At 45.2% G+C, this 144,179-nt stretch overlaps 5 protein-coding genes and 1 long non-coding RNA gene across 8 annotated transcripts in view; 1 reads left to right on the forward strand and 5 right to left on the reverse strand.

Annotated features, from left to right (window-relative positions):
* Nucleotides 1-1,332: 1,332 nt before the first annotated feature.
* LOC138790351 (proton-coupled amino acid transporter 1-like) lies at nucleotides 1,333-63,776 on the reverse strand. Of its 3 annotated transcripts, none has more exons than XM_069969109.1 (11): nucleotides 63,668-63,776; nucleotides 57,991-58,150; nucleotides 57,766-57,856; nucleotides 47,908-47,996; nucleotides 47,169-47,264; nucleotides 45,595-45,679; nucleotides 44,806-45,024; nucleotides 40,498-40,596; nucleotides 22,359-22,525; nucleotides 21,317-21,486; nucleotides 1,333-4,114 (listed from the first exon to the last, which is right to left on the reverse strand). In XM_069969109.1, the coding sequence occupies exons 2-11, from the start codon at nucleotides 58,143-58,145 to the stop codon at nucleotides 3,840-3,842; spliced, it is 1,446 nt and encodes a 481-aa protein (XP_069825210.1). In that variant the 5' UTR covers nucleotides 58,146-58,150; nucleotides 63,668-63,776; the 3' UTR covers nucleotides 1,333-3,839. The 3 variants fall into 3 exon arrangements, with proteins under 3 accessions (XP_069825210.1, XP_069825209.1, XP_069825211.1); XM_069969108.1 differs by having other exon boundaries at nucleotides 63,659-63,775; XM_069969110.1 differs by lacking the exon at nucleotides 63,668-63,776 and adding an exon at nucleotides 63,525-63,589.
* Nucleotides 63,777-67,451: 3,675 nt separating this feature from the next.
* Nucleotides 67,452-69,062, forward strand: LOC138772876 (lamina-associated polypeptide 2, isoforms alpha/zeta-like). The gene is made up of 2 exons (XM_069953615.1): nucleotides 67,452-67,521; nucleotides 67,633-69,062. The coding sequence occupies exon 2, from the start codon at nucleotides 68,310-68,312 to the stop codon at nucleotides 69,060-69,062; it is 753 nt and encodes a 250-aa protein (XP_069809716.1). The 5' UTR covers nucleotides 67,452-67,521; nucleotides 67,633-68,309.
* A 15,678-nt stretch (nucleotides 69,063-84,740) lies between these two features.
* GM2A (ganglioside GM2 activator) lies at nucleotides 84,741-99,153 on the reverse strand. The gene is made up of 4 exons (XM_069969111.1): nucleotides 98,894-99,153; nucleotides 97,208-97,360; nucleotides 90,846-91,028; nucleotides 84,741-86,553 (listed from the first exon to the last, which is right to left on the reverse strand). Exons 1-4 carry the CDS (start codon nucleotides 98,996-98,998, stop codon nucleotides 86,392-86,394), a joined length of 603 nt encoding a protein of 200 aa, XP_069825212.1. The 5' UTR covers nucleotides 98,999-99,153; the 3' UTR covers nucleotides 84,741-86,391.
* Nucleotides 99,154-108,415: 9,262 nt separating this feature from the next.
* LOC138772888 (uncharacterized) lies at nucleotides 108,416-109,989 on the reverse strand. The gene is made up of 2 exons (XR_011359848.1): nucleotides 109,958-109,989; nucleotides 108,416-108,534 (listed from the first exon to the last, which is right to left on the reverse strand). It is a non-coding gene; the product is annotated as an uncharacterized lncRNA (long non-coding RNA).
* Nucleotides 109,990-129,268: 19,279 nt separating this feature from the next.
* On the reverse strand, nucleotides 129,269-135,990 carry RPS14 (ribosomal protein S14). The gene is made up of 5 exons (XM_069953658.1): nucleotides 135,883-135,990; nucleotides 133,801-133,951; nucleotides 133,556-133,717; nucleotides 130,367-130,443; nucleotides 129,269-129,387 (listed from the first exon to the last, which is right to left on the reverse strand). Exons 2-5 carry the CDS (start codon nucleotides 133,947-133,949, stop codon nucleotides 129,320-129,322), a joined length of 456 nt encoding a protein of 151 aa, XP_069809759.1. The 5' UTR covers nucleotides 133,950-133,951; nucleotides 135,883-135,990; the 3' UTR covers nucleotides 129,269-129,319.
* A 7,593-nt stretch (nucleotides 135,991-143,583) lies between these two features.
* Nucleotides 143,584-144,179, reverse strand: part of NDST1 (N-deacetylase and N-sulfotransferase 1) — a 65,283-nt gene continuing 64,687 nt past the window's right edge. Inside the window, exon 15 of the mRNA XM_069969112.1 lies at nucleotides 143,584-144,179. This exon is cut by the window's right edge and continues 1,972 nt beyond it. The gene's annotated coding sequence lies outside the window, so the exon portion shown is untranslated.

Here is a 144,179-nt window from a genome sequence, read left to right on the forward strand (position 1 = left end):
GGGCTCTGGCCAAAAATTAAAGGCTTAGTCCCTCTTCATAATTGTTTTGTTCCCTTAATGCCTATGAAATTAAAACAAAAGCGACTCTGCAATAGACCTCAATTAAAACTTTCTTTTGCAGACTATGCATCTCCATGGCAACAGACAACAAACTCTGTAGTCAGATCCCAAAGTCATATTTTCTTCTCTCTCTCTCTCTCTCCTCTACTTATAGCTATCTTATCAAACTCATATAACAAAAAAGGAGAGGACTGCACGACTGAAGAACAACACTACATGACACTCATTTTTTTTCTGTTACAAATCATACACATATGCTATGTTCACACTAAGTTTAAAAAACTGAAAAAGACGTCCGTTTTTTGCCACGATTTAATGGACTTCAATGCAATGCCTTGAAGTCAATGGAATGATGAATGTCCAACGCACACAGTGAATTAAATAACGTACGCTGTCTGCGCGAATGACAAAATAATGATTATGACAATTATTTCCGGACGTCTTTTGCAAACACCGGACGTTATTTTTTAGTTGTTCACAGTTTTTCTTTTTTCACCGTCCTATCACTGTTTTTCCTATTAAATTCAATGGACTTTTCAATTAAAAGATACACCCAAAGGCCAATGAGTCCATCTAAACTAGAATAATCTACCAACAGCCGTCATTGCACGGGCGGCCATGCAGCGAAGTGATGGACGTTGTTTTTTCTTTTCAAAAATGGAAAGGAAAAATCATGGTGGGAACTTAGCCATAATCTGTGTAGAAGCTGTAATAGCTAAATGAAAGTAAATTTTTAATCAAGACCTATTACAAAGTGGCTTTAGTTTTAAATTATAATGTATAAAAAAATTGCAAAAGGTGGACACAGCCTTCAAATGAGATAAATGAATAAGACCGATGTCATAATGTACAACTCGCTGCCAAACAAGGGTTTGGATTTCTCCACCATCTATAGTTACAGCTACAGGACATCTGGAAAAAGAAAAAGATATATATATATATATATATATATATATATTTTATATATATTTTATATATATATAAAAACATAAAATATATACACCATTTGGGCACACACCAAGTGACTAGGGGTATGAAATACAGAACCATAAATTGTAGTGCCATGCGGTCCTAACATACAGGCCCCATGCAACACTCTAATGTTACTGCGACATCATCACCGCATCACAGCCCTGGAGCACAATCACATTGCTGTAATATTAAGTTTAAAGTCGGAAAAGTGCACCAATTTTTGTTAAATACATGGACATGCTCTTACATTCATGTAAAGTATCATTTTTAACTTTAAAACATAAAAAAACTAAACAGGAATTAAAATGATACATTTAAACATATTAAGTTCCAGGAGTCCATGTGACTATTGGAGTATTTTATACAACATATAGTATAATCATTCAGGGTAAAGAATAATTTACATAACTTTAGAAAACATGGACTGCTTTTTTTCCTCCTCCAAATAGCGCCCCTCTCGTCTGTAGGCCATGTCTGGTACTGCAGCTCTACACCATACACCTGAATGTAACTGAACCGCAACACCAAACAGAATCCATGGATATGAGCAGAATAAAATGCAGCCCCTTTTTCTTTGTACAGCTTTAAACAATGAGCGTAGAAACATTGTTACTACTAACCGTAGAATAAACACACTAGAAAAAAAAAATTTGAAAAACTCATTCTGTTTACTGTAAATTTTGGCACAAAATATCCTCTACAATTATACCCTTTTTCCAATAACACTAAAGGATCATGAGGAAAGGAAACATCCCACTATTACAAATTTAAAGGAGTTTTATGGAGTTACAAAACATGGAAGTGTTCTTCTAGAACAGCGCCTCTCTTGTTTGAAGGCTGCACATGGTATTGCAGCTCAGTCTTATTCTAGAATTACTCTAAGAATTACTCTTTTTTATCACATATAACCCCTTTAAGTGGGTGTTCGAACACTTTTACTAGAATATGAACACTATTAATGACAGAGTTCTCCATGCCTAGTGACCAGGTTCATGAATAATTTAATGTGAGGTATCCCCCAAGTGAATGGCTGATGGCTGGCAATCTAGTAAAACACTAATATTCCAGTCAGCTTCTCTAGTCATAGACTCTGTGAATGACCCACACGTGTGGTTTCACAACAGAAGAAAGCTCCATGCAGTGCAAGTAACTGGCACAACATAATAGTAAGTGGTTATATAATAGTAAGTTCCATGCTGCCCGAACGACTATCTATGAATCACACTTGATAGCTGAGACGGTTCAGAGTATTTCATCTGGGAGGTCTGCTGGCCCTGACTGACAGATCTCTCTATGTGCAAAAAGGGAGAGAGCTGTCAATCAGGGACAAAAGACCGCCCCAATGACTCAGAACTCATGGTTTGGGCAGCATGAAACAAGTGACAGTTTCCCTTTTAAAAAAACAACAAAAAAAACAACCCCCCTTCCCTCCAGGGATGTGCATAACACGAGTATTGCCAATCACTCAGCATTTGAATACCAGTATCTAAAGACCTTAGAGGCAGCCCTATGACTGTATCCATGTTTCCCAGGACCTCCTAAGGCGCCATCCTACTTCTTCAGCCACCAGTATTCAAAAGCTGAGCAATCTGACTCGAGCATGTTCAATATCGCTAATAAGGTCTTAAAGGGATACTCCAGTGAATTTTTTTTTTTTTTTTTCCAAATCAACTAGTGTCAGGAAGTTATACAGATCTGCAAATTACTTTCAGTACTTATTAGCTTCTGTATGTCCTGCAGGAAGTGGTGTATTCTTTCCAGCCTAACACTGAGCTCTTTGCTAAAATATGCAAGGAGACAAAGCAAAGCAACGTTTTGTCTTTTATAAAGCTTTTGACAGCTCTTTGCTGCCACCTCTGTCTGTATCAGGAACTGTCCAGAGCAGGAAAGGTTTTCTATGGAGATTGCCTGCTCTGGACAGTTCCTGACATGGACAGATGTGGCAGCAGAGAGCACTGTGTCCGACTGGAAAGATTACATCACTTCCTGCAGGGCATGCAGCAGCTGATAAGTACTGGAAGATTTGAGATTTTTTTTTTTTTTTTTAAATAGAAGTAAATTACAAATCTATATAACTTTCTGACACCAGTTTACCTAAAAGGAAAAAAATTATCAGTCAGAGTACCACTTTAACAAAGAGGTACTTCACACCTGGGACGCCCCTTGTATTTAGCAAGGATGAAGGGCAATTTTTAATTTGTATGTAACACTACATAGCATCTGCAGGAGAGATTTATGGCCGCCCGCAGCTTCCCCTACTGTCAGCTGATCATTAGGGTTATAGTAGCTGGACCCTTAGCGATCAGTGAATTGTCAGGGCCAGGATCCTTTACAGAGTAAAGTTTTCTTTGACCCCAAAGAAAATATTCTACGCAAATTGAATTATGTCTACTGACTCTCTATCAGTTAAGGAAAGGATTCTTTACAATCGAGCGGTATCAAGCTAAAGAATGCCTTCTTATTAGATGTAACACTAAGATGCCAATATAAGAAACACAACCTAGGACAATACAATAATGCACCAATAAATTATTCATCATTACAAATATCCCTTTTTTTTGGGGATACTATTGGCAGTTTTCAGAACTTTGGGGTTGGAAAGCGACAGGAGCACAATACACCTACCATCCAGGGATAGAACAATCCTCGTACTAAATCGGACATGGTTGAGGTTTTCACCACAAAAGTAGCACGTTTGGCAGCTAAAATAAATACATTCGTAAACACAGAGATGTTGTAAGAGCATAAATATACAGAGAACATTCCGGATAGAGGATTCTTCTCCTCTAGGTGCTGAGCTTGGTGCCTCATTGCACGGCGTAAATAGTGGCGTTGACGTGCCCGCCGCTGGACTGCGGCACAATGAGTTCCCATAGGGTGACGTACGTCCCCAGAACAAACCCCAAGAAGCCCACAAGACTGATGAGAACGTCCTTGGCTATGACCCAACGACTAAGACCTTCTGTGTAGTAAGTGGCTATTTCCAGGAGAGGTGGGATAATGAGAGCCAGGGCACTGCTGCTGACCGATCCCACCAGGGAGATGACCAGATCCAGGCGAGGAATGAGGATTGCCAAGATACCTAGTGAGAAAAACAAAAAAAAAATGTGATGATTTCTACCATGTCTGGACTAAACATGACAGTACTTTTATTACTATTACAGTGCTTGGCTACCATCTTGAAAGTGGACCTGTTAACAGCAGTGAAGAATAGAGCTTTAACTCTTATTGCAATCTGTCACTCCAGCACTGAGTTATAAGATTTACAAATTTTATGCAAATTTAGATGACAAAGCACACAAGGTGTTCCCTTAGGGATGCAAAAGCCCAGCAACGTTTGGCCCCTTCTCTCTTAACTAACACCCCTATGCCTTTATGTAAACACCCACTCTCTTTAGATTGACTGCTGTACTTTTGCAGCCTAGGGAACACCCCATGGGTTTTATAGTCTAATATGCATAAAATATCTCAGCACTGGAGCGACGGATTAAAATAAGAGTGATATCTCCTGATTCAAGGTAAGACGCTCAATTTGCTGCCTTCACTTTAGGCAGCAAAAAAACTGCTGACAGGTTTTTAGCAGATATGGACTGTATGATAAAGTCTGACATATAATGTTCAACTAAGGGAAGGTGGATTGTGATTTGTCATTTAAAGGGATCATTCACACATTTATAAGCATTGGCTCTGCAAAAGCTTTTAACTTCACAGCTAGTATACCTATTAGTTAAACAGTCACAACGATTTCTTACTGCTAGCGTTATTTTATAAGCACGATCCCAGCTGGTCCTGCTGTTAGTCCAGCGACTGTTGGTCTGACTACCCAGATCCTACAGAGTCTATTGTGTGGACCAAAGGCCACTTTCTCTATGTATGCCCAATATAATTTGCATAGCTATGCATAGAGAAAGCAACAGGTTGATGGTTTCCGGGAAATCCAGAATTTGTTCAACACCGCAAAATTAACAAAGAGCTAAAAATGCTAAATTAAAAAAAAAAAAAGGTGAAAAAAAAAAGAAATAAAAAAGCAATTCAATCAGTAACAATAAAAATGAAAAGAAAAAAAACAAACAGTAAATGCACAATACAAAAAAGAAAAAAAAAAGATGAAAACAAGGTCTCTGGCCTCTCATAATCTAAAAGTTCCATTGGGAGTCAGCAAGTAATCAAGTGAAGTGGATTACCAGGTAATGCAGGTGGATAGGAAAATCCTGTCAGTACCTAATGGATAAAAGGCCTCTGCGGTCACTGCCCGGACAAGTCACCGGAGACAGATCGCTATGAGAAGAAGACTTTTTATAATCAAGCTCTGCTGACTGCAATCAGTTAATGTAGAAAGAAGAAGACGGCACGAATCATTGCCGATGCGGTATTATGGACGTTCGGGCCTTCTCTACCTATTACTGTGATGGCTTCGTACTACAGTATACAGACAGTGAGTGGGGTCTTAAGTGATTATATTGCCACCAAAGGACATGTAGTGATGATACGTCTAGAAAGTGATGGCATCTACCAAGTGCTGCTCTACCCCTCTGTCTAGGGTTTTGTAGCTCTAGAAGAGGTATACACAGCATAGGATTTATGGTATTGTGTTATTACAACAGACGTACATGGCCACCTTTAAAGGGGTTGTCCAGCGAAAATCTTTTTCTTCCAAATTTACTGGTGTCAGAAAGTTATATAGATTTAAAAATCTCAAGTCTTCCCCAGCTTCTGTGTGTCCTGCAGGAAATGTTTTTTTTTTCAGTCTGACACTGTTTTCTGCTGCCACCTCTGTCCATATCAGGAACTGTCCAGAGCAGCAGCAAATCCCCATAGAAAACCCCTCCTGCACTGGACAGTTCCTGACATGGACAGAGATGTCAGCAGAGAGCATTGTGTCAGAGTGGAGAGAATACACCACTTCCTGCAGGACATACAGCAGCTGATAAGTACAGGGAAGACTTGAGATTTTTAAATAGAATTAAATTATAAATCTATATAAATTTCTGAAACTAGTTGATATGAACAAAAAAGATTTTCGCTGGATAACCCCTTTGAATGGTATACTTCGGTAAGACATGAATGTCCAGACAGCAACTGATCAGAAGGAGTCAAGAGAAGTCAGCATTCTCCTGGCTGTTATGTGAACGAGACAGCCACATAATGTATGTCTATGGAGCCCTCCCTCTCACATAGAGAAAGAGCTTGGAGAAAGAGGTACCGCTCCTGATCACTTGCAGTCTCTGAAAACTACCCCAACCGGTAAAAACTTTAGATAAGTCCCTGTGACTTGTCCCTATATGCATTATTGGCTCTCCGCAGTCTGGTGTATCTAAATACAGGGGTATGAGAAGAACCCTTCCACTAATAAAATATTAGGCCCTACAACTTCAAGTGGCAAATACTTCCTCATGTGCTGAAATAAGAATCTCAATCTTCGAATGATTCGACAAAACAATTAAAGTGTCGCTGTCCTTTAAAAAATGTTTGCAGAAATCAATAGTACAGGCGATTTTTAGAAACTTTGTAATTGGGTTTATTAGCTGAAAAATGCATTTTTATCATGAAAAAACAGTTTGAAGCTCTCCCCCCTGTCTTCATGGTTTTCTATGGAGAGGGGAGGGATTGAGGGAGATGAGGCACCAAAGCAGGACAACAAAGAGTTAATTTACAGCTACATCTCCAGAATATCTCCTCTTAAGTCAGCACTGACCTCTCTGACCTCTGAATATCAGCTTTCATACAGCTCCCACTGTGTAATCCTTTGTTCTCTGTTGGCAACTAATCTCCCTCCTCCCCCCTCCCCTCTCCATAGAACAGACAGGGGCACGTCTGATGTAAACAAGACGCAATTTCCTGATAATGAGCAGTGGATGAGAGAGGAGGGGGGGGGGGGAGATCTAGGGAAAGTCTTTTTGAATGCAGATAATGGCATATTTGCCTAATAAACCCAATTACAAAGTTTCTTAAAATCGCCTGTACTATTAATTTCTGCAAAAAAAAAATAAAAAAATAGTGACACTTTAAACTTTTTTCTAAAATAGAGGAGCGCAATTAGAGCATGCTTGAGTCAAACTATTTAACCTTTGACTCCCAGGGGCTGAAGAAGTTAGACGCAGCCCTCGGAGTCCTGGAAAACATTGATACAGCCTATGGCCCACCCATCTATGATTGTCCAGGATACTCAGGGGTGGGTCTTTTTGTCAAATAGCAACGCCACCAAATGCAGCATGCAGTCTCTGTTACACCACCACGTGTGCTATTATCTTCACTAAATGAATACCAGCAGCCCTATCTAGTGTGTAGGGTCGTAACCTCTATTTCTCATCTGATTACTAAACATGAAGATCGGTAATAGGGTCCAGCACCCAGACAGACATAGTAATTGGTCCTGTAATGTAATATTTGGCAGCTCCCAAATCTTGGCAATTTGATATGGGCACTGCCTTTTTTTACCTTTTCTATATTCCTTTGTGAAAACATCAATTATTAAAAGATGTATATAGAGAGAGATCACCGGCACTACTCCTTAACTGCACGATATGTGAATAAAGAAGAATTTTGCAACGTATGGGTGAGTGCCCTCATCTCCTTTCTATTTAATTGGACTGTTTCAATTATTAAAAGGTCCTACTCCAACAAGCAGGAGAGACAAAAAAGATTTAACAATTCACAGAGAAGCATCTACTGGATCCACTGTCACAAATACTCAGCTATGTACTTCCTTTAAAGGGGTATTCTGGTGGGGGGAAAAAATCAAATCATCTGGAGTCAGAATTAATTTACAAACTGTATATACCTTTCTATTTAAAAATCTCAATGTCCTGCAGGAAGTGGTGTATTCTTTCCAGTCTGACACAGTGCTCTCTGCTGCCACCTCTGTCCATGTCAGGAACTGTCCACAGCAGGAGAGGTTTTCTATGGGGATTTGCTACTGCTCTGGACAGTTCCTGACACAGACAGAGGTAGAGGACTGTGTAAGACTGGAAATACACCACTTCCTGCAGGACATACAGCATCTGATAAGTACTGGTAGGTTTGAGATTTATAGAAGTCATTAACAAATCTATATAACTTTCAGACACCAGTTGTTGTTGTTTTTTTTTTTTTACCAGAGTACCCCTTTAGGATAGCTGATTAGTTGAGACAACACAGGACAAGTTCGAACCAGTAAATGCTTACGTAAAATCTGAAAACTACTTTTTTTCACTAGAGTACCCCTTTAACAAAGCCTGTCACCTCACCTACACATACTAACTTTGAATGCATAGGCACCTTTAAAAAGATACTATTTTCCTCTTAAAAGATCATTTTCCTCTTAAATGACACTATGGAGGAGATTTATCAAACATGGTGTAAAGTGAAACTGGCTCAGTCGCCCCTAGCAACCAATCAGATTCCACCTTTCATTTTCCAAAGAGTCTGTGAGGAATGAAAGGTGGAATCTGATTGGTTGCTAGGGGCAACTGGGCCAGTTTCACTTTACACCATGTTTGATAAATCTCCCACTATGAATCCACCCCCTCCAGACGTAAAACTATACATGCAGCACTAGGAACACGTTTATAGGGCACCAGTGTTCTTTCTAAAGGTCCCGATACACTTTAGACCAGGGATGGGGAACCTTTGGCCCTCCAGCTGTTGCAAAACTACAATTCCCATCATGCCTGGACAGCCTTTGGCTGTCCAGGCATGATGGGAATTGTAGCTTTGCAACAGCTGAAGGGCTGAAGGTTCCCCATCCCTGCTTTAGACTATAGTCCCCTTTGTTCAGAAAGAGATAAGCTACAGTGAGAGCACTCTGGCTGCGGCTTACCCCTCCTCATAAAACATACAGGAATGCTTAGCCGTGCCGAACAATCCTGTGTATGGGAGGCCACGGGACAGGTGGGAGATAAAAACGAGAAAACAACCCACAACGGCTGAACGATTGTTCAGCCATCAGTTATCGAAGGTGTATGTGGACCATTACAAAAACATGGACCACTACAAAAACATGGCCACTTTCTTCCAGAGACAGCCCCACTCTTGTCTCCAGCTTGGGCGGGGTTTGTTGCTCAGTTCCACTGAAGTGAATGGAGCTTAATTGCAAACCGCACCTGAACTGGACACAAGAGTCGTGTTGTCTCTGAAAGAAAGTGGCCATGTTTTTGTAGCACTGGATAACCCCTTTAAGAGAAGTCATCGGGTAACCTTGGCAGAAGCTTTGTCAGCCCACAAACATGTAGGCTTAGGTGATTGCCATTAGCAGCAGATATAGCATACAGCGACTAAGGCCTCTGAGTGATTAAGGGGGCTAAATCTATCTTTAACCACAATGATCTACAATTCGGGATATACAAGGGTGGTATTACACGGGACGATTATCGTTATAAAAAAAAATTAAAAAAATCGCTACATCGTTTAGATTTGAGCGATAATCGTTTAGTGTAATAGAAGACAACGATTAAACGACCAATGAGAAATCGTTGGTTGTTTGATAGAATTTGGACCTATTTTTATCGTCGATCGTTTGCAAATCGTTGGCATGTAATAAGACGTCGTTCGACCGTTCGCAGTAGTGACGACAGGACGACCACAAGAACGATCATAAGTAACGATCATCGTTCCGTGTAATTGGGTAAACGATTTCAAGTTTTTCGCCATAGCGGTCGTTTATCGTTAATTTCCAAAAAATCGCTTCTTGGAATAGTAATTGTTTGGTGCTTGGGTCCCCGCCTCCAGGTGACATCTTACGGATCGTATTAAGGATTCCTGGAGGGAAGAACAACCCCTTTAAGTAATTAACAAACCTGCTCAATCTACATTTTCTGTGCCCCTAGCAACCAATCAGATTCCACCTTTCATTTTCCAAAGAGCCGGTGAGGAATGAAAAGTGGAATCTGATTGGTTGCTAGGGGCAACTGAGCCAGTTTCACTTTACACCATGTTTGATAAATCTACCCCATAGTGTAAAGTGAAACTGGCTCAGTTGCCCCTAGCAACCAATCAGATTCCACCTTTCATTTTCCAAAGAGTCTGTGAGGAATGAAAGATGGAATCTGATTGGTTGCTAGGGGCAACTGAGCCAGTTTCACTTTACACCATGTTTGATAAATCTCCCCCTAAATGTTTGGTTCAGAGTCTCCTGTATTATATCAGCATTGTATATAATAATATATATGGAAGAAACCCTGGTTGCCCCACCTACAAATCCACTCGTTATGTATTATTGTGGGTTTCATCCATCAGCCCAAAAAATAATATTTTTTTTTTACATTTTTTTCCCCAAGTGTTAAAATATGGACGTTTACTTTGAATCTGCGGGCTGATTTCTCAAAGTTATAAAGCGTAGCGTCAGGCGTTTCACCTTCTATAGGTGAAGCTTCGGATTCCCACTCGGTAAACGTCTGCGCTAAACTGCAATATCAAGATTAATGTGAAGCCTGAGCTGAAATGGAGAACTGTCCAAAAAGCAAAGTGGAAGGGGAAAAGGGAGAGTGCGGTATTAATCAATACAATAATGGAAGACTCGCTCTATGGGAAGTGACAAGGCGAGCGGCAAGGAGAGCAACTTGTGGTGCTCGCATCTAATTTACACATCAACTCTGACAGCCTCATAATGGGATTAAGTGAAATTCTGACACCACAAAGAGGTTACGGCTGGAGGTTCAGAGGTCTGAGGGATTCGCCGGAATTGCTCTATACAGCCAATACAATAATTCATAGTGCATCAAATGGAAATTTCACCTAGGCAATGTCCTTCAGGGGTGGTTTGCCTAGCATCTAGAAAGTATCGACAAATATTTAGCAGAGTGCATGGAGTTGGCCTCGTAGCGGGGAACATGGCTGACAGGCGGCTAATGAGGAATAATGCAGGATCGGCTGAAAACTCATTTAAGGGAATCTTTCACCTGAAGTGTCTTCTCCTTCTGGGAACAATGGGTGACAACCAACTCCTGTATGGCGGCATATGTAGACTGGCTCTTTGGAGGTCTGAGAAAGCTTGTAGAAGGAGCACTGGGTGTCACAATCTAACATTTTCCCCCTTATATTTTACTTAACCCTTTCACGACCAATGCCCAGGTCATTTTAGGACATCAGCTTATGGGATCATAATGATCCCATAAGCTGATGTTCCTATCTCTGCCACCTGTCCTCTGTCCCCTGCCACTGTTACAATCTTGTAACAGCAGCAGGGGAGAGAGGAGAGGGGGCGGAGCTCACAGGCACGCACCCAGCCTTCCCTCCCTCCCCCTGCCAGCCTCCGTAGCCAGGAAACCGGAAGCCTGAGGCTTCTGGTTTCCATGGCTACCATTGGGGCTCTGCGATCACTTTGCAAAGTCCCGATGGACAGCGGATAGAGAATTCTCCCTCTGTAAAGGTAGAATTCTCTGTCAGAAGCCCCATAGGTGCTGCGGTCATGCTGACCGCAGTATCTATAGGATTAACTCTCAGCACCAGAGCGCGGCTCCGATGCTGAGAGTGGTGGCGGGTCTCCGGCTATCACTGATAGCCGTGACCCGCCGCAGATGACACAGGCGCAGCTCCTGCGCTTGTGTTATCCTACAGAGTAAACTAACGTCTCTGCAGCATCAGGCATAGGCTGCAGCGACATTAATTTACTGCCCAGCGGCGGGAGAGGGTTAAAGGGAACCAATCACTTAAAAAACGCCTGTAACACTATGGGAATGTGCTGTAGCAGCACCCAGCACACTTCCCAAACATGCTTCTACACCCCCCGTCCCTGGAATGTACAACCTGAAAACTTACTTTACAAACTTGATGCCCTGTATGTAAATTTCCCCCAAGTAGTCACGGTGGGCGGTGAACTGCAGCAAGTAGTCACGGTCCCCTGGGTGTTCCGGAGCGGTTATCACGCCCCTCTGGGCGTGATTAGCCTGCATAATTGTGGCGACGTCACCGAGAGGCGCGCTGTCCCTAACGTCAGCACGCCTACGTTCTTGCTGTGCCGCTCATGCGCAGTACAGCGGGTCCGGTCTGCGCCGTATTGCGCAGGTGCAGAAAGCCTCAAACTCATTGCTGGAGATCCGGCAATGAGCTCGAGGCTATTTTGCACCTGCACAGTACGGCGCAGACCCGACCCGCTGTATTGCGCATGAGCGGCACAGCAAGAACGTAGGCGTGCTGACATTAGGGACAGCGCGCCTCTCGGTGATGTCGCCTCAATTATGCAGGCTAATCACGCCCAGAGGGGCGTGATAACCGCTCCGGAACACCCAGGGGACCGTGACTACTTGCTGCAGCTCACCGCCCACCGTGACTACTTGGGGGAAATTTACATACAGGGCATCAAGTTTGTAAAGTAAGTTTTCAGGTTGTACATTCCAGGGACGGAGGGTGTAAAAGCATGTTTGGGAAGTGTGCTGGGTGCTGCTACAGCACATTCCCATAGCGTCCATAACGGATTTGAACGATAATCGATTAGTGTAATCGCAGACAACAATTAAACCACTAACGAGAAATCTTTGGTCTTTTATTACAATTTGGACCTATTTTTATCGTTGATCATTCGCATGTAATAAGAGGTCGTTCGCAGTAGCGGCGAACGCAGTGGCAACGACACGACGAACTCAATAAGGAGTATAAGTAATGATCATCGTTCCGTGTAATTGGGTGAAAGATTTAAGATCGTTCGCCATAGCGGTCATTTGAGTTTGTTTATCGTAAAAAAAAATCGATTCGTGTAATAGTACCCTTACACAGAAATGAGCCAGAGGGTACAAAGCCAAAAATAGACTGGAGGGAATGATAAAAAGGAAAATATAGGTAAATATGCACACCGCCCCCCCCCAAAAAAAAAAAAACTGAAAATGTACATCTTTGTAAATTAGACTGGGTTCACACTACGTTTTTGCAATCTTTTTTTATCCGATTTTTGCAAAAAAACGAATAGAAAAAAATGGATGCATGTGTGTGGATCTGTCTTTTTTTAACGGATACAAAAATGAGGTCGACTACGTTTTTGTACGTTTTGTACGTTTAAAAAAACAGATTATTTTTTTTTTTTTTAATAATGGAATTCAATGGAAAAACATATCAAAACGGATGCACAACCATGCATCCGTTTTTTGCAAATAAACGGATAAAAAAAGCGGATTTCAAAAACAGTGTGAACCCAGCCCAATACTTTTACGATGATCTAATAAGGAAAAAAAAAATCTATTCAGTTTGCAAGTACAGTGTATGTCCAAAAATAAGACCTAGCTTAAATTTTGCAGAGGGGAAAATATATACAGTATGGGGAAACAACTACAGAAGGTTGGAGGAGGTATACAGTATAGGGAAGTAAGGGAAACTTACAGTATAGGAGCCTAACTACAGTGGGACATACATTATGGTGGCTAACTACCACATTGATAGGGGCCATAGTGTAGTTAGACCTACCTTGAAAATAAGACCTACCTCTTATTTAAACCCTATAAGATTAAACTTGATGAAGTAGTAGGGGACAGGAAAATGGGGGTATGGCTGCAGGATCAGTCTTTATTTGTATAGGGCTTAGTTGTATATGTGAGGTAGCAGAACTCTGTATAGATGCTGGAGACAAGAAAATGTTGAAATCCAATCTGCCCGACAGAGATGTCAGCAGAGAGCACTGTGTCAGACTGAAAAGAAAACATTTTCTGCAGGACATACAGCAGCTGATAAGTACTGGAAGACTTCAGATTTTTAAATAAAAGTAAATTACAAATCTATATAACTCTCTGACACCAGTTAAATTGAAGGAAAAAGATTTTTGCTGGACAACCCCTTTAAAAAAAAAGGATTTCCCTTGTAGTCAGTGACCCCCGGTGACTATGGGTTCTAAGAATATGGAATATTTCCCTTCAAGGGAAAAAGCTATTATGAAAAAAAAAATGTATTTTAGACAACAAAATTCCTATAAATGTTTATATTTATTTTAGAGGAATCTTATTCCAGAATTGACTTTTAAATTTGTTTCAGCTTGAAATTCAGAGGTTCTCATCCTACGGACCAAGTAATAAGTAAGTACAATGGACTGGAGGATGCAGCCGCGACCTGTGCCCCTACGGACGAGCAAAGAGGGAAGAGTAAAGTAGTACCATGCCTCCTCCATGGTGAAATAGATTTCCATTAATTCCATAGAAACTCCTATGGGAATCTCCAGCTCCAGTGCATCAATCAGAAAGCTTTTCATATGTGTCTCCTCCATTATCTAAACACAGGACTTGTCACTCTATGAATATACAAGACCCGAAGACATACAGGGAAAAGCTGCATATTTTAGGTCATGTTAACCCACTGTGGTGTAGCAAGGCCTGTTCTCATGCTATAGGGGGCCACAAACATTTCTGACAAATAAGATCTGCTGTCGGCCGCACAATTTGGTTAGATACAAATCTAACCATGTAATAGGATCTGTATTGCATTGTACAGGAAACCATTTAATTGAATGGTTGGTGTGTAATGCATTATTATACCTGTGGTGGCGCTGTAGGGAGACTGAACACTTACTACTAAGTTCCCTCTTACAGATGATCGCTGGAGATCTCAGTAGGAAGACACTTTGTAATCAGCTTAAGGGTTATTTCCATCTCAACTAACATAGTTATACTTGTAGGACTCGTCAAGTATTACAGTATTATGTTGTCTTCTCTGACCGGACAATACCCAATCGCGTTAGTAAATGCTATTGAAGGGGTACTTCAGGCAAACATGAAAAAACAGGGAGGGCAGGGGGAACATAATTATTAAAGGGGTTGGCCACTTTATAGTAAAATAGGTCAGTGTACAGTATTAGTAAGTGCACTGTGAGCTTCCTGTGTACCTCTGTGAGCTTCCTGTGTACCTCATAAAGCTAAAATCAGACTCCCCTCCTCCAGGCTGTACTGCCCTGCTCTGTAGCAAATCTGTCCATAAGATGGCCGACATGAAGGAGCATGTGACCATGCCACACCTCCAGTGTCCATCACTGATCCTGTATATGTCTATTGAGGACACAGGGGGTGGGGCATGGTCACATGCTCCTCCATGTCAGCCATCTTATGGACAGAAACAGCACAGAGCAGGACAACACAGCCTGGAGGAGGGGAGTCTGATATTAGCTCTATGAGGCACACAGGGAGCTGCTGTCAGTATATACAGTGAGTACACTTACTAATACTGTACACTATACTATTTTACTATACAGTGGAGCAGTGAAGCCGTGATGACACAGGAGCCGGAAGATAAAGGTCCCATTAGGCAAAGCGATTTTTAACGATGGTAAATCGATAAACGATGGTAAATGGGATCTACCTGAAATCGTTCACCATATTACACAGAACCATAGTCATTAGTTACGATTGTTACTACGATCGTTTATGATCCATCTGATCCCAGCAATGTGGAATTACACTAAACGATTAATGCCGATTTTAGGTTCGGCTCAAAAGATGTGATCAACGACACACAATCGATTTTTCGATGAATACCTGCATTTACATGGAACGATTATCGTTTAAATTAGAACGATATAACTATTTCTCACATGTTAATCGTCCAATGTTATAGGGCCCTAACTGTGAGCAGTGGCACTCCGGGGGGGGGGGGGGGGAGGGGGGTTGGAAGGGTAATAATCACCTAAATATTATGGTCCCACCCCCCTGCCCTCCGAGGCTTTATCTTATATTTGCCCGGACTAACCCTAAGGGGAAAATGTAATGGTGCATCAACTATGCAGGGTAGGGAGGAGGTATGTATACTGCAGCTCAGCACAGCCTTTATAACACTTGATCCTGGAACGAAAACATGATTTTATAAGTGCAACCAGCCATCAGCTATCAGACAGGTATACTATTTTTTCTCTCTATCAGCTATCTGCCCATGTCGGAGTATGATATAGACCTGACAGATCCCCTGTTCTATGGCACTCCCAGAGCAAAAGCATTAAGCCCAGTATACAAAGCTGTTCGATGGCGGCAACTGGAGACGTCTCTAATTCGCTCATTCTCTTGCATTTCACACACAGCACAAAAAGGCGTAAAATATTCATAGGTTTCCCCCACTCCATTAAAAAAGGGGTTGACCTGTCAAATAATATCATTCTATGCTTCTGCATGGACGCTTTTGGTGGGTGCTCATAGGGTTGGCCTGACATGCTGAAAGCTCACCAGGAAAACTAGGGCGAGACCGCTGCTATTAGGTCTGGAAAAGAAAAGTCAGAAAAGTGAAGTCAGGAGGAAGCCCTGCAAGTCATAGCCAAGTGGGGGAAGTGAAGCGTTACATGCCGGATCCAGAGGGTAAAGGACACAGCATGGCCGTCATACACAGGAACATGGAGTAGATTATGGCTTTCTTTATAGAACATGCATTAGTCCTGCCATGACAGTGAACCCTGTATGTCTAAGTATTACACAGACCGCCATGTAGTTATATAGATGTATAGAAAACTGAATTTCCCCTGTAGCGGAAAAATCAGTCAATAGTAACTAACCAGCAGATGGAGGACGAGAGCCCCAAAACAGCTGTGTCTTCCTTTTGCAGGAGACTCTGGTTTGGCTACTATGTCTTTAACCCCTTAAAGTGTAACTATAATTTCAGGTGACTTTTCCGGATAAGCTGTCCTGTGTATGTATATGAGGAGAAGGACTATATCTGACCATTCTATCACTAGAATATGACATGGTTCCCCCTGTTACAACCCTGCAAACTCCATCCCTGTGTCTGCTTTCCATATGCTCAGCTCTAGTGTGGATGCAGACTAGCCCCTGTGCTGCCTCCTATACAGGGCCGCTTTAACCTAGGTGCATATGGTGCACGTGCACCGGGCCCCCTAGTTCAGATCACGTGACAGGGGCCCCCCGGCTGAGGAGAGCAGTGAAGGGGAAGGAGCTGAAGACACAAGTGTCGGCGCTCTGTGACACCTGTAGCAGTGCGGGGCTGGTGGTGGTCGGGAAGGAGGAGGACTGTAGCTGCTTCCTGTGAGACAGAGTGACCGGGTCTTAAAGGGAAGCAGCTACAGCTACAGGCTGCACTCCATGCTCTGCTGGCCCTGTCTGCGGGGGAGCCCAGGAGGCAGTGCCCACTTCACAAGCATCCAGCCTCTCCCCAGGCAGAGTGTGTGGAGGCTGGGGAGCAGCGCCTGCACCATGGATGTAAGTAGTAGCCAGGTGGGGGGAGGGGGGGAATTGAAGCTGGGGGCCCACTGACAGAGGATTTGCCCACTGGACCTGTCCGGAGTATGTCCCGATAAGCCCCGCCCCTGGTATCAAGCCCCGCCCCCGGCACAGACCACAGGTGGTATTTTAACACTTACTGCCATTCAGAAGTCACCCAGCTTTCCTGCATCTTATATTGTTGTATGACTGAGGCCACCCAGCTTTCCCAGGATCTTAGTCTTAGTATGATGGGGGGTCACAAGATCTTACAGACTAGAAGGTCTGAGTCAGTCCTCCTCCTAGTCTGTAAACTCCTATGTCCCCAGTCCTCCTCCTAGTCTGTAAGCTCCTGTGCCCCCCCCCAGTCCTCCTCCTAGTCTGTAAGCTCCTATGTCCCCCCCCCCCAGTCCTCCTCCTAGTGTGTAAGCTCCTATGTCCCCAGTCCTCCTCCTAGTCTGTAAGCTCCTGTGCCCCCAGTCCTCCTCCTAGTCTGTAAGCTCCTGTGTCCCCCCAGTCCTCCTAGTCTGTAAGCTCCTGTGTCCCCCCCCAGTCCTCCTAGTCTGTAAGCTCCTGTGTCCCCCCCAGTCCTCCTAGTCTGTAAGCTCCTGTGTCCCCCCCAGTCCTCCTAGTCTGTAAGCTCCTGTGTCCCCCCAGTCCTCCTCCTAGTCTGTAAGCTCCTATGTCCCCAGTCCTCCTCCTAGTCTGTAAGCTCCTGTGTCCCCCCCAGTCCTCCTAGTCTGTAAGCTCCTGTGTCCCCCCCCAGTCCTCCTAGTCTGTAAGCTCCTGTGTCCCCCAGTCCTCCTAGTCTGTAAGCTCCTGTGTCCCCCCAGTCCTCCTAGTCTGTAAGCTCCTGTGTCCCCCCAGTCCTCCTAGTCTGTAAGCTCCTGTGCCCCCCAGTCCTCCTAGTCTGTAAGCTCCTGTGTCCCCCCAGTCCTCCTAGTCTGTAAACTCCTGTGTCCCCCCAGTCCTCCTAGTCTGTAAGCTCCTGTGTCCCCCCCAGTCCTCCTAGTCTGTAAACTCCTGTGTCCCCTCAGTCCTCCTCCTAGTCTGTAAGCTCCTGTGCCCCCCAGTCCTCCTCCTAGTCTGTAAGCTCCTGTGTCCCCCCCAGTCCTCCTCCTAGTCTGTAAGCTCCTGTGTCCCCCCCAGTCCTCCTCCTAGTCTGTAAGCTCCTGTGCCCCCCAGTCCTCCTAGTCTGTAAGCTCCTGTGTCCCCCCAGTCCTCCTTCTAGTCTGTAAGCTCCTATGTCCCCAGTCCTCCTCCTAGTCTGTAAGCTCCTGTGTCCCCCCCAGTCCTCCTCCTAGTCTGTAAGCTCCTGTGCCCCCCAGTCCTCCTCCTAGTCTGTAAGCTCCTGTGTCCCCCCAGTCCTCCTCCTAGTCTGTAAACTCCTGTGCCCCCCCCCCAGTCCTCCTAGTCTGTAAGCTCCTGTGTCCCCCCCAGTCCTCCTAGTCTGTAAGCTCCTATGTCCCCCCCAGTCCTCCTAGTCTGTAAGCTCCTGTGGCCCCCCAGTCCTCCTAGTCTGTAAGCTCCTGTGTCCCCCCAGTCCTCCTAGTCTGTAAGCTCCTGTGTCCTCCAGTCCTCCTAGTCTGTAAGCTCCTGTGCCCCCCCAGTCCTCCTAGTCTGTAAGCTCCTGTGTCCCCCCCAGTCCTCCTAGTCTGTAAGCTCCTGTGTCCCCCCAGTCCTCCTAGTCTGTAAACTCCTGTGTCCCCCCAGTCCTCCTCCTAGTCTGTAAGCTCCTGTGCCCCCCCCGTCCTCCTAGTCTGTAAGCTCCTGTGTCCCCCCAGTCCTCCTCCTAGTCTGTAAGCTCCCATACCCCCCCCAGTCCTCCTCTTAGTCTGTAAGCTCCTGTGTCCCCCAGTCCTCCTCCTAGTCTGTAAGCTCCTGTCCCCCCCCAGTCCTCCTCCTAGTCTGTAAACTCCTGTGCCCCCCAGTCCTTCTCCTAGTCTGTAAGCTCCTGTCCCCCCCCCAGTCCTCCTCCTAGTCTGTAAGCTCCTGTCCCCCCCCAGTCCTCCTCCTAGTCTGTAAACTCCTGTGTCCCCCCCAGTCCTCCTCCTAGTCTGTAAGCTCCCATACCCCCCCCAGTCCTCCTCCTAGTCTGTAAGCTCCTGTGCCCCCAGTCCTCCTCCTAGTCTGTAAGCTCCTGTGCCCCCCCAGTCCTCCTAGTCTGTAAGCTCCTGTCCCCCCAGTCCTCCTCCCAGTCTGTAAGCTCCTGTGTCCCCCCAGTCCTCCTAGTCTGTAAGTTCCTGTGCCCCCCCCAGTCCTCCTAGTCTGTAAGCTCCTGTGCCCCCCCCAGTCCTCCTAGTCTGTAAGCTCCTGTCCCCCCAGTCCTCCTCCCAGTCTGTAAGCTCCTGTGTCCCCAGTCCTCCTCCTACAGACTAGGAGGAGGACTGGGGGGACACAAGAGCTTACACACCCATGCTCCCTACAGTGGGAACCTTTTATAGCCAGAAACTGTTCCAGTGGTGATATTAGGTCTGTACGTGCCCCCACTAGCTTCACTCTCCATTATTCATAAAGATTTAGGGGTATTGTACCTGACATAGCAATGCTCCCCGACCATACTCCCTTTTTATAACTTGTCATAAAACCTGATGCACTGAGTATAATGCACCAGTGATAATACCTGATAAATATAATTCAGTTAAGCTTTATAAGGAGAGGGGGCCCACTCTTGAGGTCTGTGCACTGGGCCCACCAGTGTATTAAAACGGCCCTGCTCCTATACACTATATAGAACTAGAGCCTGCAACCCTACTTCACTGTAGAAACCTTCAGATCAGCACTGAGAAGCTGAACAGTCTAATATGTGAATCCAGTGTTTTCTCTGGCCAGAAAGTCTCCACATTGCACAGACTGTTTCCCATTTTTTTCAGCTCACTCATCCCCATGGCCCCTCCCCCCTCTATAGGTTATAATGGACAGTGCAAACTTGTCTTTAGGCTGCATTCACATGTTCAGTGATTTTCCCGGTCCGTGATTGTGGTCCAGAAGCTACCTCCGTGATCCGTGCAAAACAGTCCGTTTTTGATCCGTTTTGCATCTGTGTCAGTTTTTTTCACGGATCTGTTTTACAGCATTTTAAATTACATTGTTTTTCACGGATGAACACTGATGTGACATCCGTGTACATCCGTGAAAAACACGGATCTCCTTAATTTCTAATTTCCGTGCTTCCGTTCCAAGTTATGACATGTCCTATTTTTAAACGGAACAGATGACGGATCCGTGAAATCACAATCACGGAACGTCTGAATAGCCCAATAGAAAGCAATGGGCTGTAAAAATGTCCGTGCGCACGGATCCGTGAGCACGGACAACTTCCCGGAACGTGTGAATGCAGCCTAACTCTGATTCTCTCTACTTGTAGATGGAGCTCACCAGTTTTTAGTGGTAAATTTTCTTTAAAAACAACAACATTACAATACAGCAATACCTTATTTTGTATAGTTTCTATTATGTTTTACAATGAAAAATAAATTTCTCATCCATGTGTTTTTTTTTTTTTGTAGATTGAACTTCTTGTGGCATGTAAGGGTACCAAATCATCCATTCTGGCTTTGGATAGATAGAATTTTTTTTAGGGTAGTTTTTTTCATGGGGATGAGGTATATTTCATAATTTTTTTTTTTTTTTAGTCCTGCAAGCTATTTTCTAATTGCTTATACAGTACACTTCAATACTACAGTATTGCAGTGTACTGTTAAATTGGTAATCTACAAGTATAACCGTGAATTGCCAGTATTGCCTGCGGGTTGTAATAGTAAATTTTACATTGGAGGTCGTTTGCAAGTACAACCAACTATCAGGCAACCATATAAACGCAGCAGGAGCTACTGACTACAGCATTTAGCGGATTCAATGACTGACACTGTAGTAATCTCTGATGGCGAGTGTCAGCTAGCAGTATATGAAGTGGGCTCGGCACCAATCTGCTATACCTGTTTGGTGGATGTCACCAAGTACTTACAGTTACCTATAAGTGCCACTAGGGGCAGTGTACTTTCTTCTAGAGGAGAAATAATTTGAATAGCTTTTTTTCCCAGGGTGCATTGCTCTATACCAGCCGGCTCTCCCTAAGGAAAACAGGCACCTTCCAAAAAACTCCCCTCTGCTGATTTCAATGTGGAGAGTTGCTTTAAACAGAATAGCCATTCATTTATACAGGACACATTTTAATGTTTTAAGTGAAAATCCAAACTTACATGTGATACAAACTAACGCTGCCCTCACGGAGAGATTGACCAACAGGACCCAGCGTTCATCTACTCGAGAGGTGGCTGAGGGGACAATGATCTCTGCAGCCACATAGAACTGCAGGGCAAAGGTGATAAATATTCCAAAGGAGTACAGCAACTTCACTGACTGATATAACCTGCAAAAGAGAGATCGGAGATGGTGACCATCATTGTGCAGCATTCAGAATTTTCTGCCAGTACAGGCCGGAAAAGAATGAATGGCATGATACAAAACATTATTATGGAAGTTCTTGACAGCCTTCCCCAGTAAGAGAAGGCATATCCCAGCAATACATGGCATCACTTTGTGTGCCATGAGTGAAGGTCCTTCCACACCTTCAGATTTTTGGCCGTATACTTGCAAGATCGGCGCTCATTTGCAGTGCCTTTATAGCACAATCACCCGACATGCATGCCTTGCATCGTCTGTGCAGCCATGGAAACTGACAGCACATATATGCATATGTGCTGTCAGTTTCCAGATCAGACAGGCAGTGCATACTTACCTTCTAAGCTGCTGTATGATCTGGTATCCTGCTCTCCCGTTCTGCTCTCTGGCTGATGTGGTGTCTTTAAGCCGCCCCACCTCCTCTGGCTGTCAATCAATCATTCTGCAGATACAGCGGCGGCCAAAGCTGTACAGGAGAGCCGGACACCGGGATGCTGGATCACACAGCAGAGCACTAGGTAAGTATGCACTGCTTGTGTGCTCTGGAAACTGACAACACTTTTGCTATTGGCTGCACATCTCCTGTTTACACAGGGAGATGGGTGTCCGATAGCCCTAAATTTTAAAGCAGGCTTATAAGATGCGATCAGCCGAGGATTGAGTACTTCCCTGCTCCTCCGCTGTGACTTTTACATGGGCCGATTATCCCCCGAAGGAGCCTTTCTAGCCCGCATATCAGGCCCTAAACCTTTAAATCTGTTCTTAATTTTCTTCATATCTTTATTAAAGACGACCAGCCTAGAACCGAGGGGCAGCTTAATCGTGTCAAACCCAACTTACCAGCAATTGGGCAAGTTCAGCGTTATGCTGGGCTGGATTTCTGAGCCAAATCGCAAATAGCCGAGTGTCCCCATGCTGATGTAGAGAATGGTCACAAATCCCATACCGACATACAACACAACCGGAAACTGGTGAGGGATCTTCATCTTATTCTCCAAGGGCAAGACCTGAAAAAACATAAAAGGAAAAAGCATGAAATAATGTTATAAAATAAAGTAATGCTATGGGAATTGCACTGCATACCATGGCTGCTGCAGAACCTCTTAACCAATGATTAACTGGTTACATGTGATGTAAAATATACACCTTACAGGGTTTCAATGAACAACAGATGCAAGTACACAGCATACATTTTTTATATGGCCGAGGAATCACACATATGATCAGGTCGTATAGTAAATTATATAAAGTCGTTCATATATCACTACACAGAGTAAACCACCATGCTGTCCTGTCAGCTCTCTGCTCCAGGGCCAGTGAACTATCAATTTTGGGATTGGGGGTAATTAACAAACAATTAGCTTTGTTGTACAGATTACTAAATACCTATATATGTTTAGGCCTGTAATGCCTGGAGGGCCGCCCTTATTACACATACATTCACTACAGACCTGGCAATTCTCAGGATCGCAGACATTAACCTATCTAACCCCCAATTATAAGTCCTGTCCAGAGATCAATGATCATCACATTACTATATCAGCCTAAACAGACAAGGAACAAATGTCTAATGATTTGTAAGGCCAGATTCTCCTCAGGCAATCAAAAGGCAAAATGATATAAAATTTATATATATATATATATATATATATATATATATATATATATATATATATATACACACACACACATACTGCGCTGTCAGTTCACACAATGGATCGTGCGGCTCCAGACATGTAAGTTTCTCGCGGCGCCGCTAGGGATCCCGGCCGGAGTGTAAACTATGTGTATAAACTCCTTCTGGGATTCCATAGATGGCAACGTAATGTATATTTTCGTATTAAACCAGCAACAGACGAACTTTTACGAAAATATATGTTGTGTGAACATAGCCTAATATTATATAAGGATGTGACGTGTCATCCTGGTGGCATTATGTCCATATGGTGAACAGGGATAGTCTAGTAATATTACAAAGAAGACATATGGCGTTTAAATCAGATACAGTGTAAAGCATGGCGGAGGGATCAAAACCCCACGGACAGCTGATCAGACAGGGGGAGAGTCTTGCACTACTATACTGTTACTGCAATTACTGATCATAGTTGTGGCTCAATAGAGAATGGTAGAAATAGCAGTAGAAAACACATAGGGGGAGATTTATCAAACATGGTGTAAAGTGAAACTGGCTCAGTTGCCCCTTGCAACCAATCAGATTCCACCTTTCATTCCTCACAGACTCTTTGGAAAATGAAAGGTGGAATCTGATTTGTTGCTAAGGGACAACTGAGCCAGTTTCACTTTACACCATGTTTGATAAATCTTCCCCATAGTAGATGAGCATTAGTAAAGTCAGCCATACAATAACACGTTCAGCCAACAGCTTTCTCTACGGATCCCCCCCATATGTGTTCAGAGGAGGGGGAGTGGGGAGGGGTCACCAGCTGCCAGACTCCTCTTCTCTAGAACATAAGAGCTGGGTAGTTGATATCCAATGCTCCTCTCCCCCCACATCTGTTGGCTGAGAATCAGGAGGTCCCCATACCCATTTGAGGGTCAGCTGGTCCCATAGATGCAATGGGTTTGTCTACAGGGGTTCAAGAAGCCCCATTCATAGGAAAAGAACACGGACTAATTTGACAAGAAATGCCGAATGTATGATGAGCATCAAACCCACAAAATGTGAACTTAGCCCAAGCCTACTTTCACGTTGCAGCATTCTGATCAGTACTTTACATCAGTATTTGTAAGCATAAAAAGTAGTAGAATCTCCGACATGCATGTTAAGGCTGCGTTCACACTACGTATATTTCAGTCAGTATTGCAACCAAAACCATGAGTGGATTAAAAACACAGAAAGGATCTGTCCACACAATGGTGAAATTGAGTGGATGGCCGCCATATAACGGTAAATAACGGCCATTATTTCAATATAACAGCCGTTGTTTTAAAATAACAGCAAATATTTGCCATTAAATGTCGGCCATCCACTCAATATCACCATTGTGTGAACAGAGCCTTTCTGTGTTTTTAATCCTCCTGGTTTTGGTTGCAATACTGACTGAAATATACGTAGTGTGAACGCAGCCTAAAGGGGTTGTTCAATGAAAAAAATTTTCTTTAAAGAGGATGTACCATCAGGTACATCCGCTTTAATCTGACCTACGGATAGAACGGCGCTGTCACAGGGAAGCAGCTGCAGCGGTCTGTTTTTGGAACCGCGACCTGGTTCCCATGTACGGCGCCGTTCTATACCCGGGTCCCGGGCGGTTGCTGAAGCACAGGAGGTGGGCCGGCCCGCCCCCACTGGGAGGGAATTCCCTCCCCTCTATGACGCGGCTTCTTTAGAATCAATGGAGCCACGTCATAGAGGGGAGGGAATTCCCCTCCCACTGGGGGCAGGCCGGCCCACCTCCTGTGCTTCAGCACCGGCCCTGGACCCGTACACGGGAACCGGGCCGCAGTGCCAAAAACGGAACGCGGCACCGGCTTCCCCATGACGGCGCCGTTCGATCCATGGGTCAGATTAAAGAGCATGTACCTGATGGTACATCCTCTTTAAATCAACTGGCTCCAGAAAGTGTCAAGTGTAATTTACTTTCTTTTAAAAAAAAACAAATAAAAAATCTCAAATCTTCCAGTACTTATCGGCTGCTGTATGTCCTGCAGGAAATTGTATTCTTTTCAGGAGAAGTTTTCTATGGGGAATGGGGATTTGCTACTGCTCTGGACAGTTCCTGACATAAACAGAGGTGGCAGCAGAGAGCACTGTGTCAGACTAGAAAGAATAAACCACTTCCTGCAGGACACCCAGCAGCTAATATGTACTGGAAGACTGGAGATTACAAAATAAAAATTATAAATCTCTGGCACTTGATGGGACCAGTTGATCTGAAAGAATTTTGTTTTTTTCGTGAACTACCCCTTTAAGCTCACTTACTGAGCCTTTTACATGGCTGCATGGACATTGTTAGCGATGTCTGTACAGCCCTTGTGCATCAGTATATAGAAAATAATAAAGAGGATGTTTACCTCTCCCTCCCTCCCCCGTGTCCTACTGCCTTGTCTCTGAGTCCCCCACTAACTGCAGCTGCCAACACTTCCGAAGACAATCACGTCACCGGAGTGGCAGCCTGCGGCGCCAATAACTGACCAAGAAAGGGCAGTGCCGCAGCCTGTGATTGGCTGAGCAGGCTGTCACTGAAAAGACAGGTTTGTTTGTGGAAGTGTTAGAGGCGGCTGTAGTCAGCAGGGGACCCAGAAACAAGGCAGGAGGACACCAGGGGAGTGTGGAGAGGTAGCCATCACATCTTTATAGACCGATGGTGAATACCCCTTTAAAGCAAGGGCTGCACTGACATCGCTAGTGATGTCCGTGCAGCCCTGCCCATACAATTATCAAGCTTTATAGGAGGAACAACACAACACACTGGGGAACACAAGTCAGAGGAACCGGTGGGCCTAGTGCATGCTAAAGCTATAGTAAACTTAAAGGGGGACTTCCAGTGTGTGTATATATATGTGTGTGTGTATATATACACACACACACATATATAAATATATGTGTGTGTTATATTCTAGCCTTGCAGGATCTGAGTATTCTCACGTCTCCCACGTGAACAGATCTATGCATTTCCTATTTTTTTACAAGGATCTCTTAGCGACTTCAATTTCCCTTCAAATCGAGCAATACTGCAAATAGGCGACAAGCTGCTCACTCGGAGTATATAGCTATGGACGTAATTCACACCCAGACACGCGCTCTCTGTAATCTGGTGGAAGATTAATTTCCAGGAAGGACGGGCTGGCGGAGAGAATTACTAGGAAAACCCCTCAGACGGGGACAATCTCCAGTCTCATCTATAATAGATATATTGTGATAGTTACCGCAGCCCTAGGTCTTTCCCGTACTGGAGAACACTTGTATATAGTCATTATTATAATGTTACACCAGGGCAGACCTTGGCTACGTTAACAAGACTTCTACGTATGGGGGGGGGGGGGGGATAACCTCATGTTTAGCATTATATGAATAGACGGATCAGGTCTACTACAGTATTAGACGGTCTATAGGGCCATTTGATTGTTGGACAAATGCTAGCTTACAGATATTGCTTCCGACCCCCTATAAATACACACTATATATAGCTGAATGGGGAGAGAGGAGTATGCGCCATCCGCGAGGCTGTACACTGAGTGACACATCACAGACACGGAGAAAACTCTGCACATTGCAGGAGAGGACGGGGGGCTGGCTGGTAGTTTCCTTACTGGAAGGTTTCATATGGCCTTTGGGTTCCCTGCATGTAATTTCCCAGCAATATACAGTAATTTACACTAGCTAAAACGTGACCTTATTTAACACGCCATGTAGTATGCAGTCACGAATCCCCCATATGGACCAACGTGTTTCTGGTGCATTGTGCAGACTTCATCATGGTGGTCTAAGTACTATAACACTGCATCACATGGTAAAGGTAGACATTTCCTTAGGAGAACAGTAACACCCAGTTGTCAATTTATTCATAAATTGCTTAAAAGGACAATGCATAGTTCCTGAATTATTTCATGACGTATTTGTTGGGGCCCTCTTCATACATCCGTTCATTCGGTCTGCATTTGCGAACCTGCAAAACCAGACAGTATAGGGACCCAATGATTGTTATGGCCCTATACAAACACCTGTTGGTGTTACGATTTTGTGATCCATGCCTCAAGGGGAAAAAAAAAGAGCAGGTAAGGCTGGGTTGGGTTCACACTATGTTTTGCAATCTTTTTTTTTTTGTATCAGTTTTTGGGGGGGAAAAAAAAACAAAAAACGATTAAAAAGCGGGTGGAAAAACAGATGCATTTGTGTGCATTCCTTTTTCCATTGACTTCTATTATAAAATAAAGTAGTCTCAAAACCCTTAAGTTTTTTTTAAACGCACACAAAAATAAGGTCAGCTTTTTTTGTGTACATAAAAAAAGGGTGTGCGTTTTGATCCTTTTTTTTTTTAAATGGAAGTCAATGGAAAAAAAACGCATCAAAACGGATGTATACAATTGCATCCCTTTTTTCTCTCTGTTTTTTGCAAAAACGTCTGAAAAGTGCGAATTGCAAAAACGTAGTGTGAACCCAGCCTAAGCCACTTTTCTACTTCTACAATACTACCAAAAACTCTTGGTTGGTTTACACAGCGCTCTACCAGAATTCAGAATATAGGTTGGCATACCTTATTAAAGGGGTAGTTCACAAAAAATTATTTTCAATCAACTGGTGCCAGAAAAAGCCAGAGATTTGTATTTTACTTCTATTTAAAAAAAAAATCTCAGGTCTTCCAGTACTTATCAGATGCTGTAAGTCCTGCAGGAAGTGGTATTCTTTCCAGTCTGGAGAGAAGGAGAGGGTTTTCTAAGGGGATTTGCTACTGCTCTTGACAGTTCCTGACACAGACAGTGGTGGCAGCAGAGAGCTGTGATATAAGCAAAACTACCTCTTTGACAAGATGGCGATGTATATTCACAACGTAGAGGAGAAATTCGATCTGCACCTAGTCCCATAATGGGAGGAGAGAACTGGAAAGAAATTTCAATAACTTTGTATTGTACTGAAGCCAGAACTCTATGTAAACAAGTGTATTGTGCCCTCTATAGTCTTACTGTAAAATCGAGAACAGAGGACACCGAACCACCACATATTACTTACACACAAAACAGGGTCTCTATACAGCTGGATTCTCCAATAAAAAAAAAATAAAAAGTAGCTTCACCTGGTCTTAGACCACTTCAAAGCATTGCCGGGGTACAATCCGGTTCCTGTTAATGGGCAGCGTTTCCCACGTCCCTGGCCTGACGGCACCCATATACCTGATAGGGCTGACAATTGTCTTTTATTCGTACAATACACATGTACTTCAGCTATCACTTTACCTTAAGACTCTTCTTTGTTGTGCGGCCAACCGGAGAATATAATTCTGTACATAGGAAAGAGATTATTTTACCGGTAATATGGGGTTTAGCCAACAAAGATATTAAGACAAAGGGTTCGAGTCAACGGCAAAGCTTTTCAAAGAGACAAAGGCCTGCGCTACGAAGGCTGCGGCTTATACCGCCTGATAGGAATTGCCATACTCCAGCCACCGATTTGAGGATACCCCTTTAATGTAATTTATCAAGGGTATCGCTGCTTTGGACAAGCCCCCTTTGTCAGGAGGGTTCTCTGTAAAAATGGTAATCCCACGGAGCATCCGTTGTAAAACAAAAACCAACAAGAAAGGAATGGGGTGCACTCACCAGAGTAGTCTTCACAAGCTTTATTTCTTTGTATCAAAAGCAAAAACTGGACATTGTGCAGACACGGACATGGCAGACGCTAGGAAAAAAACAAGGCAGTGACAGACTGTTTCGTGCGTAACCGTGCTTCTACGGACCTCCGCGCGAAACAGTCTGTCATTAGCTTGTTTTTCCTAGTCTCTGTTTCTATTTCTATTCTCGTTCGATTTTTGATTAACATGGAACGTCCGTACTGAGACCATAAGCGATCAGCTCAAGAGGGAGTATATGATCAGTTGTCCTGCGGCCCCCTACAGGAGAAATTAGGTATTACACAGCCATTAGTTAAACCAATGGGCTGTTCTTAAAATGCACCAACTCTAAAAAGAGTTCTTTACACCGGACAAGCCCTTTATTCTCACTCTCCGGAGTCCTACGCAATTTCAGGTGCTTTAAAGGGAACCTGTCACCAAGACAATGCTATCTAATCTATAGACATCAGATTAGAGCTGAGCAGATTGATATATATCTTTGTGGGAAAAGATTCAGTATAACTTGTTACATCTTGATTGAAATCCCTGATCATTCAGTGATAAGGAGTCCAGTGGGCGTTGTCACTCAATAGACTGGACTCCTTAGCATGGAAACATCAGAGATTTAAGTGAATAAATTACAAGTTATACTGACTATTTTCCCATAAAGATATATATATATCAATTTACTTAGCTCCTTCTGCTCTATATCATGATGCCGATTGCTTAGATGACCGGTTCCCTTTAACACTATCCTATTAGTAAGGCACATGCAGTACTGGTACAGCTTATTCAAATCTTTCACAGAACGTAAAGATTACAGGAGCTATGACGGGGAAGCAGGGAAGAAAAAAACATCATAATGATGTGAATTTATTGCCATTTAGGGACTAAGAGAAGCAGGGTGGGCAGGCCTATAGGCATTGCAATAGGGGCCATTCATGGCTGTTATTAAAGGGGCACTCCAGATTTTTTTTTAAATAGAAGTAATTTACAAATCTATATAAAACCTTTTTTATTTGTTTAACATATACACAGTAGACAGTCCCCCAATGAGAAAGGAATCTATTCTAATGGAAAATTATGGAACAATAGATAAGTTAAAAAAAATTTTTTAAGAGATCAAACAATGTGTATGGGAGACTCCAGACTCTCCACAGACAGCTGATATCCATGGAGAGAAGGGCTGGAAATTATGGATTCTCATTGCCTGATCCATGGATAAGTTGTCACCAGAACGCACTGGCAGCATCTTACCCCGTCCTTCCCTATAGGGAGCACAGGAACGCTCGGCCGTGCCAAACCTTCATGCGTATGGAGAGGATGGGAGAGGTAACTGTCAGATGAACAATTATTTAAGGTGTTGTCTCTGACAAGTCCCCATTGGGCAACCTTTTCTTGTTTTAAAAGAAAGTCCCTTAAGGATATGCTGGTAACAGGGTGTAAATCAGTGGTGGAACCCAGCAGAACGTGGTTAGTAGCGCCACCACTGGTGAAATAAAACACTACACAGTAACTACTGAAATATATGAGCATAGAAGTGCTGGAGGGTCCTGAACAGAGGAAGCCTATGTATGTGTATATGTGTGTGTGTGTATTATTTATATATATATATATATATATATATATATATATATATATATATATATATATATATATATATATATTTATATATGTGATATTTCAAGGTGCTCTGGTTATACACCCACTGAAAAACACCTGGGCTAATGCAACTACTGGAGATAAAAAAAAACAACAACACTCTCTTGTACCCCCCATAGCAAAATATATCTATGCGCTTGTCAGATCAGGGCGGAATGTCATTGAAACCCGTTGAGGAAAGCAGTGAGCTAGCAGGCAGGCCCCCTCCTGGGGCAGCCCAGTCACCTCCGCAGCTGCAGCTGTAATATGATGTAATTAGACCATCCATTAGGATTAAGCCCCTTATTGCCTGATGGGAAGAGGCAGCGAGACGCGGAGCTAAACGGGCAAAACAAGGGAGGGCTTGGTGGCCAGAGGCGCTGAAGAAAAACTTCATCAGGGAGAATGATAGGAGAATGTGTAATAGCTGACTGCAGAGGAGGAGGAGGATGATGGCTTTGATGTTGTGTGGAACCTCTGGCTGGGGCCAGCAGGTAATCCAATCCCCCACATACTGTACTCCCAGCTGACCCACCGGCTACACTTGCAAAGAGTTTAGACAAGAACAGACGCAAAACACATCAGGCGCGTGTCAGTGCTCCGAACGGACGGGATTTCCTGAATTCCTACCTGTAATCTTACACAAAGGATGCAATTATGAAATAAAAGTGATTTTACAGTATTATTACAACATCACTCTCTGCTATATGGGACTATGAATGGGAACTGGTGCTGGCAGCTTCTCTAGTCCCCATCACTTGTAGCAGCTGGCTGTGTCATCCGCGGCAGGTCCTGGCTATCAGTGATAGCTGGAGAACCGCCACAACTCTCAGCACCCAAACCGCGCTCCGGTGCTGAGAGTTAACCCTATAAATACTGCGGTCAGCACGACTGCAGCATCTATAGGGCTTCTGACAGAGAATTCTCCCTCTACAGAGGGAGAATTCTGTGTCTGCTGTCCACCGGGGCTCTGCGAAGTGATTGTAGAGCCCCAATGGTAGCCATGGAAAGAGGAAGCCTCAGGCTTCTGATTTCCTGGCTACAGAGGCTGGCAGGGGGAGGGATGGAAGGCTGTTCGTGCGGCTGTGAGCTCTGTTACAGCAGCAGGGGACAGAGGAGAGGGGGCAGACATAGGGACATCAGCTTATGGGATCATTATGATCCCATAAGCTGATGTCCTAAAACGACCTGGGCATTGATACATTAAGGACCCATGATCGTGAAAGGGTTAATGATAGGTACACTTTAAGGTCATTACATAGTATGTGCTAACACCAGGCAGCACATTCTGACATAGAACCTCTTCCTTCATCAGGCCAGTACAGAAAACAGAGCTAATACACAGTTGATAATAAAAAATAAAAATAAAAAATCAATTAATTAAGAAAATTGTGGTAACAATGGGTATGGGCGATGTCACATATTATACTATAAACAAACGAAACATACTTTAGCATAAGAAGAAGTAAACAGAGAAAAAATATGAAAATTCATCAATAATTAGATGTCATAGCAAGTGGAATACGGCTGGGGGGAAGGTATGGAAACCCAAGGTGGATGCAACAAGGAATCTATTGGTAAATTGAAAGAAGAGGATAGAGATGGAGAGTGACCGGAGTGATAAAAGGTGATATACAAAGGGGAATACATATATTAACTACATATAGGACCTGGTCACTTGGGTTGTATAAGAATGCATTTTAAGTGACAATTTACACTTCCAATATTCCCTGCTGCTATTTCAATTTCAGGAGTCTATTAGGCGCATCGCTAGGGATTTGCCCTATAAGTAAAACCATGATGTAGTTACGGCCACATTTATGTAGTGCACACCACGGGGGATACAACCGCTCACATGAGTTACCATGGTACAGCGATCCAGCCATATTGTCTCCTATTACCAGGATAAGGCCTATTCCCTTTACATAAATGGTCTCTGACAAGGGTATACATTGCTTCAATAGACTAAACGTGGTAGTCTATGATATTGTATCCCTCAAATAGGGCTGGGCGATTAATCGAATTAATTCGATTAATTCGCCCAGAATTTGAGAATCGATTTGACTTTTTTGGAAAATCGATTTTCCAAAAAAATCATTGGATTTGGGCGCGCTCGCATCCTCCAGCTACTGAAACAGCGTGAGGAGCGAGAGCGCCCAGCAGCGTCCTATGTCCCCGCCTCTGACCCGCCCCCATAGCCGGACGTGTATGCGCGCTTCCTCCCGGCCGCACATGGAGGTCCCCGGAGGAGGCTGCAGATACTGAAGCATCGGGTGATCGCTGCGGGTGCTGGAGCTGTACAGCAGCGACACTATCACCCGATGCTTCAGTATCTGCAGCCTCCTCCGGGGACCTCCATGTGCGGCCGGGAGGAAGCGCGCGTATATGTCTGGCTATGGGGGCGGGTCCGCTACTACTACTACTACTACACTCCTCATCTTTACCTGTACTACTACTACACTCATCTTTACCTGTACTACTACTACACCCCTCATCTGTACCTGTACTACTACTACACCCCTCATCTGTACCTGTACTACTACTACTACACTCCTCATCTGTACCTGTACTACTACTACACCCCTCATCTGTACCTGTACTACTACTACACCCCTCATCTATACCTGTACTACTACTACACCCCTCATCTATACCTGTACTACTACTACACTCCTCATCTATACCTGTACTACTACTACTACTACAGTCCTCATCTGTACCTGTACTACTACTACTACACTCCTCATCTGTACCTGTACTACTACTACACCCCTCATCTGTACCTGTACTACTACTACACCCCTCATCTGTACCTGTACTACTACTACACCCCTCATCTATACCTGTACTACTACTACTACTACTACTACACTCCTCATCTGTACCTGTACTACTACTACACCCCTCATCTGTACCTGTACTACTACTACACCCCTCATCTATACCTGTACTACTACTACTACACCCCTCATCTGTACCTGTACTACTACTACACCCCTCATCTGTACCTGTACTACTACTACACCCCTCATCTATACCTGTACTACTACTACTACTACTACTACACTCCTCATCTGTACCTGTACTACTACTACACCCCTCATCTGTACCTGTACTACTACTACACCCCTCATCTATACCTGTACTACTACTACTACACCCCCCATCTATACCTGTACTACTACTACTACTACACTCCTCATCTATACCTGTACTACTACTACTACTACACTCCTCATCTTTACCTGTACTACTACTACACTCCTCATCTTTACCTGTACTACTACTACACCCCTCATCTGTACCTGTACTACTACTACACCAGGCTCATCTATACCTGTACTACTACTACACCCCTCATCTATACCTGTACTACTACTACTACACTCCTCATCTATACCTGTACTACTACTACTACACCCCTCATCTTTACCTGTACTACTACTACACCCCTCATCTTTACCTGTACTACTACTACACCCCTCATCTTTACCTGTACTACTACTACACCCCTCATCTTTACCTGTACTACTACTACACTCCTAATCTGTACCTGTACTACTACTACACCAGGCTCATCTATACCTGTACTACTACTACACCCCTCATCTATACCTGTACTACTACTACACTCCTCATCTATACCTGTACTACTACTACTACACTCCTCATCTATACCTGTACTACTACTACTACACCCCTCATCTATACCTGTACTACTACTACACCCCTCATCTATACCTGTACTACTACTACTACACTCCTCATCTTTACCTGTACTACTACTACACTCCTCATCTATACCTGTACTACTACACTCCTCATCTTTACCTGTACTACTACTACACCCCTCATCTTTACCTGTACTACTACTACACCCCTCATCTGTACCTGTACTACTACTACACCCCTCATCTATACCTGTACTACTACTACACCCCTCATCTATACCTGTACTACTACTACACTCCTAATCTGTACCTGTACTACTACTACACCAGGCTCATCTATACCTGTACTACTACTACACCCCTCATCAGTACCTGTACTACTACTACTACTACACCCCTCATCTTTACCTGTACTACTATTACACCCCTCATCTTTACCTGTACTACTACACCAGGCTCATCTATACCTGTACTACTACTACACTCCTAATCTGTACCTGTACTACTACTATTACACCCCTCATCTGTACCTGTACTACTACTACACCCCTCATCTTTACCTGTACTACTACTACACTCCTCATCTTTACCTGTACTACTACTACACTCCTCATCTTTACCTGTACTACTACTACACTCCTCATCTTTACCTGTACTACTACTACACTCCTCATCTTTACCTGTACTACTACTACTACACCCCTCATCTATACCTGTACTACTACTACTACTACACTCCTCATCTATACCTGTACTACTACTACACTCCTCATCTGTACCTGTACTACTACACTCCTCATCTATACCTGTACTACTACTACTACACCCCTCATCTTTACCTGTACTACTACTACACTCCTCATCTGTACCTGTACTACTACTACACTCCTCATCTTTACCTGTACTACTACTACACTCCTCATCTGTACCTGTACTACTACTACTACTACACCCCTCATCTATACCTGTACTACTACTACTACTACACTCCTCATCTATACCTGTACTACTACTACTACTACACCCCTCATCTATACCTGTACTACTACTACTACTACACTCCTCATCTATACCTGTACTACTACTACACTCCTCATCTATACCTGTACTACTACTACACTCCTCATCTATACCTGTACTACTACTACTACTACACCCCTCATCTTTACCTGTACTACTACTACACTCCTCATCTGTACCTGTACTACTACTACACCCCTCATCTTTACCTGTACTACTACTACTACACCCCTCATCTGTACCTGTACTACTACTACACCCCTCATCTGTACCTGTACTACTACTACACCCCTCATCTGTACCTGTACTACTACTACACCCCTCATCTTTACCTGTACTACTACTACTACACCCCCCATCTATACCTGTACTACTACTACTGCACCCCTCATCTTTACCTGCACTACTACTACTGCACCCCTCATCTGTTCCTGTACTACTACTACTGCACCCCTCATCTTTACCTGCACTACTACTACTGCACCCCTCATCTGTTCCTGTACTACTACACCCCTCATCTTTACCTGTACTGCTAATCCCCTCATCTGTACTACTACTAATACACTAGTACATAGGGCACATATTTGGGAAAACTACTTATATGGGGCACACAATGGGCTTGTCTACTACATAGGGGCACGGGAGGAGCACTGTTACACTGGGAAGCAATATGGTTGTTGTCTCAAACGTCTATAAAATAGTTTCTGATGCTGCAGGGAGAAAAATGTCCTGTTTGTTTAGCAAAAAGAGAAAAAAAATCGAGATTTAAATCGAGAATTGTCCAAAATTTAAAAAAAAAAAAAAAAAAAAAAAAAAAAAAATCGAGATTTTATTTTTTGGCCATATCGCCCAGCCCTACCCTCAAATATAACATAAACTGCTATAAACAGAGCTGACGTAGTCAGAAAGAGACTGTTTACTTTTCAAACCAATTTAAAGGGGTACTCTGGAGAAAAGAAATGGTTTTCAAATCAACTTGTGTCAGCAAGTTATACAGATTTGCAATTTACTTCTATTTAAAAATCTCATGTCTTCCAGTACTTATCAGCTGCTGTATGTCCTGCAGGAAGTGGTGTATTTTTTTCCATTCTGACACAGTGCTCTCTGCTGCCACCTCTGTCTGTTTCAGGAACTGTCTAGAGCAGTAGCACATCTCCATAGAATACCTCTCCTACTCTGGACAGTTCCTGAACACTAAGCTTAGCAATATTCAAAACCCCTATATCCAATAAACAGGGTGCTGGCCACACATGCAAAGCTACTCCACTCGTTTTGGGCACAACTGTCCTCTGTTTTTGGGCTTGTAGGGTTTTAATGGTCACCCCCCCCCCCCCCCACTGATCAGCTAGTTATCCCTATCCACAGGATGGGGAGAACGTTACATCTTAGGATAGCCCCAAGAATAATAATGATAGCTTATTTTTCACCTATCCCTGAGGTAATGGACTTCTTTCGATCGACAGCATGTTCCTCAAATGAACCTCTTACATAAAGAAGACCTTTAACCCTGGGCAACATCCTGACCCCAAGTCGCCTACAGAGAAAAAAAAAATACTACTATAGAGTATTTACATGTAGAAGCAAAGGCCAAGTAGGGTCCTGAAATGACACCAGCAGGAGGTATATGGATCCATACATTGTCATTCTTACACCTCAATGGGCATTAAAACTGCACTCTTATATAACCCGGGTGACTGGGTCATTGATCCAACTGCTCTTTGGCCATTGTCTTCTGTTCTTCACTCCGCCATTCTGGATGTTATCATTGGCTCGCTCTTCTTTTACTCCTGGTTATATAACCTTTTATTAATACTCCACATGCTCTATCCACTCTCTATACTCTATCACTATTCTTTCTTGGTCCCATCTTGGTCTTCCAGAACTTCTCTCGAACAGCTTTCCAGCCAATAGAATAACCCATGTGTAGGGAACCTTGTCTCTTTAGCTGTTGCAAAACTACAACTCCCATCATGCCTGGACATACCATGATGGAGAATGGTATGGGGGCAACTCCCATCATGCCCCCATACCATTCTCCATCATACCCCCATACCATTCTTCATCATACCCCCATACCATTCTTCATCATACCCCCATACCATTCTCCATCATACCCCCATACCATTCTCCATCTTAACCCCCATACCATTCTCCATCTTACCCCCATACCATTCTCCATCGTACACCGATACCATTCTCCATCGTACCCCCATACCATTCTCCAATGTACCCCCATACCATTCTCCATCGTACCCCCATACCATTCTCCAACGTACCCCCATACCATTCTCCATCGTACCCCCATACCATTCTCCATCATACCCCCATACCATTCTTCATCATACCCCCATACCATTCTCCATCGTACCCCCATACCATTCTCCATCATACCCCCATACCATTCTTTATCATACCCCCATACCATTCTCCATCGTACCCCCATACCATTCTCCATCATGCCCCCATACCATTCTCCATCATACCCCCATACCATTCTCCATCTTACCCCCATACCATTCTCCATCTTACCCCCATACCATTCTTCATCTTACCCCCATACCATTCTCCATCGTACACCGATACCATTCTTCATCGTACCCCCATACCATTCTCCATCGTACACCCATACCATTCTCCACCATACACCCATACCATTCTCCATCGTACCCCCATACCATTCTCCATCGTACCCCCATACCATTCTCCATCGTACACCCATACCATTCTGCATCGTACCCCCATACCATTCTCCATCGTACACCCATACCATTCTGCATCGTACCCCCATACCATTCTCCATAGTACACCCATACCATTCTCCATCATACCCCCATACCATTCTCCATCATACCCCCATACCATTCTTCATCGTACACCCATACCATTCTCCATCATACCCCCATACCATTCTCCATCATGCCCCCATACCATTCTCCATCATACCCCCATACCATTCTCCATCATACCCCCATACCATTCTCCATCATACCCCCATACCATTCTCCATCATACCCCCATACCATTCTCCATCGTACACCCATACCATTCTCCATCATACCCCCATACCATTCTCCATCATGCCCCCATACCATTCTCCATCATACACCCATACAATTCTTCATCGTACACCCATACCATTCTCCATCATACCCCCATACCATTCTCCATCATACCCCCATACCATTCTCCATCATACCCCCATACCATTCTCCATCGTACCCCCATACCATTCTCCATCATACCCCCATACCATTCTCTATCATACCCCCATACCATTCTCTATCATACCCCCATACCATTCTCCACCATACCCCCATACCATTCTCCATCATACCCCCATACCATTCTCCATCATACCCCCATACCATTCTCCATCATACCCCAATACCATTCTCCATCATACCACCATACCATTCTTCATCATACCCCCATACCATTCTTCATCATACCCCCATACCATTCTTCATCATACCCCCATACCATTCTTCATCATACCCCCATACCATTCTTCATCATACCCCCATACCATTCTCCATCATACACCCATACCATTCTTCATCATACCCCCATACCATTCTCCATCATACCACCATACCATTCTTCATCATACCCCAATACCATTCTCCATCATACCACCATACCATTCTTCATCATACCCCCATACCATTCTTCATCATACCCCCATACCATTCTCCATCATACACCCATACCATTCTTCATCATACCCCCACACCATTCTTCATCATACCCCCATACTATTCACCATCATACCCCCATACCATTCTTCATCATACCCCCATACCATTTTTCATCATTCATTCAAATTCATACGAATCCGAACTTTCAGCAAGTTCGCTCATCTCCAATGGCTACCACATGGCACATGAGGGCACCAACATACATCAGCGCAATCCTTGCTGTAACATATCTACATGGGGTGGAAACGCTCTGGATTTTCCACGGTTTCGTTTTATCCTTTCAGATACAGCTTACCTTTATCTGTGCTCTGTTCTTAGGATTACCTTGAACGGTACTCCATTGATACGCTTAATTTATTGCTTTTGGGTTTTTTTACATTAAAAATTGCAAAGACACATCGGAATTTTGATTTGTTTCTTTTATCCATAGTCTCTTCTATTTCTTCTATTGATTACCATTTAGGTTTTCCTTATGTATTGTATTATGTTTTGATAGTAAGAAGCATCTAACCTACTGATATGTCCCTATAGACCACAGGGAGCAGAGGATGAAGGTAGTTATCTCTCCTTAATTATCGGCTCCATTTTCGTTAAAACTTTAGTTTATTCCTTATGCTAATTAGGGAATTTGCTGCACTGGGTGCGGAGCTACCATGCACAGTGCACTGGGCCGGTCCGTCCCTCTTAATGAATGCATATTCACTAGGAGGGGTCTGGCCAGGGCTGTGTGATGCACTGAGGGTGGTAGCTCCGCCCACAGTGCACCAAGCCACCTTATTCGCATAGGGAATAAACTACAAATTTAACAAAACCAGGGCCAAGGATGAAAGTAAAGAAATTACCTTTACCCTCAGCAACCTGTGCTTTATGGGGACAATTTAACAAGTTAAATGCTGTTATTTTCCCTTTAAAGGGGAACTCCAGTGAAAATCTTTTTCTTTCAAATCAACTGGTTTCAGAAAGTATATATATATAATATATATATATATATATATATATATATATATATATATATATATATATATATATGTATATAGTTAAAATCTCAAGTCTTCTCATACTTATCAGTTGCTGTATGTCCTGAAGGAAGTGGTGTATTCCCTCCAGTCTGACACAGTGCTCTCTGCTGCCACCTTTGTCCATATCAGTAACTGTCCAGAGTAGCAGCAAATCCCCATAGAAAACTGCTCTGGACAGTTCCTGACATGGACAGAGGTGGCAGCAGAGAGTGCTGTGTCAGACTGAAAACAATACACCACTTCCGGCAGGACATACAGCAGCTGATAAGTATAGGAAGACTTGAGATTTTTAAATAGAAGTAAATTACAAATCTATTTAACTTTCTGAAACCAGTTGATCTGAAAGAAAAAGATTTTCGCTGGACAACCCCTTTAATATTGTAATCCAAGACATCATTCTGACGTGGAAATTACATCCTGTTTTTTCCATGTTTTATGTACGTTTTCTACATTGATCTGATAAGTAAACACGTCCTGTGTCTGACAGGACCCGCAAACAGGACTTTGCTCATATGTATGATATGGTAATGTCTGGGGTACCTTATCCTTAAAACGCTTTGATGGTAAAAGCAACCGTTCTGACACCAGTCTATAGGATGACTGCATTGTATAAAACACCCTAAGAATGGAAGGCATCCTCTTACCACTCCAATGCCCTCAAAGGCAAAGATGGCCGTCCCAAAAAAGAGAGGATATGTTCTCCAGCTGGCGGCATAGGAAAGGTGGGTCGGATCTGGTATGTCCTGAAAGCAAACAAGAGTCGTCCCATTAATGTGCAAAACAGCCTCGTAAAACATGAACGCTTTCCCAGGGGCCCGGGACATAAAAGAATGTGAACGAGTGCTGGAAATAAGGTAAACTGTACGGACTCTAAACTAAGCCGGTGCGGATTTGTATAATTCATGGAGGAAGGGAGTGGTACTAGTCGGGGCTTTTATATTACTATACTGGAATGTTCTTCACTTCCAAAAATGACAAGGAAAGTCACGTCTCAAAATTCTTACGGTAACATGTCAGGGAAATATGTCTGCTTGACTTTACTTGACATGTTGTACGGATTAATAAATGTATTTTAACCCCTTCAGGACCAAAGGTCTTTGATGCGCGGATGTTCGGGTCAGGCTGGGTTCACACTGCGTTTTTGCAATCAGTTTTTTTCATCCTTCTTTTTGCAAAAAAACGGATGAAAAAAACGGATGCATTTGTGTGCATCCATTTTGATCCGTTTTTCTATTGACTTCCATTGTAAAAAAAAAAAAAAAAAAACGGATCCGTTTTTTTGACGGACACAAAAACGTAGCTGACACTACTTTTGTGTCCGTTAAAAAAAAGGGGTCTGTTTCTTTTTACAATGGAAGTCAATGGAAAAACGGATACACACAAATGCATCTGTTTTTTACATCCGTTTTTTGCAAAAAACGGATTGCAAAAACACAGTGTGAACCCAGCCTCACATTGAGGCAGTGTTCTCCTCCTCGTCTTCTAAGAGCCGTAACGCTTTCATTTTTCCACCTATAGGGCTGGTTGGGGTGTAATTTCTTTGCCCTATGATCTATAGTTTTTATTGGTATCATATTGGTGTAAATGAAAATTTTTGATCGGTTTTTATTAAAAAAAAAAAAGAAAAAAAACCTGACGTATAATTAAAAAAAAAAAAACAGCAATCCTGTTGTTTTTTTTTTACCCTACTTTCGTTTATGTCGTTCACCGTGCAGGAACAATATTTTTATATTTTATTATATGATACCAAATGTTTGTTTTACTTATTTTTATTTTTATGATAGAAAAAGGGGGTGATTTAAACTTTTATTAGGGGAGGGTTTTCTTTTATTTATTTATTTATACTTTATAAGTCCCTTAGGAGACTTATATACAGTATGCTATCATTAGATTGCATAAACTGATCAATGCTATGCCATAGCTCTGAACAGTATTATTGGTGCTCTCCTCATAGAGTCTTCCTGAGGGCAGACTCTATGAGAAGATTGCCTATCCAACAGGGCATTTTTCCTCTGGCAGAAGTCCTCCGGTAAGTATTTTTCCTCAGGCGGATGTCCACAGGTAAGAATTTTTCCTTGTGGCTAATGTGGAGAGGTTATTTTTTTTCCTTTCTGTGAGATGTGGTATAGCATGCATTTTGTTCTATAACGCTGCTGACACCTGCTGCGATACAAAGATACAGCTGTGGAAAGAGAGTGGTGCCCGTGCGATCCATTCCCAGGCCATTCGTAAATTCCGTCACTTTAGCCCCATAGACTATAATGAGGCTAAAGTGCTGGAATTAGGGAATGTGCGCACTACGGAATCCCAACGGAACACCCATTGGATTCCGCAGCTTGCACCCGCGTGCATCTCCACTGCTCCCATAGACTTCATTCTATGGTTTGCCAGATTCCGCCGTCCACCTGAAGAATGAGCGGGTTCATTCTTTGGGTGGAGAGCCACGAGCGGGTGCGCAGAATCTACAACGGGTGTATTGTTGGGATTCCGTAGTGTGCGCATACCCCAAGTAAGCAGCTGGGAAGTGGCTCACACTGCTGCCAAGCTCTCTCCCCGCCTGTATGTCCTGATCACAGTCAGCGTCAGAAGTGAAACCCGGTGTGATCAGTATCTTTTGATGATGTTTCAAAATGTATTTATAAAGACAGGTATTCTTTAACCCTTTAACCCTTTGAGGACCAGGCCCAAAATGACCCAGTGGACCGCGCAAATTTTGATCTTAGTGTTTCTGTTTTTTCCTCCCCCCCTTCTAAGAGCTCCAGCACTTTCAGTTTTTTATCTACAGGCCATGTAAGGGCTTATTTGTTACAGGAATAGTTGTACTGTGTAATGGCGTCATTCATTCTACCATAACATGTATGACGGAATTCCAAATATATTATTTATGAAGATATAAATAGGTGAAATCGCAAAAAAGAATGCAATATGGTAACGTTTGGGGGGTTCCTGTGTCTACGTAATGCACTATATAGTAAAAGCGACATGATACCATTACTCTATAGGTCAGTACGAACACAACCATATGCAGGTTACACAGATTCTCTAATGTTATATATTTTTTTAAAATGAAATCCTTTTTTTTGGCAATTAATTATAAATAAAATGGGACTATTGTGACGCTTATAATGGTTTTATTTTTTCACCTACGGGGCTGTATGGGGTGTCATTTTTTCCGCCATGATCTCTAGTTTTTATTAATACCATATTTGTGAAGATCGGACGTTTTGATCACTTTTTATTAATTTTTTTATATATATAATGTAACATAAAATCGGTAATCCGCGCACTTTTTTCCCTCTTTTCGTGTACGCCGTTTACCGTTCGCAATGACGCTTGTTATATTTTAATAGATCGGACAATTACGCACGCTACGGTATATTATATGTTTATCTATTTATTTATTTTTATATGTTTTATTTATATAATGGGAAAGGGGGGTGATTTCAACTTTTATTGGGGGAGGGGTTTTGGGGTAGTGTGTTAGTGTTTTTAACTTTTTTTTTTTTACACATTTGAAGTCCCTTTGGGGGACTTTTACATCCAGTACTTTGATTTTTACACTGATGAATGCTATGCCATAGACATAGCATTGATCAGTGTTATCGGCGATCTGCTCATTGAGCCTGCCTCTGCAGGCTCAGTGACCAGAGCGCCGATCGGACCGCACGGAGGCAGGTGAGAGACCTCCGGCGGCCCGTTTTACCGATCGGGACCCCCGCAGTGTGACTGCGGGGGTCCCGATCGGTAAGTGACAGGGGACTCCCCCTGTCACTTACACTTAACCGCCGCGGTCGCGCCGCGATCGCGGCGTTTAAGGAGTTAATGACACGCGGCAGCGCGATCGCTGCAGCGTGTCATTACCGGTGAGGTCCCGGCTGCTGATTGCAGCCGGCCCCCACCTGCTATGAAGCACGCTCCGGAGCACGCTTCATAGCGTGAGAAACACCCGTAACTATACGCCCTGGGTCGTCTAAGGGTTAAAGGGAACCATTCACCCCGTGGCCCCCGTTAGAAACAGACAAACAGTTACATAAAGGTCAATATACTTACCATATCGCTCCCGGTCCCGTCCCGGATCTCGTTGTTGACACGGAGAAATCGCCGATTCTTCTTCTCCCGCCCATTATGGTAATGAGCTGAGATGAGTCCAACGTCCATAGGAAACGACGGACGAGTCCAACTTATTCATGAGGTCCTCTTCTCGTCGCCGCCCATCCACGCCTCCTGGAACTTGATTGACGTCTTCAGTCTTCAGTCTCCTCACGAATTCCCGCGCAGGCGCCGTTGCGAAGGTCTCGTCATCTCTTCTGCGCCTGCGCGGTAAACAGGATACGTGCTCGTGACGTTCCTGTGTACCGCGCATGCGCGAAGTCCAACACGTCACTTCAGCTCTGACAATCGGCGCACGCGCAGTAAACATTGAAGCTGTGGAGCGGCTTCAATTGTGAACTGCGCATGCGCCGAAAACGACCGTCACGGCGCCTGCGCGGGATCCGGCGAGAAGAAAGAAGACGAGGAGGAAGAAGACCCGGCGTCAATCAAGTGTCGGAGGCGGGGAGAAGGCTGGACTTCGGGCCGGCGGCGCTCATTACCATAATGGGCGCGAGAAGAAGAATCGGCGATTTCTCCGTGTCAACAACGAGATCCGGGACGGGACCGGGAGCGATATGGTAAGTATATTGACCTTTATGTAACTGTTTGTCTGTTTCTAACGGGGGCCACGGGGTGAATGGTTCCCTTTAAGTGAATGACACCGAGCTGTAATACCAGATACATCCTCTACTAAAAGTACAGAGCTGTCACTGGTAAACAATGAATGGAACGCAGCACTGGTTGAAGCCCCTTTAACTATGTCAGAGCTTGGATCTCCACTTTAAACAAGGCCCAACGAAAGTATAAGGAGTATAGGAACCTTTACTACATCCACATGTATGATATCCAGCCATACTTACCCTTCCAATAAACTGGTAGATCATAATGACACTCCCCAGCATGGCCACATTGGCGAGCAGAGAGAAGCCTGACAGGTAGCGGAGGTTGCGGATGAATACCAGGAGGATGAGGAACGGTAGAAAGGATAGGATGTAAAGCCTGGAGTCCATGCTCTCTTTCAGCACCACAGTCATGTTGGAGCTGCAGTCATTGGTTGTGGCATTGGCGGCTTCTACTACCTTCAAGGAGACAAGAAGGTTGTTGTAAATGTAATGCACAGCAACATAAGGGATCTACTTCATCCAGATCTTCTATTGTTAATGGCATTTTCACCAGTTACAGGGGAATATGTCTTACTTACTCTCTGGTTTCAGTCACCAAACTGTACATCGACGACTACCTCCCTATTGCTCACCATTCCTTATACTCTCCAACATTTACACACCAACCACATACATACTGTGAACTAAACTCTTTTACTTTTATATGTGTCTTTGTAGATTACTTGTATCGCTAGCTGAGCTGCAGTCACACATCACCACCGCTACACAATGAACAGAGACAAACTGCATTCACTGTGATGGTTAAACAATCAGTTTTCATTAAACTTTTACCTCTACCAAACAAGCTAGATAAACGGAATATAAAATTAGAAAAATAAAAAAAACATTTTTTTTGAAGAAATTGAGAAAACGCTTGTAGTAAGCACTGGTGTCCACTAGGGGGCGCCTGAAGATGTATTAAAAGCTCCATAGCTCTTCAGATCTGAACAATAAGTAATGCAACAAACACATGTAAATAATTAATACCTGCTTTATGTTATCGGCCAGGAACACAAAGTACACACAGCAAAACCCCAGCTGAGTGAGGATGAGGAAGAAGCTGACGATTCGCCTGGAACACGAGAATATATTAGAATTATGATAATAACAGGGGTGGGGCCTTGGACAACTTGATTAAAAAGGTAAAGCAAAAATTCTGCAAAAAATTGGATCCATCTCATGATAAAGAGGTCATAAAAAGGACTGGTAGGATGTTCATAAAAAGCCTTAGTGATATTTTAACAATGTTTTTTTGCCTAAAGATGATTTTACAGTACAGTTCTGGTATTCCCTATGTTATTGGCATTAATAAGGTATAAGAATAACAGTACGCTGACCTGGAGACCAGTCGCACAAGTACAATCATGACCGTAAGCAAAAACTTTCAAGAATGTTCACTCCGATTATTTGTCTAACTGCGCCACCTTGTGGACATCACATGAACAGCTGCCGCACATATTTTCCGTACACTAGGTGCGTAAGAGCTTTCTATAGACGTAGGCAGTACCCATAATTTATTACTATGCTGAGGCCCTTGTAGGCATGTTGTAGTTTTTTGGCTTATTTGCAATGTGTCAGACTGAACTAAAGTCAGGGACAAAACTGCCTCAAAACATCTGACATGTCAAAAGTTTTTTTTTTTTTTTTTAAATGACAGTAGCACTTTAAGTGCAAACTCATCATTACTTAAGCAAAACGGTATCTGGATCTAGAGGCCCCTTTTAAGCGACTGTGTGGTGCTGTGGTTACTAACTGTGGCAATTAAAGGGGTTAAAGGGAAACTATCAGCAATTTTGGAAGTATCTAACTTGCTGAATTGTCTCTCTAGCGAACTGGGCATTGAGGATGATGGTAATCTTCTTAACTTGATCCTCAGCTTCAGTTTTGGGAACTTTTTAGTCTATTTAATATGTAAATGAGGAGGTTTGGCGTACTGGGGGCGGGGCTACCACCTTCAGTGTACCGATCCCCCCCCAGCTGGCCAGTCCTCTCTAATGAACATTGGGGCGGCACTGTGCAGTGAGGTCACTCCAGCGCTCATCACTGCAGAGAGCAGGATAAATATTCATTAGAAGTGATGGGCCGGCTGGGGTGAATCGGTGCACTGGGAGTGGAAGCCCCGCCCCCAGTGCACCAATCTTCCTCATTTACATATCAAATAAACTACAAAGTTCCCAAAAGCAGTGCTGAGGACCAAGGTAAGAACATTACCATGATCCCCAGCCCTCCCCGAGTGCTATAAGGTCATATCCGCAGGTTAGTTTCCATTTTAAATGGCTTGGATCAATCAAAGATATCTCTAATGCGGTTAGCTGTAGCACATTGTTAGCTGTGGCATAAAACCAACACCCTATACAGATGATACAGGTACAGCGCCTACACCCGTACCAAACCAGTGACATACAATCATGGTGCTTTGTTTTAACTACATAGAACTAATGCCAGCTCTGGCACCAGCTTATCCCTCCCAGAAAAAAAGGGTTTGAACAACAAGTCTGACACTTAATATAAAAGGCAAATTCTCCCTGGAATCTATAAGGCGAGGATGACTTATTCCATACCTTCCCCAGGCAGCGTGGGTTCTCAGCCACTGACTTGGAGACGACTCCAAACTGTACATCACCGCATCTCCATAATCCACAAACGGGCATTGGTTCCTTGAGGAAAGAAAGTAAGATCAGCAGAGAAGTTCTCTTACTAACGGTGGGAGTGTGATCCTTGAAGAAGGAGCCGAAGCTCCGATGATGCACTAAGATCTCACACCTGCAATTCACCTTACAGGTCCAGGTCAGGGTAGAAAACGCTATGGATCATTGGGGACCCCATTAGTCCTACAGCTAGGTCATGAATAATCCAGGGAGATATCCCCACTTATTATAATAAAAAGTTCCCAAAATCAACGGGGGAGATTTATCAAACATGGTGTAAAATGAAACTGACCCAGTTGCCCCTAGCAACCAATCAGATTCCACCTTTCATTTTCCAAAGAGTCTGTGAGGAATGAAAGGTGGAATCTGATTGGTTGCTAGGGGCAACCGAGCCAGTTTTAATTTACACCACATTTGATAAATCTCCAATATTTTTAAAACACTTTTTTTTTTTTCCACTTCAGTACATGGTCATAGGACCAATCAAATGAAACAGACTACCACAAGGGGGAGCTGTAACAGCATATCTAGGCCACAACCACTACAGGTCAGTGTAGTTCAGTCAAACTACCCCTTCACTTTCTCCGATCCCATAGGGACAGTGCCTATGTAATGACTTATACAATACCAGTACATGACAGGCTCCGGTTACCTCTGACAGATATGGCTGGCGCATTTTACCAAGAGGTCCATGCAATGAACGGCGATGATCCCCATAACAACGAGACTGATTGGACCCAACTGCAAGAGACAGGAAAAAAAAGTTATTATACATCAGATATACGCACCCGAATACACAGTGGGCCGAATGTAAAAATCTGGGCAAAGTCGCGGGCCGACCTTAATGCTTATTGTGCGTGTGGCGTTCCTGGCGTGCATCTCTAAACCCTATGATAAATTGCTATGACATGACAAAACATAGGATGGCAAGGTAGAGGCCCCCCTCTCATCCGCAATTACAGGGGTTATCCGCCACTTTAAAAACTTCTCATATTGGGCTGCAGAGACAAATAATGAAGCGTCCTCCTGCACAGCCCCTGTGACCCCCGCCCCTTCTGAGGTGAACTTGCGGATACGATTTCATCTCAGAAGTGGTGGGGGTCAGCCAGGGACACTGACGCTGCTTCACTATTTGCCTCATTACTGCAGCACAATATCAGAAGTTTTAAAGTGGCGGATAACCACTGTAACCCCCTCCTCCTCTTGTCTGCAACTAACATCCTCCCCCCCCAACATCTACAATTAACCAGTCCGTCTACTATTACCCCACATCTACTATTACCCCCCCCCGTCCCCCCCACATCTACTATTACCCCCTCCGTCCTCCCTGCGTCTAATATTACCCCCTCCGTCCTCCCCACATCTACTATTACCCCCTCCATCCTCCCCACATCTACTATTACCCCCTCCATCCTCTCCACGTCTACTATTACCCCCTCTGTCCTCCCCACGTCTACTATTACCCCCTCCATCCTCTCCACGTCTACTATTACGCCCTCTGTCCTCCCCACGTCTACTATTACCCCCCTTCCCACGTCTACTATTACCCCCTCTGTCCTCCCCACGTCTACTACTACCCCCTCTCCCCACATCTACTATTACCCCCTCCGTCCTCCCCAACTCTACTATTACCCCTAGGTCCTCCCACATCTAGTATTACCCCCTCTGTCCTCCCCACATCTTCTATTACCCCCCTCGCTAAGTCTACTATTTACCCCCTTTCCCCACATCTACTATTAGGGTCCTCTTCGGGGGGGGGGGGGGGGGGGAGGGAGAGCCTACGTGCTTGCCTGACATAATGGCGTCCTATGGGTACGTATGGCAGTAACGTGAGGGCTGAGCTGCAGTTACCCACTATGGCCACAACATGTTGTACGGCGCTGTCTGCGTCTAGCTGAGAGAGAAACTGAGCCTTCCCAGCATGCCTTGAGGTCCCTACAATTCCCTTCGCTGTTTGACAGTGTAACCAGCCATACCTGGTGATAATAAGTCAGCAGCAGCAGCAATGTCAGGGGGCAGTAGTGAGCAGGTGGCTGGAGCTGTGGCTACTCCCTCATCCTGGCATGTACTAGGGCCCCTATGTGCCATGTCTGTGTGTATCACTACTTGCACAGGGTGTTTATATACAGTATACCCTGTACAGAGGAAACGGACAGCCGGAGCTTGTGTCACTGTAGACAGGTTCTGCAAGGAGCGATCTATAGATATATATGGAAACATGCAGAGGAGCTTCCTTGTATACCGGCAGCTCAGGCTCACTGACATTTGGGCTGTTTCCTGCACCTCCTCCTCTCCCCCTTCCTTGTGGCAGAGAAGCCCCTCACCTTTTTCCAGCTGTCGGCTCCTGTCTTCATGAACAGGCCATGCGTCTGGGGTGAGTACTGTATGGTGGTACTTCATCATGGGGGGGGGCTGCTGTAATACATGTGAGTGGGCTAGGGGGAGGATTGTTACTGAGTACTGGGTAAAGGTAGAGCATGAGGGGGGGGGGGGGGGGGCTATGGGGTCCATAAGTGCCCTCTATATGATTACTATATTGTGGGAGGGGGCTGTGGGGTCCTGCTATATGACTACTGTATTATGGGAGGGGAAAGAGGGGTCCTGCTATATGACTACTGTATTATGGGAGGGGAAAGAGGGGTCCTGCTTAGTGACTACTGTATTAGGGGAGAGGGGCTGTGGACTACTAAATTATGGTAGTGGGCTGTGGGGTCCTGCTATATGATTACTATATTATGGGAGGGGGCTGTGGGGTCCTGCTATATGATTACTATATTATGGGAGGGGGCTGTGGGGTCCTGCTATATGATTACTATATTATGGGAGGGGGCTGTGGGGTCCTGCTATATGATTACTATACTATGGGAGGGGGCTGTGAGGTCCTGCTATATGACTACTGTATTATGGGATTGGACAAAGGAGTCTTGCTTTGTGTCTACTGTATTAGAGGAGGGGGCTGTGGGGTCCTGCTATATGACTACTTTATTAGGGGAAGGAGCAGAGGGGGTTCCAATATATTACTACCATGCTAGGGTAGGGGGGCAGAGAAGTCCATCTGACTACTATGTTGGGGGAGGCTATGTTTTTATTGTGTTGTGGGGGGGTGGCAGCTGTACGGGTCCTGCTATCTGACTACTATGTAATGGGAGGGGGCCGTGGGGTCCCGCTACATGACTACTGTGTAGGGGCCGTGGGGTCTTGCTACATGACTACTGTGTAGGGACTGTGTTGTCCTGCTACATGACTACTGTGTAGGGACTGTGTTGTCCTGCTACATGACTACTGTGTAGGGACTGTGTTGTCCTGCTACATGACTACTGTGTAGGGACTGTGTTGTCCTGCTACATGACTACTGTGTAGGGACTGTGTTGTCCTGCTACATGACTACTGTGTAGGGACTGTGGGGTCCTGCTACATGACTACTGTGTAGGGACTGTGGGGTCCTGCTACATGACTACTGTGTAGGGACTGTGGGGTCCTGCTACATGACTACTGTGTAGGGACTGTGGGGTCCTGCTACATGACTACTGTGTAGGGACTGTGGGGTCCTGCTACATGACTACTGTGTAGGGACTGTGGGGTCCTGCTACATGACTACTGTGTAGGGACTGTGGGGTCCTGCTACATGACTACTGTGTAGGGACTGTGGGGTCCTGCTACATGACTACTGTGTAGGGACTGTGGGGTCCTGCTACATGACTACTGTGTAGGGACTGTGGGGTCCTGCTACATGACTACTGTGTAGGGACTGTGGGGTCCTGCTACATGACTACTGTGTAGGGACTGTGTTGTCCTGCTACATGACTACTGTGTAGGGACTGTGTTGTCCTGCTACATGACTACTGTGTAGGGACTGTGTTGTCCTGCTACATGACTACTGTGTAGGGACTGTGTTGTCCTGCTACATGACTACTGTGTAGGGACTGTGTTGTCCTGCTACATGACTACTGTGTAGGGACTGTGTTGTCCTGCTACATGACTACTGTGTAGGGACTGTGGGGTCCTGCTACATGACTACTGTGTAGGGACTGTGTTGTCCTGCTACATGACTACTGTGTAGGGACTGTGTTGTCCTGCTACATGACTACTGTGTAGGGACTGTGTTGTCCTGCTACATGACTACTGTGTAGGGACTGTGGGGTCCTGCTACATGACTACTGTGTAGGGACTGTGGGGTCCTGCTACATGACTACTGTGTAGGGACTGTGGGGTCCTGCTACATGACTACTGTGTAGGGACTGTGGGGTCCTGCTACATGACTACTGTGTAGGGACTGTGTTGTCCTGCTACATGACTACTGTGTAGGGACTGTGTTGTCCTGCTACATGACTACTGTGTAGGGACTGTGTTGTCCTGCTACATGACTACTGTGTAGGGACTGTGTTGTCCTGCTACATGACTACTGTGTAGGGACTGTGTTGTCCTGCTACATGACTGCTATGTAGGGGCTGTGGAGTCCTGCTATCTGACTGCTATGTAGGGGCTGTGGAGTCCTGCTATCTGACTGCTATGTAGGGGCTGTGGGGTCCTGATTTCTGACTACTATATTAGGGGAGGAGGAAGTTTGGAGACCCTACCATATGACTATCATGTTAGGGTAGTGGGCGTCTTGCTGTGATATCTGTTGGGAGGGCTGAATGCTGTCTGCAAACCATTCAGGGTCTTGTTTATAGATTTATTTACTGTTTTCTGGGGGGTTTATATATATATATATATATATATATATATATATATATATATATATATATATTATAAAGTAAATGAAGAGGCAAAGGGTCAAATAGTCACGGTGGTCTGGGCCAGATGGCAAAGAAAATGGAAAGTAAAGGGCCTTTTACACAGGTTAATATCGGCCAGGAGTATTGCTAGATACGCTCCTTTGGCCAATAATTGGCCCATGTAAAAGGTGACAGGGAACGGGGTCAACACGAGATCCTCGGCTGATCGCTTCTTTTGGGCGGGCATTAAAATCTATCAGCCTCACATGTCTCCGTATAAACAGGGGATGTACAGCCAATAGCAATGGCCACACATACAATACAGTGATCGTTCGTGCGGCCCGGCTGCTTGATTAGTTCTGCCATCTAAAGATGCTGCAAACTAGTGTCGATAGGCACCCGTTTGCATCTGTGTTCGGCCAACAATCCGGCAATGTAGAGGGACCCTTAGCTATACAAAAATCAATCTGTGTTGCAAAGAGTCTCTGCGTTATCCGGTGATGACTGGACCGGCTCAATGTGGAGGGACAGGGGGGAATGGTACATCCTGGTCATCGGTTGTTTTTATAGACTTTTGGGTGGAGTAACAGAACAATACAAAGGTCTTAGTCTCCAGTCTGCCAGTACTTATTAGTTGCTGTTTGTCCTGCAGGAAGTGGTGTATTCTTTCCAGTCTGGAAAGCAGGAGAGGTTTTCTATGGTGATTTGCTACTGCTCTGGACAGTTCCTGACATGGACAGAGGTGGCAGCTGTGTCAGACTGGAGAGAATACACCACTTCCTGCCGGACATACAGCAGTTGATAAGTACTGGAAGACTGGAGATTTTTAAATAGAAGCAAATTACAAGGCTATATAACCTCCTAAAACCAGTTGATTTGAAAAAAAAAAAATTTGCTGGAGTACCCCTTTAATTACACCACTTCCTGCAGGACATACAGCATTGTAGGAGACTATGGATATTTACTGTGCAGTCCTAGTAATATGTGTGTATATATATTATATATATATATACACACACACACACACAGATATATATATTATATACACACACACACACACACACTGAATGCCCAGGGCGCCAATTTAAATAGAAAATAAAAATCCTATACTTACCTTCCTCGCTCCCTGCTGCCACTGTCACAGTTTTGATACCTGCTGCAAAGCACTTCATTGTGTTGGTGTTGGTACAAGGACCTTCCCAAATCTGTGGCCGAAGCCGTGCCCTGTCTTGACCACTGACTGATACAATGAAGTACTTTACAGCAGGTATCACAACTGTCACATAGGCAGCAGGGGAGTGGGGAGGGTGAGTATAGGATTTTTTTTTTTCTATTTAACTGCATCCAGAGCACACAGAATACCCCTTTATTTTTAAGTTTATTATTCAGAATTATTTAATACAAGTAGAAAACAGACAAGACACACCAGCCTGTGATTATGTCTGGTCAGTGCAGTGGTCTCTTTTATAGTGTGTGAACCCAACCTTGGTGGTAATATGTGAATAGTTGCTTTGGGCTTCTTCTTGTCGCCTATTTTATAAATCTGCCCCATAGGACGGAGCAGCGTCAGACTTTCTCTGACAACAAACATCTGGCTCCGTGTCAGCTTTGTTCCAGCACAAACAGTCATCACTTTTTTGATCCTTTTGATAATATAAAGAGACGATAGAGTCTCCTGTCATCAAAGCTGAGTAATGCACAAACAACGAGACAGAAAAGCCAATCTACATCAAAGAAGATATGATGCATATCATGGGCTGCAGCATGAGCGGCATCTGGTAAAGTATATACCAAGCTAAACAGAAACAAGATACAGGGAGACGCTTCTCTAGAAGCAAAACGGAGTTAAAGGGATATTCTGGAGAAAGGAAAAATAAAACGGTTTTAAATCAACTAGTGTTAGAAAGTTATACACATTTGAAATTTACATGTATTTAAAAATCTCAAATCTTCCAGTACTTGTCAACTGCTAGTGGTGTATTCTTTCCAGTCTGACACAGTGCTCTCTGCTGCCACCTCTGTCCATGTCAGGAACTGTCCAAAGCAGTAGCAAATCCCCATAGAAAACCTCTCCTGCGTTTGTGCTTTCCCCTGAAGAAGAAGAAAGTGGCAGCAGATATCAGACTGGAAAAAATACTCCACTTTCTGTAGGACATACAGCAGCTTATACGTACTGGAAGACGAGATTTTTAAACAGAAGTCATAAAAAATTCTGTATAACTTTCTAACACTACTTTGCAGTACCCCTTTAAGATGAAGCTGAGGTTTCTACTTGTAATAACCTAAAAATTAAAGGGAAAGTCTAGTGAAATGATCCTGGCATTTCCATCATACAAGATGGTCGCCACCACACAAGCATCGAAATCGAGCAAAGAGAACTCATGGTTGTATCCCTGCGGGTTACATAATATATGCTGGATGTGAGGTCCTACCTGCCTATTCTCTCATATACCCTGTATACACTCCTCCTCTACACTGCTGCTCTTTGGCTATGTTCACACATAGTAATTCGATCAGTATTTTTATCAAAAAACAGCAGTGGGTCCTGACCTTTCCAATACAATACAGCACTGTGTTGGTTCCACTCCTGGTTCTAGTCCAAACACTATTGGGGGAGACTTGTCAAGATGCGCCCCCTGGTGTACACCATGGAGAAGGTGCAGATTCGCCTCTTTTCCAGGGCGTATGCAAGCCATATCCCCCACCCACCTGATCTTGGCCTTGTTCACAAAACGTAAGTTCCGTGGAAATCACGGCCGTTGTTACAATGGCCGTGATTCCCACGGAACTTATGTAGTGCTGCCTACTGAGGGAATCCCAGCCGGAGTGTATAGGCCGGGATCCCTAGCGGCGCCGTAAAAAAACCTGACATGTCAGTTTTCTGCGCCCGCACACTCATAGTGAGCAGTGGGGAGTTCTGATGCGGGTGCGCATGGATGCCGCTACAGATCATCCGGCCAGTACTGCAGTATCGGCCGGGATGATCTTTTCAGAGACCGGCCGTTCCGTGACCTGGCCAGTTTCATACTGTGTATGAACATGGCCTAACACTGAGTGAAGAGAGGGGAAGATCTTGAAGTGGTGTACACTGTCATATTCTGCAGGACAGCCGGCTATGTGAATGAGTTACACAGACACCACAGCAGCAAAATGGTAGAAAAACCCTAATGAAGACAAAGTAAAAGAGTTGCCTACAGTGTACCTGTCCTTATAACTTTTAGGGTAGCGTCACACATACCAAATCGCAGCGTATTTTACACTGTGAGTTCCGCTGCGATTCCCGGTACTGTCAGTTTGTAGGGGTTTACATACTTGCAGCTGAATTTACAGTATGTAAATCCTGTCGCCTTTAAAAGGGAACCTGTCACCCCCCCGTGCCGGGGTGACAGGCTCCCGACCCCCCGCTACAGCCTCCTATACTCACCTGATCCCACCGGGTCCCGCTTCTGGATCCGGTCGGGTCACGAAGATATCAGCCGCTGCAGCCTGGCGCCCGTGCTGAGAGATGAGTCCAACGCTCATAGAGAATGACGGAGCGCTGGACTCCCCTGTCATTCTCTATGAGCGTTGGACTCATCTCTCAGCACGCGCGCCGGGCTGCAGTGGCTGATATCTCCGTGACCCGACCGGATCCAGAAGCGGGACCCGGCGGGATCAGGTGAGTACAGGGGGCTGTAGCGGGGGGTCGGGAGCCTGTCACCCCGGCACGGGGGGGTGACAGGTTCCCTTTAAAGAGGATGTACCACTAGGTACATCCTCTTTAATTTAACACATAGATAGAACGGCGCCACCATGGGAAAGCCGATGCCGCGGTCTGTTTTTCGAACTGCGGTCTGGTTCCCGTGTAAGGTGCCGTTCTATCCAGTGGTACCGGGCCGTGTTGAAGCACTGGAGGTCGGTCGGCCGGCCCGCCCCCAGTGGGAGGGAATTCCCTCCCCTCTATGATGCGGCTCCATTAGAAGCACCTCCAGTGCTTTAGCGGCAGCGGCGTCCCTATGACGGCGCCGTTCTATTGGTGTGTTAAATTCAATAGGATGTACCTGGTGGTACATCCTCTTTAACCCACTGCTGACCGGAAAATACTTTAACCATCCGCGCTTCTGCCTGCTTCTGTGGCTCCCGCCACCCTGACGTCCCGCTCAGCCAATCAGTGGCTGCAGCAGAACAGCGCACTGAATGGCTGAACGGGACACAACGGAGTCACAGAAGCAGGCCGGAGTACAGACGGGCAAAGTATTCACCGGTCAGCAGTGGGTTAAGGGGGACGGTATTTACATACTGGCAGCAGAATGAAAAATCCGGGAATGGCAGAGGATTTCGCTGTAGAACTCGCAGAGTGAAATCCGCTGCGATCCGGTATGTGTGAATCTGCCCTTAAAGTCTAAATCAGCAGAAGATGTGATATAACTTTTATTATAATCTTATGTAAAAAGTTATAATGTGCTTAATCTTATAATAGTGATAAAGTGGTTTAAAATAGATCGGGTGTTGGTTACCTTTAAGCTTGGATAGGCTAATACACATATATATGCAGCAGATAAGTGGTTAACAATAGCAGCACCATCAGCGAAACATGTTAGGTTATAGGCAGATAGTGAATTTTATATAGACTTGGGTGGTTGGTTTGGGCTTTACATATGCATATACAAAATCGCATTTAGAGAGCGTACTGGCTCCTATCCCGGATGGGACTAAACATATAGTTCCTTGAAAACACTGGAGTAATATGCAAAGATAAGAAGTGGTTAGAGTGACGGGTGTGTTTTGTGCTTATCACCCGCCACTAAGTAATAGTAAAAGTCGATAGAACAACAGTTCATCAGTCTAGCACCAACGGCCATGGTGCTCCTATTGTTAACCACTTATCTGCTGCATATATATGTGTATTAGCCTATCCAAGCTTAAAGGTAACCAACACCCGATCTATTTTAAACCACTTTATCACTATTATAAGATTGAGCACATTATAACTTTTTACATAAGATTATAATAAAAGTTAAGTTTTAGTCCGCAGGGAATTTATAGGCATAGGGGGTTTTTCCCAATACAGTACAGAAAATGTGCCTCCTAACTGGGCTGAGATCTCCTAAACACAGGAAGTCCCGGTAATCCGTGGGCTCACAGAGAAAGCAGTCACATTGAGTCGTGACTCTCTGTGTTTCATGTGTTTAGTCTGTTTTTTTCAACCAGCACAAGACTAAAAAGTTTCAGAAGACTGGACCTGGATACAGGTAAGTATAGCTGCCTTCAGGAGACTGGACCTGGATACAGGTAAGTACAGCATTGTTTTACAGCATGATAACAAAAAAAAGTATGAATGTATATTGCGAACTTGCTGCATTTCACATCTACTGTTGATTTAGATTTTAAAAGTTATAATGACAGGTACACTTTAAGGCTGGGTTCACACTATGTATATTTCAGGCTGTATTTGGTCCTCATGTCAGGTCCTCATAGCAACCAAAACCAGGAGTGGATTGAAAACCCAGAAAGGCTTTGTTCACATAATGTTGTAATTGAGTGGATGGCCGCCATATAACGGTAAATAACTTCCATTATTTCAATACAACAGCCGTTGTTTTAAAATAACAGCACATATTTGCCATTATATGGCGGCCATCCACTCAATTACAACATTATGTGAACAGATCCTTTCTGTGTTTTCAATCCACTCCTTGTTTTGGTTGCTATACAGCCTCAAATATACGTAGTGTGAACTTAGCTTAAATAATATAATTCAGGGCAAGTCTGCCATAGCCTTCATGGTAAAAAGCATTTTATGTCTTTCTTACCACAATCCCGGCATTTTTCACAGCCAGTGGTAGTCCAAGGAGTCCAGTCCCAATGTTCCCTTTCAGTAAATGTATGAGTGTCTGGAACCATCTAAAGTAGAATGATAGAAGAGGATCACACCCATCACAGTGACATGAGCTATTAAAGGTTTTATCCAGAATATGAAAAAGGATTTGCTGAGCAAGCGTCAAGATAAGTAAGTGATCGCCCTGCCATGCACTTACGTGGTGCTGCTGCCGCCATGTTCTCCGAGCCTCTCGTACTGACTGGCTCTAGGGACAAAGCTGTTGATGATCCCTGGGGGGCTCTCCTCAGTAGGACTGTTCTCTGTGGAGCTGTAGTCATTGTATGTGTCATTTCTCAGCCTGGTGGTAGCCATGATTCCTACACCAACAAAAGTGGAGAAAGTTTAAAAGTCTATCGCCTAGATCTGAGAAAAGTTACCTATGTACTTAAAGGGGTTTTCTGGGATTGTCACATAACAACCACATCATAGGTCCATCGCTAGTCCACATTAGTCATGTGACCGCTGTATACTATTCTATTCACAGAAATCATTCTTTTCTGGAAACCACCAAAAAAAAACAAAAAAAACCCCACAGATTTCTTGAAAACAAGTATTGCGCCTTTAATAATACACACAGAAGAGGCTTCCATAACACACTAACCTTGTTGAATATGTCATAAATAGTATACATTATAGGAAGTGAAACCTACAGAAGCCAAAAAATTGGGCAAAACCAATGGATGAGAGGGGATAATACGGCATATTGCAGAACCCTACTGTATAACGTGTCCACCACGTCCCTGCAGCGGTAAGGCTGGTTTCACACTACGTTTTTGCAATCCATTTTTTTTCATCCGTTTTTTGCAAAAACATGTATTTGTGTGCATCCGTTTTGATCAGTTTTTCCATTGACGGATCCTTTTTTTTTTTTAACAAACACAAAAACGTAGCTGACCCTACTTTTGTGTCTGTTAAAAAAAAATTTATCCTTTTTTATCTGTTTTCTTTTTTACAATGGAAGTCAAAGGAAAAACGGATCAAAAGCGATGCACACAAATGCAAAAAAAAACAAAAAAACAAAAAGGGATTGCAAAAACATAGTGTGAACCCAGCCTTACAGACGCCTTGTATAACAGTAGCTACCTATCGTACTGTGGATCTATGCAAAGTGTGAACATACAACAGCGACTGTTTATTCTTCACTGTTTAGCCGATGTACCGAAGCAGTCCGGCTGGCTTACACAAATGTATTACAGCAATATCCCCATCTCACCTAATATACTTGTAGGGCTCACCAAGGTAAAGGGAATCTGTCAGCTAGAATTCAGGTTCCAACATGCTGAGACTGTTAGGAGACACATGGTACCTTTCCTATATCCAGCTGTGCTTTCCTATAGAGAAATGCTTTCATTCTCTGGTACAAAGAGTCAAAGAGGCGGTCCCAAGCTCCTGAATAGCTGCAGCAGGATGCCTCCTCTCTCTCTCCCCCCCTTGCTTGATTGACATCTGGGTGGAGATTTATCAAACATGGTGTAAAGTGAAACTGGCTCAGTTGCCCCTAGCAACCAATCAGAGTCCACCTTTCATTTTCAGACAGAATACACCACTTCCTGCCGGACATACAGAAACTGATAAGTACTGGAAGACTATAGATTTTTAAATAGAAGCAAATTACAAAGCTATATAACTTTCTAAAACCAGTTGATTTAAAAAAATTTTTTGCTGGAGTACCCCTTTAATTATGCATTTTGCAATTCATATAAATACAACATGGAGCCTTAGTACTGTTGTACAGTAAAGCGCCACCAAGATGTTAACCTCTATGCAAATTTCAAGACTTAAAACATCCCCTCCCCCCTCACTAAACCTTCCCGGCAATTTATTGTCTCCATTAGATGAGCTGAGGCTTTCAGAGCGCGGCTATTACTGCTAATATCAAAGCCTGAGAGCACTCGCTGTACCACTAGCTAAGATCTAATGCACAAAGCAACAATGTCCGACGACACTGATCCATCTGCTGGAGAGAGAGAGTATGAATGTATAGGCTGGGCATGCAAGGTAGAGTACAGGTCCGCCCACAGCGGCCTATGGGCACAGTATTATGGACCAGGAGAAGCAGTTTTTTATGGTAGAGTAACCAAAAAAAAAATCTTGCCGATACCAATACCAAAAAAATTGGAGTGAACTATAGCAGAAATCCAATGCGGCACACAGACGGTCAAAGATTTAAAGTGTCACAGTCGTTTTTTTTTTTTGTTTGGTGTATTTTTTTGCGGAAACCAATAGTACAGGTGATTTTAAGAAACTTTGTAATTGGGTTAATTAGGCAAATATGCCATTATCTGCATTCATAAAGACTTTCCCCAGCCCCCCCCCCCCCCCTCCCTCCTCTCTCTCACTCACTGCTCATTTTTAGGAAATCTCGACTATTTTACATCAGTCGAGCCCTGTGTAACCTATGGGGAGGGGAGGGGGAAGAGGGAGGAGGGAGATTAGTCACCAGCAGAGAACAAAGGAAAGCCGGTATTTAGAGGTCAGAGAGGTCAGTGCTGGCTTCAGAGGAGATAGCCCAATGATGCAGCTGTAAATTAACTCTTTGTTGTCCTGTTTTGGTGCCTCATCTCCCTCCACCCCTCCCCTCTCCATAGATAACCATGAAGACAGGGGGGAGAGCTTCAAACTGCTTTTTCATGATACAAATGTATTTTTCTGCTAATAAACCCAATTACAAAGTTTCCTAAAATCGCCTGTACTATTGATTTCAGCAAAAAAAAATGTAAATGACAGTGACACTTTAATTTATATGAACATATTTGGGTCAATATCAAAAAAATTTTTGCTTTGTAAAATTACAGTCTATAATATCCTATTCCATCCTATTGTCACACACTCTCTTGTAGAATAGAGGGGGAAGAGTGGACCAACTACCAATCTACACAAATATTTAGTACATCCCAGGATTAACCTTTGAACTGGTCTTATTTTTTTCTACTCCATTGCAGCTCATTAAAAACATTGGATTTCAGATCTTCATCTTTTACAGCTGCGGATACATATGAAAGTGTATACAGAAGAGATATACGGCATCCTCAGGTAAGCAGCACTGCAATACACTCTCATATTAGATGGGACCTGTCCACCTGCTGTACTGATCTCCATATAAATCAGTGATATACACAAGTACAGGCCACAGAGCAGACATCCAGGACACGTCAGTCCTGGGGATTGCACAATCTGAGACTTTTGCACTTCATATAAGGAACATGAAAACCAGAGTGACCTCATAGAGAAAGCGCAAAGTCAGGAGATCATAATAGTGCTGCACAGCAGAACAAAAGGCATATATATATATATATATATATATATATATATATATTACCACACCGACCCCAGAAGACATCATGAGTCACAAGCAACTATTCTGGTTTAAAGGAATAGTGCATGTAAAACTGACATGCTAAATTATCCCCTATAAGCAAGATGGGGGTCCGACTGCTGGAACCCCACTAATAAAAAAAAAAAACAGAGGTCACATGTTGTTCAGGTTGTTTCTGCCTCAAACAGCTGTGGTAACCAACCTGTTGCTTTCCATCTGCTGCAAAAACTACAACTGCCAGCATGTATGAACAGGCATCAGTTGTCCAGGCATGCTGGGAGTTGTAGTTTTTGCAACACCTGGAGAGCCATAGGTTGGAGACCACAGCAATAGAGAATGAATGAAGCAGCAGCTGACTGTGTGAACTGCTGCACCACTCCACTCCACTCAAACATAACTTTTCATATGTTGCTGCCCCTGGTGAGACTAATAATTCCTTCCATATGTGTTACTATCTATTCAGTCTCCTTCCCCCAGATCTAGGCTGCTACTTTCTGCTGAGAACACAAAAAAACTGTGTGTGAGCTTTTCTCTTAGTCTCCCCCCCCCCCTTCCTTCTTAGACAGCTGGTTAAAACAAGTCCCTGGCAGGCTTTATCTGTAACTTTGTAGTGCTGGGAGGGTTAATCTGAGGTAAAGTAGCTGATTAACTCACTGTGATTATCCCTCCCAACAGTACAAAGAAGCTACAACATTCCAGATACAGCCAGCCAGAGACTTGTATACATGAGCCATCTATGGGAGGGAGGGGGGAGAAAAGCTCACATACAGTTTTTGTGTGTTTAGCAGAAAGCAACAGCTACTTTATTTGTACATTCTTCAATGGTAATATGGTGTATACCCCATTATTGTTGGTCCTGTGTTTGGACCTTTGTATTGTTGGTTTGTTCTGTTTAAAAAAAAAAAAACTGATAGAAGATTGAATAAACATATATTTAAGAAAGCAACAGCTTAGGGCTGGGGGAAGGAGACTGAATAGATAATAGAGTAAGGAATGAATGGTTAGTCTCACCATGGACAGCAACAGATGAAAAGTTATGTTTGAGTGGATTACCTCTTTAGGCTGGGTTCACACTACATATATTTCAGTCAGTATTGTGGTCCTCATATTGCAACCAAAACCAGGAGTGGATTAAAAACACAGAAATGATCTGTTCACACAATGTTGAAATTGAGTGGATGGCCGCCATTTAATGGCAAATATTTGCTGTTATTTTAGAACAACGGCTGTTATATTGAAATAATGGCCGTTATTTACCGTTATATGGCGGCCATCCACTCAATTTCACCATTGTGTGAACAGATCCTTTCTGTGTTTTTAATCCACTCCTGGTTTTGGTTGCAATATGAGGACCACAATACTGACTGAAATATACGTAGTGTGAACCCAGCCTTAAATTGTCACTGTCATTTTTTTTTTTTTTTTTTTGCACAACTCAACAGTCCAGGCGATTTGAAGAAACTTTGTAATTGGGTTTATTAGCCGAAAAATGCATTTTTATCATGAAAAAGCAGTTTGAAGATCTCCCCCCTGTCTTCATGGTTCTCTTATGGAGAGGGAAGGGGTTGAGGGAGATGAGGCACCAAAACAGGACAACAAAGAGTTAATTTACAGCTACATCGCCGGGCTATCTCCTTTGACATCAGCACTGACCTCTCTATACCGGCTTTCATGCAGCTCCCGCTGTGAAATCCTTTGTTCTCTGCTCACGACTAACCTCCCTCCTCCCCTCTCCATAGAACAGACAGGACCCGACTGATGTAAAAGAGTTGAGATTTCCTGATAATGAGCAGTGGATGAGAGAGAGGAGGGAGGAGGAGGGGACCTGGGGAAAGTCTTTTTGAATGCAGATAATGGCAGATTTGCCTAATAAACCCAATTACAAAGTTTCTTAAAATCGCCTGGACTATTGATTTCTGCAAAAAAAAAAAGAGGGTCCAGCTGTTGCAAAACTACAATTCCCATCATGCCTCTATAGCCAAAGCTTTGCTGGGGCTGTCCAGGCATGATGGGAATTGTAGTTCTGCAACCGCTGGAGGGTCCCAGGTTCCCCATCCTTGGTCTCTAAAGCAGTGTCTCCTGCTGCTGCAAAACTACAACTCCCAGCATGCCATACCAGTCACAGAGCTGTCAGAAGCATCAGCCCAGTTGCCTGTCTACTGTATAACCCCTCTTCCCCAGTATGTACATGCCTGCCATGATATTACTCCTCTGAATAGTAGGATAAACCCAACAATATTGACCCTTTCCTGCCCCCGTACTAATACTGCTGTCCTAGCACCCATAAAACTGACCCTCACCGGCCCCCGTACTCATATAATTGCTATAATGACATCCATATCATAATATTGACCCTCGTCTGCCTCCGTACTAACCTGATTGCTGTCCAGCTAGCAATCCTGATCCTTACCTACCTGCGGACTGATATCGCTGCCATAGTAATAAACCAATAATATTGACCCACGCTCGTCCCCGTAGTGACGTCACCGCCACCTGTAATAACACTGACCCGGCACACCTCGGCTGTGTCCTCCTCACACACTTCCTGCTCCTCCGCTCTGTCAGCTTCTCATCGTTACCTCCAGCGGCTCACACTACAGTCACGTGAGGCGGAGGTCAGCTGATTATCGTCATGACAACTGCATGATGTCCCTTTTTTTTCCTTTTCTTTGTGCTTTGAAAAAACTTTATTGCTCTCCTTACAATGAACAGCTTACTTGCTTATGGCTATGTAATTCCTATAATCTCTAATAAATTCTATGGCTGATATATTTCTTTCAAAGTGTGAACATACCCTTACAGATTTTAGGCGTTTTTAACCATTTCCTGATTTGTCAAGTTATCTATACAGTACAGTATATATTTTTTAAAGGGTCACTGCCATGATGCATTTCCACATGGTCCCTTTATTTTATGAGTCGATCACAATGACACCAAATTTATATACTTTTTGTTATGCTTGACCACCTAAACACATTTAAAATAAAATAAAAAAATGTTTTGCATCGCCGTATACTGACGGAAAAAAAGCCGGTTCTTGCCAAGAGAGGGCATAAAATTACTGCCCCAGCTGCCCTATAAATAGGCTCTCAGAGGCTACTTTTGGGTAGTGCACCTCTTGGTTGGAGCAAGGCTGTATTTTCTACTAGATATTGGAAGGCATGTACCTAGGCCGGGGGATGGCACTAACTGCTAGGAATCAAGGTGGCAATATTTTTTTTTAACCCTTCATTGACTCTCTCATTACTGGAGAGGACTGGAGATTACGGATGAGGATTTGGCCTGGCACCCTCCCCCACTACATCTACCTAACTAAAACTAGTACTCCCACTACTTTTGCTACTACCACCCCCACTCCTGATACTATTACTCCCATTACTATGGCTACTACTACCCCACTCCTGATACTGCTACTCCCACTACTACTGCTACTACCACCCCCACTCCTGATACTACTACTCCCATTACTATGGCTTCTACTACCCCACTCCTGATACTGCTACTCCCACTACTACTGCTACTACCACCCCCACTCCTGATACTACTACTCCCATTACTATGGCTACTACTACCCCACTCCTGATACTGCTACTCCCACTACTACTGCTACTACCACCTCCACTCCTGATACTACTTCTCTCATTTTTTTATCTAATTTATGATGTATTTTCCAAAGCGGATTGATAAAATACAGCAATGGTATAGTGGTATAGTTTTATAGATTGGGTTGTTACGAACGTGGCGATACCAAACAAGTAAAGGTTTCGTGTTTTTGAAATGGTTTTATGTAACGGTTTATTGAATACAGGGAATGTAATGTATCTTTATTATTAGGGGGGGGGGGGTGTTTTGTGTTTGATGCAAACTTTTTTTTTTTCTTTTACTTTTACAGTAGTGTACATTACTGATACAATACATTGCACCACTACTGTATATGTCAGCATCATGCTGGAAGGCAATCTGCACAGCCATGCATCTGGCATAAGCCATGCGTCTGGCATACAGTGGTTTGCAATAAATTAGAATATCAACAAAAAAAAAAAAATTTTCTTCAGTATTTCAATTCAAAAAGTGACCTCATATATTCTATAGAGTCGAGAGTAAACTTTTTCAAGCGTTTATTTCTGTTAAGGTAGTTTCACACGTACCGTATCGCAGCTGATTTTCTGCTGAGGATTTGCAGCAGATTTGACTAAATGAATGAACACAGCATTAAATCCGCACTGTAAAATCCGCTGCTGATATGCTGCGGATCCGCAGCGGGTTTTACAGTGCGGATTTAACGCTGTGTTCATACATTTAGTCAAATCTGCTGCGGGTCTGCAGCAGAAAATCTGCTGCGATACGGTACGTGTGAAGCTACCCTTAAAGTTGATGATTATGGATTACAGCCAAGAAAAACCCAAAAGTCAGTATTTCATAAAATTAGAATAATTATCCCAAAACACCTGCAGTGGCTTCCTAAGTGTTATTAAAGGTCCCTGATGGTGCGTTTATACAGGCAGATTTATCTGACAGATTTTGGAAGCCAAAACCAGGAATGGATTTAAAAAGAGGAGAAATCTAATAAGTCTTTCCTTTATGACCTGCTCCCTGCTTATGGTCTGTGCCTGGCTTTGGCTTCAAAAATCTGTCAGATAAATCTGCCTGTGTAAACGCACCATTAGTCTGGTTCAGTATGCAACACAATCATGGGGGAAGACTGCTGACAGATGTCCAGAAGGCAGTCATTCACACACTCCACAAGGAGGGTAAGCCACAAAAGTTCATTGCTAAAGAAGCTGGCTGTTCTCAGAGTGCTGTATCAAAGCAGATTAATGGAAAGTTGAGTGGAAGGAAAAAGTGTGGTAGAAAAAGGTGCACGAGCAACCGGGAGAACAGCAGTCTTAACAGGATTGTAAAGGAAATGCCATTCAAAAATTTGGGAGAGATTCACAAAGAGTGGACTGCTGCTGGAGTCAGCGCTTCAAAAGCCACCACATCCAGATGTCTGCAGGACATGGGCTACAAGTGTTGCATTCCATGTCTCACTCCTGACCAATAAACAACACCAGAAGCGTCTTATCTGGGCCAAGGAAAAGAAGAACTGGACTGGTGATCAGTGGTCCAAGGTGCTGTTTTCAGATGAGAGTAAATTTTGTTTTTATTTGGAAATTCAAGGTCCCCGAGTCTGGAGGAAGAGTGCAGAGGCTGTACACAATCCAAGCTGCTTGAGGTCTAGTGCGAAGTTACCACAATCAGTGATGGTTTGGGGAGCCATGTCATCTGCTGGTGTAGGGTCACTGGGTTTCATCAACACCAAAGTTAACGCTGCCGTCTACCAGGACATTTTAGAGCACTTCATGCTTCCCTGTGCTGAAAAGATTTTTGGAGATGGAATTTTCATCTTTCAGCAGGATTTGTCACCTGTCCACACGGCCAAAAGTACCAATCCCTGGTTTACTAACCACAGCATCACTGGGCTTGATTGGCCAGCAAATATCGCCAGACCTTAAAGTGTCACTGTCGTTAAAATTTTTATTGCAGAAATCAGTACAGGCAATTTTAAGAAACGTTGTAATTGGGTTTATTACCCGAAAAATGAATTTTTATCATGAAAAAGCAGTTTGAAGCTCTCCCTCTGTCTTTATGGTTTTCCTATGGAGAGAGAAGGTAAAGGCAGCAAAACAGGACAACAAAGAGTTAATTTACATTCACATCATGGGCTCTCTCCTCTGCAGTCACCACTGACCTCTCTGATCTCTGAATAGGGCTCTGAATAGCTCCCCCGCTGTGCAATCCTTTGTTCCCTTTCGTCCCATTGGCATCACAACATATGGGGTATATTCGCCCCTGCGAGCCCCTGGGACGAAGGAATATTTAATGAAAAAAACTGAATAAATCTTTAATCCCCTCCTCCAGGTGGTATAAATAGGCTCCACCTCCCACAAACACCAGTCTTTTTTTGCTTCGCATCTGTTAGCCCTAGGGGACGTTTGTCCCTCCTCCTTATTAGTTCAGTTACCTGTGTGTTTTTCTTTCAGGATTGCTGCTGCTTCGCTGGATCCTGTTCAGGTAGTATGTTGGGACTAAGAGTATGCCTCTGAGAGTCCTGTTACCCATCTTAGCTCTGTTTGCTCGTGTAAGCGCTGTGTAGCTTATCCGAGCCGAGTACTTCCGGTTTTCGGCTGTGGAACGCATCTTGCGTTCCACCGCGCCGTCAGTGTGACGTCACTTCCGGGAGGCGGGTCCGGAGCACGCTCCGGCCTCTCGGAGGTATTTAAACAGGCCTGGAGAGAGGAGGAATGCTCTCCTCTGACTGTGTGCTGGTCTGAGTTCTGAGTAATCCTGCTGCTATTCCTGTGCGGTGAGCTAGATTCATCTATCTGCATAGTAAGTGCGTTGCTGCCACCAGGTGGCAGTTTTTGGTATTGCAGTAGCAGTTTGTATAGGAGCTATACAAGTACATTCATTACTGCTATTAATGGTGATTTTTTTCTCCAGATGTCTGAGATGGATACCAGCCCTGCGGGCAAAAGGGTCGCCAAGAGAAAACACTTCACTTGTGCAGACTGTGAAACTCCATTACCGGACGGCTATGAATACCGTACGAGGACATCTGATTCAGATAAGACTCATGAGGTTTTTTCTTCTGTATAGTTATGTATACCTATATATATTGCAGTACGATGTGCTTCTTGCCGACCTAAACCTAATGAGGAACCGGATGTGCAAGACGTGGTGGTATGGGTCAAGGACTATGTCCAAAAGTCTCTTGCGGTTAGTGAGTCTCGCCGCCCTTGTGCCAAGAAGAAGTCTAAAAGGAGCATTTCTCCTTCTACTTCTCAGCCTGTGAGTATTCTTACGGCTGTACATAGAGTTATTGAGAAATATATGTGTATATATATAGTTATATATATATGTATATATGTTCTTGTATCTTACCTTAGGGTTCTGAGTTGACTGTCATTGACGAGGCTAAATCATCTTCGTCGTCAGAATCCTCTTCTACTTCTGAAGACGAGAAGGAGCTGTTTAAGGGGTATTTTACAACTGACAGCATTTACAAGCTGCGTAAAGCTGTTCAGGCTGAGATACACCCTGAAGAATTAGAAGAGGATAAGGGCTCGTCCTCCTCTAGAAAGCCCAGGGCTTTTTCTGTAGGAGAGACTTCTCTATCTATGCTTCAAACAGAATGGAAGAAACCGGAAAAAGCTCCGGTTCTAAGTAAGAGGTTTAAGACCTTATATGTTCTTAAAGAAGAGCAATGTAAGGAATGGATGGAACCTCCGAAGGTGGACACGGCCATTGCCAAGCTATCTAAGCGTACTGTGCTGCCTGCAGAGGATGGATCCAACCTCAAGGATCCTATGGATAGAAGAGTAGAGGTGGCTCTAAAAAGATCTTATACGGCAGCGGCAGCCCAAGGGGCAGTCTCTATATCTTCATTCGAGGTTTCTAGAAGCCTACGAAGGTGGCTGGCCAAGGTCCAAGAAAATTTGGAGTCTGGAGCGAGCAGGGACAAGGTCCTTCGCTCCTTCAAGAAGGTCAATATGGCCATAGATTTTCTGTGCGATGCGGCGTCCCAAGGTACCAGGTTAGCATCTAAGTCTATGGCGCTATCGACCGCGGGTCGAAGAGCGCTATGGCTGAAACCATGGTTTGGGGATGCCAATTCCAAATTTCAACTCTGTAACATGGAGTTTCAGCCAGGCAGACTGTTTGGCTCGGAGCTTGACAAGCTCATGGAGGAGATGTCCGACAAGAAGGGGAAGTCTTTACCCCTTTCCTACAAGAGTCGTGACTCCTTTCGTAGAGCAAGGTCTCCTCAACGAGGCAAGGGGAGATATCAGTATAGAGGAAGAGGACGAAATTATCCCAGAAGAAATCCCGGAAAGCAGCAGGGCAAGGACACCAAGAAGCCCGACTTCTGACGCCAGAAGCATCCCGGTGGGGGGGCGTTTGAGTTTATTCCTTCCTGCATGGGAAAAGCTAATAAAAGATCATTGGGTGTTGAACATTATTCGAGAGGGTTACGTTCTTCATTTGTCTCCCCTTCCTCCCCCAAGATTTCTGCTTTCAAGAAATCTAAGACCAGAGAAACACGTGGTCTTGGAGAAAGAGATTCTTCACCTCTTATCTATAGAAGCACTGGAAGAGGTTCCCCTGTCCGAGGTCGGTCAGGGTGTTTACTCCCCAGTGTTTCTAGTGCCGAAGCCATCCGGAAGGTGGAGGCTTATTATAGATTTGCGATTTCTAAACAGATTTATCGTAAAAAGGAGGTTTCGCATGGAAAACATAAGATCCGTGAAGTCGATTCTCCAGGAGGGAGATTTCATGGCCACGATAGATCTGCAAGACGCATATCTTCATATTCCGATTCTGAGGGCTCACAGGAGATTCCTAAGAATCGCCATCCAACTCCAGGGAAAGGTAAGACACCTACAGTTCAGGGTTCTTCCATTCGGAATAACCTCGGCGCCCTTTGTTTTCACAAAGGTTGTGTCAGCCATGATGGTTCTGTTCCGTTTACAGGGGATAAAGATCATCCCCTACCTGGACGATTGGTTGATTATGACTCAGACTCAGGATCTTCTGAGAGTGCAGTTGAATTATGTCCAGGACATTCTTCAACAGTTGGGTTGGCTTATCAACCTAGAGAAGTCAGACCTAGTTCCATCCAGGACCAAGATTTTTCTAGGATTCCTAGTAGATTCTGCTCAAATGAGACTGTTCCTCTCAACTCCAAGACTTACACGCATCCAAGCGGGAGCTCAATTCCTTATCCCTCCTCGGCAAGTATCTGTAAGAACTTTAATGCGATTCCTGGGTCTCCTCACGTCAGCAGCGGACGCTGTGCCATGGGCCTTATGGCACATGAGATATCTTCAAAGAGAGACATTATCGGTTTGGAATCGGACACTAGAGGATTTGGATGCAATGCACGTCCTGTCTACCCAGACAAGACAGTCCCTAATGTGGTGGAGAGATGTCAATCATGGAATTTCAATTTCAGAACCACATTGGGTAACTATAACGACGGATGCATCAGGAACAGGTTGGGGAGCCCATCTGTCGGAGAGAACAGCTGCAGGTACATGGAATCAACAGGAGTCGGCCCTTCCTTCCAATGTGAGAGAACTCAGGGCAATTTATTTGGCTCTACTTCATGTTTCACCACTCATTTTTCACACTGCAGTCAGAATCAGGACAGACAACATAGCCTGTGTCGCCTACATAAACAAGCAGGGAGGTACCAGATCCCCTGCTCTACTCAAGGAAGTGGAGAAGATTTTTTGCTGGGCAGAAGCCAGGCTAACCAGATTGTCAGCAATCCATATCAGAGGTGTCCACAATACCTTGGCGGATCGACTGAGTCGAGGCCTTACAGTTCCAGGAGAATGGTCTCTCTCGAGGAGAGTGTTCATTCAGTTAACCCAGAGATGGGGGGTTCCTCAGATAGATCTTATGGCATCAGCAAGCAATGCCAAACTGAGGAATTTCTGTTCCCTTTACAGGGCAGACAATCCAACAATAGTGGATTCAATGACAATCCCATGGACATATCAACTGGCATATATATTTCCGCCAATAGCAATGATTCCCAGAGTTCTGACGAAGATCAGACTGGATCAAGCGTCAGTGATAATAGTAACCCCCTTCTGGCCGAAGAGGTCATGGTTCACCCTACTCATGAACATGAGCCAGGGAGAATTTTGGAGGTTACCCCTGCACCCAGATCTGATATCCCAGGGACATCACCTGTGCAGGGATCTAGCCAGCCTCAGCTTAACAGCTTGGAGGTTGAGGGGACCATATTAAATTCGGGGTTTTCGGAAAGGGTACTGCAAACCCTTTCCCATGCTCGTAGTGATGCCACCAATAAAGCCTATTCTCGTATCTGGAGGATTTTTCAAGTCTGGTGCGCTGGCAGAGGTATTGATATACAGAAACCGTCGATTCCACAGTTATTGGAATTTCTACAGGAAGGTTTCGACAAGGGGCTGAAGCCTAACTCCATCAAGGTGCAGATTGCAGCCCTTTCTGCTCATCTAAACTTCCGTTTATTTCAGTTTATTGACATTAAGAACTTTGTCAAAGCCATAACCAGATTAAGGCCTAATCTGGCAAGACAGGTAGACACTTGGGACCTGTCCTTTGTTTTGAGAAGATTGTGTCTACCTCCGTTTGAGCCTTTAGAGGAAGGGGAGTTGAAATTTCTCACTTTTAAGGTCGCCTTCCTATTAGCCATCACCTCTGCCAAGAGAGTTGGAGAACTGCAAGCCCTCGGCTCCACTCCGCCTTACGTAGTTTTTTCTCAGGATAAGGTTATCCTGAGATTTCTTCCAGGTTTTCTTCCGAAAGTGGCGTCATTTTCTAACATTAACCAGCAGGTAGTGTTACCAGTGTTTTCACCAGCAGGCTCGTCTGAGGAGAACTTGGACCTATCTCTGTTGGACGTTTCTCGAGCAATCAGAGTGTATCTCGAAAGAGTAAAGGAGTTCCGTAAAGAGGAAAATTTTTTCATCTTATTTGCAGGAAGAAACAAGGGGAAGAAGGCTTCAAAACCTTCTATTTCCAGGTGGATCTGTGATACTATTGCTTGGTGCTACTCATCTGCAGATCGGGATCCACCAGAGTTTACCAGAGCTCATTCTACAAGAGCGGTGGCCTCCTCCTGGGCGGAGCGTGCCTCCGTTTCCCTGGAGGACATTTGCCAGGCAGCAACCTGGTCTTCACTTACGACGTTTGTTAGACATTATAGGTTGGATTCTTCTTTTTCATCGAGAACGGCATTTGCAAAATCCGTTCTTAATGCGGCTGTAATTGATAACCCGCCCATTGGGGAGCATACTTGCTAATTCCCCATATGTTGTGATGCCAATGGGACGAAAGGGAAGCTAAAATTATAAAGTTAATTTGTTTTCCCTAAGACCCATTGGCATCACAAGACTCCCTCCCTTGTTTGTGATGCGTTATAATTCGACTGGTGTTTGTGGGAGGTGGAGCCTATTTATACCACCTGGAGGAGGGGATTAAAGATTTATTCAGTTTTTTTCATTAAATATTCCTTCGTCCCAGGGGCTCGCAGGGGCGAATATACCCCATATGTTGTGATGCCAATGGGTCTTAGGGAAAACAAATTAACTTTATAATTTTAGCTTCTCGGCTCTCAGCTGCCCGCTAATCTCGCTCCTTCCCCCTCCCCTCTTCATAGAACAGACAGGATGCGACTGATGAAAAAACAGTTGAGATTTCCTGATTCTGAGCAGTGAATGACAAAAAGGAGAGGAGGGGGGACCTGGGAAAAGGCTTTTTACATGCAGATAATGGCATATTTGGCTAATGAACCCAATTACAAAGTTTCTTAAAATCACCTGGACTATTGATTTCTGCAAAAAAATTTAACGACAGTGACTCTTTAACCCCTTAGAGAATTTATGGGGTATTGTCAAGAGGAAGACGAAAGACACCAGACCCAACCATGCAGACGAGCTGAAAGCCGCTATCAAAGCAACCTGGGCTTCAATAACACCTCTGCAGCTCCATCAGCTGATCTCCTCCATGCCACATTGCCGCATTGATGCCATGATTCATGCAAAAGGTGCCCCGACCAAGTATTGAGGGACTTTACTGTACAGACTTTTCATTTGGATCGACATTTCTGTATTAAACATTTTTTTTTTCAGTTGATTTTATGTAATTTTCTGAAATACTGACTTTTGGGTTTTTCTTGGCTATAATCCATAATCACTAACTTTACCAGAAATAAACACTTGAAAAAGTTCACTCTGTATGTAATGACACTTTTTAAATTGAATTACTAAAAAAAATTTTTTTTGTTGATATTCTAATTTATTGCAAACCACTGTATACATGGTATTCCCAGGGGCCTTCAATAGGCCAACGGGATTACCATGGAAACCATCAGGAGCTCAGACAGCGCCACGGGACATCACATTCACAGCTGCCGGAACCCGGTACATGCCGCTGTCATGATTTGACAGCGGCATACTAACAGCTGATCCCACGCTCTGCCACCACAGCATAAGTATCGGAATAAAGCCCATTAATGACCGCCGTTAAAAGGCGGATTGGTGGTCACTAATGGGTTAAATGGGTTATCCAGCGCTATAAAAACATGGCCGCTTTCTTCCAGAGACAGCACCACTCTTGTCTCCAGTTTGGGTGTAGGTTTTGTAACTCAGTTCTATTGAAGTGAATGGAGCTTAAAGGAGTCATTCTGTGGAAATCTTTTTTCTTTCAAATCAACTTGTGTCAGAAAGTTATATAGATTTGTAATTTACTTCTAGTTAAAAATCTAAAGTCTTCCCATACTTATCATCTGCTGTATGTCCTGCAGGAAGTGGTGTGTTCTTTCCAGTCTGACACAGTGCCCTCTGCTGCCACCTTTGTCCGTATCAGGAACTGCCCAGAGCAGCAGCAAATACTGTAGCCATGATACACACAATATTATGAGGCATAATGCTGCTGTTTCTTCCACTAGATGGCGATGATGTTCTACAGCAGAATAAAACACCCTGCATTGTTCCAGCTTCATGTGTTGCAGAAGAGCTTCATATCATTCATTTTAAAGGAATAAGACATCTATGAGATGAATAGACTCCTATGTCTTCAGTTTCATCTTTGGGTATTGCTTGGTAACGCATTATATTTCCGCAGCCTCACATGCATTTTACAGTCTTTAGAGCAATTAGCCCATAGCCATGAATGGGTTTCAGCATACAGTACTGATAATCTAGAACAGGGGTACTCAACAACTTTTAGTGAAGGTCTATTGTCAGGTGAAGGTCCGAGCTGAACATCAGTAGGAAATGTGTTTTGTTACTTTTCACAAAGGTTGTTGAACTATTTACATACAGAATTGCTGCTTATTAGTGGGAAAACTGGCATTTTCTCTCTCTCACCAGCCCTTTCAAATTAGGTACAAAGGGGGTGTCTGCCCCAGTAGTATATAGCCCCCCCCCCATGCACTTTCCCCCAGAAGTATATAGCCCCCATGTGCGCTCTCCCCCTGTAGTATATAGCCCCCTCTGTGCGCTCTCCCCAGTAGTATATAGCCACCCTGTGTGTTCTCCCCCAGTAGTATATAGACCCCCTGTAGTATATAGTCCCCTGTGCCCTCTCCCCCTATAGTATATAGCCCCCCTGTGCGCTCTCCCCAGTAGTATATAGCCCCCCCCCGTGCTCTCTCCCCTCCCATATAGCCCCCCTGTGTGCTCTCCCCAAGTAGAATATAGCCATCTGTGTGCTCTCCCCCAGTAGAATATAGCCCCCTGTGTGCTCTCTCTTCCTCCCATATAGCCCCCCTGTGCGCTCTACCCCAGTAGAACATAGCCCCCTGTGTGCTCTCTCTTCCTCCCAAATAGCCCCCTGTATGCTCTCTCCAGTAGAATATAGCCCCCCTGTGTGCTCTCTCTTCCTCCCATATAGCCCCCCTGTGTGCTCTCCCCCTCCCATAGCCCCCCTGTGTGCTCTCCCCCAGTACAATATAGCCCTCTGTGTGCTCTCCCCCTCCCATATAGCCCCCTTGTGTGCTCTCCCCCTGCAGCATATAGCCCCTCTGTACAGTGGCGTAGCCACCGTGGTCGCGGGGGTCGCCGCCGCGACCGGGCCCGCCACAAGGGGGGCCCGCGGGGCCCCCCGATCAATCACTCTTGTGACCGCAAGCATTGTTTTGCTTGCGGTCACAAGAGTCTGGCTCCGTCTTTCCCACGGCTGCTGCGCGGCTGCCGGGGGTGTCGCGTCTTACCCCCGGCAGCGCGCGCATCCCAGAACTCCCTGCGCGCCTTGGGCCCTGACTTCCGGTTTCCGGCGCGCAGGGAGTTCTGGGATGCGCGCGCTGCCGGGGATAAGACGCGACACCCCCGGCAGCCGCGCAGCAGCCGTGGGAAAGACCAGGAGGAGTGAGGATCAACGTGGGAGCGCGATGTCAGGTGAGTTAAGTTTTGTTTTTTTTATCAGCCTGCAGGGTCGGGGGAAAGGAGGGGGCCATCTATGAGGGTGGGGGGAAGGAGGGGGCCATCTATGAGGGTGGGGGGAAAGAGGGGGCCATCTATGAGGGTGGGGGGAAAGAGGGGGCCATCTATGAGGGTGGGGGGAAAGGAGGGGGGCATCTATGAGGGTGGGGGGAAGGAGGGGGCCATCTATGAGGGTGGGGGGAAAGGAGGGGGCCATCTATGAGGGTGGGGGGAAAGGAGGGGGCCATCTATGAGGGTGGGGGGAAAGGAGGGGGCCATCTATGAGGGTGGGGGGAAAGGAGGGGGCCATCTATGAGGGTTGGGGGAAAGAGGGGGCCATCTATGAGGGTGGGGGGGAAGGAGGGGGGCATCTATGAGGGTGGGGGGAAAGGAGGGGGCCATCTATGAGGGTGGGGGGAAAGGAGGGGGCCATCTATGAGGGTGGGGGGAAAGGAGGGGGCCATCTATGAGGGTGGGGGGAAAGGAGGGGGCCATCTATGAGGGTGGGGGGAAAGGAGGGGGGCATCTATGAGGGTGGGGGGAAAGGAGGGGGGCATCTATGAGGGTGGGGGGAAGGAGGGGGGCATCTATGAGGGTGGGGGGAAAGGAGGGGGCCATCTATGAGGGTGGGGGGAAAGAGGGGGCCATCTATGAGGGTGGGGGGAAGGAGGGGGCCATCTATGAAGGAGGGGGCCATCTATGAGGGTGGGGGGAAGGAGGGGGCCATCTATGAGGGTGGGGGGGAAGGAGGGGGGCATCTATGAGGGTGGGGGGAAGAGGGGGCCATTTATGAGGGTGGGGGGAAAGAGGGGGGCCATCTATGAGGGTGGGGGGAAGGAGGGGGCCATCTATGAGGGTGGGGGGAAGGAGGGGGCCATCTATGAGGGTGGGGGAAAGAGGGGCCATCTATGAGGGTGGGGGGAAAGAGGGGCCATCTATGAGGGTGGGGGGAAAGAGGGGGGCCATCTATGAGGGTGGGGGGGAAGGGGACCATCTATAAGGGAGGGAGGAAGGGGACCATCTATAAAGGGGGGGAAAGGGGATCATCTATAAGGGAGGGGGGGAAGGGGACCATCTATAAGGGAGGGGGGGAAGGGGACCATCTATAAGGGAGGGGGGGGGAATGGGACCATCTATAAGGGAGGGGGGGGGGGGAAGGGGACCATCTATAAGGGAGGGGGGGAAGGGGACCATCTATAAGGGAGGGGGGGGAAGGGGACCATCTATAAGGGAGGGGGGGGGAGGGGGACCATCTATAAGGGAGGGTGAGGAGAGAGGGGGCCATCTATAAGGGAGGGGGTAGAGGGGGCCATCTATAAGGGAGGGGGTAGAGGGGGCCATCTATAAGGGAGGGGGTAGAGGGGGCCATCTATTTGGGGGGGCAACATAGGGGGAGAGGGAATACACAGAGGGGGGCATATATTATTAGGAGGTCACATAGAGTCAGGGCTACCCACTAAATGAGGGTGTAAAGGGGACAGTACAGATGTGCAGTGTGTAGAGAGATGGAGATGGTGCCAGTGTGAGGAGACTAATATGTCTGTCTGGCAGATTCTGTGGATTCGTGGCTCGGAGAAGTTCTCATAACGGCCTAGGACGGATGGAGAAGAAGATGAAAAGGAAAGAACTCCGATCAGAGAAGACGTCCCCTGTGAGTCACCTGATATAACTGCACAGTAATGTATATGGTGTATAGAGCCTGTGTAGAGCTGGGGCCACCTCTATATGACTGGATGAGGTGATTTAGTATACTGGATTTGGTCAGTAACAATATGGTGGTGATGGTAGTGGTTGTGGTGTGGCGGTAATGTTTCCTCCCTATATACTGGTATTACTGGTAATATTGGTCTCAGTATACAGGATTTGGTCGGTAACAGTATGGCGGTAATAGGTAATATCTGTCTTGGTGTGTGTGTGTGTGTATATATATATATATATATATATATATATATATACAGTGGTACCTTGGTTTAATGTTTCAATAGTTTTTATTGAGTTTTAAAAGTATAATTTTAACAATAAAGGTAAAATTAAGTTGCAGGAACATAATGCTGTAACATGCTGTCATTAACACAGATATGTAAAGCTGGAGAAACTAGCGTGAAAGGTGCAATGCGTTGTAGTCCAGAGTGAAAATGCTTAAAAGGATGAGGAATGAAGTGCAATGTTGATTTGCTAAAATTAACATATAGTGTAGCTAAGTTGAGAATATTCCCTAACAATATGCTTCATTGCCTAGAGTTCGTGCAGGTGAAGGTGCTTACTCAAAATGTGTCTGCTGAATCAACAGTCGTTATAAGCAAATGTGTAGCTATTAAACCAATACAACTTTGCAAACAGTCAACAAATTCAATGCAGTAATAGGCAATAACCATGCAAGTGAGCAGAACACAAAAAGAACATAATGCTGCGGTTAATCCGACGCAATGGGGTTCCGCAGCAATAAACCTGGAAGGGCAAGTAGTCCGGTTTAAACTAAAGGGACACATGCTAAAAATTATTACAAAAATTCGCCATAGTGGGTCCTGCACAAGGGACGGGACGAGGCTCAGGTCCATTTGTTGAATAAGTTCTCAGTGAGTTGCGATAGTTCCACGGGGAGATGTCGCTGCGACCAGTACAGTCAGCAAGGGATATGACAGTCTTTTAGAAATCGAATACCGGCATCCACATCAGGTAGCAGAGATAAGCCCGTTTCACGTTGGATCACCAGTCCACCAGACTTCCCCCATCTGTACACTATTCCATGCTTCCGCAAAGCAGTAGTAATCGGGGTAAATTTCCTTCGTGTGGCCAAGGTAAAAGCGGATAGGTCCGGGAAGACTGAAATGTGGGCAAACTTAGGAGACGTCGCTGCTTGTTTCCTGGTGATTGCTAGAAACTGGTGTTTAACATAAAGATGGCGCAATTTTACAATGACGTCTCGTGGAGCCTCCGGCGGAACATGTTCCGGCTTGGGTACACGGTGAGCCCATTCAACATACATTTCGTCTTTCTTAAGGGAAGGTATCATATGTCCAATAAATCCACGGGTAAAGTCAGATAAATCAGAAATTGGGACCGATTCAGGGATCCCTCTCAATTTCACATTGTGGTCTCTAGTGCGATTATCTACAGTAGCCAACGTTTGTTTGACAGCCAACAGTTCAGATTCCAGCATCTGATGAGAAGCGAGCAATGAATTATGCTCAATTATAACTGAGGATAGCGTATCCTCCAAGCATTGAATCCTTTTAGTGACTACCCGGACAGAGTCTGCCATTGCTGACATCGCACGGTCCAGATCGAATCTTATAGAGTTTCGAAGAGCCAGCAATAGCTGCATCATTGAGGGCGCTATGGAAGGGTCCGGGTCGTTGAGTATATCATCTAAAGGATCCCGTAGTATTGTTGGCTTCACCCCTGGTAGTGAAGGTGATTGACAGGTGGTGGTCCCTGTAATAGTTTCCTGTGAACTGGCAGCGGATGGAAAAGCTAATGCAAGATCCGAAGAACCAGCCAAATCCTCAGAGAATAGAGCAGGCAAACATAAGTCTGAGAGGGATCTTTGACAGCTATCATTTCCAACAGGTGAAAAGGGTGGCATCGGGAAGGGAGCTGCATATGGTGATAATGCCTGCGGCTGCTGCTGCCGCTGTCTTTGTGACACTGGATGTGCATCTTCTTGGGTAACGCCAGAGCCAGCTCCTTTCCTCCTCCGTTTTTTCTTTTTTGGATGAGTAAGAATCAGTTGCTCACCCGACTGAGCTGTCTGTCGGCAAGTCGCTGAATCTGGTGCTGGAGGAGCCCACCATGCTGTCATGTCACCTGAAGAGGGCCGGTCTCCTTGCTTTTTCATGTGCGTGCCGGCGCCATCTTGTCGGACCCGAGCCGATGGCATGTAAGAAAGAATCTTCCTTCTTGCGGCTGCTGAGGCTTTCTTAGAGGTGGCCATCGGTGCAGGAAGGTAGCCACAGAGAGCAGGAGCTCCCCAATGCCCACTCTCAGTCCAAAACAGCCGTGGAAAAGCCAATCAGTGGCCCGCCGTGCAGGAGCCCCGCCGGCGCGCGACCGCTCCCCCCAGCGGCAAACCACGCCCCCCCCGGTACCTTGGTTTAAGAGTAACTTCGTTTAAGAGCGTTTTGGTTTAAGAGCTCACAGTTTTTCAAAATTGTGACTTGGTTTAAGAACATTGCTTTGGTTTAAGAACTTCCTGTATTGGGTGGGAGCGCGAGTGGAGAAGGGGCATGGCCTGCATAGCGGGGTCTACAGCACTGTACTCTAAACACCTTCCAAATCATAGCAGATCCCCTTCAGGCTGGGGCTTACATCAGGGGACAGGACTGTGGGGGGGGTAATCTCTCCATAGCTGTAACCCCCCTCTCTCCGGACAGAGAGTGCTGCATGTATGTGACCACATCTGCCCTGCTCATTCCTTCATGCTCCCTGCAGTCTCTGTCAGCCCTTGTGTTTCCCATCCTCTCCATTACTGTACAGTACAGAATAATAAATATATTTGGGGTGTGGAACCAATTGTCTGCATTTACATGATTTCTTATAGGAAAATTTGCTTTGGTTTAAGAGTGGATTTGGATTACAAGCACGGTCCTGGAACGAATTATGCTCATAATCCAAGGCACCACTGTGTGTATATATATATATATATATATATATATATATATATATATATATATATATACACACACACACACACACACACACACAACAATAGCATCACTTGGTCGTGAAAGGAGGGGGGGGGGCCCAAGTTGGCCTCTCGCACCAGGGCCCAGGAGACATTAGCTACGCCCCTGCCTCTGTAGTATATAGCCCCCAGTGTACTCTCTCTTCCTCCCATATAGCCCCCCTGTGCGCTCTCCCCCTCCCATATAGCCCCCTTGTGCACTCTCCCCCTCCTATATAGCCCCCCTGTGTGCTCTCCCCCTGTAGCATATAGCCTCTGTAGTATATAGCCCCCCGTGTACTCTCTCATCCTCCCATAAAGCCCCCCTGTGCGCTCTCCCCCTCCCATATAGCCCCTCTGTGCGCTCTTTGCCTCCCATATAGCCCCCCTGTGTGCTCTCCCCCTCCCATATAGCCCTCTGTGTGCTCTCCCTCTCACAAATAGCCCCCCGTGTGCTATCCCCCTCCCATATAGCCACCTGTGCGCTCTTTCCCTCCCATATAGCCCCCCTGTGTGCTCTCCCCCTGTCGGCTTTCCCCCTCCCATACAGCATGTGACATAAAAAAAAAAAAAAAACACTTATACTCACCTGAGTCCGGCGCGTCCTTTTCTCTTCCCTCTTGTGGCCGCACTGCAGCGGTCACTAGAGGCCGCACTCCCTGTCCTGGCACCGGCGCAGTAACGTCACTCGAGCTCGGGCACCAGAAGGGGAGAGCGGCCTCTTGTGACCGCTGCGGCCACAAGAGTGACTGACAGGGAGGGAGCGCGTCCGCGGGTCGCCAGTTGTGGACCCCTGATCTAGAATGTCGGCAAGAGGGGTTCACCTTTGGTTGTCCAGACATCATAGAAATTGTAGTTTTGCAACAGCTGCAGGGCTGCAGATTCCTCACCACTGATTTAAAGTAGAGACACAGTTGCCAACATTTGACATTTTTTTCCAGGGATACTTTAGCGTTAAAAAGAGGTGTGACTTATTGTGGGTGGTGTGGTCGTGGTGGGATGTGGTCTATCATGGGTGTGGGTTCAAAATTTTCCAGTTAAAATTTACAGTCAGAACAACACAAAAGGAGCATTGCACATCCCAGTATTAGGTCTCCAGTATATTACACACCCCAGTATCAGGTCCCCAGTATATTACACACCCCAGTATGTGGTCCCCAGTATATTACACACCCCAGTTTCAGGTCCCCAGTATATTACACCCCCCGCTCAGAGCAGGCTGAGACTCAGAGATAGCACTCTACTGATTGACTGTACTGGTAGTTTGTACCCATATGATGCTGTTGCACCCCATATTATCATACTACTACCCCCTTCATCCTACTGCTCCTCTATCATCATACTACTACCCCCTTCGTCATCATCCTGCCTCTCCATCATCATCCTCCTGCCCCTTCATCATCATAGTACTACCCCTCTATTCCTCCTCCCCCCTCCATCATCATACTACTACCCCCTTTATCCTTCTGCCCTTCCATCATCATAGTACTACCCCTCTCATGCTCCTGCCCCTCCATCATCATACTACTTCCCCCTTCATCTTCCTCCTGTCCCTTCATCATCATACCAGTACCCCCCTTGTCCGTTCATCTGTATTTAAAACAAAAAAAGCTATACTTACCTCACCAGTATGGTTCCTCTAGTCCCCCAGGGACTTCTCTCCCTGCTCTACATGAGTGACATCACTCGCTCTGGAAGGGGGCAGGGCTTCTCGCGACAGGGGTGGGGCTTTCCAGGACATGCCCCGGACATGGTTTTGCCGGGGCTGTCTCCTTTAGAATCGGGACAGTCCCAGCAAAACCGGGACTGTTGGCAACTATATAGGGATGATGTGCATCTGTGGTGTAGGAGGGGGCACAAATGGCATCTATGTGAAGCAAATAATCTCAAGGACCAGAGCAGAATATAAAACAGCCACACAAGATACATATAATAGAGGTAGTATACCCCACGGTGCTCATAAAGACTGAAATATATCGCAGAGAGTAAACTAAGGCCTAGTTTACAAAACCTAAAAATAAGGGGAAAATACATCCATATTTGGATAAATACGGCCAGAAATAAAGAACATTATTTCAGGCCATATTTATCCAAATATGGCCGTATTTTGCCCTAATTTTTACATTGTGTGAACATGGCCTAAAAGGGGAAATCTATTACTTGGACCCCGTAAGGTGGTCCGATCACAAATAAAAAACAAATTACCCATCACTTACAAAATAATATACAGTATTAGGCCATGTTCACACAATGTATAAATAAGGGCAAAATACGGCCGTAAAATATTAAAAATACTAAAAACCATTTCCTGATTTGTCAAGTTTTGATTTTTGGCGTAATTATTTTTACCTTCTATGATCCGTACAATTTTTAAAGGGTCGCTGCTATGATGCATTTTATTTCTTAGGAGGGTTTGTGCTTGTTCCAGAAGTTAAAGGGTCCCTGTCGTTATAACTTTCTAAACCTAAATCAAGATGTGAAATTAAGCAAGTTTGCAATATACATTTTATTTTATTTTAGTTATCATGGAAAACACGGCACTTCCTGTTTTCTGACTCTTTTTTTTTTTTTTTTTTTTCCCAAAGGGTCTAAACACAGAAAATCCCATGTATCCCAGGCCATCTGAGCGCTCACAGAGACAAGGCAGTCATGTGATTGATGGACACATTGAGCAATGACTCTCTGTACTGGCCGGAATTCCTGTATTAAGTCTCTTTTTTCAACCAGCACAAGACTAAAAAGCTTCTGAAGACTGGACCTGGAATTCTGGTAAGTATAGCGTTGTTTTACAGCATGATAACAACCACAAAATAATGAATGTATATTGCACACATGCTTTATATCACATCTACTGTTGATTTAGATTTTGAAAGTTATAACAACAATGACACTTTAAAAAGTGCATTCTCAAAGTGCTCTGTGTTAACTGTGTGAACTCTGTGTTAACCAATCTAGTTGGATGACTGACGTATAATCAAATTTTTTATCCTAAAAAAAAAGGTTTTAAGAAAGCATTGAAGATGTCACCTGACAGGTCATTCAAAGGGTTAAAATCACCCAGGAGAGCTGTGGACACAAAGTGACAAGAGCGATTTTGCAGCTATACAGAATACACCAGGGACGGGGAACCTTCGGTCCTCCAGCTGTTGCAAAACTGAAGCTTTGGCTGCCCAGGTATGATGGGAATTGTAGTTTTGCAACAGCTGGAAGCAGGGGCAGACACAGACTGTAAAGGGCCCCTGTGCAAAAAATGTGTTTGGGCCTCCATAACCTATTAGTTTCTTCACCTTTCTGCCTTAACGGCGCACACATATGTATGGCTGGGTATCCGATACATGTTTCCTGGTTTCTTGGAAGGGCCCTACAGGACAGCACAGATGCCAGGGCCTGCTAAAGGACTGTACTGCAGTCTGTACAGGCCTTAGTGTGCAGAAGGAAAGGAGGAGAGAGGAGAACCAGCCTCGGCTGGGCACAGCATCCAGTCACTAAGTGGGCCCCACAGGAGCAGAGGGCCAGCACTTCCAGTGCTGATGCCGCCTGGGGGGGGGCCACTACAGACATGTGACATGCTGAGCTGACACTTTAGAATTTGAGCCTGGTGGGCCCCTCTATTGGCCTGGGACCATGTGCAGCTGAACAGGCTGCACAAGTGATACGTCCGCCAATGGCTGAAGGTTCCTCCTCCCTGGATTACACAATCACTTTCCTCAAACTTTCTTCTAGCTCTACCTAATCAGCCTCTTCTCTCTCTGCCTCTGCTTTTCCCTATCTTTTCTCTACAATGTGTTAATTTCACTGATCAGGAGTACTGCACACGTTCCTGGGCTCAGATTGGTAGCGGTCACCAAGAAGACGTGCGTCATGAGTTAGCTCTAGCAGTTGCTAGAATGAGTCTATAGAAGAGCGTAGCTAAGCGCTTTCTCGCCCCTTCTTGCTGTAGGTCACCAGCTCCATAGACTTACTGTTCAATCCATCTCCTTCAGCATGCATCTCCTGGCTCATTCTATCAATCAGTGAGGGTCCGATTACCCCAACTATGTGGGCACACAGAGCTGCTTCTCCACTTAATTCATTGGGGAAAAAATAGATTTTTTGGGGGGAATAAACCAGATGATCTGCAACCTCAAGACTGGTCCTTGGGTACCGCAGTCAGGCAGCCTGGCCATCTAACAATGTAAGAATTTGGGTTGTCGGTATGCAGTAACCTGGGGGTTACTAGGTGTTGTTAGCAGTGGGCTAGGTGTTGGGTTGTACCCACTCACGGTGGCGCCAGGCCTTGTCTAGTGCTGAAGTCTGCTGGGGCAATGTGTGGTATAAGTTAGTGACCTGCTTGAAGACTCTCATGGTTTAGAACATAGATATACCACAGCCTTCTGCCAGAAGAGCCCACGGACAGGTCTGGTAGTACGAGTGCCGGACTTGAATAACTGGACAGGTCTAAACCTCTTAAGGTTCCCCAAGAAGGTCGAGCAGGAATCAATGGAGTTCGTCGGCTTGCTTGTACTTTATTCCTTGCAGACAAATCCTTTTTGAATGGATTGTCCTACCTAGGTTGAAGGAAATTAACCCGAGGCATAGACACGGTATCCCAGGTAGTTACCCCACCTGTGGGTTTAGCACTGCATGCTTCTTATCAGGAAGTATCTCATAAGAATCGGTTATCTCTTGTCCCTGCCAAGGGCCCTGGCCTTCAGGCCAGGCCCAGGCATAAGCTCCAGCAAGGACACTCGCGTTGTCTATCTCTCTTACAACCAACTACTAGAAGACTAGGAAAAGACTTTCCACCAGGAACTAGTAAAGCTTAAATAGGGGTGACCTGGACTAACCTCCTATCGGTGAGGAAAGTGCTAGAAGGAATAGGTGTCAGTGTAGGTGTAGTGTGAGGCAGCCAAGCTACTGATTGGTAAACAAAAGACATAGCAGAGTCACAACCATAGTATATTACATGAAGGACAAACTGAGCAAAATACTTATATGAGGGTATTTTATTAAAATCCTTCACTACCCTGTGACATCATTAGTTATTATTAATCCAAAAAAACAAAAATACATTTACATCCTGTACAGCCAAGGCACATGTGAGTCTTCCAGAGACATAGCTTCAGCTGCTGCTGTTAGGCGGCACACACGTCATTGTGTTACTTGTTACATGGCCCAAATCTGTTCCAGTGTCATAGACCAGGTTACAGCACGTCACATAGTATCTTCCAACATCACCAGTGATTCCAATGTTGGAAGTTTATTACAGGCTTTCTTTACAGCAAATCTGTGAACCCTCCCCCCCATTTTCTTATTCTGCCGGCACAGGGTCAAAAAGACTTGGCCTAGAAAATCTGTGTCCTAGGCCCGCAACTCCACTGTTGTCTTGCTACCCTCTCCTGGAGCATAGCTAAAAAGAGGTAGGGTGGCAAGAAAAGAGAGGCGTTGCAGGCCTAGGGCATGGCTGCTTTAGACCCCGCCTCTTTGACCCCTTGCCACCAGAATAAAAGATATTTTTTTCCAAACAAAAAACAGCACCAGGAGGCAAACAGACCCTGGCAGCAAGTCCCATTTGCTTTAAAAGTGTCATGAAGCAAAGTTGGCAAAATGAGATGTGAACCATATATATATATGGACAAATATGCTGTTTTTAGTGGAGACCAACTTCCAATACTTCCTGGAGATTGCAGTTGAACTTAGAATGCCCGGCCCACCTTATTGGATTGTAACCAAGGGCGATGCAACACAGGTACATGGGGGTGTATTAAGTCTATAGCTCTCATACAGGACAGTTTTAGTACATTTGAAATATGTTTAAATTTCACATATTGCCTCAGGTTAGACTCAGTTTTGTTAATGATACGACCCCTTCAAGTCTACATTGCCTCTAATACGGGTAATAAAAAAAGTACCTAGGGGGAGATTTATCAAACATGGTGTAAAGTGAAACTGGCTCAGTTGCCCCTAGCAACCAATCAGATTCCATTTTTTTATTCCTCACAGACTCTTTGGAAAACGAAAGGTGGAATCTGATTGGTTGCTAGGGGCAACTAAACCAGTTTCACTTTACATCATGTTTGATAAATCTCCCCCCTTGTGTATATTAGTCTGTCAGATTGTTAACAATTATATATAGCTGTTATTGTTTATATGCCTCCAATGGGACCTGTCATGGCAGCCATATTGGTTGTCACCAAGCTTCGTCATCCTGACATAGGGGATGTGTTATTTGCCATTCAGGAAGATAAATGATGGCCTCTGTGGAAGCAGTAATGGCCGCTATTCTGTTACCCGCCTTTCCTAGACAATGACATCTTAGGCACGACACTTACTTGGTTTAGTGATTTATCCCCACTTCACTCCAACCCTGTGTCAGTGCTAATCTATTTATTGCTGTGTATAATCTCCTAAATTACAGATTATTGCCATAGAAGGATCCAGGACACCTTTGTGGCCAACAATATTATTTACACCTAGGTAATAAAAGTTAGAAAACATCAGGAAGCATTAGCAAAGGAAAAGAACATTTACGTGGAATTATTCTGTTTTGGAGCCCTTGACACATCCTGTTCCATGTATAACATGAAGTTAGCGCCAGAAGAGGGCGTCACGTCCGCGGTCAACTGTCCCCACTTTCCTTCAGACATAGGAACCGGCTAGAGAAAAGGTGATTTTGCTGCAACCAATCTCCTGGTCATCGTGGCTGACAACAACTTTTACACGATAATTGCCTTTGGCGAACCAAGACGGGATGGCCATACTCGGAACTTCAAAGCTGGTGACAGGAAGATAGTAGGAACCCTTCAAAATAAGGAGAAAATAGAATTATAGGTTACAATCTTCCATTATGTAGTGATGACAAATACAACGTGATAAAACCTCTGCACAGATCACATCATTGATGTTTGTGTATTTTTTTTATGTATTCTAAGAAAGTTCATAGGTAACAATTAAAGGGGTATTCCAAAGAATTTACTGGTGTCATAAAGTTATATATAGATTTGTAATTTACTTCTATTTAAATATGTCAAGCCTTCCAGTACTTATCAGCTACTGTATGTCCTGCAGGAACTTATGTGTTATTTCCAGTCTGACTGTTCTCTGCTGCCACCTCTGTCCATGTCAGGAACTGTCCAGGGCAGTAGCAAATCCCCTTAGAAACCTTACCTGCTTTGGACAGTTCCTGACATGGACAGAGGTGGCCCCAGAGAGCACAGTGTCAGACTGGAAAGAATACACCACTTCCTTCAAGGCATACAGCAGCTGAAAAGTACTGGAGTACTGTATTTTACAAATCCATGTAACTTTCTGTAACCAGTAATATGGGGGTCATACATTACTCATCGGCACCCCACTGCCAAGACCTCTGCACTAGACATTGCTTCCATAGAGACATTGGACAGTGAACAATGGCGATCTACTATATGGGGGATGCACAGAGGGTTCCATTTACTGCAGGGGACATACGCAGGGGGCCATCTACTATATGGAGAATGCACAGAGAGCACCATCTACTATACTATATAGAGAGTATAGATTCTCTACCAGTGGCGTAGCAACCGTGGTCGCAGCGGTCGCCGCTGCGACTCGGCCCGCCACGGAGGGGGGCCCGTGGCCCCCTCCTTGCATCCTCTGCACCCGCTGCTCCGCTCTCCCCGACCCCAGGACAGGCCCCCGGCTGACGCTGGCACCCTCCTTGCATCCTCTGCGCCCGCCGCTCCGCTCTCCCGGACCCCCGGCTGATGCTCCGCTCCCTGACAGTGTCCCCGGGATTCCCCTGCAGCACACGCACCAGGGAGCTGAGTGCACCGGGGCTGTTACTTCCGGGTCAGGGATTGCTCCCTGACCCGGAAGTAACAGCCCTGGCGCACACTGACCTTCCTGGTGCATGTGCTGCAGGGGAATCCCGGGGACACCGCCAGGGAGCGGAGCATCAGCCGGGGGTCCGGGAGAGCGGGCGAACGGGCGCAGGGGATGCAAGGAAGGAGCCAGCATCAGCCGAGGGCCATCCAACACCGCAGAAAAAGCGATGAGAAGGGAGCTGCGACGCGGGAGCGAGGTTAAAGGTGAGCTGTTGTTGTTTTTTTCCCCCCTTTGTTTTTATCTGCTTGACAAGGGTGACAAGATAAGTGGACAACACGGGGGGCATTTACAAGGGTGGGCAACATAGGGTAGGGGGTATGTATAAGAAGACAACACAGTGGGGGCATCTACATGGGGGGCAACATAGGGGGGAATGTATAAGGAGACAACACAGTGGGGGCATCTACAAGGGGGGGGCAACATAAGGGAGGCATCCATATGGGGGCAACATAAGGGGGGCAACACAGAGGGGCCATCTATAAGGGAGGGGCATGTGTAAGGGGACAACACAGGGGGCCACCTACAAGGGCGGGGGGGGGACATCTTAAGGTGTACAACACAGGGGGCATCTATGGGGGCAACATAAGGGTGCAGCCTATAATGGGAGGCAATGTAAGAGGGCCATCTATAAGGGGAGGCAACATAAGGGGGACAATACGGGGGGGGACCATCTATAAGAGGGAATACACAGAGATGGGCAGTCTGTAAGGGACACTACACAGAAGGGCCATCTGAAAAGGGGACTACACAGAGGGGGGGCTATATACTATAGGGGATATACAGAGGGGACCATCTATAAGGGGGACATCAAAGGGGCCATCTATAAGGGGGACTACACTGAGAGGGGCTCTCAAGGAGATGCACATGGGGCCATCTATATGGAAGACTAAACAAGGGGCCATCTATACACAGAGGGGGGCATATACTATAAGGGGGTCACATAGTGTCAGGGCTACCCACTAACTGAGGGTGTAAAGGGGCCAATATAGATGTGCAGTTTGTAGAGAGATAAGGATGGTGCCAGAGTGAGGAGCCCAATATGTTTGTCTGGCAGATTCTGTGGATTTGTGGCTCGGAGAAGTTCTCATAACGGCCCAGGACAGATGGAGAAGAAGATGAAAAGGGAAGTACTGCGATCAGAGAAGACGTCCCCTGTGAGTCACCTGATGTAGCTGCACTGTAATGTATATGGTGTACAGATCCTGTGTAGAGCTGGGTCTGCCTCTATATGACTGGATGATGTGATAGTGATCTGTGTACAGTGGATGTTATTCAGTAGCAGCGGTGGTGTTAGTCAGTATGTGGTGGTATTAGTCAGTAGGTGGTGGTGTTAGTCAGTATGTGGTGATGTTAGTCAGTATGTGGTGATGATAGTCAGTATGTGTTGGTAATATTTGCTACTTGTAATCCAGTACTGTGTTTTATTGGATTTAGTATACTGTATTTGGTCAGTAACAATATGGTGGTGATGGTAGTGGTTGTGGTGTGGTTGGAATATTTGCCCCTTGGTATTTTGGTCAGTATACAGGATTTTGTCAGTAACAGTATGGCGGTTATATGTATGGTGGTAATATTTCCTTCCTATATACTGGTATTATTGGTAATATCAGTCTTGATCTATCTATCGCATCGCTTGGTCAAGGAAGGGGGGGCCCAAGTTGAACTCTTGCACCAGGGCCCAAGGGACATTAGCTACGCCCGGGTTATCTACTATATAGAGAATTCACAGAGGGCCCACTGATGCAAGTGAGTTTGTTGCTCTAGGGTACTAAGTGCACTAAGAAAGGGGGGCAGGTTGGGTGGACAGCCCAGGGTTATGGTATATTTAATCTGCCATAGTGATGAGTGGACTTGCCAAACTGTCTGGGTTTGACTATATTCTCCAAACCCGAAGGCTCGGCATTTGACTTTCGGCATCTGGAGAAGTTGGATGCCGCCTTAGGGAGTCCTGAGAAACATAGATAAAGCAAAAGGGCATGCTAGGGATGAATATTGAGTTGAGAGGGACAGTTGAGAAGAGCCAGGCTGTAAATAGGATGGGAAAGCTATGAACCAAGAATGAGAAGGGAGCCATGAATAAAATGGAGAGTTATGTGTGGGACGAGGAAAAAGATTGAGAGCCATGCCGGACACTAGGAATGAGATGAGAATCCATGCTGGGGACCAGTAATGAAAGGGTGTACCATGCTGGAGACCAGTATTTTCACATGATTTTCTGGTTCTTTCATCATCGTATGTGTTTTTTTTGTGCACTGTACATGCTTGCAGGCTCTTCTGTATATTTTCTTCTTTAAAATGACCACTCCCATACAAGACATTTTTTGTGCAAATTTGGGTGGTTTTACTGTAGTCAGATAGATAGATATTAGAGATGAGTGAACTTACAGTAAATTCACTTGGGGGGAGATTTATCAAACATGGTGTAAAGTGAAATTGGCTCAGTTGCCCCTAGCAACCAATCAGATTCCACCTTTCATTTTCCAAAGAGTATGACGAATGAAAGATGGAATCTGATTGGTTGCTAGGGGCAACTGAGCCAGTTTCACTTTACACCATGTTTGATAAATCTCCCCCATGGTATTTAAGGGGTAGTTCCGTAAAAAAATATATATATATATCTTTCAAATCAACTGGTGCCAAAAAGTGAGATTAGTAACTGGTGCCAGAGATTGGTAGTTTATTTCTATTAAAAATTTGTCTCAAGTCTTCCAAAACATATTAGCTGCTGTATGTTGTGCAGGAAGTGGTGTATTCTTTCCAGTCTGGAGAGCAGGAGAGGTTTTCTAGCCCGGTACAGTTGGCAACATGCAGTGCATTGCTATTACTGTGATTTGCTGCTGCTCTGGACAGTTCGTGACATGGACAGAGGTGGCAGCAAAGAGCACTGTGTCAGACTGGAAAGAATACACCACTTCCTGTAGGACATACAACAGCTGATAACTACTGGAAGACTTTAATAAACGTAAATTACAAATCTTTGGCAATTTCCGGCACCAGTTGATTTGAAAGGAAACTTTTTTTTTAACTACCCCTTTAAATTGGCTACGGCCTATCTATGTTTTCCAGTACTCCCTAAGGCTGCATCCATCCTCTCCAGCCACTAGGAGTGAAATGCCAAGTGTTCAAGTTCATACATTCCCGAACATACTCTAAGTTCCCTTATCTTTAATATCGATATTGTTCCACCTTGCATAAGATGTATACAGCATACAGCAGCTGCTGGTTCTCACCTCTTGAAATGGGCAGTGACATGGAAGCCCATATGTGTGCAGAGGTTCTGGACATTGCTGTCCCGGCAGAATTAACTGGTCCAGAAGATCACAGAAATCATCATAGGTGCAGCTTCCTACATTTTCCAAGCAGGGGATCTTCAGCCACTCGCCCAGAACTTCTCTCTCTGCTGTAACTACAATCTATGGGAAGGAAAAATCCACACATATTAATACATGCAGCATCATCTGGTGGCCATCATACTCCTGACTACAGTCACAGTGGTCACATTCTTCTACTCAGCGACAGCGCCCCTCAAGGAACCTTCTCAGTATGACGGTTTTGGAGGTCCAGTGGTTTTTAGGTAGTGATGATGGGAGTCTCTGTTATGTTGGTTCAGTGGCCATCACGACCACAATAAAAAAGTATACGTTCGCATGTGTGCCAAATGTAGTCACTAATATTGCAAACATATCCGTAGACCCACATAACCTGGCCAAACAGTCAGGTGTTTTCTATCTGGATTTCACTTTATTTGCTTCATAGAATAGAGCAGATTTTAGATCCAGTAAAAGAATGTATATAGTGTGGTATACAGGAGTATACATCATATGCACACATAGTAGTAGTAGTGTTGAGCGTAGTTGCCAAACTCTTCGGGTTCAGCAGTGTTCTCCAAGCCCTAATACTTGCCATTTGACATCCAGCGTCTGGGGAAGTTAGTGGTTGTATGGTTGTATTCATGTTTTCCAGAACTCCCTCGGGTGACTTCAACTTGCAAATGGCGACCGTTTGGGTTTGGATAACACTGGCGAACCCGAACGGTCCCACACCTCCGCTTAACACTACATAGGAGCTATACATCAGGTCAGGGGCGTATCTAGGATTCACAGGGCCCCATAGCAAAAAATTTTAAGGGGGCCCCTCTCCCCTACACACAACACAAATCACTGCGCATATATATATGTATATATATATGCTTTACTGCTCTGCCCCTGACCTCTGCACAGAGCTCTGCTCATTTCCCTTTCCTACTTGATTGCGCAGCTGGAGAACAGAGGTCAGAGGTTATCAGTGCAGTGAAGCAGAGATCTCTGTCTTCTTTTTGTTAACCCTTTTTTTTGTGTTGCAGCATGTAAGTGAACATTGAGTCACTTACACACTGCAGTACATAAGGGGTTAAGCAGAAGGACACACGCTCTTACCTTCTCCCCCGGGCCCTCCTCCTGCACGGGCCCTATAGCTACTGCCTACCATGCCTCTATGGTAGCTACGCCACTGCATCAGGTTAAATCCCTGCAAATATGTTGTCAGACTCCTGCAGTTGCTTCTTAGAAACCAAAGACTAGTCCAGGGGTGGGGAACCTTTGGCCCTTCAGCTGTTGCAAAACTACATTTCCCATCATGCCTGGACAGCCAAAGCGAAGCTTTGGGAATTGTAGTTTTGCAAAAGCTGGAGGGCCGAAGGTTCCCCATCCCTGGACTAGACAGTCAAGGAGAAGGAATATGAAGTAGCCAGCTAACCTACATACATAGTAAAAATACATCTTATCTGCAATGAAGAGAGACTCTTACAGTATACAGGGGTTGAGGAGTCCCTGGCAATGTCTCATACAATAACACAGGCTAACCAAAGGTGACCCCGCAGTGTGTGTGCTTGAGCACTTACACAATCCTTGAAGTGTTTACACAGTCTTCTACACAGATGGAGAAAGAACAAGGAACAACTGAAAAGAAATACCACTGACTTTAACATTTAGCACAGTTCCCCATCACCTTAGGGTACTGAATCATAACCGCACTTCTAAATCATGTGCTTTTCATATGCCCTATTTAAAGGGGTAATCCAGCCAAATGTAAACATCTAGAGCGGCAGGGCAGGGGGTGGTGGGGACATAATAAAGAAGTAATACTTACCCGTCCCTATGCCCCCACTGCTGCAGCACCACAGCTCACTCTCAGCCACCGGTCTTCCATTTCTACCAGCTTCCTGTGATGTCACGAAACAGCAGGAACTGGTGATGGAGGTGTCCTGTCTCAGCCACTGATTGGCTGAGCAGGCATTTCTGAGCCTGGTTGTGAAATCATAGGACTGGAAATTAAAGGAGTGGGGCTGCGTTGCAGGGGCAGCTGGACAGGTAAGTATAACTCTTTAAGATATGTGGATCTCATAGATGGTGTCAACTGCATGGGACCCCCCAATAAACTGCATGGCTGAAAAAAAAAATGGACAGTGTGAATATAGTACAGTGCATATAACATGTCATTGTGCTATGGTGGGCTTCTAGAACCATGTTATACCCCCTTATACAATAATTATACAAAACCATATATTTCTTAATGATGAAAATCACATTAATAAAGGGGTTATCCAGGTTTAAATAAAAATGGCCGCTTCCTTCCAGAAACAGCACCTCTCCTGTCCTCCAGTGAAGTGAATGGAGCTGAATTGTAATACCAGTCACAACCTGCAGCCAGGGGTGGCGCTGTTTTTGCAAGAAAGCAGCTATATTTTTCTGAAACCTGGACAACCCCTTTTAACAGCAAGAAAAGGGTAAATAGAAGTCTTTTATGTGAATGAAGGGGCCGGATGTAGCTGGCGTCTGGCCACGCTGCCTGCACAAATGTAGGTCAGAGCGAGAAGAAAAGGTCTCACATGGGGATCTAATGAACTGTGGAAACCTGAAGTAATGCAAAGCTACAGTAATGCAAAATACTATACAAAATGGAAATATAGAGACACAATAAAAGACCAGAACAGTGTAGGAGGTGGCACAGTCTTGTGGTGTGACTACGGGGAACTCGAGGACCCACTCCTTCCTCCTTGGGTACATTACAGAGGACTGTGGTTAAGCTGATTCACTTTGCAGAAGTAAAAGAGGAACAAGAACCATAATAAGAAATCAGGAAGAGAAAGAACAACAGAAAATCATGTTTATCAGGCAAAACCTGTTAGTTGGAGTGAAAAAATCTGATATCAGTGACTGAAAACTTTATCTGTCCATCAGGGAAGTGTCATACAGGTGAGCGGCCTCACCCTAAGCTTCAGCTGTACCCTAACCCTTCAGCTGTAGCAAAACTACAATTCCCATCATGCCTGGACAGCTAAAGGCTGTCTGGGGATGATGGGATTTGTAGTTTTACAAAAGCTGGAGGACTGAAGGTTCCCCACCCTACCCTTTAAAAAATCTTTTGACATGTCGAAGAGACCTGTCAAAAGTTTTGTCTAAACACTGACTAGAATAAAAAGGGAGAGAAGCACACAGCTGATCGCTTCTCTCACTGCTCTCTGTGCGCACAGACTTATGCTACGTTTACATGGAGCGATCATTCGCCCAATCGTTTAACGATTTTGAAGCAACAATTTGGTTTTTATAACGATCAGCGTTTAGAGGAATATATCTTTAGAAAAAGCGTTTGAAAATTCGTAAGAAAAATCGTTATTGCGATTGTTTTTAAGATCGCTTAAAGGGGTAGTCCACCCAAAAAATTTTTCTTTCAAATCAACTGGTGCCATAAAGTGCCAGAGATTTGTAATTCACTTCTATTAAAAAATCTTAAGTCTTCCAGTACTTATCAGCTGCTGTGTGTCCAGCAGGAAGTGGTGTTTTCTTTCCTGTCTGACTCAGTGCTCTCTGTTGCCTCCTCTGTCCATGTCAGGAACTGTCCAAAGCAGGAGCAAATCCCCATAGAAAATCTCTCCTGCTCTCCAGACTGGAAATAATACAACTTCCTGTTGGGCATACAGCAGCTGATAAGTACTGGAAGGCTTGAGATTTTTTAATAGAAGTACATTACAAATCTCTGGCACTTCATGGCAGCAGTTGATTTGAAAGAATTTTTTTTTTGGTGAACTACCCCTTTAAGCCCATCTTTTACATAGGGTAAATCGGTGAAAGGCTGTTTACACGAAGCGATTTGCGAATTTTCAGCGAACGACGAGCGTCGATTTAAAAACATGTTGAAAGATCAAAATGAACAATTTCTCGCTCGTCGTTTGATCGTTCGCTGTGTTTACATGGTACGATTATCGCTCAAATGCGATCGTTCATGCGAAAATTCGAACGATAATCGTTCTGTGTAAATGCAGCATTACATCTTGGTCACGTGACTTACAGCTGGGTAAGGACTTGCTCAGGTGTGAGTCAGTTGGGGTCTTAACATTCAGACCCAGACTTAAAGGGGTATACCCATCTAGGTTACTTTAGGAATGTTCACAGACGAATGAAAACGAATCCGGCAAGGTACATAATGGCTTTAAATAGGAAATACGCAAAAGGTGTAGCTCACAATCTAATTGAGTAACTCCAGTTTTTGGGCTTCTCGGCCATCTTCAATAGCCCCAGACAGGTCAAAAGGAGATAGAAAGCCCTCCATCTAATGACTGATGGGGTCCCAGGGGTGGGACTCACATCTAGGGGACAAGGAAAGTGTATGGCCAGCTTAACAACACCAAGAAATTCTCCACAGGCAGGAAAGCAGGCAAAACAGGCAGCTGTCTATGGCACTTTTGGTGGAATACCTGTAAAATATCATATTTAACACTATACGTGCCATGCTAGGATGAGTGCTTTCCTAGACCTGAGGCATTCCTGTATGGAGAGGAGGCAGAATATGGATGGAGCCAGGAAAGCAACCATAGGTTTCCCTTATAGAACAGGCTGCAGGTTTACAGCCCAGTGCAAAGGCCAGAGCTGCTAATACCTATACTATACCTTATCTGGTAACGTTACTGAGGTCAGATTATTGCAGGTTATACAAGCATCTGCATCCCACTGCAATGCCCGAGGGTGCGGAGAACCCCTACTCAAAGGGAGGACAGTAGAATTATGGGAAGGGGGCCGGTACCCCATGATTTCTTCAGCCTATGTTATTGCAGAAATTATCAGCACTGACATGAACGCAGATGTAGCAGAGCTGATCTTGGGATTTAAAGGGTTTTTCCATTTATACCCTAATATGACATACCAATGAGATGCGATAATATGGGGGTTTCCAATGTATTTCAATGGAATATTATGGCCAGGATTCCCTGAATCTTATTACTGTGGCACTTCTAGGGCTCAGACCCCCATCCAGAGTCATAGGGGGAGATTTATCAAACATGGTGTAAAGTAAAACTGGCTCAGTTGCCCCTAGCAACCAATCAGATTCCACCTTTCATTCCTCACAGACTCTTTGGAAAATGAAAGGTGGAATCTGATTGGTTGCTAGGGGTAACTGAGCCAGTTTCACTTTACAGCATGATTGATAAATCTCCCCCATAGTTTGTCTTTCATTCACCCAGGGCAAATCTGTTTATTGCCCTGTATCTATATACCCTCTCAAGCAGTCAGCATATACGCCCCCAGTTGCACCCCCACCTCCTACCCCCCATTATTATATATCAAGATGTATCTTATAAAACACAACACATTGACTTCTGCAAACAGCAACCTCAGCTCCCCTAAAAAACTCACATCCGCTACACCAGACACTAATATTTTTTCCCAAATAATTAAAAATTACAAACCTGAACTATTTGTCTGACTTCATCATACTCCCAGTGTTACTTTAAAGGAGGGTATCGAAGATTAGAAAAAACATATCTGCTTTCCAGCAAAAAGAGCGCCTCCCCTGTCCTCAAGGTTGTGTGTGGTATTACAATACGGCTCTATTCACTTCAATGGAACTGAGCTGCAAAACCAGCACAGGAGAGGTGCTGTATCTGGAAGAAAGCAGCCATGTTTTTCTAAGCCTGGATAGCCCTTATAATATGATCCTGATAATATAATGTGATCCTGATAATATGAAATCTGTGGGCGTCTATAGTCATATGGTGGACTATGTGGAAGTGTAAGCCTACGCCCAGATATGAAGGGCACCGTCAGATATATCCAGAGCTGATTGTGCCGTGTGTGTTGTGTATACACAGGTATTGTGACATCAGCCGACTGTCCTGGTATTAGACCATAGGCAGCTCTTATCTATGTGTTTATATAAGCAATATGCAAGATTGTACTCTTTGCAGGCTAAACCATTAGTACAATCAATATTTCTTAAAGGATTTGTCCACTTCCTTATATCATGTGACACTGCAACAGAAATGTATCTCAACAAGTATAAAAGGATTGTGTTGCGACCATTGTACTGGTGTCTACAGGTTTTCAGTATACACTATAACAGGGGTAGGGAACCTTGGCTTTCCTGCTGTTGCAAAACTACAACTCCCATCATGCCTGGACAGCCAAAGCTTTAGCTTTGGCTGTCCAGGCATGATGGGAGTTGTAGTTTTGCAACAGCTGGAGAGCCAAGGTTCCCTACCTTTGCACTATAAAATTGGGGGTTGCTATGACCTCATAGTATATATGATATATATATATAGGAAGACAAAAGGATTTACCTTGACAGGAGCGGTCAGCGGGACACTTGTATTCAGGATGGTGGATACTGTCATTTCCCCGGGAATCAGTAAGGGGTCGGGGAGAATAATCAGGGTCTTTATTTTCCCAGGGAGAGTTTCAGCATCACAGTTGGCCCATGAAAAACCATTAATCTGTAAAGACATAGTATAGTAAACTTACATCATAGTCCTGTATACACTTGTGGTCACATGTCGTCGTTAAGGTATACATCAGCATACAATCGTTTTGTTAATATATATTGTTGACTATACTCTGGTAATAAATGAAAAAACCTGTACTCACCTTCTGCCATTCCCACCCCCGCCCCCCATCCAGTCTCGCTGCTCATCACTTCCAAAACAAGGAAGTCCACACTTAGCTAGTCACTGTCTGAACACAGACATCCCATAGATATAGCTGCGTATGAGGACTCATGCCATTAACCTTGAAGATAACTCATCTCTGTTCCCCTAATCGCTGGGGGTCCAAGGGGTCAGTGCCCCCCCCACAAATCAGCTACTTACCATCTATCCTATGAATAGGTGATAAACTCTATCGGGAACTCTTGGTATAGCCCTTTAAGGAGGTTGTTCAGGGTAAAATTAACTTGTCCCCTATCCACAAGATAAGGGGACAAGTAAGAGATTGCAGGGTATCTGACCTCTGTACCCCCAGCCGGTCTCGTACCCGTACACAGCGGCGCACGTACACTATTCTATGCACGGGCGGATTCCGCCGAAAGAAGTGACATGTCTATTCTTTCGGCGGAATGCGGAATCCGCCCGTGCATAGAATAGTGTTTATGGTACGGGTGGAGATGCGCGCCGCTGCGTACGGGCGACGGAATCCGCCCGTGCGGTGACGTGGCGGAATTCCGTAGTGTGCACGCTCCCAGACTCAGCTCTCTCTGGCGGCTCCATAGGAAGCCGTACCCGTGACTCTATTCATAACAAAGAAGCCGGGGGCCCGATACGAAGTTCGGAGGTCAGACCCCCCTGCAATCTTTTACTTGTCCCCTATTACTAAACATAAATTAAAGGTATACACCAGCGAAAATCTTTTTCTTTCAAATCAATTTGTTTCAGAAATTATATAGAGTTGTAATTTACTTCTAACTAAAAATCTCAAGTCTACCAGTATTTCTCAGCTGCTGTATGTCCTGCAGGAAGTGGTGTTTTTTTTCTCCAGTCTGACAACGTGCTCTCTGCTGCCACCTCTGTCCATGTCAGGAACTGCCCAGATCAGTAGCAAATCCCCATAAAAAACCCTCCTGCTCTGGACCGTTCCTGACATGGACAGAGGTGGCAGCAGAGAGCACTGTGTCAGACTGAAAAGAAAATAACATTTCCTGCAAGACATACAGCAGCTGATAAGTACTGGAAGACTTGAGATTTTTTTAAATAGAAGTAAATTACAAATCTATATAACTTTCTGAAACAAGGTGATTTGAAAGAAGAAGATGGATAACCCCTTTAAAATCTTAAGTCTAAAAAAGTTAAAATTTTCTAGTTGTAATATTGTTTATCAATAAAGTTTATTCAAAAGTACACTGTACACACAGGTCCTGTGTACAAATGCTCATTTCAATAAACTTTATTTATAAACAAAAAATTATTTAGAATCCCTTTAAAGACCCGTCATATCTGTATTAGATCTTAGACACATGTAATGGTCTCACAACTTACGGCTGTGATCCTCCATTGCAGTCGGTTCACTTGGATGCCTGAAGTTGTCACCAGCGGCACTAGAGCCATGCATGCAAAGAGCAGACAGTGATATACGAGGGCCATGGTGGAGGAATGCTGCGCCCAGTGCCAGAGTCTGCTGCGCAGGTGCTGGTTACCCTATAAGTGCTTCTCCTATGCACAGTCACTAGATTCTGACATGAAGGAGGAAATGCTGCAGTGGTTTCCCCCTCCCCAGCCCTGAGGCTGACAGCACATCACATGACACAACAATAGGAGGCCTTGTGACCACATGGGAGGGACATAAAGGCTGCCATCATAGGTGCTCTGCTGCCCTCTGCTGGTAGCAAAGGCAAATTACCATTTTTTATTGAGCATGGTCGAATTTGTCACCTGAATATTATACTGTACTGCTCCCTTATAGCCATTAAAGGGGTTATCCAGCGCTACAAAAACATGGCCACTTTTCCCCCTACTGTTGTCTCCAGTTCAGGTGTGGTTTGCAATTAAGCTCCATTTACTTCAATGAAACTAAGTTTCAAAACCCCACCCAAACTGGAGACAATAGTAGGGGGAAAGTGGCCATGTTTTTGTAGCGCTGGATAACCCCTTTAAGCTCCATTCACTTCAATGGAACTGAGCAGCAAAACCCCACCCAAGCTGGAGACAAGAGTGGGGCTGTCTCTGGAAGAAAGTGGCCATGTTTTTGTAGCACTGGATAACCCCTTTAAAGTCCCCCTGGTAGTGACACAATGATATTCTCCATAGCTGTATTAGGACTTATAATAACACCATTTTAGAGTTGCTAGAGGTGTAGATAGCCTTTCGTGCGCATGTGGCAAAGATTGAGCTTTCACCATATAATAGTGACCATATCATGGCCGAGTACTAGTATAACATAGGCTCTGCGGACTATATAAGTGATTACAGTTATAATCCAGTAACTCACAGCGATGGCTTCTCAGACTAAAGTTGGTCACTATTTGTTTCCTCTTCATCCAGCCCAGAGTGAGGGGGCCATTGGTGGGTGGCAATATGTGGCACTATTTGTGGGGCAGTATTATAGGATTACCTACGGCATGGGAGAATAATAAGGTAACTACTGTGTGGGGGCAACTACTTTATGGGGCAGTATTATGGGATTACCTGTTGCATTGGGAAATAATGAGGTAACTACTGTGTGGAGGCAACTACTTTATGGTGCAGTATTATGGGATTACCTTCTGCATGGGGGAGATAATGAGGTAACTACTGTGTGTGGGCAACTACTTTATGGGGCAGTATTATGGGATAACCTGCTGCATGGGAGAGTGGGCTGTACACACAGACCCTACACATCTAGGTAGGTGGGTGTTACTAGCACTCGGCCCTATAACCAGTTACCTCAGCTATTAAAGGGCTATCCAGGCTTAGAAAAACATGGCCACGGCCCTCCAGATACAGCATCGCTCTTGTCCTAAGTTTGGTGTGGGTTATGTAGCTCAGTTCCATTGAAGTGAATGAAGCTGAATAGTAATACCACACACAGCCTGAGGACAGGGGTGGTGCTTTTTTTTTTTGGAAGAAAATAGCTGTGGTTTTTGTAATCCTGGTTAAACCCCTATTAAAGGGAAACATCAAGCATCTAACCCTATAGGACATGGGCACTGAGGATGAAGGTAACTTTTTTACCTTTATCCTTGTTGCTATTTTTGGGATATTGGTAGTTTATTTCATATGCTGGTGAGGTGTTTTGGTGCACTGGGGGCTGGGAGGGGGGCTATTACCCTCTGTGTACTATTAAATTAATATCCCAAAAACAGGGCCGAGGATAAAGATAAGAAAATTACCTTTATCCTTGGCACCCTGTGCTCTATAGGGACATAACAGCAGGTGATGTGACAAAAAGCAGGTCGGCAATTTATGCTGTAAAACAAAGCTGTACTGTGATATCCAGGTCCAGTCTCCTGAGCGCAGTCTCTTAGTTTTGTGCTTGTTGAAAAAAAGAGACTAAATGCAGGAAGTCAGAGCTGAATGCGTCCGTCAGTCACATGACTTCCCTGTGTGCAGATGGCCGCCACTTCCTGGGATTAGTCTCTTGTTTTTAGAGTCTAAACGCTGGAAGTGCCGTGTTTCCCAGGATAACTAGAAAAATAAATAATATAAATTGCAGACTTGCTTTTTATCACATCTACTGCTGATTTAGATCCAACTGCTGGGTCCCCACCCATTCCCAGATTGCAATGAATAGAGCTCTCACCGTGTCTTACACTCCATTCATTCTCTATGGGGACACTGGATGCTTCTGAGTTCAGCATTTGGAGGTGTTCAGTGACCCCATAGAGACTGGATGGAGCACAAGCCGCGGTGGCAGCGCAGATATGGTGAGCGCTCCATTCATTGCAGGGATGATTGTGTCCCCATTCTTGGGGTCCCCAGTGATCAGCTTGTTATCCCCGATCCTATGGATAAAGGACAACAAGCTGAGATGGGAATACCCCTTTAAGCCGCACACTTCATGTAAATTTTTGTTCCTTCAGAAAAAAAAGAGACGACACACAATATATGGGTATAATTTAGAATTTTATTTCTGAATTTGTTATGTTGTTGTTATGGGATCCCTAAGCTGTTGATCCAAAAGAAGGCGAAAACCTCTGGACACCGGGGTCAATTTGTGTCACAGGGGGAAAATTCCTTCTTGACCCCAAATAGCGGCGATCGGTCCAAGGACCCTGGATCAAAGCTGCTAATGTGTGTAACTAACTGGGGGCTGATAGTAGTGTATGGGCGGGTGTAATGCTGTGTAGGGGCTGATAGTAGTGTATGGGCGGGTGTAATGCTGTGTAGGGGCGGGTGTCATGCAGTGTAGGTGCGGGTGTCAGGTGGTATAGGGGCGGGTGACATGCGGTGCAGGGGCTGGTGTGAGGTGCTCTAGGGGCGGGTGTCATGTAGTGTAGAGGCGGGTGTTAAGTAGTGTAGGGGCGGAGGTCATGCGGTGCAGGGGCCGGTGTCAGGTGATGTAGTAACGGTTGTTATGTAGTGTAGTGTAGGGACGGGTGTCAGGTGGTGTAGTGGTGGGTGTCATGTAGTGTAGTGGCGGGGGTCATGTGGTGTAGGGTTGGGTGACATGCGGTGTAGTGTAGTGGTGGGTGTCATGCTGTGCAGGGATCGGTGTCAGGTGGTGTAGGGGCGGGTGTAATGTAGTGTAGATGCCGGTGCAGGTGTCATACATTACCGGTCTGGATGATGGTGGTCCTCCTTCTCACGTTGTTTCTTCCGCCTGTCGTCTCTTCTCCTTTGCCATGTTGATCTTCTTCATGCTAAATCTCTTCGGAGAGGGACGAATGATGAGGTCTTCATAGAAGCAGGCGCACAGGAGTCTTGCTCTCTCAGATCTTCCGGGCTGGGGCCTCTCCTCGGTCTTGGGCGCTGGTCTGTACTTCTTCTGGGCGTCCTCGTTGGTCATCATGAAGCGCTAAAACAAAAACAGTAAAGTCAGTGATAGAAATTCTTATGACCCTTCTAGAAGTATGGAGAGAAGATATTTAGTAACAGGGATCATAGTAGACAGTGTGGTCACTTACGTCCGGCTTGAAGATGGGAGACGGCAGGAACTTCGCAGAGTAGGCCAAAAGCTGGAGGGTCTTCAGATCCGAAGTCTTGGGGTCGACTAAACACAGAAGGAGATAATGGGAACAATCATAAATATACAACAATATACAGTATACAAGCAATCCCCACAACAAGGCCACATGTGGAAGAGGGGCTCCTGGCCCCCCTGACACACCAAGTCTCCTGGCCAACAGGGCTTGTTGATGCCATCCTGGCACCTGGTACCCAGGGCACATGTCCCACCAGCCTCCCCCTTCCCAGCTACAGCCCTGAAATATCTTACCGGCAGCGATGTCTCCATAAAGCACGGGAAGGCGTTGATAGAAGATCTAAAGAGAAGAGAATACAGTGAATGTAAACTGTCCTATAGCAGGAATAAGGGGGGACGTATCATATGTGTAACCTGTGCAGCTATATAGGGGTCCTATGGGCAGGGGGGCGACCATCATCTACAGAAAACCACTATTATCCCCCTACATATGGCAATACATGGTGGTAATGAGACCATGGCGCTCAGTAACTAGGGGATTGGGGCCCTGGTGATGATGGGGGTTCCCTATGACTGGTCCCGCTCTCCTCCCATTAGCAGCTGTACTGGGGCTTCTGGTTTCTGGGTCCCTCCCCCATACTGGGACATTGGGGGCTTAGTAAGAGCCATAAATTCACTAACCGGCAGAAGGGCGCGGGCACCGGCCATCCTCCAGTACTCCTCCGGTGTGGCATCCATGTTCTGAAGATGAAGATCCAGGAAATCCATAGTCGAAGTCGAAATCCAAAAAATCGTAGTCGGTAAATCGAAAGCCAAAAAGTCCAAATCCAAAAAGTCCAAATCCAAAAAAATCGCAAGCCAAAAAGTGCTAAAGATCAGCGGGGGCTGTCTGTCGCAGAAAGTCTGTCTTCACTCGGCGAGGAGATCCAACAGACAGAGGAGAGTTGCCTAGCAACGTGTTGTTGTTGTTGTTGTTGTTTGTTTATTTTCAAATCAAATGATGCTGATGGGTCATGTGACTGACATGTAGAGACCTGTTCACACCAGGCTGCTGTTTTTTTTTTTCTTTATTCATACACAATGTTATGTACAACACATATTATGGCTGGGTTCACACAGTATATTTCAGTCAGTATTGCAACCAAAACCAGGAGTGGATTGAAAACACAGAAAGGATCTGTTCACACAATGTTGAAATTGAGTGGATGGCCGTCATATAACGGTAAATAAATAACAGCAAATATTTGCCATTAAATGGCGGCCATCCACTCAATTTCAACAGTGTGTGAACAGATCCTTTCTGTGTTTTCAATCCACTCCTGGGTTTGGTTGCCGTATGAGGACCACAATACTGACTGAAATATACTGTGTGTGAGTGTCCCATGTCCCATACCTAGGAAATTGCGTCTTTGTGATAATATGGTGTTATTATGGTGATGAGTTACGGGTCACACAGTGTTCTTTCTTGAATAGCCCCTCCACTTTTTGTTTTTTCTTTATTTTATTTGTCTAGTGTGTATATGTTTTTTATGGGTGATTTTGGAAATTTACAATAAAGATGACATATCATTGGAAATAAATTGTGATGTATTTTGGTCTATATGGGTTTTTTCTTGGTTGATACTTGAGTTTGTTACCCTTGACCAGTGGTAATTTATGTAAGGGAGCCGAACTGTAGGTTTTTGTGTGTGAAGCCAGCCACATGGTGTAAGAGACCGGCCGGCCTCTGAAAAGATCATCCTAGCCGGTACTGCAGTATCGGCTGGATGATGTTTCAGCCCGCAGTGTTCCAATGCGGGCACATCCATGCACGCCCGCATCAGAACTCCCCACTGCATGCTATGAAGCTTGCGGCCGCAGCCGCTCGCTTCATAGTATGCACTGACATGGTTTTCTACGGCCGCAATTCACTGAATAGCGGCCGCAAGAAACTGACATAGACACCCAGTCAACGTATTTTCTCGTGTAAACATAGCCCTTATCTGTATAAATAAGGCCCATCTAGGGGATGAACATGGATCCCTTAATACTGTTTCTAATAGAAGGAGTCATTCTACAAAATGTTTTTTATTAAAATAATAATTGCCATACATTATTTAAATTTTTTTTTTTTTTACAGAAGTAGCACCCCCCTTGTCCATTGGTCGTGTCTGGTATTGCAGCTCAGCACTATGAGCACTATGGTTGTTAGAAGGTGAGAACTAAAAAAATGGCGCCTGGTCATCAAGGCCAAAATAGGCGGCAGAGACTAGGTGTTAAGGGACCCCTGGGTGGGCTCAGACCACCAACCTTTCAGTTAATTACTGAACGTGCCAACCAATTGCATCACAGAGACAGTAAAGCCGACAGTCAGAATTGTTAATGAGAATGACCCTTTAAATCCATCCCTCCTCCCCCTGCAGGGGTTATGTGGATAAAATGTGGTACACAAGGTAAGGCAGAGGTCGGTCTGCTGCCCCGAGTGCGAGTCTTCCCCAGCCCTCCCCAAACTCAGCAAAGATTATAGGTCATGCTGCTGACGGCCCTTCCTCTCCTCCGTGATGGTGAGGTAACCTGCATAGTCCTATGTGAGAAGAGGAGGAGGAAGAGCAGCACATGGAGGTCACAGTAGCTGGAGGACACTGTCACTTTGTGGCCTGCCAGGACGGGACTGAAGAGGAGCAGCAGCAGCTGTGACAGACAGTGACAGTGATTGCCATCAGGCTGCTGAGTACTGACTGCTATAAAGTAGAGGGTGGACTGTGTGAGAGGAAGGACAGAGATCCCCTGATGAAGCTGCCGCCTGGCTATCTCTGTCCAGGCAGACGGTTTTGTGATGAGGATTTTATTTGTTATGTAAGAACAGCGGAGATGTTTTATTCTTACTTCTAAACATACAGTAAATCTTTCCCACCTCTGCCCAGTGGCGTAGCTATAGGAGTCGCACCAGGCCCGTACAATCGGGGGTCTCGTCACCCCCCACACCACATGCTGTCACTCTGCAGTTCCCCGAGTCAGCTGTGATATTGATAGCTGATTTGGGAGATCTGATCTCTCTTCCTATTCTGTATCAGCAATTCCTATTACCACTGAATAGAGTGCTGGCAGGAGCCCTGTGCTCCCTCTCCGGCCTCCAGCACTGCTGCTCTGTGTAATGGCCGAGCGATTAGCCCCACCCCCCATACACAGCAGCCAGACCTGAGCAGAGGAGGCCAGAGCACCGAGAAGAACGGGAACCTGGACAGGTGAGAAGAGTAATATGGGCTGTACTTCTCATCCTGTGACTCTGCTTTTATTATTAAATAATCCCCTCCCCCTAATAAAGGTTTAACTCACCCTCCTTTTTCCATTAAATAAATAAAAATAAATAAACGTATTTGGTATCGCTGCGTGTGTAATTGCCCAAACTATTAAATTATCACATTCCTGAGCTTGCATGGGAAAGTGCAGAATTTTAGATTTTTTTGTCTCATCAAATACAGAAAAATTGTAATAAAATGTGATCAAAAAGTCGCATATATGCAAGTAAGGTACCGATAGAAGGTACACCTCATGGAGCAAAAAATAACACCGCATACACCCCACAGACCAAAGGATAAAAGCGTTATAAGGATAGGAATAGAGCAATTTTAAAGAGGATGTACCATCAGGTACATCCTCTTTAACCTGACACAGGGATAGAACGGCGCCGTCACGGGAAAGCCGTTGCCGCGGTTAGTTTTTCAAACCGGGACCCGATTCCTGTGTACGGCACCGTTCTATCCACAGTTACCAGCCGGTGCTCAAGCACTTGAGGCGGGCCGCCCCGCCCCCAGTGGGAGGGTATTAGAATCAATGGAGCCGTGTCATAGAGAAGAGGGAATTCCCTCCCACTGGGGGCGGCCGGCCCGCCTCGAGTGCTTGAGCACCGGACGGTAACCGTGAATAGAACAGGGGCGTACACAGGAATTGGGTCGCGATTCGAAAAACGGACCGCAGCAACGGCTTCCCCATGACGGCGCAGTTCTATCGCTATGTAAGGTTAAAGACGATGAACCTGGTGGTACATCCTCTTTAAACACCTTGAGTTTTTTTTAAAAGGTTTTTAAATTTAATTTCTTAAAAGCCATCAAATAAAATAAAAGTTAAACAAGTTACATATCGCTGTAATCGTACCCACTTGAGGAACATAGATACCATGTCCGTTTTACCATTGGGCAAACAGCGCAAACACTAAACCCTCCCAAAGAATTGCATTTTTTTTTTTTTATTTCACTGCACAAATCATTTTTTTTTCTCCAGTTTTGCAGCCTATTTTATGGAAAAATTAAGTCTGTCATTGCAAAGTATAATTGGGGTTTCAAAAAATAAGGGCTCATGTGGCTCTGTAGGTGAAAAAATGCAAGTGCTTAGGGGAGGGAAGGGGTTAGGGCCTGTTCACACTACGGAAAACAGGCGGATATTACGAGCGGAACCCCCAACTGTGAACCCCCGCTCAGAATACCGCCTGCTATCTGTTTCTATGGGATGTTTTGCGCGCCTCCACTCAAAGTATTAACATGTCAGGCGCACGAGGCATCACTAAATGTTAGTGTTATCATACTGTAACGTCCATAGAAAATAAATGTCATTTATTTATATATATATATATATATATATATATATATATATATACACTGTCCAGGCATGATGGGAATTGTAGCTTTCCAACAGTTTGAGGGCCGCAGTTACCCTGTCCCTGTTTATATGCTTGATGTACAGCAAAGTCTTGATGTGAACAGCCCCTTAGCCCTCAACATATATATAATATGTACATTATCTGCATTATAGAAAAATCTGCGTGCGGCTCAGGAACAATGACTATCCCCCCCCCCCCAAAAAATAATCTGATAAAATTACAATAAATTACAATCAGATATTAGAACTAGATGAAAAAAAAACTAAAACATGTTTTAGTATCCGGCCCTAATCAGTTAGAACAAATCTAGGTCATATATTAAAGAGGTAGATCAGCCAAAAAAATACTTCAAATCAACTGGTGCCAGACGTTTGTACAGATACTATCTGACAGATTTTTGAAGCCAAAGCCAGAAGTGGATTTGAGAAGTGGAGAAATCACTCTTTCCTTTACCTGTTCTGTTTATAGTCTGTTCCTGGCTTTGGCTTCAAAAATCTGTCAGATCTGTGTAAACGCAACCTCCCGGGTACAAACACACACACCGTATACACAGCCTATTTTCTGCTGCAGACACGCAGCAGATTAGATCTAAATAACTGAACACAGCATCAAATCTGCTGCGTATACGCTGTGTGTGTGTGTTTGTACCCTAAGGGTCTATTTTCACAGAAAGATTATCTGACATTATCTGCCAAAGATTTGAAGCCAAAGCCAAGGCTTTCCTTTATGACCTGATCTCTGTTTATAGTCCGTTCCTGGCTTTGGCTTCAAATCCCTTTGGCAGATAATGTCAGATAATCTTTGTGTAAACGCACCCTTACTTCTCGCCATCAGTAAATATTGTGTATATATCTGAGCGCCCCCCCCCTAGACACCGGTCTTTCCTATTATGGCGTGTATGGAGCCTTATGGTCACCTTAGATATTAGGTTCTTTGTCCGGTAAAGCTGGAAAACACTAAAGCAGCGACTCCGACTCTTACAGAACATAATGGAGGTTACATGTCTAAGGTGTCTGCATCTCCACTAACGTGAGGACCCCAGAGATACCACAGGATCTGCTTAATCATCAATCCTGTATGTGTGAATTGGCCCCAAAGGGGTTTTCAGCGTCTGCTCGCTAGAGTAACACTGTCTAGAAGCAGATCTGTGCTACACCCCACAGCCATCCCCTGCCCAACCAATCCTAACAGCCACAGGGAATCTGTTACCCCACAATAGAGCTGGGGACTTCTGCTGGTGTTATAGTGATTTCTCCCATATTACATGTCAGCCTCACACACATCATAATAAATTGAAGCCCGGACATTTATTTTGGTCTGACAATTTTATTAACAATTGAATGACAAGTTGGAAAAACTACAGACGACGACCACGGCGACCGCCCTTTCTGCGGGTGCTGTCTGATGGGATGGGGGTCACATCCACTGGAAAAACAGAAATCGTATTAGAAGACAGTTCAGGAACAGGAAACTTACAGTACGGTATTTGGGTCAATAGCTTCTGTGTTCTGCCTTCTGACTCCATAACAAGATGATTCCCTATGGCTCCACCAGCCATCAGTGTGCTTTGGTTTTGGTTTGCCGGGCAGCATCTGTGATATGCGCCGTGCTGTAATGAATAAGACGCACAGATCTGTCACTACAGCGTGGCGCATATCTGTAGAGTTCCCCCATTCTTAGCATCTTATCACAGTTGCTGCCTGGGCGGGGGAGAGTCCGTTACAGGCATTCCACGTCCGTGGCCCGTGCGGAACGCGGAATGTGTGAATGCAGCCAAAGGCAGCCCGGACAGCGTCTGTAATTAGATGCTGGGAGCGGGGGAGACTGTATTCATAAGCGCCACGCTGTAGTAACAGCACCGCGCGGCTGATTCATTACAGTGCAGCGCTTATGAATACAGTCTCCCCCGCTCCCAGCATCTAATTACAGATGCTGTCCGGGCGCGGGGGGACTCTGGTACATGCATTCCACGTCCGTGCTCCGTCAGGATCATGGAACGTGGGAATGCAGCCTTAGTGCTACAAGCTGTGCATCTTCCATAAGGGTGGGTTCATACTGAGGAATTCTCGCGGATAATGTCCGCGGAATTCCGCTGTCTGTCCGCGCACACGACCGTGCTCCTTTCTGCCAGCTCCATAGACACCATTCTATGGGCCGGCCTATTCCGCTAGAATTCCTCAGTATGAACCCACCCTAACTCAGGATTGTGTGTGTGTCTGGTTATGCTGTTTACACAAGAGTTACAAACCTAAGTAAGACCACAACCTCAAATCATCTTGGCTTCCCAAATATCTCTTGTTGAGGGGCCAGGGGGTCTTTAGAGACAGATGAAGGTGCCACCTGCTGTGACCCATATATATCAGCCTTACAGTACATGCCTAGAATTACTAATGCACAATGTGCTGTATCATTCATATTCTATGGAAGGTCAATACTAAATGATGAGCGAGAGCCCAATATGGTTTTAATATAAATAAGAGTGCAGGGAAGTCTTATTCTATTACACGGAAGATAAAGATATTAGGGGTCTGGGCACTGACCCCAACAACCACTACAATGAAGAGCTAAAGGTGCTCAGTTAAGCTATGTACCTCTATGTACCTCTAGTCCCAGTACCCAGGCCCTAAGGCTGCTATATATGATATGATGCTGGGAGCGGGGGAACTGTATGAATATGTGCCACACGGCTTTGTCATTACAGTGCGGCACATATCGCTTATCCCATTACCGTCATTCCACATCCATGTGAATGCAGCCTAGCCAATAATTTTAGCACAGTGCCGTGTTAGAAGTTGGTCACACTTGAGGTTCTCATGGACACAACATGTCATTTAGGATGGATCCGTACCGATGCAGCCAATTTTCATGCCAGAAAGAGCTCGGAGGGCAGACTGGGCACCAGGTCCAGGGGTCCTTGTCCTAAAAATTGAAAGTTTTAAGCTATATTTTTATGGCCATTGACAAATATGCCACCAACTAAAGCACAGCAACCATTTATCAGGGTCAGGGGTGTGTGGGTGCGCTGTTATGCAATGTTCTTCAGGATCAGGAGTATGTGGGTGCACTGTTATGAGATGTTCTGCATGATCAGAGGTGTGTGGGTGCAATGTTCTGCAAGGTGAGAGGTGTGTTCCCACACAGTATATACCATGTGTGGGGACCATGGAATGGGTGTATAGTGCTCCTTTTGAGTAAAATTCTAACTGGAAAATTTTGGGCGGGGGAAAAAAAAACACTTGACAAGCCACACCCTGCAAACTACGCCCACATTAGGCCACACCCACCGAGACCAAGCCTGCAATAAGCCACACCCCTTGTGGTCAACGCTTAAGTGTCCCTGGAAAAATATTTCCACTGTTGGCAACTATGGTAACATCAGCAACTTATAGGGCAGCGATTTACGGGGCTCCCATGGCTTCCTGTCCCCCTTTAGGGTTGACGGTGTAAATTCACAATCCCCCCTCTTGGCTGTATGTTTTGGATTTTGGCAGGAAAAGCTGGCCCACCCCACGCACACCCACACAGGGAGAACATCCACACTTCTTGCCCATGCGGGATTTGAACCCAGGACCTGAGCGTCCCTAAGCATCAGCCTTCAACTACAAGTACAGGCTGAGGCCTCAGCCGGAGTGCTGTATGCAAATGAGGAGCCAGCCAGCAGTTGGTGGTGCTAGTGGTGGCAGAAATGTCAGCAAAGCGTCACTTCAGGGGACTATTAAGACCCGGAAAGAGTTCGGCCATGATTTTTTTGGCCAGCCTTTTTTTATGGACTGGTCCAAAAGAAAATTGCTCCGGGTCACCAATGTACTGTTCTAAGCTCCTAGAGAGGTATAAATACCAAGCTAACCCACTCACATATTGTGAAGGGATGGCAGAGCATCACTCATGCAAGGACCCTCAATGGTAAAAAAAATTAGAGGTAAAGGACCCAATAAACAGTAATCATTGAGACCTTAAACCATTGCAATGCCTTCCTAACACTTTTGGCTTTTTCTCTATGCACACATCTTTCACTTTTTAATTTCTTTTCTTTTCTGGGGGACAGAGGAATCACAGCCATTTCCCCATGCCCTCTATCACTGCAAAACCCACCGCTTCTCCACCCCACCGCCCACTACTATGACACCTTCAACTACCTACTCATCTGCCTACCTTCACTGAGGGAGTTGGGGGCAGACAATACACGCTAGCACAGTACGGGCTTTTCATTTTCAACAACAAATCATCTTTTAGGCTTCACCGCTAGAAGAAAAAACATGTAGTGTATAGTTGCCAACAGTCCCGGTTTTAACAGGGCACTCCTGGCAAATTAATGTCCGGGGTATGTCCCGGTAAGCCCCGCCCCTGTGACATCACACAGCGCCCCCTGTCCCCACCCCCATGCATAAAAGCGCAGGCTTATAGATGAAAGCAATGTGCAGTGGCAGGTGTGGCCGGAGGCTGTATATTCTCCCTGCAGCCACTAGAGGCCGCTCTCTCCTCCCAGCTCCTCCTCAGGGGTGTGTGGGGGCACTGTTATGCGATGGTCTGCAGGGTCAGGGGTGTGTGGGGGCACTGTTATGCGATGGTCTGCAGGGACTGTGGGGGCACTGTTATGTGATGTTCTGCAGGGTCAGGGGTGTGTGGGGGCACTGTTATGTGATGTTCTGCAGGATCAGTGGTGTGTGGGGGCACTGCTATGCGATGTTCTGCAGGGTCAGGGGTGTGTAGGGGCGCTGTTATGTGATGTTCTGCAGGGTGAGGGATGTGTGGGGGCACTGTTATGCAATGTTCTGCAGGTTCAGCAGTGATCTCCAGGAGGCCAGAGCAATAACCAGGACAAGTAAGAATACACCCATCGAACCACAACCCCCACCATGTCCTGCTAATAGTTCTTGGTGGGAGTTGTAGTTTTGCAACCTGTGGCCATTCAGCTTGCAGAAATACAACCTCCATCATGCCCTGATGACAGTTCATGATGGGAGTTATTTTTGTGCAGTCTGTGGCCATCCTGGTTGCAGAACTACAACCCCCATCGTGCCCTGCTAACAGTTCATGACGAGAGTTGTAGTTTTGATGCTTGTGGCTATCCTTGTTGCAGAACTACATCATGCCTTGCAAAGTGGTAATATGTGGACTACATCTCCCAGCATTGTGTGGTGTGATATGCAGGACTTCATCACATAATGGGAGTTGTAGTTCTGCAACAGATTAGAGGATGACAGTACACGAGCGGGAGACAGTGGCACAGTACACAAGGGGCCGTGTAGGGCACATGTGATATATGTGCAATGTATATTTGCATACTAAGACCCTATTTCCCCCTGATCAGTAATCGCCTTCAGGATTTTCAATATGGTCTAGTATGCCAACATACATTGCACATACATCACATGTACCCTTGTGTACTGTGCCACTGTCTTTCTATCATCTCCTCCCATTATGTGATGTAGTCCTGCATATTACCCCACACACCATGCTGGGAGATGTGGTTCTACTGTGTCACTGCCGCCCCCTCCTATACTTTGTTATCTTCTAATCTGTTGCAGAACTACAACTTACATTAAGAACTCATTGTGAACTGTTAGCGCCCCCCCCCCCCAACCAAAACAAAATTATGTTGGGGTGAAGAGAAGATACTGCAGAGGTCTGGGGTTGGAGGGGGCTTCATACATCACTCTTGCAGCCTGGGGGACCTTATCACTGTGCCAAGGTCAGGGGGGGAGATGGAGGACCCCTGTTGAGCCTGCGGTCTGCTCGCTTCCAGGGTCTGGTCCCCTGGGATCTGCTCCCAGCTGCAGTCTGACGTCTGCTGCATTAAAACTATCTCTACCTGAAGTGGCGGGGGGCATTGCACCCGACGCTCCGTGCAACCTCCTGCCCTAGCCAGAGAGTGGCACTATTACATTAGGAGGGCACAGAGAGTGGTACTATTACATTGGGAGGGCACAGTGTGTGGTAATATTACATTAGGAGGGCACAGTGTGTGGTAATATTACATTGGGAGGGCACAGTGTGTGACAGTATTACATTAGGAGGGCACAGAGAGTGGCACTATTACATTGGGAGGGCACAGTGTGTGGCAGTATTACATTGGGAGGGCACAGAAAGTGGCAGTATTACATTGGGAGGGCACAGTGTGTGGCACTATTACATTGGGAGGGCACAGTGTGTGCGCCCCCCTTCCCAGCAATCTGGTGAGCAATTTTTTGAACAAAGATTCTGCATTACTACCAGGCTGGACTGGGCTCCTGTGCGCTGTGTGTTCTGGCACTTGCCCTAGTAAGATGGGTGCTGATGCTGGCCCTGTTGATAACTAAGGATGGTTCAATCGCTGAAAATCCTTGAAAACCCTAACATTCTGTCTGCTTAGGTCGGCCACTAGAGGGAGCTCACAGTAGAGAGATTTGCATGCAAGTGAATCAGTATGCAATTGGTGTTACCTATTGGTCAGGGTTTCTCCTGATCTGCTCAGGGGTTCTTCTGGGTACTAGACCCCTCTATGTTCTACCACGCTCTGTAAGCTAATTCTGAAATCCTGGCCGACACAACCCTTGAAATGTCGCATGGCCATTGATGTCACTAGATCTGTAATCCATTAGTCACCACACATCAGTCTATGCCAAGAGCTCCAGACAGCAGATGGCCCCCTATATCTGTGATGTCTGAAATCTAAATAAGTTGTTAGAGCTGCAAGAAGTGTCAGACGTCTTCAAGATGATACCAAGATGGTTTCCTTGATACCCAGGAATAGTCCTAGCGTCTGGATCAGGGCCGCTTTAACCAGAGGGCACATGGTGCACGTGCACCGGGCCCACTGGTTAAAGGGGCCCCCCGAGCAGGCCGGCCGTTGCTATGGTCGCACAGGGCTCCGGCCACCAGCCTGTCAGGGGGAGCGCCATGGATGGGTAATCTACTTACCCCTCCATGGCGCCCCCTGCAGGGCCCCCCCGTCCGCCGCTGCCCCCGTCCGCTGCTGCTGCGGCGCTTCAGCGCTGCCGCAGCAGCGACACTGACAGAGAGAGAGCCATTGGCTCCCTCCCTGTCAGTCACTCTTGTGGCCGCACTTCCTGCGGTCACAAGAGGCCGCACTCTCCCTCTAGCGGCCGACGTCACTGAAGCGTCGGCGCGAGGGTAAGGGGAGTGCAGCCTCTTGTGACCGCAGGAAGTGCGGCCTCAAGAGGGAAGAGAAGAGGAACGCGTGGACCCAGGTGAGTAAAAGTGTTTGTTTTTTTCAATGTTATATGGGAGGGGGAGCTATATACTATGGGAGGGGGAGCTATATACTATGGGGGGGGGGCACAGGGGGCTATATACTATGGGGGGGCACAGGGGGCTATATACTATGGGAGAGGACAGGGGGCTATATACTATGGGGGAGAACGGGGGCTATATACTATTGGGGAGCACAGGGGGGCTATATACTATGGGGGAGAACGGGGGCTATATACTATTGGGGAGCACAGGGGGGCTATATACTATGGGGGAGAACGGGGGCTATATACTATTGGGGAGCACAGGGGGCTATATACTATGGGGGAGAACGGGGGCTATATACTATTGGGGAGCACAGGGGGCTATATACTATGGGGGAGCACAGGGGGCTATATACTATGGGGGAGCACAGGGGAGCTATATAATATGGGGGAGCACAGGGGGCTATACACTATGGGGGAGCACAGGGGAGCTATATACTATTGGGGAGCACAGGGGAGCTATATACTATTGGGAAGCACAGGGGGCTATATACTATTGGGGAGCACAGGGGAGCTATATACTATGGGGGAGCACAGGGGAGCTATATACTTTGGGGGAGCACAGGGGGCTATATACTATGGGGGAGCACAGGGGGCTATATACTATGGGGGAGCACAGGGGGCTATATACTATGGGGGAGCACAGGGGAGCTATATACTATGGGGGAGCACAGTGGGCTATACACTATGGGGGAGAACGGGGGCTATATACTATTGGGGAGCACAGGGGGCTATATACTATGGGGGAGCACAGGGGGCTATATACTATGGGGGAGCACAGGGGAGCTATATACTATGGGGGAGCACAGGGGGCTATACACTATGGGGGAGCACAGGGGAGCTATATACTATTGGGGAGCACAGGGGAGCTATATACTATTGGGAAGCACAGGGGGCTATATACTATTGGGGAGCACAGGGGAGCTATATACTATGGGGGAGCACAGGGGGGCTATATACTATTGGGGGAGAGCACAGGGGGGCTATATACTATTGTGGGAGAGCCCAGGGGGGCTATATACTATTGGGGGAGAGCACAGGGGGCTATATACTATTGTGGGAGAGCACAGGGGGGCTATATACTATTGTGGGAGAGCACAGGGGGGCTATATACTATTGTGGGAGAGCATAGGGGGGCTATATACTATTGGGGGAGAGCACAGGGGGGCTATATACTATTGTGGGTGAGCACAGGGGGCTATATACTACTGGGGAGAGTGCACAGGGGGGCTATATACTAATGGGGGAGCGCACAGGAGGGCTGTATATAACTGGAGAAGCACATGAGGGTCTATATACTACAGGGACACCTTAAAACTATGGAGGCATAGAGGGGTGTAACTATGTAGGAGTACAGAGGGGTGTAACTACTGTATAGGGGTACAAGGGACCTAACTACTGTATGTGTTGGAGCCTAAAATATTTGTCTGGCAGATTCTGGAGAGAAGATTCACAGCCAGGAGAAGACTTCAAGGTGGCCCAGGCTGGATAGAGAGAAAAAGAAAAGGTGACAGACTCTAATCGGAGAAGACGCCTCCGGTGAGTCACTGGATGTAACTTCACTCTGTTATAGGCTTGTACTGATAGGGGTCATGGTATGGCGGTATTATGTAATGGTATCAATGGTGATATCTTTCTGTTTTGTTTAGTGCAGTTTTTATGTAATATGTAATCACTGAATGGTGGAAATAGTGTTATAAGGTAACTACTGTATGTATTGGGGCTCTTGATACAGTGTGGGGGCAAATTCAGTACATTATACAATGTGCAGAAAGGTAAGGGGGGGCCCACTCTTGAGGGCTGTGCACTGGGCCCACCAATGTATTAAAACGGCCCTGGTCTGGATGTAGATCAGGACAATTGTACTGACTGTCTTGTAACCTGACAACGGCCAAGAAGTCCAGCACTGTCCCCATCCCAGTGATCAATGTCTGTCTGTCACTGATTACAGTTTATCCTTATATGTTTGTTTGTTTGTTTTCCCAGAAACAGCGCCACGTCTATCCAGTGGACATATCTGGTATTACAGCTCAGCCATATTCATGTGAATCAGCCAATCAGAAATTTCCCTGCAGGACATGATTGATGACATAGGACGCTGTATGAGAGGCTGCAGTGCGGTTCTAGCATCATTTCCTGCACGGAGAGTGGGCTGTACACACAGACCCTACACATCTAGGTAGGTGGGTGTTACTAGCGCTCGGCCCTATACCAGTTACCTCAGCTATTAAAGGGATATCCAGGCTTAGAAAAACATGGCCACGTCCCTCCAGATACAGCACGGCTCCTGTCCTCCGTTCTGGTGGGGTTTTTATAGCTCAGTTCCATTGAACAGAATGAAGCTGAATAGTAATACCACACACAGCCTGAGGACAAGGGTGGTGCTGTTTTTGCAAGAAAAAAGCTGTGGTTTTTCTAATCTTGGTTAAAACCCTATTAAAGGTAAACATAAAGCATCTAACCAGCTGATATATCCCTATAGGACATGGGGCACTGAGGATGAAGGTAACTTTCTTACCTTTTATCCTTGATGCTATTTTCAGGATATTAGTAGTTTATGTCATATGCTGGTGAGGTGTTTGGGTGCCCTGTGGGGGGGCTATCACCCTCTGTGCACTGATCCATCACTGGCTGTCCCGATCCACCTAATGAATATTGGGTCAGTGCTTTGCTCTGCTAATAATTGCTAGGAAACACGAGTTGGAGTCAGAGCGGATCGGTGGTAGCCCCGCCCCCAGTGCACCAAAACACCTAATTAGCATATGAAATAAATTACTAATATTCTGGGAACAGTTTTGAGGATAAATGTAAGAAAATTACCTTCATCCTCGGCGCCCTGTGCTCTATAGGGACGTGACAGCAAGTGAGATACTTCTAACCTGCTGGTGATTTTCCATTAAAGCGTCACTGTCATTATAACTTTCAGCATCTAAATCAGCAGTAGATGTGACATAAAGCAGGTCGACAATTTATGCTGTAAAACAAAGCTGTACTGTGATATCCAGGTCCAGTCTCCTGAGCGCAGCTTTTTAGGTTTGTGCTTGTTATAAAAAAACAGGAGACTAAATGCAGGAAGTCAGAGCTGAATGCGTCAGTCAGTCACATGACTTCCCTGTGTGCAGATGGCCGCCACTTCCTGGGATTAGTCTCTTGAGTCTAAATGCTGGAAGTGCCGTGTTTCCCAGGATAACTAGAAAAATAAATAATATAAATTGCAGACTTGCTTTATATCACATCTACTGCTGATTTAGATCCAACTGCTGGGTCCCCACCCATTCCCAGATTGCAATGAATGAAGCTCTCACCGTGTCTTACACTCCATTTATTCTCTATGGGGACACTGGATGCTTCTGAGTTCAGCATTTGGAGGTGTTCAGTGACCCCATAGAGACTGGATGGAGCACAAGCCGCGGTGGCAGCGCAGATATGGTGAGCGCTCCATTCATTGCAGGGATGATTGTGTCCCCATTCTTGGGGCCCCCAGTGATCAGCTTGTTATCCCCGATCCTATGGATAAAGGACAACAAGCTGAGATGGGAATACCCCTTTAGGCCAGGTTCAGACTATGTAACTGTGCGGCTGTATTTGCGGCTGTAATTGTGCGGCGGTATTTTTGGTGGTTCATGCGTACGCTGGAAAGTATAGGATATACGGCTGCACAGTGCACACTATGTATGAATCTACGGCCCGATCGTAAACGGACCCGTAAAAAATGAACAAGACCATTGTGTGCGGCTGGAAACGCGGCCGTGGATTGACAGGCGGTCCGTACGGAGTACTTCAAAAATAGTCGGCAATGATGCTGAATGCCGATGCCTCTAATAGTTAATATATTAAATTAATAAAACACATTTTCTTTGTAATAAAGTCCCTTTCGTTGTTCAATAATTTAATTCTAACGAATCCATCATTTTGCAATTAAATATACTGTTAAAATAAATATATATATATAAATAAATGTATATTTATATATATATTTATTTTTTGACAGTATATTTAACTGCACAATGATGGATTCGTTAGAATTAAATTATTGAACAACGAAACTGAATTTATTTAATCGAAAATGTGTTTTATTAATTAAATATTAATTAGTACAGGAAGCTCCATAAGCCGTTAATTCATATTGCCGGCAATAGAGCATTCTGTACTAATCATCACTTTACTTTAATGAAAACATCAAATGTTTCTTCTAATTATGTTATCACAATAGCATTATTAGAAGAAACATTTGGAATTATATGTGCGCTCAGCTGATTGGCTGATTGGCTGAGCGCACATATAAAGAGCCGGTCCGCAGCACAGTCACTTCATTGTGCTGCGGACCAGCGAAGAGGACGCATCGGGGTGAGTATAGAGCTCTCCCCACCCCCTCCCCAGCACTGCACCCCTCCCAGCAAGGAAGGGGGGGGGGGGGGGGCGTCACTTAACCCCTTCCTTGCTGGGATGGGTGCAGTCTGACATCAGTCTGGCCCCCAAGGGGTTAAGGGGGATGCAATACATCCTCCCTTAACCCCTTGGGGGCCAGACTGTAAGCAGCGATCTGTAAAGATGCTGCATACTGTTAGGAGCACAACACCGCTCACAATGATGGGTGTTGTGCTCCTGTTTGTGTGCTTTTTGTGTGTTTCTCCCTTTTTGTTTTTCAGATATCGGTATCCTGGGGATTACGTCGGATTCCGTGGACTACGTCGATGACCAGCGTCTTTTATTTATTTATTTTTTATAAAATGGTCAATGAGGGGTGTGGGGGTGTTTTTATTTGAATAAAAAAATTTTTTAACTTGTGTCTTGTCTTTATTTCTTTACTTTATAGACTTAGTAGTGGAAGCCGTCTAATAGACGGAATCCATTACTAAGTTGGGGCCTAGTGTTAGCCGGTATAAAATGGCTAACACTAACCCCCCATTATTACCCCAGTACCCAATGCCACCAGGGGTACTGGGAAGAGCCGGGTGCCAGTGGTCCCGGAGCGTCAATATTTGCGCTCCTGGACCGGGCGGCAGCAGGCTGGTAAGATTTAGGCTGGGGAGGGCCTAAACCAATGGCTCTTCCCACCCTGGTCTTACCAGGCTGCTGTCGTTTGGTTTTTAACCCAGCTGGTTATAAAAATAGGGGGGACCCTATGCGGTTTTTTTTTAAAAATAAATAATTAAAAAAAACCGCATAGGGTCCCCCCTATTTTTATAACCAGCCGGGTTAAAAACCAAACGACAGCAGCCTGGTAAGACCAGGGTGGGAAGAGCCATTGGTTTAGGCCCTCCCCAGCCTAAATCTTACCAGCCTGCTGCCGCCCCGTCCAGGAGCGCCAATTTTGACGCTCCGGGACCACTGGCACCCGGCTCTTCCCAGTACTCCTGGTGGCATTGGGTACTGGGGTAATAATAGGAGGTTAGTGTTAGCCATTTTATACCGGCTAACACTAGGCCCCAACTTAGTAATGGATTCCGTCTATTAGACGGCTTCCACTACTAAGTCTATAAAGTAAAGAAATAAAGACAAGACACAAGTTAAAAAATTTTTTTATTCAAATAAAAACACCCCCACACCCCTCATTGACCATTTTATAAAAAAAAAAAACGCTGGTCATCGAATAGTCCACGGAATCCGACGTAATCCCCAGGATACCGATATCTGAAAAACAAAAAGGGAGAAACACACAAAAAACACACAAACAGGAGCACAACACCCATCATTGTGAGCGGTGTTGTGCACCTTACAGTATGCAGCATCTTTACAGATCGCTGCTTACAGTCTGACCCCCAAGCGGTTAAGGGAGGATGTATTGCATCCCCCTTAACCCCTTGGGGGCCAGACTGATGTCAGACTGCACCCATCCCAGCAAGGAAGGGGTTAACTGACCCCCCCTTCCTTGCTGGGAGGGGTGCAGTGCTGAGGAGGGGGTGGGGAGAGCTCTATACTCACCCCGATGTGTCCTCTTCGCTGGTCCGCAGCACAATGAAGTCACTGTACTGCGGACCGGCTCTTTATATGTGCGCTGAGCCGATCAGCCAATCAGCTGAGCGCACATATAATTCTAAATGTTTCTTCTAATAATGCTATTGTGATAACATAATTAGAAGAAACTTTTGATGTTTTCATTAAAGTAAAGTGATGATTAGTACAGAATACTCTTTTGCCGGCAATATGAATTAACGGCTTATGGAGCTTCCTGTACTAATTAATATTTAATTAATAAAACACATTTTCGTTGAAATAAAATCAGTTTCGTTGTTCAATAATTTAATTCTAACAAATCCATCATTGTGCAATTAAATATACTGTCAAAAAATAAATATATATATAAATATACATTTATTTATATATCTATTTATTTTAACAGTATATTTAATTGCCAAATGATGGATTAGTTTAAATTTAATTATTGAACAACGAAAGGGACTTTATTACAAAGAGAATGTGTTTTATTATTTTAATAGATTAACCATGAGAGACATCGGCATTAGTGCAGAGGATCGCAAACCCCGGTAATAGCAATTCATGTAAACTGTTTCCCTGCTTTCCCAGATGCATCCAGAGGTGTTTGCATCACTTTCTTAAGATTTTATTTGTTATTTTTAGTTGAACCAGATTTCCAAGTAAATGACCGTATGTTTTGAGCCGCATGTCTATTTTTTCCCACGGCCGTAGTTTCATCCGCACATTTACAGCCGCATAAAAAATACAGCCGCACACATACATAGTGTGAACCTAGCCTAAAGCCGCACACTTCATGTAAATGTCGGTCACCGCTCATTCACCTGATACATCCATGATTATTTCAGTAGGGTCCAGAGAACAAGTGGCTCACACCCTACAGGAAGAATCATGGCCAATATTTGGGGTTTTAGTATTTTTGATGAAAAGAACAGAGCCGCACATTGTGCTGATGTAACAAAAATATTAGAAACTCCATTGGATCCCATAAGGCCCTATTCCACGGAATGATTATCGGCCGCATTCGGCCGTTACAGCCGATAATCGTCCCATGGAATTGACAGCAACGATCAGCGCACACCGTTCATGTCGGCTGATCGTTGCAGTCGTTGTTTTTCAACATGTTGAAAAACAAACAACTGATACAGCAACGATCTGCTGCCGTCGCTCCGTGGAATAGGCGCGTCGGCAGCAGACGCTGCTGTATCCTATGGGCTGCCCTGGACAATCAGCGATCCCCGGGCAGCCCCCCCCCAGCTCCCCGCGGCCTCCCCCAGACTCACCCGCTCGGGGAACGAGGAGCAAACGAGTGCTAATACCGTTCGTTTGCTCTTGTCAGTCGGCCCGTGGAATAGGGCCTATAGACACAAATGTGAATTGTTAAAGGGGCTGTACAGGGTTAGAAAACATGGCGGCTTTTCCCCAAGAAATAACACCACCCCTGTCTATGGGTTGTGAGCGGTATTAAAGTGAATGAGGCCAAGGTGCAATACACAATCTACAAACAGGTGCGGTGCCTTTTTTGGAGAAAGCAGACATTTTTTCTAATCCTGTACTGTCCCTTTAATAATTCCCATATCTCTATAGGAAATACCTCAGTGCAAATGAAATAATTTTTGTTCCATTAGAAAAAAGCGAGATGACACACAATATATGGGTATAATATAGAATTTTATTTCTGAATTTATGTTGTTGTTATGGGATCCCTAAGCTGTTGATCCAAAAGAAGGCGAAAACCTCTGGACACCGGGGTCAATTTGTGTCACAGGGGGAAAATTCCTTCTTGACCCCAAATAGTGGCAATCGGTCCGAGGACCCTGGATCAAAGCTGCTAATGTGTGTAACTAACTGGGGGGCTGATAGTAGTGTAGGGGCGGGGGTCATGTGGTGTAGGGGCAAGTGTAATGCGGTGTAGGGGTGGGTGTAATGCGGTGTAGGGGCGGGTGTAATGCGGTGTAGGGGCGGGTGTAATGCGGTGTAGGGGCAGGTGTCATGAGGGGGAGGGTTGGGTGACATGTGGTGTAGGGGGCGGGTGTCATGTAGTGGAGCAGGGGGTGCCATGTTGTGTAGGTGCGGCTATCATGTGGTATAGGGGTGGGTGTAATGCGGTGTAGGGTTGGGTGACATGAGGTGTAGGGGCAGGTGTCATGCGGTGTAGGGGCAAGTGTCATGTAGTGTAGGGGCGGGTGTCAGGCAAAGTAGGGGCAGGTGTCAGGCGGTGTAGGGGCAGGTGTCATACGGTGTAGGGGCGGGTGTAATGCGGTGTAGTGTAGGGGCGGGTGTCATGAAGTGCAGGGACCGGTGTCAGGTGGTGTAGTGACGGGTGTAATGTAGTGTAGTGTAGATGCCGGTGCAGGTGTCATACATTACCGGTCTGGATGATGGTGGTCCTCCTCCTCACGTTGTTTCTTCCTGCTGTCGTCTCTTCTCCTTAGCCATGTTGATCTTCTTCATGCTGAATCTCTTTGGAGAGGGACGAATGATGAGGTCTTCATAGAAGCAGGCGCACAGGAGTCTTGCTCGCTGAGATCTTCCGGGCTGGGGCCTCTCCTCGGTCTTGGGCGCTGGTCTGTACTTCTTCTGGGCGTCCTCGTTGGTCATCATGAAGCGCTAAAACAAAAACAGTAAAGTCAGTGATAGAAATTCTTATGACCCTTCTAGAAGTATGGAGAGAAGATATTTAGTAACAGGGATCATAGTAGACAGTGTGGTGACTTACGTCCGGCTTGAAGATGGGAGACGGCAGGAACTTCGCAGAGTAGGCCAGAAGCTGGAGGGTCCTCAGATCCGAAGTCTTGGGGTCGACTAAACACAGAAGGAGATAATGGGAACAATCATAAATATACAACAATATACAGTATACAGGCAATCCCCACAACAAGGCCACATGTGGAAGAGGGGCTCCTGGCCCCCCTGACACACCAAGTCTCCTGGCCAACAGGGCTTGTTGATGCCATCCTGGCACCTAGTACCCAGGGCACATGTCCCACCAGCCTCCCCCTTCCCAGCTACAGCCCTGAAATATCTTACCGGCAGCGATGTCTCCATAAAGCACGGGAAGGCGTTGATAGAAGATCTAAAGAGAAGAGAATACAGTGAATGTAAACTGTCCTATAGCAGGAATAAGGGGGGACATGTCATATGTGTAACCTGTGCGGCTATATAGGGGTCCTATGGGCAGGGGGGCGACCATCATCTAAAGAAAACCAGTATTATCCCCCTACATATGGCAGTACATGGTGGTAATGACACCATGGCGCTCAGTAACTGGAGGATTGGGGCCCTGGTGATGATGGGGGTTCCCTATGACTGGTTCCTGCTCTCCTCCCATTAGCAGCTGTACTGGGGCCTCTGGTTTCGGGGTCCCTCCCCCATACTGGGACATCAGGGGCTTAGTAAGAGCCATAAATTCACTGACCGGCAGAAGGGCGCGGGCGCCGGCCATTTTCCAGTACTCCTCCGGTGTGGCATCCATGTCACGAAGATGTAGATCCAAAAAATCCATAGCCGAAGTCGCAATCCAAAAATCGTAGTCCGTAAAATCCAAAGCCAAAAAAGTCAAAATCCAAAAGGTCCAAATCCGAAAAATCACTGTCCAAAAAGCGCAAAAGATCAGCAGGGGCTGTCTATCGCAGGAAGTCTGTCTTCACTCGGCGAGGAGATCCAACAGACTGAGTTGCCTAGCAACGTGTTGTTGTTGTTGTTTATTTTCAAATCTGATGATGCTGCTGGGTCATGTGACTGACATGTGGAGACCTGTTCACACTAGGCTGCTCTTTTTTTTTCTTTATTTATATTCAATGTTATGTACAACACATATTATATCTGTATAAATAAGGCCCACCTAGGGGATGAATATGGATCCCTTACTACTGTATCTAATAGAAGGAGTCATTCTACAAAATATTGTTAATGAAAATAATAATTGCCATTCATTATTTATTTTATTTTTTTTACAGAAGTATCGCCCCCCCCCTTGTCCGTTGGTTGTGTCTGGTATTGCAGCTCAGCAATGTACACCTGACTGAGCACTATGGCTTTTTTAAGGTGAGAAATAGTAATGAAAAATGGCGCCTGGTCATCAAGGCCAAAATAGCCAGCAGAGACAAGGTGTTAAGGGACCCCTGGGTGGGCTCAGACCACCAACCTTTCAGTTAATAACCGAACGTGCTAACCAATGGCATCACAGGGACAGTAAAGCCGACAGTCAGAATTGTTAATGAGAATGACCCTTTAAATCCATCCCTCCTCCCCCTGCAGGGGTTATGTGGATAAAATGTGGTACACAAGGTAAGGCAGAGGTGGGGTCTGCTACCCCGGGTGCGAGTCTTCCCCCGCCCTCCCCAAACTCAGCAAAGATTATAGGTCCTGCTGCTGACGGCCCTTCCTCTCCTCCGTGATGGTGAGGTAACCTGGATAGTCCTGTGTGAGGAGAGGAGGAGGTAGAGCAGCACATGGAGGTCACAGTAGCTGGAGGACACTGTCACTTTGTGGCCTGCCAGGACGGGACAGAAGAGGAGCAGCAGCAGCTGTGACAGACAGTGACAGTGATTGCCATCAGGCTGCTGAGTACTGACTGCTATAAGGTAGAGGGTGGACTGTGTGAGAGGAAGGACAGAGATCCCCTGATGAAGCTGCCGCCTGGCTATCTCTGTACAGGCAGCCGGTTTTGTGATGATGATTTTATTTGTTATGTAAGAACAGCGGAGATGTTTTATTCTTACTTCTAAACATACAGTAAATCTTTCCCACCTCTGCCCAGTGGCGTAGCTATAGGGGTCGCACCAGGCCCGTACAATCGGGGGTCTCGTCACCCCCCACACCACATGCTGTCACTGTGCAGTTTCCCCAAGTCAGCTGTGATACTGATAGCTGATTTGGGAGATCTGATCTCTCTGCCTATTCTGTATCAGCAATTCCTATTACCACTGAATAGAGTGCTGGCAGGAGCCCTGTGCTCCCTCTCCGGCCTCCAGCACTGCTGCTCTGTGTAATGGCCGAGCGATTAGCCCCACCCCCCATACACAGCAGCCAGACCTGAGCAGAGGAGGCCAGAGCACCGAGAAGAACAGGAACCTGGACAGGTGAGAAGAGTAATATGGGCTGTACTTCCTGTGACTCTGTTTTTGTTATTAAAAAAACCCTTCCCTTAATAAAAGTTTAATTTACCCCCCCTTTTCCCATTAAATAAATAAAAATAAATAAATGTATTTGGTATCACGTAATCTCCCAAAATATTAAATTATTACATTTCTGAGCTTGCATGGTAAAGTGCATGGTAAGTACAAAAACCCGCCAAAGTGCAAAATTGTTGATTTTTTTTTTTTTTCATCAAATACAGAAAAATTGTAATAAAATGGGATAAAAAAAGTCACATATATGCAAGTAAGGTACCGATAGAAAGAACAGTTTTTTAAAAAGGTTCTTTAAATTTAATTTCTTAAAAGCCATGAAATAAAATAAAAGTTAAACAAATTACATTTTGTTATGCTCAGTTGCGATTGGCTGAGCATAACTGTGCTTAGCCAATCGTGGCTGAGCAGCAGAGGAGGGACGGCTGAAGCGGTTCGGCCGGCCTCCCGAACATGACACTGTTTGACCCAAGATGGCGGTTAGGGTCAACAGTAATCTGGTTATTAGACACGGGGAAGGGGGCCATTCAAAGTTGTATAAATGTAAAATGTGAAATGGATACGCCTGGGGAACTGTGAAATCCCAGTAAAAGGAATAATTACCTGTAGAACAGCATATGTGGTCTATGCATTGATCTGCACTTGTGGGTTTTTCTACATAGGGAAGACCATAAGACCGATGTGTAGAAGATTTGTGGAACATCGGCGCTCAGTTAGGACAGGCAAGGGCTGCCCACGAGTCATAAACCACTTTCAGACAACACATGCTGGAGATACATCTGCTATGAAATTTTTGGGACTGTACAAGGTAGAAACGTCAAGAAAAGGGGGGGATCAACATAAACTTCTTCTGCAAAAAGAAACAGAATACATCATTAAAACAGGGGCATTGGGACCACTTGGTCTTAATGAAAGATCTGATATAAATGTTACATGTTAAATGCCTGTATTTATTAATACTACTCATGTGGTTAAAAATCTATAATACTGTCTTTATTTCAGTTTATGTTTGTCCTAGGTTGTCACAAATCTGTTATGTTTTTAAAGTTGCACACAATTGCCTACCACATTCATGTGCATCGTTGTCATGTCTATGGCTAAATAAAGCAAGTGGAAACTGGAGCGAGTGCCGCATCGTGTGTATTCTTATCTTGGCACTTTCTAATGTGTGTTATTTAGTGAATAATTTTTAAACGCTGGACTGCCCCTTTAATTTGTTTACAGCTCTGCCACCAAGAGGGATGTCCTGGCAAGGTTGCGTTCCAGCTCCGCCATTCTGTGCCATGACATCAGCTGCAGTGGGCGTCTCTTGTTCCAGGCTGTGCCGCCCTCCTCTTGGCACACAGCGATCACAGGAGTACGGCATAGTGCTTTGTGTGAAGAGGAGGTCGATAAAAACAACCTTAGGTCAATGTCAGGAGATAGGGATCGTTCAGTAAGCTATACAAACTGCTGCTATAAGGTGCATGCACTTACAATCGGCTATACACACTGCTGCTATAATGTGCCTGCACTCACACTCAGCCACTCATGCTGCTATAATGTGCCTGCACTTACACTCCACTATTAACACTGCTGTATAGAAAGGTTTCTGTCACTATCCTCCTCCACAGCTCTGTGATTCTCACTCCCTGATTGGTCCATGCTGAACACCCCCCCCCCCCCTTCCCCATTGCTGTCATGACCACACAGACCTGACAGCAGCCCTGCATCTCTATTTTAGCCTGTTGTACTACACTACTGCATTATGGGGATCTGAAGTTCCATCCTGTATCTACAAACTGCTGCTGTTTTACAGGGTTATGCAGTTACTATACATTATACACCACATGCTGATTGCTATACTGCACAGTAACTTATAATATCACATATCCAGCTGTTTCTTTAATCTGTTCTACATGTTACTCAGAAAAAAAATCATTATTTTTGGGGTCTGTAACCAATTGTCTGCAATTTGGTTTAAGAGTGATTTGGATTACAAGCACTCATTGGTGGAAACCCAAGCCATCATTGGGCAATGCTTGCTGATGGCGAGATGCAAGGTATTGACATCCCTATATGTCCTCATGGCCGTCCTATTCGAGCAGTAGCAATCCACTCAAATCACACTGTGCAATAGTGTACTGAATTCAACAAACTGACTTGTGTCTACAGAAAATTAGCTTTTTTTTTGGAGACCCATTGAATTCTATGGCTAACAAAATCCACAGTGGATGCAGTATGTGCAAGTGTACCTCAGCGAGAACGGATGGTAAATGTTCATGGATTGTGAGGTCAAAGGCTTGGAGTCATCCCCAGACATTGCTTTTTCCATCATAGTCAGTGTAATTACCCATGTTTCAAAATGGTACTACTGGTGCCACAGTTATGGACAAATTTCTTTTATGGTGTGTTCACACCTACAGGATCTGCAGCTGATTTTCTGCAGCAGATTTTATTTAAATAACTGAACACAGCATCAAATCTGCTGCAGATCCTGTAGGTGTGAACGCACCCTTATGGTGTTTTTACACAGACTGATAGATTTTTGAAGTCAAAGCCAGAAATGGATTTGAAAAGTGGAGAAATCTCAGTCTTTCCTTAAATATATCATCACTGACATTCATTATAACATGACCCACGGATAGATCGGCGCTGTTCCTCTACGGGTACTGGGTCGGGGCTGTCCCGCCCCCAGTGGGAGGAATCGCGGCTCCGTTAGAATCAATGGAGCTGCGTCATAGAGGGGTGGGGGATTCTTCCCAATGGGGCAGCCCGGCCTGCCTCCAGTGCGTCAGCCCCGGCCTGTGGATAGAACAGCGACGTACATGGGAACCGGGCTGCGGTTCGAAAAATTGACCGCGGCACCTGTGCCGATCTATCCGTGGGTCATGTTAAAGCGAATGTACCTGATGGTACATTCGCTTTAACGACCTGTTCTGTTTATAGTCGTTCCTGGCATTGGCTTCAAAAATCTGTGTAAACGGGCCCTTAGGCTGCATGCACACGTCCTATAAAATTGTCAGCAACCACAGAAATTTTAGGTCCCATTGAAGTGAATGCACCGCAAATAAATAGGACATGTCCTAGTCATAGGACATGTCCCAGCCGCCCAGCAGCAGAGATGATAGGAGAGCATGATATGCTCTCCTATCACCACATCTACTACTCGCCTACTCCCCCGTGGTGGCCGGCTTCATGTTCACCAGAAGTGGCCTGGGGTACGCTGCTTTCTTCTCCCGTCAGAGTAATCCAGGCCACTTCTGGTTAGTGTGTCTAGCCCTTACTTCACGCCATGAATAGATTGTGTATACATTTGAGCGCACAGTAGACAGGTCTTGTTATACAGTGCATGTAGCCTTATGTCACCTTAAATATTGGGTTCTTTGTCCCATAAAGCTGGAAAACCCTAAGGCCCCATTCACACGTCAGTGTCAGTTTTTACTGTCAGGAAATCCTGATCAGGAGGCCTCAAATGTCATCTGGATTTCCCGAAAGTATCTGGATTTCTCCGGACATGTGAAGGAGGCCTAAAGCAGCTGCTACTCCTCTTACAGAACACAATGGAGTTTACACATCTGAGTTGTGATTACTGCACCCCTACAATATACCACATATCTGCTTAAACACAGCATCAGTCCTTTATGTGTGAATTGGCCCCAAAGGGGTTTTCAGTGTCTTCTCTACAACAGCACCACTATGGCTAGTAGCAGATCTGTGCTACACCCCACAGCCATCCCCTGCCCAACCAATCCTAACAGCCACAGGGAACCTGTTACCCCACAATAGAGCTGGGGACTTCTGCTGGTGTTATAGTGATTTGTCCCATATTACATGTCAGCCTCACACACATCATCATAAATTGAAGCCCGGACATTTATTTTGGTCTGACAATTTTATTAACAATTGAATGACAAGTTGGAAAAACTACAGACGACGACCACGGCGACCGCCCTTTCTGCGGGTGCTGTCTGATGGGATGGGGGTCACATCCTCTGGAAAAACAGAAATCGTATTAGAGGACAGTTCAGGAACAGGAAACTTACAGTACGGTATTTGGGTCAATAGCTTCTGTGTTCTACCTTCTGACTCCATGGCAGCAGGAGGATTCCCTATGGCTCCACCAGCCATCAGTGTGCTTTGGTTTTGTATGGCACAGGTTTCTTTTGAAACACTTAGGCTGCATTCATGCTGCCTAGGCGAGGCAGAAGTCGAAACACTAGTACTAAGGCTGCATTCACACATTCAGTGTTTCGACTGCCTCGCCAAGGCAGCATCTGTGATAAGATGCTGAGAGCGGGGGGGGAATGTACAGAGCCACGCAGCTGATTCATTACAGCCCAGCGAATATCTGTACCGTTCCCCCGCTCCCAGCATCTTACCACAGATGCTGCCCGGGAAGGGGGAGAAGACGGAACGTGTGAATGCAGCCTTAGTACTACAATCTGAGTCTTCCATAGCTCAGGAGTCTGTATGTCTCTGGCTATGCTGTTTACACAACTTCCATCATCATAAGAGTTATAAAACTAAGAGCACAACCTCAAACCTTGGCTTCCCAAATATCCTCATATTTTGTGGGAGGTCAATACTAAATGATGAGCGAGAGTCCAATACGATTCTAATATAAATGAGAGGTCAGGGAAGTCTTATTCTATTGGGTCTGGGCCCTGACCCCAACAACCACTACAATGAAGAGCTAAAGTTACTCAGTTAAGCTCTGTACCTCTAGTGAGGGTCCCAGTACCCAGGCCGTAAGGCTGCTATATATGATTTGATGCTGGGAGCGGGGGAACTGTATGAATATGTGCCACGCAGCTCAGTCATTACAGCGCGGCACATATCGCTTACCCCATTACAGTCTTTCCACATCCATGTGAATGCAGCCTAGCCAATAATTACACCTCAGTGCCAAGTTAGAAGTTAGTCACACTTGAGGTTCTTATGGACAACATGTCATTTAGGATGGATACTTACCGATACGGCCAATTTTCATGCCAGAACGAGCCAAGGCTCTGAGGGCAGACTGGGCACCAGGTCCAGGGGTCTTTGTCCTAAAAACAAAGTTTTGATCAATAATTTTTATTGCCACTGACCAATAAGCCGCCTACTAAGGCACAGCAGCCATTTATTTCAACCTACAGCATCAATAGGGCAAAGGTGAATTTGACAACCAGTACTGACAGATGGATCATCATATAGATAATACAGCCTGCAAATAAAGCTACCCACCAAGCCTCAGAGTAGAGAATAGCTAGCGGATGGTTTAAAGGGGTTATCCAGAGCTAAAAGAAAAAACATGGCCACTTTTCCCCCCTCTCTCGTCTCCAGTTCAGGTGCGGTTTGCAATTAAGCTCCATTCACTTCACTGGAACAGAGTTTGAAACCCCGCCCAATCTGGAGACGAGAGGGGGAAAGTGGCCATGTTTTTGTAGCATTACATAGCTCCTTTAAGGTCAGACTACTGACCCTCCACAATCTCACAAACGAAACTAGAGTCTCATCAGGATGGGGAGACAGTTGTGTGTGAGCCACCAATCATTTTTTAAGGGAGCTGCCAGTGTCTATGAATGGAGTAGCTATCACACACATGCACTGCTGCTCCATTCTGACTGCCTCAGGTCGTGGTAAACAAGACTGCAGTGAGTCCCAGTTAAAGGGGTACTCCAGGCAGGTGGTCTTTTTTCACTAAGGCCGGGGAGGGGGTGGATGAAAGCAATGACATCTACTTACCTCCCCGGTTCCAGCATTACGCTGCTCTGGCCTCGTGTCTACGACGCAGCTTGAGATGTGATATTACCAGCCCAGTCATAGCTTTCATCCACCCCCTCCCCGGCCCTATCCCTGAGGACAGATAATGGGGAATTGTGGGTCAACCTCTAAAGCATACCTGACCATAAAAACTAAACTAAATTGTATATTTATAAGAGGTTATTGGTAAGGGTGACTGTTTAAAGTGTCTCTGTACCCACAATCTGACCCCCCCCCCAAACCACTTGTACCTTCGGATAGCTGCTTTTAATCCAAGATCGGTCAGATTGTGGGTACAGTCACTTTAAGTGTTTAGACACAGGCTGATCATGAGAAACTGGGACTGACTGCATTCTCTTTCATCCAGCTCTGTCACATGACCAGGACATACGGACAGTGCACGGCACAGAACGGGGAGAGGCGCACAGCTCAGACCCTGACCAATAAGATCTCATGTCTTTTCTAAAAATCGATAAAACAGATTTCTACCAGAGAGTCATACAGATCAGCGCCACTGTTATTTCATGATATACATGGTGCAGCCATTATACCTGCTGTGATCTTTGTCCATCCTCGGCATATAACACTCCATTCACATATACACTGGCAGCAGAATCTGTGCTCAATAACGGACAACACAACATGGCCTAAATGAGCCACAGCTAGGAGTGTACTACAACCCCCACCACAAAAACTGATGCCTAGAGCCAAGGCCGGGCGATATGGCAAACATTATAGACTATACAAATCTAGGTTTCCTTTTCTGCTAAACAGCCTTTTGTTTACTTCAATCCAACCTGTGATTTTAGCAAAAATGAAATAGTCAGCCCTCCTTAAAAAAAGGGGTTATCCAGCGCTACAAAAACATGGCCACTTTCTTTCAGAGACAGCACAACTCGTGTCCAGTTCAGGTGCGGTTTGCAATTAAGCTCCATTCACTTGAATGGAATAGTTAAAAAAAACCTGCCCCCAAACTGGGGACAACAGTGGCCCCATAGAAAGGAGCTCCATGTGAACTATACTTTATAACACATATCAAACACTATTTGCCTGTGGACAGAAGATAATCTGGAGGCTAATGTTCTACCACAAGCTAGGCAAGAGCTTTGTCACACGTGTGGCTGGCAGTAGACAAACCTTACAAGCTTCGGAAATTACCTGAATGGAGTCAGTAGCCGACTACACATGGGCCATTAAAATCAAAGGGGGGCCCTGCCTATCCGTGCCTGGCTATGTCAGCACACTATCTGCAGCACAAAAAGCCCAAATACCAGCGCCATAGCAGCCTTATAGTTCATCGCCAACTGCTGGACTTTACCTGCACCACGATGAACCAAAACCAGGCAGTAATCGCACATGGCTAAGTCACACACTGACAGTCCACAAACTAAAATATATCCAGATTACACCTAAAACAGGGGGGCTTGTGGGAAAAGGGTCAGCAAAGGATCTAATACCAGATTTTTAAGCCACAGCTTATCCTAATAAAACTCACCAGACCAGAAACATATGGTGGTCATATTACGGCACAGCCATCAGCATGTGACCCGCAACAACCAACACTCATGTTCATCACAGAAACCACCTGGACAAGCCACTTTTTGTCTATAACACTACATACAGCCCTATTCACACATTCCCTTGATCACTGTTCATCAACTGATGAAACCAGTGCCACCTCAGCCACCATCTGCCCATGTGGCCCAATAGTGAGGGATAGGGGTAAGGGTAGTATTACACAGGCCGATGGACAGGCCGCTCTGAAGCTGCAGCACGCAGGACACGGGGAGAAGCACAGAGGAAGAGGAGTCCTGCAGCCTGGATAGGTAAGGTATGCAGTTTTGACATAGTCAGTCGCGCAACGCTATTACACGTAGCGGTGCGCGGTCGCACCAGACAATTATAGGTCCAAACCTATATGAGCCGATGATCGTTGTCATCGGCTGATCGTTGAGTTTATTACACGGAGCGATAATCGGCCAAATAGGGCCCTAAGTTCACACTGCAGACTGTGTCTAGATCGGGTTAAGCAGCAGCTATACTAAATGTGAACACTCCCCTAAAGTAGTGAGGGACCAGTTAATCACAATCTACATAGTGAGGTGCACCACATCCAAATAGATTACAGTTGTCAAACTCTGGATCTCCAGCTGTTGCAAAACTACAATTCCCATCATGCCTGGACAACCAAAGCTTTAGCTGTCCACGCATGATGGGAGTTGTAGTTTAACAGGTGGAGAGCCACGATTTTAACATGTGGCTTAGATAGCATATGCAGTTTGGAGTAGACCTCAGGTGTCAAACTTCAGCCCTCCAGCCGTTGCAAAATTACAATTTCCATCATGCCTGGACAGTTTTAGCTTTGGCTGTCAATGCATGATGGGAATTGTAGTTTTTCCTCCTATCAGCCATTACCTGTTGCCACCAGTGGCCCGTAGCTTGATGTGAAGAGCGGTGATGCCGAGCTCCTTGCACCTCTGGGCAACGTCTTGAGCGGCCAACATAGCGGCGTAGGGAGAGGACTCGTCTCTGTCGGCTTTGACCTTCATCCCACCGGTCACACGGCAGATTGTTTCCCTACGGATGGAAAGACGTGCGGTGAGATTGGACAGGAGAGGCGGCCGCTGTGGGGTTACACTGAGTCGCAGGCAGTCACTTACTTGCCGGACAGATCGGTCACGTGCACGAAGGTGTCGTTGAAGGAGGCAAAGATGTGGCAGACTCCAAACACGTTCTCTCCTTCAGCCACCTGAGGCCCCAGGCTGATCACCTGCTCTTCCTTCTTTTCCTTACCCTTACGTGGAGCCATTTCTAAGGGAGGAAGAGAAGACTGTTAGAGCTCTGTTCACACTGTTGGGGTCTGGGGTGGGAATAGAACACACTAAGCCAGGGATGGGGAACCTTGGCTCTCCAGCTGTTGCAAAACTACAACTCCCATCATGCCTGGACAGCCAAAGCTAAAGCTAAAGGCATGATGGGAGTTGTAGTTTTGCAACAGCTGGAGAGCCAAGGTTCTCTGCACTAAGCGCATCCTCTCCTAGCTGTGTGTCACATGACCCAGACTTATCAAGTCTATAGGACCATCTAATGCTGCCTTTACACCGAACGATCGTCTGAATTACGATCGCATTTGAGCGATAATCATTCAGTGTAAACACCGCGATCAAGCGACGAGCGAGAAGTCGTTCATTTTGATCTTTCAACATATTCTCAAATCGGCGTTCGCTTAAAATTCATGTTCGTGTAAACAGTCTCTCAAAGATTCACCGTGTGTGAGATGGGCTTAAGCGATCTTAAAAACGATCGCAATAACGATTTTTCTTACGAATTTTCTAAGGATTTATTCGTCTAAGGGTCCATTTACACAGAAAGATTATCTGCCAAAGATTTAAAGCCAAAGCCGGGAACAGACTAAGCAGAGATCAGGTCATAAAGGAAAGCCTGAGATTTCTCCTCTTTACAAATCCATTCCTGGCTTTGGCTTCAATCTTTGGCAGATAATCTTTCTGTGTAAATGGACCCTAATCACTGATAGTTAAAAAAAAAAAAATCGTTGCTTCAAAATCGTTAAAACAACCGTTCGGGCGAATTATCGCTTCGTGCAAACACAGCATTACGGAGCCAGGAGTGAAGCGCTCCACTCTACTCTCCCAGTAATCAATCAGGACCTGACACCCAGCCCCAAACTACTAGAAACACCTGTGTAAAGCCAAGTAGTAAAATTAAACCAAAGGCATGCTGGGAGTTGGAGTTTTGCAACAGGATCTACTCAGCATCTGAACCACATGTCAAACCTGCAGCAAAACTACTATCCCCATCATGCACTGGCGGTCCAGGCATGATGGGACTTGTAGTTTTGCAACCATTGGGGGGGGGGGGGTCCCCTAATATAAACATCTACCACATTGGGAATGAGCAAGCCGCTCCAGCATTCTGACACACATATATATATATATATACACATATACACATGCAATGGCTGCAGATCATGCACATGTTGCAGTGTGAACAGGTCCTTAGAGTCTAAGCATCCCCCAATACTTTGCTATAACAGCCTGGTGCTCCCACCATGTGTTGGGGTACATGTGCCAGGATACAACCACATGGGTAAGAGGAGATCTGTAAGGGCCTGTTCACACTGATATCCCACCCTGCAGATTTTCTGATATCAATAGAAGCTGCATGAACAAACGCCTCAGTGTATATGCATTATATATACACACACATATTACAGGTATAAACACACACACCCGTATATGCAGCGTATTTACTGCTGCGATACGCAGCAGATTAGATCTGAATAACTGAACACAGCATCAAATCTGCTGCAGATCTGCTGCGTATTCGGTGTGTGTTTGTACCCGTTACATCTACACCAGAGCCAAGTGTGTAAGTCCGCTTGTCCCTATGAGGAGCTGATAAACACTAGCAGTCCTATGTAAGCCAGACATGGCACTCCTATGTAAGACATAGCACTTGTACGGAAGCCGAGAGGGTCACGTGCCGCCTCTGATTGCTGCAGCTGTGTACACTGTATACGCGCAGTCCTGGCTATGGCCGCCATAGAAGCCAATGGAGCCCCCTCAGGACCCTCTCCCCGCCGCCCTGCACCTCCCCGGAGCACAATCCCCCCCGGTACACATAGCACAGGCTGCCACTATCCTCGGGCGCCGGGTGATTCCCGCCGGGCCCCCGCCGTTACACAGGATTAGTTCGGATTCGATGGCCGGGGCCGCACTTACTGCTACGTCTTCTCGTGGAGCCGCTACAGGAAAGGAAGGAAGCAGGGCGGAGGGGGCAAAGGTCACTCCCTTCACAGGAAGTGCTTGTACGCGCACGGCGCGGGGGTCACCAGGTAAATAACCGCCAAACGGCATCATTTCAGTCACGGAGCCGCCTTCCTATCGGTAACGTCGTTATATTTAACGAGGGGAATGAGTTTCTTTCTTGGAAAAATAGTCAGAAGAGATTAAGCCTGGAAATCGTTTGCCAGAAACAAAGATGGCGGATCTGCGGGATAAGGTTGGAGTCACGTGAGGAATGTAAGGCTTCTGGGCTGCGCTTGTTGCTTATAGCAACCAGTATGAGCCTATGCGTCAGGACTGTCCTGTGTAAACTACAACTCCCATCATGGCTGACAGCCCTGCCACACACTGCAATCCCAATATTACCAACTGTTCAGGCTCCTTTCCCTAAGGGGGCGCTCTTATTCTCAGTTTGGGTGTGGTATTGCACTTCAGTTCCATTCAGATGAATAGAGCAGACTTGTAATACCACACACAACCTGAGGACAGAGGTGGCGCTGTTTTTTGAAGAAAGTAGCTGTGTTTTTTAATGGATTGGATTATAGTTCCCTATGGGTTCTCACAGCTGGTTTGCACATTGCCCAAGGTGATCTGCCCTATAGCAACTGGAAAGTATTAACTAATCTGTGCCATATAGTTCCATGTCTCCTACTTCTTTGGATCCAAGACTAGATCCCCAAATTAAAACGGGTTTTCGTGGACTTCTGGATAGGCTCTGACACTGGGCACCCCCATTTATCAACTGTTCACCAGAGCCACAGCACCAGTATAGGCGACAAAGCAGACAGCGCCATACATTGTGTAGTGGTCATACTGGGTTACTGCAGCTCAGCTCTCATTAAAGTAAATGAGCCCAACATGACCACTACACAATATACAAAGCTGTAGTTTCCATATCTGTATATACCAGCGCCATGGCTCTGGCAAATAGCTGATTGGCAGGGAACCGGACACAGATTAGGACCAGATACTTATGTCATGTAGTCAGGACCGTGTCCAGTATTCAGGCTGTATGTGAAGTCTTTCCAATTTATTATTGACATTTTGACATTTAAAAGCGTTATCCAGCGCTACAAAAACATGGCCACTTTCCCCCTACTGTTGTCTCCAGTTTGGGTGGGGTTTTGAAACTCAGTTCCATTGAAGTAAATGGAGCTTAACTGCAAACTGCACCTGAACTGGAGACAACAGTAGGGGGAAAAGTGGCCATGTTTTTGTAGCGCTGGATAACCCCTTTAAGGGGTTATCCAAGCTTACAAAAACATGGCCACTTGCTTCCAGAAGCAGCACCTCTCCGGTCTTCAGTTTGGTTGTGGGTTTTGCACCTCAGTTCCATTGAATTATATCGATCAGAACTGTAATACCATTCACAACCTGAGGACAGGGGTGGCGCAATTTTTACAAGAAAGAAGCAGTTTTTTATTGTTTGTTTGTTTTTTTTCCCTGAATACCCCTTTATCCAAGTAATACCAATGTCCAGAGGCAGGAGTGAAGAAGGGGCTACAGTATATATGGTAGGCTTCTGTGTTTGTATATGCATCTTTGGGACCCCTAAACAACACGACCTAGCCCTATCTGTGACTCCCATAGTTACTTCATTGAGGCAGAGAATTGGGCAGAGGTTGCGGCTGACAATGATTGATGCCGTTAAGGGTCCATTTACACAGAAAGATTATCTGTCAAAGATTTGAAGCCAAAGCCAGGAACAGATTTGAAAAGAGGAGAAATCTCAGGCTTTCCTTTATGACCTGATCTCTGTTTATAGTCTGTTTCTGTCTTTGGCTTCAAATCTTTGGCAGATAATCTGTCAGATAATCTTTCTGTGTAAATGGACCCTAAAAGATACTTTGTTTCTAACATGGAATCGTAGTTTTGCAACAGATGGAGGTTTCCCATCCCTGCCTTATGGCTCTATTCCACGGGCCGTCTATAGGAGCAAACGAGCGCTCGCTTGCTCCTCGTTCCTTGCTCGCTGCCGCCGCTATTCAACGTGGCTGCAGCGAGCGGCTGAGTGCGGGAGGGGTGGCGGGGGGGGTTGCCCGGGTGATCGCTGATCGTCCGGGCAGCCCATAGGATACAGCAGCGTCTGCCGTTGATGCTCCTATTCAATGGAGCAACGGCAGCAGATCGTTGAACATGTTGAAAAACAAGGGACTGCAACGATCAGCCGACATGAACGATGTTGGCTGATCGTTGCACTCTATTCCACGGGACGATTATCCGGCCGATAATCGTTCCGTGGAATAGAGCCTTTATACCGTCGGTGGGATGGGTGTGGCTGACTTTAGTATAAGGCAGGAGTAGGGAATATTGGCTCCCCAGGTGTTGCAAAACTACAACTGCCATCATGCCTGGACAGCCAAAGCTAAATCTTTGGCTGTCCAGGCATGATGGCAATTGTAGTTTTGCACCATCTGAAGAGCCAAGGTTCCCCATCCCTGGTAAAAGGTGTATCCGTATTTGAATACAAGCAAAAAATAAAACAGCAACTGTGATGTGATTCGTATATTTCTGCAGTTAAAAAAATAAAATAAAAAACATTTGTCTGGAGTCAGGAGGCCCCCAAACATGTGTTTGGGCCCCTTAAGGGTGCGTTCACACGTTCAGGATCTGCAGCAGATTTGATGGCGCAGATTTAAATCTGCAGATTCAATGCAAAGCAACTCTGGGCCATCAAATCTGCTGCAGATCTTGTACGTGTGAACGCACCCTAAGGGTACGTTCACACTGACCGACTCGCAGCAGAAATTTCGCTGCAAGTTTTGCAGCGAGATCCGTTACGAGCTAAGGTCTTGGCAGGTCCTGTGCATACATACTCGCAGTGGTCGAGTACATAATGCAGCCACCCTCTTAACCCCTTCATCGGCTCCCGCTCTCTGTATATATTACCTGTCTCCTGCACTGGGTCCCAGCTTTCTGCTCTCCCGCCCAGCCAATCAGTGGCTGCGGCTGGGCAACAAACTGATTGACTGGGCGGCAGAGCAGGACCCCGTGCAGGAGACAGGTAATGTATACAGATGAAGGGGTTAAGGTGGCGGCTGCATTCCATACTGGTGCAAGTATGTATGCACAGGACCTTAGCTCCTAGCGGATCTCGCAGCGAGATTTCCGCTGTGAGTCGGTCAGTGTGAACGTACCTAAGAGGTATTGTCAGCTGGGCTTGTTATCACCATGTGGGATAAGCTAATCACAGGGGGTCTGACCGCCCGGACACCACTGATCCAACGCTCCATATATTTTCTATTGGTCTGCCGAACCCTTCTGACGTATGCAGTTGGCGTCTGCTTCAAAATAGCTTTGTTTTTTTTTTTCCTTGCCTTAATCTGGATCAACACAGTAGCATTTTACAGTAGGTTGAGCTTGATCGATATCTGTCCTATTTTTCCACCTTATCAACTATGTAACTATAATAAATATTCACAAAAGTTAAAGTGGTGGTCTCACACTGACAGCCCTTGTCCTTATAACCTAATACCCCCCCCACGACAAAGTCCGCTTTTTCATGACAACTCCTTTATTAACAAATTTCGGTCACATATGATATTATAGGATCAGACTACACTAGGTTTGCTTGTAGTCTGTTACCATGGAGACACACAGGGCTGCAGAGGAGATGTAGATGCAAAATGCCAAGATACTTCAGACTTTACAAAGTTGCATCCTTAAACCCCAATGATGTAGACACTTTCTGCAGTATTTCCCATCCATGATGCTTCATGACAATCGTGTACATTTATGTTCTTTCACCACAAGAAGGAGAGGAGACAAAAGGATCCCGTTTCTCTGCACAGTGTCGCCCCCTGCGAGAATGAAGACGCACATTTTCCTGATCTACTGGGCCAAACTAAGCTTAGCAGCATCCTTATGATTATGTTAACACTTCTTTTATTCTTTTTCCAGGGCCTTACCTTGAATCCACACACTACACACTTGGCTTTCTGAGGAGAGACGAGCAGGAAAGGGGCACGGCCCACCGCTGAGTGTGTCTGTCCTTCTGTTCCATTAAACCTCAGCACCCCCAGACCCCTTACCCCAATCCTGATACTTTACTTAGGACAGAGAGCTGTTTAAAATGTTGATGCCATATTGCAGTACCAGACCCAACCTGAGGACAGGGGGTGGTGCTGTTTTTGGAAGAAAATGGTTTACAATAGCCAAGAATGGATGGCTGCCAGTTTATCAATCTCTGTATAGAAACAAAAAAAAAACAACTACAAGCAAAGAACCTAAAAATGGTGATAAAGCATAAAGTATTTGACCTTTTAGAACTTTTCACGTTCCGCTGATTATGCACCAGTTACATAAACCTGTTAATGGCTGCTTTACACTTTAACATTTTACCAACAGGATTGCAGCGAAGTCATGACGCATAGGCAGCTTGTTAAATCGCCCCAAAAGTCAATTAATAATATAGGTTTTAGCTAAACTGTAAATCCATGAAAGATTTAAAGGGAATCTGTCACCACACAAATACCATATGCACGTGCATGTGTCTTATTCACACAGTTGTACCCGGCAAAGCTGTGTCTGCGTCTTTATCTTGTTAAAAGCGGATGGTGTCAAGGAGGCGGAGCCTTGTACACTTCAAGTCCTAGAGGCTCACAATGCCTATAATTATTAATGCTTCCTTTCAATATTGAGCAAAAACACCAGCAAACAACGGGGATTCAGGCGCAGGTCCGACTAATGGTGACCAGACAAAAAATATAAAACTCTAAAAGTTTATTAAAAAGACCCAACGCGTTTCGGAACCGTACCGGTTCCTTTTTCAAGAGTCATATAACATTACAGGAGAGACACACAACACAACTTATACCAAAAAGAAATAGTGATGTCAGTAAGATAGGTGGAGCTACTCCACCCATCAGGGTTAACTCCCACAGAGCTGACACAAAACATATACAATTAATTAGTACTACAGCTGTAACTACATAAAAAAACATGCAAATAGCATAAAGACATGTATAATTGGTTAGTACTGCGGTTACATAAAAAACAGCGTACAAAAATATATAAAAAAGCTTTTGGAAATTTTTTTGGGGAAAAAAAATTACAATTTTCTTATTTTTTTTCTTTTCCCTTCTTTTTTTTTTCTTCTTTTTCCTTTCTCTTTCTCTCTCCTCCTTTCTCTTCCTTCCTTTTCTCTCTTCTCCTTCTTTAAAACAAAATAAAATAAAAACAAGAAAAGGAAAGGAGAGAAAGGAGGAGAGAGAAAGGAAAAAGAAAAAAGAAAAAAAAAGAAAAGGAAGGGAAAAGGAAAAAAAAAAAGAAAATTTTATATATTTTTTCAAAAAAAAATTCTAGGGTTTTTTTTAATGTTTTTTTATATATTTTTGTACGCTGTTTTTTATGTAGCCGCAGTACTAACCAATTATACATGTCTTTATGCTATTTGCATGTTTTTTATATAGTTACAGCTGTAGTACTAATTAATTGTATATGTTTTGTGTCAGCTCTGTGGGAGTTAACCCTGATGTATTTTTCGTCTGGTCACCATTAGTCGGACCTGCGCCTGGATCCCCGTTGTTGGAGTTTGCTGGTGTTTTTCCTCATTATTCCCTTGGCGGAGTTCGGGAGTGGCTGCGGTTTGCAGGTTTATGCTTTTCATGCTATTCTGAGAGTTGTGCCTCCTGGTCAGCACAACTCTATCAGGAAAGGGTTTGATGTGTTTTTTTTTTGAATGTCTAAATCAATGTAATACATATGACCAAACTGTGGTCTGTTCTGTGGTGATATTTGGTCTTTTCTATGTAAAAAAAAAAAAAGACCAAACACAGGAAGTCCTTTGTGCTAACACAGGAAAAGACACCTGTTCATCATGCAGGCTGTTTGTTAACGGAGGGCAATTAGCTAATTAAATTATTACTTTTGATAATTATATTATCATGTATGCGTGCTTACCAGGAGACAATACTTTTTGCTATGCAACAATTCAGACAGTATAATCTCACTGTGTAACAGGAGAGCTGACCATACAATGCGAGCGCCCCCAGGATTCTTTGCTACTGAATGTGGACGCGCAGCAGCACTAACGGGAGACACCTAGTGGCCATATGTTTAACATTTATTTAAACATCGAAAAACTAAAGATAAAATGAAGATATTAAAGGGGTACTCCAGCGGGAGGGCACTTTTTTGCTGGGACCGGGGACGAGGTGGCCGAGAGAAAAGACGTCCACTCACCTCCCCGGTTCCAGCGGCGGGTCCCGCATTGCGGCGCTCTGGCGCCTGGTTCCCAGCCGCTTCCGGGTGGGATCCCGCCTCCTTCACTGACTGGCTGAGCGGACCTGACACGTCAGACACACGGAAACGGCCGGGAACCGGAGCGCCGTGATGCGGGACCCGCCGCTGGAACCGGGGAGGTGAGTGGACGTCTTTTCCCTCGGCCACCTCGGTCCCAGCGCAAAAGTGCCCCCACGCTGGAGTACCCCTTTAAAGAACTGCTTGTGATCACAACCCCTGTTGATGTCTTTATTTTGGGGGTCCTAGCAGTTGGGCCCCTTACAAATCAAGTAGTGATGACATACAATACCAATATGCAATCACTGGGATAGCACAGAGATTCTTCCAGTAAACTGTATAACACCTAGGCCTGTAACCGTGACAAAGGCGCATATGTTATGTCTAGAGGAAAGCAGTGTGGAGTGGGATTCTTTATTGTAAAAGCAGTGAGACTGAAACTATGGAACAACTCTGAGAAGTGCCTGGATGTGTTTATTGAGATGGGACATTGATCCAAGGAATTCATTCTGAACTTGGGAAGAAATTTTTCTCTGGTATGGGGTATCTGGTTCCCACTTCATAGGAGTTTGTACTTTCTTCTGGATCAACACAATATCATAGGATGAACTTCCTCCCCCCCAATGTAAGGTGAAACAATTCTGTGTCACTGTCGTTTTTTTTTTTTTGCAGAAATCAATAGTCCAGGCGATTTTAAAAAAAACTTTCCGATTAGGTTTGTTAGGCAAATATGCCATTATCTGCATTCAAAAAGACTTTCCCCATGTCCCCTCCTCCTCCCATTCATTGCTCATTATCAGGAAATCTTGACTTTTACATCAGTCAAGCCCTGTCTAATCTATGGAGAGGGGAGGGGGAAGAGGGAGGAGGGAGATTAGATGGCAGCAGAGAGCAGAGAACAAAGGATTACACAGTGGGAGCTGTGTGAAAGCCGGTATTCAGAGGTCAGTGCTAACTTCAAAGGAGATAGCCCGGTGATGTAGCTGTAAATTAACTCTTTGTTGTCCTGTTTTGGTGCCTCATCTCCCTTTACCCCTCCCCTCTCCATAGAGAACAATGAAGACAGGGGGGAGAGCTTCAAACTGCTTTTTCTTATAAAAATGCATTTTTTGGCTAATAAACTTAATTACAAAAGTTTCTTAAAATCGCCTGTGCTATTGATTTCTGCAAAAGAAAATTTAAACGACAGTGACACTTTAACAATGCAAAGGTCAAAATGTAAACCCTCTAGAGCAGGGATGGGGAACCTTCGGCCCTCCAGCTGTAGCAAAACTACAATTCCCATCATACCTGGACAGCCTTCGGCTGTCCAGGCATGATGGGAGTTGTAGTTTTGCAACTGATGGAGGGCCAAAGGTTCCCCATCCCTGCTCTAGATGCTACTAATGGGTCAGGGGGGCTCACGGAGGGACACCCCAGTAAATATTACCACACTTTATTGTGACCCTACCACCAGAATCGCTGGTGGCCGAATCTCCCAACTCGGCCCAAAATTATTTGTACCAGATTCACCATCATTTCATTCCATTTAATGACATTACCACATGATTAATAAGAGAACGGGGCGAGATTGAAAACAATGCTACAAGTTAAAAAAAAAAAAAAAAGTTAATAGTAATATCATTTACATGGTAAGAGCTGTATACGCCGCAATTCTGTGACATCCAGAATCCAATCATCTCAGTCTTCCAGGACGAAATTAGAAGAAAAAAATAATAACATTAATGGGAATTAAGATGGGATATTTTACTGGGCATCTCAGTTATAACCGCAGCACATACAGGAAAGTGGGACCGCACCTTTAAATCATTAGTGATCCTCGGTGTCTGAGTGGTTACAGGATCGGCAAGTGTAAAAAAAAAAAAAAGGTACACAGAATAAAGAGCAAGAATTGGCAAATATGTGGACTCGGCTATACTACAACAGCATTGCATGCTGGGACACCTCCCGTCTAGAGTCACCACTCCTTGCGTGACTTTACATCACAGAATCCC

This window comes from Dendropsophus ebraccatus, chromosome 1 (genome assembly GCF_027789765.1).
Source record: "Dendropsophus ebraccatus isolate aDenEbr1 chromosome 1, aDenEbr1.pat, whole genome shotgun sequence".
In the NCBI taxonomy this organism is placed as follows: Eukaryota; Metazoa; Chordata; class Amphibia; order Anura; family Hylidae; genus Dendropsophus; species Dendropsophus ebraccatus.

What these genes read in the sequence shown, in the direction of transcription:
- LOC138790351 (XM_069969109.1), bottom strand. Translation starts at nt 58,145, where the DNA reads ATGGCTACCACCAGGCTGAGAAATGACACATACAATGACTACAGCTCC. An exon ending in CATGGCGGCAGCAGCACCAC is followed by an intron (nt 57,857 to 57,990) that starts GTAAGTGCATGG and finishes ATTCTACTTTAG; the next exon opens with ATGGTTCCAGACACTCATAC. An exon ending in GCCAGCCATATCTGTCAGAG is followed by an intron (nt 47,265 to 47,907) that starts GTAACCGGAGCC and finishes TCTTTCCTCAAG; the next exon opens with GAACCAATGCCCGTTTGTGG.
- LOC138772876 (XM_069953615.1), top strand. Translation starts at nt 68,310, where the DNA reads ATGCTTCAAACAGAATGGAAGAAACCGGAAAAAGCTCCGGTTCTAAGT.
- GM2A (XM_069969111.1), bottom strand. Translation starts at nt 98,998, where the DNA reads ATGGCCCTCGTATATCACTGTCTGCTCTTTGCATGCATGGCTCTAGTG. An exon ending in CGCTGACCGCTCCTGTCAAG is followed by an intron (nt 91,029 to 97,207) that starts GTAAATCCTTTT and finishes TCCTTCCCATAG; the next exon opens with ATTGTAGTTACAGCAGAGAG. An exon ending in GTCACTGCCCATTTCAAGAG is followed by an intron (nt 86,554 to 90,845) that starts GTGAGAACCAGC and finishes CTTATTTTGAAG; the next exon opens with GGTTCCTACTATCTTCCTGT.
- RPS14 (XM_069953658.1), bottom strand. Translation starts at nt 133,949, where the DNA reads ATGGCTCCACGTAAGGGTAAGGAAAAGAAGGAAGAGCAGGTGATCAGC. An exon ending in CGGGCCACTGGTGGCAACAG is followed by an intron (nt 130,444 to 133,555) that starts GTAATGGCTGAT and finishes CTTTGTTTTTAG; the next exon opens with GACAAAGACCCCTGGACCTG. An exon ending in CATGAAAATTGGCCGTATCG is followed by an intron (nt 129,388 to 130,366) that starts GTAAGTATCCAT and finishes CTGTTTTTCCAG; the next exon opens with AGGATGTGACCCCCATCCCA.